This window comes from Typopeltis vanoorti, chromosome 8 (genome assembly GCF_054136105.1).
Source record: "Typopeltis vanoorti isolate ZY-2024b chromosome 8, IOZ_Tvanoo_1.0, whole genome shotgun sequence".
Taxonomy (NCBI): Eukaryota; Metazoa; Arthropoda; class Arachnida; order Uropygi; family Thelyphonidae; genus Typopeltis; species Typopeltis vanoorti.
In genome coordinates, this window is record NC_143556.1 from 16,526,855 (window position 1) to 16,671,033 (window position 144,179).

Consider the following 144,179-nt stretch of genomic DNA (forward strand, 5'->3'; position numbering starts at 1 on the left):
TTCAAGGAATTAGTAATGTGGGATTTTTAATGTTCTCTGATATGAGGCGATTTCAACTTCTCAACACTATATATTTTTCTTTGTTTTTGGTTTCTATTTATTTGTTTTAAATTTAGATTCAAGGTAGCAATGAGCATGTTGCGGTCACTGCCAATATCGGCTGCTGGGAAAGATCTAGTCTTAGGAAGGTTAACTGATGTTTTATGTGTTGTTCGAACAAGAATATAATCAATTAAATTGTGCGCAGATCCATTAGGTGAAGTCCATGCCCACTTTCTTGATGGTTTATGAAGATATAGAATATCAGTAATTGTTAAATTGTTTTGAATGGCAAAATCAATAGGTTTGTATTTTCTGTCATTGATTTCACCAAAACCAAATGCACCACAATGAGCGGGGGGGGGGGGATTTCCTTCCAGTATCTATACCAATTTTTGCATTCCGGAATTTGTTTTATCAATCGCTCACGAAATCTCTCGCTCACCCGTGAATCAATAAGGATTCTAATTTCAGTTGCTGCGATATTGAGAAACGCAACCAGGTTATTATTTCCATACTTGTTTTTTCTTTCCGATATTAGTTTACCGAATGCATGGAATAAACATAACTGATGACATGTAATACGCATTGAATTACAGAGTTAGCAGAGAGACATCTCTTGAATTTAATCATGTAGTGATACTGATAACGGATGGAAAATATGAACTAAAATTTCAAATCAAAGTCCGTTATTACGCTACATATATCAAACTGCACTTCTAAGACGTAATATGTTGTGCCACCTCTTGAATAATTGTTCCCTTCTTACCCAAAATTGGTTTACGCGGATGATATAGTGATGGGGTTGCTGTCGTATATTCATGACAAAAAAAATTTTTTTTTAATACTTTGCAAGAAAAAAAAAGTGGAATAATATTCAAAGTAGGTTTTAGTAGCATATTCAGTTGTTAATTAAAGAAATCACAAAGAGAGTATCGTTGTAATCAAGTGATTAATATTTATATAAGTAAACAAAATAAACAAACGAAAGTATTAAACATTCATTTATACCAGTATCCTTTAACTTTTAGTAACCATTTATAAGAAGTAATATCTGAAAACATACATTATTGTTTTTTTTTTAATCCATTTGTTCTGTTTTCTATGTTTACAACAAACAACATTATTTCTTATTCAATTTCGAAATTTTCCCGAAGTTTAAATTAATAACGAAGTATTTTACGTACATAAAATGACTGCTTCTACATTATTTTAGCATTAAGATACATTCTCTTTTTCCTTCGTAAGGTCGTTCGCTTTTTTATCATAGTGACCAACCGGCGTTTCTGTTTCTCCTTTTGCCTTCGTCTTAGCACCACGATTAAGTCGAGCAATACTTCAACTATAAAGACTGACGTTGCTAAGGCGTGCCCAATACCGAAAATGCGAAGAGATATTTTGATATCGTCTACAGTCAGTGGCGAAAATCCTTCGTCACTGGGAATAAAAGGATGTTTCTGGGATTTCGTGAAACTACTGACTTCTACCCAGTGATCTATAAATCCGCCTTCAACTAATCTCAGAGTGCTAAAAAAACAGAAAAAAACATATTGATTTTATTTCTCAAAACAAATGATTTTTTATGGGTTTTTTTCATTTTTCATTTTAATTTTTTTGAAAGCAACCGGAATTCAAAACACCAGGAAAAAAATTGTTTTTAATTCGTAAAATACAAACTTAGTATTTTAATCTTAGTCTATATTTTTTAGGATTTTATTGAAATATAATATTTACTGTTCATTTTTTCTACTTTGCAATAATTTATGGTGATTTGACGCCTCAATACTTGTAAAAATCTGCAACAACATCACAGCACTTGTAGAAACAATCCAGCTGACTTTATTAAGAATATAAGTACAGGGTAAGCAAGATTAATTGCAAAAATTAACAACACTAGCTGTAATCCTAGGTTGCTTGTTCATCATGATAATGCAGTAACTACGCATACCAACCACTGAATTAGAAACTTTTACTCAAATTAAGTGGATATTGAATCCAACATTATTTCAAAGCCGAATAGAGAAACTCTTGTAGTTTCTCTATTCGGGAGTAGGTAGATCGTGCCGAATATAGAAACTATAAAAGTTTCGACGGATCCAAACGTAACCTTTCATGACACAGTGAAGCTTTTGACTCTCTATTTCAGTAATTATTTGTGCCTTTTGTGATGTGACACCACTTGGCAATTCGTATGGTAAAGTATAACCTCTGCATCACTACAACCTGGGTATTTACATTTTGGATGTACCTACTCCCACTGACGAGACCTCAACAAAAGTCGAAACCGGTTGGAAGGTTGGGTGATAAATGGCAATGCCGTAGCTCATGGAGTTGTAACTGAGACTGGGCTATTGCTGTCACCCCTCAGATGAGATATGAGCAAAACTAAAAACCATAACAAAAAGAAAGCATAACTGGATAGCTGTATTAGGAGGAAACAGCGTACTGAAAAGAATGATAGAAGGGAAAATTGAAAGAAAGTGACCAAGAAGGAGGAGACAACCAATGATGCTTGATGATATAATTAGCACAAGAGGATATTAAGAGATGAAGGAGGAAGCAAGAGACAGAGGAAATTGGAGGAAGAGAATCTGCTGAGATATACCATTGGACCTGTCAAGAGCCAGACCACTAATGATGATGATGGAAATCTTATTATCCCCATCAGTGCATGCATTTGCATTTATTACCATTGAATTCATAGCCCTTATCATGTGTCCACCTGTCCAGGTTATTCAAATCATTCTGTAAACACCGTTTAGCATTAGCATCCCTGATCATCAGCAAGCAATTGAATATCTCCTGTCAGGTCCTTTCCAATATCATTAATATATAAACTACAGTGTATGATATTGTTCACAAAATTAGGACTATACTCAGAATCCAATCTGAAATCTCTATGATGTAACACCCTTCGAACATTGGGCTTGATTTTTGAGAAAGTGTGGAGTGTCATCATCCGTTGCTATATAGCAGACACTAGTAGATGGCGATAAATTTTCGGCACAATCTTGTTAGTCCACTAACTTTCTTCTATGTTTCATTATACCATACGTCGGTATCTCAACGGAGTTTTGAAATGGAAATATTGAAGCATTTGGTCCACTCCTCTGATGTTGATTCCCATATTTTGATCCCATCTAAAATGTCATCTCTGGAAGAAGGCGGCTTTGGTAAATTTTGTCAAGCCAATTTCGCCTTAGCAACATATTTTCAGACGCCACTTTCTTGGGTTTCCTTTCTATTCTCGTTAGATGTTGGAACCGGTTTTATAAATAACCACTCACTGTACAGAAAGAATACAAGCTGAACTACTTTTTTCCTACTCTTTTAAATGTCTTAAATTTGAAATACATGTTCGGAACAAAATGTAAGCATATTAAACATAATTCGAGAACTATTAGTTTGTTATAATGTCACAAGAATTTAATTTTAGTATTAATTTAAACGCTTAGGAATCAAAAAGCTGCTTACATATGATCCAAAGATTTCTTTAAACAACTTCCCAATCGCACTCCTGAAGTAAGTACAGTCGAGCTGAAGAAATCCTTAGAAAGGCGAAAATTTTCTCTTCCGTATGCTAGAGAAGCGGACGTTAAATAGAAATCAAGGGCAATGAAACAGTAGCCACCCCTCATAACCCTTCTTATTCCGTCAGGCATTTTGCCAACGTGGTTATTTTCACTGCTTGTAATATGTTCTGCAATCTCCTTCATCGAACCTGTCTTTGAATTCTGCAAAAAAAAATAAAAAATAAAAAATAAAAAATCAATACTTTCAAGCTATTCTTTCCTACTGCTGAGTAGTACAAATAAAATGTAGTGAAATTTTTAATTATTCCCTCTATATTATTTCTTATTTTATTATCCGAAGATATCATCTTAGCCCAACATGCTACCAAAATTTTAAAATAATGAACCTAAGAAATTTTTATTGAAACTAATAAAATGTAACTGATCAAAATTAAAGTATCCCTCTTATTTAAGGCCTTGTGGAACGCCAATCAGTGATCCAATTGCTGCGGGAATACATTGTGCATAATACGGAAGCGATATCTGAGAAGAAGAAAAAAGTAGTTCCAAAATTCACCACCGAGGGACGCTGTATGATTCACCGAATGTAGATATAGTAATTTATTTTTGTGTGTAAGAAGGAGAAAAGAGACACAAGCATAAATAACACATTTTTATTCACGTCCATTGTATATTCACGGTCTGTACTGTTCAATGTGCTACCCTTCCCGGTATGATACAAAGTGCATTATTTGCACGGTGTGTTCAACGGTAGAACGCAGTTATTCGGGGCTGATGATGCGCATATGCAGTCTTTCACGCTGAAAAGTTATCAGGATGATCCCGACAAACCCTGTTTTTGAAAAATTCTCACCCAGAACCAGATATCACAGGGGTCAGATCAGGTGAACGAGAAGGCTATGCAATGGGAAACTCACAACTGTTCACTCTGGCTTCCGTGAAATGTTCTCGAAGAACCTACGCATGGATCGACTGATGTATGGAGGGACCCTCATCCTGCATGAAAATGACTAAATCCATACACAGGCGCTGCTGCAGCTGTGACACAAGAAAATTGTTTATCATATCGCGATACCTCTCGGCAGTAACTGAGCAGGTTGCAGGCCCCAACTGGGGAATGTCCTCAAAGAAGAAGAATGGTCCAATGATAAACGAAGCTATAGACCAGAACCAGACAGTAACGTTGGGTGAATGCAAAGCAATTTGATGAATTGCATGTGGGTTTTGCATCAGTTCCGTTCAGGTGAATGTGAGCCTTATCATCATCATCATCATCATCATACTTGTCGAGGATTTAGGCCTAGAGTGGCCTGTTCCGAAGTCATCTTTGAATATTTTAAGAGGACGTCCCAGTTTTCTTTTTCCTAATGGTTTGTAATTTAAGGCTTGTTTTGGGAAACTTTCTGTTTTCATTCTTTGAACGTGTTCCATCCATTTATGTTTATGTTTATTAATTTTTCTATTACTGGTTCTTGGTTTAATTTTTTCATAATTTCTTCGTTTCTTTTGTGATCGAATAGAGTATACTTGCAGTCTTTCTCATAAACTTCATTTCTGCTGTTGCTAATCTTTGTTTGTCTTTTTTGTTTTATTGTCCAGATTTCACTCCCATACAATAGGACTGGTAGGGCTAACGTATTTTATACTCTTAGTCTGGTTTGTTTTTGAACTAGGTGAGGTTTAACTATAGAGTTAATTACACCTGTTATTTTAAAATATTTCGTAATTTTTAGGTTTATATCTTTTTCATTTTCATATGTATTCGTACATCCTAGATAGTTACATCTGTTCTGAAATCTTTTTATCTATTACTATTTTAGTTGTTATTGAATCTTGTCCGTTAAAGGCCATCGTTTTTGATTTTTCTGTTGATATTATCATTCCATAATCTTTGGATATCTCATTTAGATCTAAAATAGCTTTCTGTAAGTTATCTTCAGAATTAATTATTATTTGGTCATCAGCAAAAAGGAGAGTGTTTAAGTTCACAGTAGGAGAAAGTTTAATACCTTGATGCAAAGTTTTATTACATTTAGATAAATATTAAAAAGAATTGCTGAAAGGGAACATCCCTGTCGGACTCCTTGGTTTATCTCTCTCGTACATGATAGCTCGTGATCTAATCTTATTTGTATTTGATTATTTTCATATATACTTGAAATAGCTTTAGGATATTATTTGGTATTTGTCTTTCTTTTAATATGTTAAATAATATGTTTCAGGCGACGAAATTCGTGGAGTGCAGCAATTGTTTTGGTAGCTTTTGTTAGCAATGCAATTGTTTAGGTAGTACAACTTCACGAGCAAAGAACGTTGGGCAAGGTTAGTGCCATCACTGTGGACAGTATTAACAATCAGAATGAAGGGGAAAATCCCATTTCCATCTTTTTAAATCCTCATGGAACCTGCCGAGTTTTGTGATATGCAAACATGCGTTTGGTGTTAACAACGCCCTTGGTGGTGAATTTTAGAACTACTTTTTTCCCCCTCAGATATTGGTGATGCACAATGTATTCCTGAAACGTTTTGCAGCATTTGGATCACTGGGTGGCGCTCCACAAGCCCTTAAACAGGGATACTTTAATTTTGATTACCATGTAAATGTGTTAATAAATGAAAACATTTTTGCATTAAATTTATATTAAGACATATCAATAGGCTTAATGTCTAAAATAATTTATCACATATTTTGAATAATATAATTGTAAGAATTGGACAATTTTTCGTTTTCATTTAAAAGTGTCTTAATTTTTGAGCTTTTTTTTTTTTCCAGCGTTAGTTCATGTAGTACCTCTAATATACATAATACTGCGCTACAAATTATGCTGGACATTCTTTTGTGCTCCTTTCTTTCTCCCACGTCTCATCCCTCTCCTTCAGGAGTATTCTACAGTTTGGAAAGCACTTCCACCTGTTTTATTGTAATTTCGTTTCCTTCCCTTGCAATACTTTTACGGCAATCGAAAGAATGATGTGGTGCTTCGTTTACGAGATGTGCTGAAAAGTTGTAATAATCATCTTACCATCGAGGTATCACCATGTTCTAGGTGTTTATCAGAACTTTTCAGCCTCTTCCTCCTCTCGTAGAATGAACTGGACTCAGAAGAATGAGATGAAGATTTCTAAGGACTTTTCAAAGGAAGGCGAATTAGCCGATACCGTCCTGAGGCAGTCGGAGGAGAGTTAGACTCGGAAACTCGATCTTATCCCTGCGAAAGAAATGCAGAGACTCTCTGAAGAACACACGCATGGACAGATACAATATTCTCACTTCAGGCCCTTAGTGTTATCTAGGTTTAAATAACAATTAACAAGTAATACTCTCAAATCCCTTGAAATGTCGAATTGGAGGAATTAACGAAACTAGTATTATGTCTGCTAATTGAGTTTGTTCTCCTTGGTTTGTCTGTTTCCGAGGACATTTTCCCCTCATTGTGAACCAGCTACTTCGCCTGCAGTTGAAAATCCTTTATGGAGGATCTTCACATCTAAATGGAATTCCCACCATATTATCTCTCTGACTAAAAGACAAATGTTTGTGGTGCCTTCGGGGCTGCAAGAGAAGGCTGGTATATTTTTTCTTGTTTCTGATAGTAATAAATTTAAAACATGATAAGCTTACTGTCCATAACAACTAGAATCCCAACAAAGGCGCATTAAATTGACAATTCTTAGCTTCTTCCTGATTTCCGTATGGCAAAGTACTGGCTTGTCAGAGGAAGCTTGTTTAGAATTAATAGCAAATAGCTAACTAAGAGTGTATTATGTCAATCAAATGCGTATGCTCACCTGCGTATGAGTTTGTTTCGCAGAGAGTAACTTATGTTTCGGGTGAATAATGTTCAATCTTAGTCAGGGACAAGTAACTTAGCGTTAGGTGAAATGATTGTAAAATGCCCCTCGCATTCCTTTACAAGCAGAAAACAGTCGTCATCAGAACAATCGAACAACTTTACCAAAGTGGTCAAAGAAGAATAAATAATGTCACTGGTGGAATGGTCAAAACAGAATAAAAAAAAAAATAAAAGAATATTGAGACTTCAAACTCATGCATGCATGTATGTGTGTGTGTGTGTGTGGTCACACACACACACACACACACACACACACACACATTTAGTGGAGGAAACTATGATATAAAAAAATTCTCATCTTCTTCTTCTGATTCATTATAATTTCAAAGGAAAAGTTCAATGGCCTTAGATTATCGCTACTCTGATCTCTTGCAACTGATTGATACAACTTACAGCACTGCTTCGTTTAGGCTAAATAGCTTCCATACAATCAGCAACAACAGTTCCTGTCTTATACTCAATGTTGACTTCTAGGACTTCCAATGAACTTACGCTTTCCAACAGCTTTCGGTTACTGAAGACAATGCGAGCTTTTACTTTGGTATAAGCGATCATTCTCCATACTTTGCTTATATGATGAATATTGGAAAGAATTCTACATTAAATATTGTCTCTCAACAACGATAACAGATCTCCGGAGTCATGAGAGCACAAGCACAAAACTGCCTGAACCTGAGGCACCTTCATACTGATATGATCACAAGCTGACCGGGAAGACCAAAATTGGATTACCGCAACTTTTACGGCTGGACTACAACCAAGAATGTTTTTAATGGTTTAAGTTTCACTTCAATGAGTCTCCGTTTATTTCTTTTATTTTGTAATAAGTGTCCAGAGTGCAATAATAACATTTATAAAAATCCTATATCATCTAATAAAATAAACAATGCTATATATCAAACTGATGTTTTGAGATATTTTTAATTACTTTGAAAAAACTTTCAAATGCAGAGTTTTTTACGGTACCACAGGTGATTCTCTTCTGTTTGAGGGCTTTTTCCAAAGCAGGCAGGGTGTCGATAGGTTGTTCATAGGACGGAACAGACATAATCGATATCAAGGTACTACTATAAGTATTCACCAAAACCACCATGCAGATAGTCCACATTCCCACAATCAATCGGGCTGCTATGTTCGGAAACATCGTCACTCTTCCGCCTATAAATAGAAATAAGATTTATAAGCAAAGTTACTGGAAACGATTTACTTTGAATACAAAATGAGACGGACTATAATTATCAGTAAAATATAAATTTATTCCATCGTCGGTGTTAATAAAGGACAGCTACCCTGCAGAATTGTTTGCTGCCTCTTGAATAGCTGTTTAAATTAAGTGGAAGCAAATAAAGTCCCGGTTGAAGAAAATTATCGCAGATCTAGCAATATTCTTAACCTTGAACAGGTGTTAATGTACTGTTTTAAAATGAATGTGCTCCTTTATTCTTGAAGAAATATCAATACTTCAACACTTTCTTTGCATACTAACTATTCCAATCGACTTATGTTATTTAGATTCTTAGTTACGTTTGATGGATATCATATTGTGCGACATTGATTACCTGCCTTTGCCTAACATGAAAACACCTAAAATGTGCCACATGAATACATCAAGAGGTTGGTTTTTGAAAAAAAAAACTAACCTCTTGATGTATGTGATCTCGTGATCTTTACTGAGTTACTAATCATTTCTTTATTATTAGTAAAGTATGAATTACATCATTTTACCCCAGCAAAAGCTAATGAAACGAATACATTGGTAAACCGACTAAAGTGTAATAGCACGAGTGGTGTCACTTCAGTCAAAAAACCAAACACTTTTTTGAGATACAGAAACAGAATATATAACTTTTTGCCTTTAATATTACCAGATAAAAGTATTTCTATTTAATTTTTATTTAAATATATTTCTGTTTGTGTATTTCTGTTTCCCAACTCTAGTATAAAAAATAGCATTCACATTGCCATTATATAATAATATGAAAATATAAAGGGATTGGATCCATAATTGGTATTTTTATATAAGAATATATAAGCAACCTGCTTATCTTCTTCTTTGGTGCATCAATTCGAAAATTGGTAAATATAGCAGCACATCATAACATCCTGTCTTGTGACTTCCTTTTTACCTCTTCATAACTCTTAGCGCCAGTTAGCATCATTATGTTATTTATATATGAAATTCTTGGTCTGCCTCGTGGCCTCTTTTCTTCTACAGTCCCCTCCATTATTTCTGTAATCAGTCCCCCATTACAGAAATAAATGATGCCTCAAATGGTGTCCAATTAGGCTTTTTCTTCTCTTATTGGTGTGTTTCATTAATGACCGCTCTTCATGAACTATATTCAGAACTTTTTCATTACTTTTCTTTTCTGTCCAACTAATTTTCATCATCTTTCTCCAGCACCAAAGTTCAAATGTCTCCAACTTTTTCATGTCTTGTTTTGTTAGAGTCCAGGCCTCACAACCATATAATGCAATGCTCCATATGTATGTTTTCACTAGCCTTTTTTTGAGCTGGATGCTAAGTCCTTTACTGGTAAAAATGTTTCTTCTGTTATAGAATGCTTTTTTGGCTAGGATTATTCGTGCTTTAATATCTGATTGTTTCTTCCATCTTCTATGATAAGACTTCCAAGATATTTAAAAGAGGATACCTGTTGGAGTAGGTTATTATTTATTTCCAGGTTTATTTTCATTGGATTTGCTTTACTTTTAATTAATAATTTTGTTTTCTTATAATTAATTTTTAGGCTGTACCGTGTGAAGATTTCTTCCATCTTTGTTAGGGTGGCTTTCAGTTTGTTTTCGTTATCAGCTAAAACTGCTATATCACCCGCAAACCGTAGCCAGTTAATATCAATTCCATTTATCTTAATTCCAGTTTCTATTAGTTCTTTCAGTTTATTTATTGCATCTTCAATGTACAGATTAAACAATATGGGTGAAAGAGAGCACCCCCTGTCTTACACCTCTGCGTATTTTTGCTATTGCGGTTTTTGTTTTATTGCTGGCCGCTTCTGTTAGGGCTTCTTGATGCTTGTAAAGATTAAATATGAGCCTTCTATCTCTCCAATCTACCTTTATTGTTTTTAGGAGGTGAAACATTTGATTCCAGTCAATACTATCGAAGGATTTCTTCAAGTCAAGAAAGACTATCAGAATATTTTGATTCTTCTCCAATCTTCTTTCAATAACTGTTCTTAGAGCTTAGGATTGCTTCTCTTGTCCCCTGCTGTTTCCTAAATCCAAACTGGTCATTGCCAACATATTCTTCAACCTTCGTTGTTAGTCTTTTTTGTATGATTTTGAGTAGTATTTTCGAAGCATGTGATATTAAGCTAGTGTTCGATGATTTTCACACTTGTTTGCATTATTTACTTTAGGAATGGGTATGATAGAGCATTGTGTAAAATCTTTGGGGATGATCCCGGCTTCATAAATATCCTTTATGATCTCGAAAAGGTATGACTTAGTTATGTTTGCTAAGTATTTTATTAATTCTGAAGGGATGTTATCAGTGCCTGGTGCCTTGTTGGCTGACAATTCATTCAGTGCCCATTCAAATTCATCTTTTAATATAGTTGGACCAAGTTCTTCCATATCAAGTCTTGTTTCATCTTCTATAGCCTTGGCATCTAGATCTTTTTCACTATATAGATTTTCTAAGTACTCCTTCCATCTTTCCGAAATTTCTTCCTTATCTATAAGTATATTCCCCTGTTTGTTTTTGATAATTGTACTTCTTGTCTTGTTTTGTTGGCTTATTCCTTTTATAATGTTATAAGCTTTATCGATTCTCTCGGTCTTTGTTAGATCTTCTATTTCTTTACATTTCTCCATTGTTCTTTTACTTCTTTACACTTTCTGTTTATCATATTTTTTATATGTTTATATTTGTCTTTGCTTTCTTCTTTTAGGGAGGTTTTGTATTTTCTTCTTTCATCTATCAGATCTAGAATGTCCTGGGTGATCCATGGCTTTTTATTTGCTTCTTCCTTAATCCAATGCAGTCATTGGCGGCCTTGATGATTGTATCCTTCAAATGAGTCCATTTTTCCTCTAATGTTTTTCTTTTCCCTCTCTCTCCAGTTTCAATGCTTTCATCAGTTTGCTGTTTATAGAGTTCATGGTTTTCCTCTGTTTTCAGGTTACCATTTGAGCCTTTTGCTTGGTTGTGATAACTTTTTAAATTTCAGATTACATTTCAATAAAACCAAATTGTGGTCACTATCAACATCAGCTCCTGGGTAACTTTTGCATGATTTTACTTGATTTTTAAATCTATTTCTTGTCATAATATAATCTATTTGGTACCTTCCTATATCCCCTGGCATTTTCCAAGTATACTTTCTTCTTTTTGGTACCTCATACCAGGTATTGGTAATGATCAGACTGAATTGGTGGCAGAACTCCAAAAGTCTATCTCCTCTTTCATTTCAGCATCCAAGTCCATACTTTCCCACCTCTCTACCATCTTTGCCTTCACCAATGACTGCATTCCAATCCCCCATGACAATAAGGTTATCTTCCTTCTTCGTTAGTTTGATTAGATTCTCAATATCTACATATACTCTTTCAACTTCATCATCACTGTGGGCGCTAGTAGGCATGTAAGCTTGTATTATTATACAAGCTTACATTACTGCTTATATAAACAACCTGCTTATATATTCTTATATTTAAACTTCAGAAGCGACATGAACCTAAGGTTCAGGATACCACTCAGTAACTGGCATGTTGATTATTTTTTTGAATTAAGATTTCAAAAATATGTTTACGTGCTTCTTTTCTATTATGAGGACTTCGACTTTTTTGTCCTTAAAACGAAACTTTTTGAGTTCTTTTTGAATGCTTTTTGACTTCCTAGTAAAGTGATATTATTCTTCTGCACCCTAAAGTGTAATATCATTTCGGACATCTCCTTTCACTTTGACACCAAAAAGGTACTAAAACATATTTATAAAGTACAGTCCGATGCGTACTTTACACATACCTTGGGCGAAAAAAAATCCAAATAGAAACCAATATACAGCGCCTTTCCTGGGAAGTAATGTGCGAAAGAGACGACCCTCAGAAATAGCAACCATTCGAAGAATAATACCGCTTATCAGAAACGTCAGCAGCAAACAGCACCACACCTACAAAGTACAGAATCAAGAAATCTGAGTTTAAAACGGAATTTATAAAACTCAAGCATGTAATTACATATATTAGCAGGATTGCACAACAAGCAATTGCAAGGTGTAACCCAAAGCCTGTTATTTGATTTTGAATTTTTTTAGGAACTCTCCCGAATAGATTTTTTTTTAGTTCTGAAACTTTATTATTCATTTTAACCATTGGTTCTTAAATTGCATTTAAGTTCAATGTTTAATTTCGATTTTGCATGTTTAAAACTGTTAAATTATGGAAATGTTTCAAGTCTACTAACGAATGATGTAATTTTAAAATATTCTCTATTTATATTATTAATATTATTATTTATCTTTAATCTTGTTTGTTTGTCTTCTTTATCATTGATTATACAATGAAGAAAATCGCTTTTCGTAACTTAAATTTTTAAAAATGCAGCATACTTTTCGGAATTAATTCCAATAACAAAATAGTATATTTCATAAACTAATTCTGAGATAATCACGAATGCAGAAACTCGCCAAATATAAGTAGATCGGGCAAGATCTCGCCTACTGCGCATGCGTGTTGCTAAGCTGGTTCTACTTGAAGCCAATTGGGCAGATCATATCCTACTACGTCCAGAAGTAAGAAATTTAAATTTGATAACATTTTGGAAGCTTTTGCTGGCGGGGGGTGGGGAATAGAATTCATTTCTTTATTTTAAAAGTATAATCAATAAATATATTATTCTAACATTTTGATCTTCAGAGGCACTTCTGACTGAATTAATTCATCTAGATGTTGGTCTTCTTCTGGGTCTTATTCCTGCCGTGTTGAAAGAAAAATGCAAACGGCAGCAAAACATCAGTTTTGCTGCTACTCCTTTCTTTCCTTGATCATTATTGTCCGAATATAACATCTAATTCTTATTATTTAGTCGGATTCCATCTTGTGTGTGTGTGTGTGTGTGTGTGTGTGTGTGTGTGTGTGTGTGTGTGTGTGTGTGTGTGTGTGTGTGTGTGTGTGTGTGTGTGCGCGCGCGCGCGTGCGCGCGTTCTTTGTTTCAATAATGCCAGTTATGCCCATGTGGTCCTTTCCCAATTCTTCTGCAAGTTCAATTTTGTTTCAAATTATACTTCTTGATGTTGATGGTGTCTATCTTGAATTGTTCTGACTTTGGGTTTGTTTGTCACCTTCTTCTAGGTGTTGAGTTAGAGTTTCAGTAACTCTAACTGTTTCAGTAACTGTTTCAGTAACTGCCTTTTCACTGTTTTCGTCCTGGTTCCTTGACGAAAACAGCCGCCTTGTTGAACCGAGCGATGCCCCAGCCGAAATGAACTAGATGACAAAGCCGGCTAGTATATATATTCCTGATATCTAATTATCTTAAATTAGGGATTCCACCAAAATGATCCCAATTTCGTTCAGCATTTGATACAGTAGGGGTTGTTGCTGTTAAGTATCAAAACGATGCCATTTCACAGCTCTCCAGAAAGCACAGTGTTGTTGTTTTTGGTTAGCTCAACTCGAAAATGCAGTTACTGTGCAAAGCAGATTCACCCCGGAATATAACAGGGATTACCTAAGTGATTTTTTTGAGCACAGGTTCTATCTCTTGGAAGAAAGGAAGTGTTAATGCAGCAAGGGATGCAAATCGACTTGACGCGATACAGAAAACTTTCCAACGTACTCTTGTAAATCCATTTTGATCGATTGATGTCACACTTCGTATCGCATGGTCTAACTGCATTAAAAAAAAAAAAAAAAAAAAAAAAAAAAAAAAAACATTTACTACAAATACCGTCCACTGAAATAAAATCATTTATGCAGATACGGATGCCAATGATTTCTGCGAAGAACCTGAAGGTTAATCTACAGCGGTGTCAGAAACACCATGGCTAGACATTGCAAGACTGGAATAAATCATGTGACCCAACGAGTCGTGAAACGCCTTGTTCTGTACCGACTGTAGGCAGAGTTTACCGGGTTCCCAATGAAGCAATGAACCCAGTTTGTCTTGTAAACAGAACTCAAGGTTCAGGAGGAAGTGTCTGGTGTTAGGCATATTCCGTTAGTACGGAACTGGTCTCCTGATATTCCTGGAAGTCCTTTAAGGAATATCTGAACATTGTTACCAATCAAGTCCATTCTGCAATGTCGACTTTTCATCCAGAAGGTGACGATTGTTTCATGGACGACAATGTCCATCGCACAAACCTTGTTCAGCAGTGGTTCGGCGAGCATGACTGCGACTTCCATCGTCTTGCCTGGCCACCACAAAACCTGAATCTGAATCCCATGAAGAATGTATGGGACATGTTAAAAAATAGATCCGGAACCAGAGTCTTCTTCCGTCAAATCTGAGCCAGTTAAATGACTGTCTGGTGTTCTGCTGGTACGTTGTAGACGTAGATGCAATCGAACACCTTATGGGATTTATGCCATACTTCACATGTGCTTCAATTCGGGATAAACGATGTCCAACACGGTATTAAATAGAAGTCTATTATTCAGTGGTTGGTATGTTTAGATTAAAAATCTTTTATATATTATATAAAATCACGACTATCAGTATATTTAGAAAGGAAACTGAAATAAATACGAAATAATTGATTTTTCAATGTGTTTAATAAATGATTTAGTAATTTCAATAAAACTCTTTACCCATTCTTTGAAGGGACGAAAAAAGATGTCTGTGTTAGATCTGGGACGTGGCGCAAGAGTAAGAAATTTGCAGTCTGGATAACTAAAGGGGTAAATGAAGTCGACAACATGTTTTCTTTCCTCTGTCTCAATGATGCCCACAAAGATATCCAACTCCTTTAAAAAAAATTATTTAAATAAATTAATTTACTTCAAAAACCTTCAAACTATCTGAAATCAATTTGAAATCAAGCGATTAGTCATACCATAACACTCACTTCTTTCATCAGCATTCCAATGACTCCAGAATAAGTTCCATTTTCATTTTTTGATCCATACGAACTATCCTTTATATCAACTATTCTTAATCTGTAACCAATAAGATTATATCACATTTGGATATTTCATATTTTCATAGGAAAATTTCATGAAATATCAAAGATAGTTATTTCATGATTTCTCATGAATCTTTCTTGTTTGATAATGGATATGACTGGTGTAGTGCTTGGGACACTTTGCGCTTTAAATTGTTTTAGTTTTAATATTGGAATACTTCCGTTTAGAACATGTGCATCCACTTGAAGGAAAGTAGTATAAAACTATTCGGGAAACACTGAAGTTAACTGAGTAGCATAGCTGAAGTATATGAGTTCATTGTATCGTACTGGATTGCAAACATTCCAGTGCAATTATTTGCTGATTTGTGTAGAAAAACCTCTGTTTGATTAGGAGTTGAATAATCCATGTATGCATATTAACATATTTGGTATGGAAAAGCCTCCATATCAAACATGTTACTCTTTTAAAAGCCACTAGACTCACAATGTGCAATGAAAATCACCTACCACCTAATTAGTGATGTTATTAATCATTTGAAATTAATTACAGAACCAATTTAGGTAAAAGACACATAACTTTTTACTGTGTACGTTTATTATTGGTAACAGAACATGTCTTAGAAGTATCACTACCTTGTATTTTTTATATGAATCCCTCCCACTAAAAATTAGTGGTCTCCAGCCTAGTTGGCCAAACCCCGACTGATTAACGTATTTGCTCTCCAACCAACAGGCTGCAGGTTTGAATTCCGTCGTGAGCATAGATGTTTGTGGTTGTCTCGAGAAGGGAGATGAATTTCATCGACGGGTGTGAGACCACCGCTTCTCTTATTCGAAAAAAGCGCCATCTTTGATTTCTAGAGCAAGGTTTCTGGACTGTCTCAAAAAAATAAATAAAAATAGAAGAAATATATAAAAGTTAATTAAAAAGTACAAAAAATTCATATCCCACTCACGATACAAATGTAAAAAAAATATAAAAAAATTTATATATTTTTATAAAATATATAAAATGTATATGTTTTATAAAAATATATAAAAAATGAAACCCTTCCTCATTGAACGTTTTGTTGTGCCTTCAATAACCGGGAAATTATAGTATACCAGTAGACAAAAATGGTTTGGCATCTAAATTGTATTTCAATGGGCTTGTACTGTATTAAGATTCATAATTAAATCAGTCATTCATCATCATCATCATCAACAGCCATGGGTCCAATGGCAGTAGACAATACATCTTGATATGATTCTTCCACTGCATTCTATTTTGTGCAAGATGACTCAGTTTGTGTATAGAGTTTCCGCACCATTTGACGATGTCATCGCCCCATTCTCTGTTTGGTCTTCCTCTTTTGTTCTTTCTTTCAATTATTCCAAACAGCAACGATTTTAGTTTTCTCTCATCATTCATTCTAGATATATAGCCAAATAGATGTAGTTTCCTTTTGATTATTTTCTGGATCAGGTTTTCTTTTGGTTGTATTTGTCTGTAGATTTCCTCATTGTTTACTTTCTGTCCAGCTTATTCACTAGATCTTTCTATAGCACTTCCTCTCAAATGCCAATATCCTCCTTTCAGATTCTCTCAGGAGTACCCAGGCCTCGCATCCATAACGCATGCTGCTGAAGATACAGGTTTCTACAATGCGCAGTTTAGTTTGCATCTTTATAGCTCGGCTCTTCCACATTTTGTCCATGGCTTTTAAAATAGTTGTTGCTCTGGCTATTCTAATTTTTAACTCTTTTTTGGAGTCCAAGTCATGCGTCATGTGGCATCCAAGATATGTGAAGTGTTCCACATTTTCCAGTTGAAATCTGTCTATCGTAACTCCTGTTGTCCGAATATCATTGTTTTAGTTTTTTCAAAGTTGACATTTAGTCCATATCTTTTCCCCTCTTTATAGTATTTGCAATGTCTGTTCCAGCCTTGCTGCCTCTTCTTTAATCAGGACGATGTCATCTGCAAAGCAAAGGTAATTTATTCTCATGCCATTTATTGAATTGCCTCCACATTCTTCTTTAATGTTATCTAGCGTTCTTCCCAGATGTGTGATGAAGATGATTGGTGATATTGGGTCTCCTTGTCTTGTGCCTTGACTAGTGGCAAACGGATCTCTAGTCTCACCTGCTATCGTGATTTTTGCGTGTGCTTGGCTGTTTATATCTTTCAGCAGGCAGATCAATTTATTGTCCACACCATAGGATTCCAAGACAGCCCATGTTATATTTTGGTCAATATTATCAAATACTTTTTGGAAGTCCACGAAATAGCAATATATATTTTTGTTCTTTCTTGAGCTTTCTCTGCTATTAGTCTTAGTGCGAGTACTTGTTGCACTGTACTTCGATCTTGTCGAAATCCGGCTTGCTCATCCGGAAGATGTGCCTCCATATGCCTCTTCAGGCGCTGTGTTAGTATTTTCATCAGCTTTGCCAAGATGACTTATTAATGTAACAGTTCTGTAATTGGTGCATTCTAAAGCACTGCCTTTCTTATGAAGAACAACCAAGACCGATTTTTTCCACTCTTTGGGGGCATACCCTGATCTCCATATTTCATTAAATGTGTACGTTTTTCTTTTGCAACTGATTCTCCTCCATATTTTAGCATCTCGCCTATTATGTTGTCATTTCCAGGACTCTTGTTGTTCTTGAGATGTTTTATAGCCTTATTCACCTCCTCTTTTAAGATGTCATTTTCAAAGATCTCTGCTGGTGGAGAGATTGCTTTTAATTTTTTGATTACTTCAGTTGCAGTATCATTTAGTTGATGTTTATATAGTTCGCTGCAATATCTTGTCCATCTGTGTATGATTTTTGTCTTGTCCATCAATACTTTACCATTTTCATCTTTGACTGCTGCTGATCTTGTTTGCCACTTCCTATTGACATTACTGAGACGTTTGTAGACCTCTCTAGTTTTGTGTTCCCCATGGTACTGTTCAATGTCTTTGCACTGGTACTCTAACCATTTGGCTTTATCAGATCTTGCTTCTTTCCGTACTTCATTGCATTTTTGACGGTATAACTCATCTACTGCCTCTGAATTATCTCTTTTAAGTTTCAGTTCTCTTTTCTCTTGTACCAATTTTAGAGTTTCCTGAGTTATCCATTTCTTGTTGATCTTTTCTCTTTCAGGAATTACTTCCTCTACTGCTTTTTTAGCACTGTAGTCAGTCGTTCTGCTCGTGTATTTATATTCTGTTTTTCGCTTGTGGTCGTAAGCTTAGTTTCCAATATGTTCTGATACGCTGTTCTTAGCCTGTCCTCATTTAATTTTGAGATGTCTCTTGCTTTTTGGAACTTTCCTTTGTACTTCTGTTTCAGTTTTAATCTTATATTCGCAATCACTAAACTGTGGTCAGGATCAATATCAGCTCATTGGAATGATCTGCACTGTTGAACTGAGGTTCTCCATTTTTGGGCTATTAATATCAGGTCGATCATATTCCTGTGTTTGCCATCGAAGGAGCGCCACATCCATTTACGACAATCTTTTTGTTGGAATTTGGTATTGCAAATCGTCAGGTTGTTATCCGTGGCAAATTCCAGAAGCATCTCTCCACGTTCATTTCTTTCTCCATATCCAATTTTCCCATAGTCTTTTCCCATCCTGTGTTATTTTCCCCAATCTTTGCATTCCAGTCTCCTCCAATGATGAGTATATCCTGCTTTGGCACCTCATCAATTACTAGTTGTAGATCCCTGTAAAATTTCTCAATGTTTTCATCTGCACTCTCTGCAGTGGGCGTATATATTTGAATGGTTGTGATATTAAATGGTTGGACACTGAATCTTGCAACCATTATTCTTTCACTAACTAGTTTGTATCCTATCATTGCCTGACAGGCCTTGTTACTTAACAGGAAACTTACGCCTGCTTCATGCTTACTTTCATTTCCTGACCAGAGAACTTTTCCACCATTTGATTCTCTTGACAATGTCCATCTCATTTCTGAAATACCCAATATATCAGATCTGGATTTCTACATTTCTTCTTGAAGCAATTGCAATTTTCCAGTTGCCCAGAGTGTATGGACATTCCATGTGCCAATTGATATTCTATCCTTTACAGGCCTGAGGTTGATTTTTTGTCTTTGTTTTCAGTAACTGATTTTTCGATCCAGCCCTGATTACTCGATTGGGGACGCGGACCTTGTTTGACCGGGCGACGTTCGAGCTGGCATGAGTCTTTTTTCTTGTACTTTGGCATCAGATTATTGCTTACTCATTATCTAATAATTTGCTAGAGCAGTGGTTCTTAATAGGTAGTTCCCCCCCCTGGGAGCACTATGAACGCTGAGGATGGCTAATAAGCGTTATAATACTACTAATATAATAAAAGCAAAAAATTCTATTTAATCTAGCATTCCTATTGATATTGTATGTTTGGCAACACTTTTCAAATTTTTTCGCTACTTATTTTTTAGAATTTTTACATTGAAAGTTAAGTAATTGGGCTACTTTTTGGTCTGAATGTTCTACATTGAAAATAATTAATTTGAGCTTTTTTAGCAGAATCCACATGTATAAGCTTTATCTGCTACTTTTCCTAACGTCTATCTAACAACTCTGGTTTGCATCTAGCCCGTGGTATCTTGTGGCGCACTTCGTTGATATTGTGTAGCACTGCAGTCCATTAAAATGAGTGAAAAAAGAAAGTATCGTCAATATACAAGTGAATATTGAAAATATGGAGTTATTTCGTCTATAAATAATGAGCAGTTACCAATGTGTGAAGAAACTTTTTCAAACGAAGGAATGAAGCCTTCAAGAATGAGTGAGCATGATGTTATTAAAGTGGTGAATAAAATTAAAACCCAGTCATTGAATACCCGTATTTTTCTGGAACTTTGCCATGAAAACGAAGAAGAATTTGAGTGTCCATTGCTTCACAATGATGTTAGATAGCTCTCAAATATAAACTGTCTGCGACTCTTTAATGATCTCTACGAAACTATTTTGGAATTTCTTAATTCCCGTGATGAGAACACGTGTAATGTTCTAAAATAGGAAAAGGATGACATCGCATACCGTTCCGATATTTTCCTATAGATACAGATTTGGATTATTATTGTTACACTGAAAGAAGACTTGATGATAAGATTCACAGATTTTGATGAGCTTAAAATACCCAATTGAGTCATAAATCCGTTTTTTTATGCCACTTCTGTTCATCCAAATTTGTGTGAAGAATTTATTGATTAAAAGTGATTCTGAAGCTCAAGTACAATTTCAACAGCGTGGGTATGAACGATTCTGGCCAAACATGCAATGCAAGTGTCCTCAGCTTTGCCAAGATATAAAATTACTGCTCATTGCTTTTCCTTCTTCATGTTTGTGGAGAAAGGATTCAGCATCGTGTTATAGTTGTTAGCTAAGCAGCGAAATAGATTGCAAATAAGAGAGTTGACATGTTTGTCGAACATTGACCCTGATATTGAAAAATTAGCAGGATCTCATCAGGCTCACGGTAGCCATTAATGATTGCCTCATTAAATACAGTAAGTTTACATCTTTTTTTGAGTAAAAATTAATTTGTATCAAAGTCATTAATTTTTAATTAACTACCAGTTCATATATGTTGATGATAATTTAGTTTTGCCTAATAATAAATAATTATGTTATTGAGTCATCAACCTAGTGTAAAATTGAGCATGGGGGGAGGGGGAAGGCAGTACAAATAGTTGAAAGGGGACGCTAGACAAAAAAAAGGTTTAAGAACCACTGATCTAAAGTCACTTTCGCAGTTGAGTACGATCAAATATTGTACAGGGTGATCCAAAAGTCGCGCACATCAAAGTTGAAGCCGAGCTGCATCGAAATGTTTCAATTCTAATTATTCGTTTCGCCTATAGATGGCATCCTAGGACTATTGGTATGACTATACGACGATAGACTGCTCTCCGATACCCGCTACGTAATAAAATCACAAGACTTGGTGAGTGGTGCTAAGGCTCTAAATAGAAGGTACGCTTACACGCGCCATCTGGGATCCAGAGTCGCCCACAGTCGCATTTGTTCGAGCTCTTGATTTGTTTTTTTTTTAGAATTATTTACTCGATTGCATAATTATTAAACTAATTCATTTTATCACTAGGTTTATAATTCTCGTTCCAAAGTCTAGAACAATTTGTTGGCTTTTATTCATCCAGCACTACGACAATTCTGTAGCCATATTGCCCTGATATCTTGGAAATCGATAGACACTAAATCCTTTAGAATGCATGCTTGTACAATTTGGAGCAGAACAACCCCCCCCCCATTTCGCTATAAATCAGGAAAATCAAGAGCTCAAACGAATACGACCGTGGGTGACTGTCGATCCAATATGGCGGCAAGTTGGCTTACCTTCTATTTAGAGCCTTACGCGGTGCAAAAACATCACCGGAAGTGACGTCACATGACGATCGAAGCGCCTCCAAGCGTAAATACTATGAATGAATGCGCCGCTACGCTGAAGACTAGAAATCATTCCCCGACAAATTTGGAAAACATCGAATTTCAAAAAGGGAAAAAAGACAAATGATATCCAAAAAAAAATACCACATAATCACTGCAAACATCTCGACGAAACGACAGTCTTTCTACGACGCTTGTATTTGTCCATAACAAATAATTTGCAATCTACGAACCGTTTTCATCAAAATATTATTATTATTATGTGACACCTCCAGGGAGTCCAAAGACTCATCGAGGGAGGTGTGGCAACAGGATCGAACGATTGAATCCCTTCCAACTACTAACGGCGCTCAAACTTGCTTAACTTTTTGCGAGCCATTAGTAGCAGAGGCTCTGCCAAACTGTTATATATACAGGGTGTTCGGGATAAATTTGACAGTTTCGTAAGGAAAAAGAAAATCTTCTTTGTATCTATTAAATTTAATGAATTGACAAAAAAAACATTACAGGCAGAGTTAATTACAATACTATCAACAAGATTTACTCAAAATAACCACCATTAGCATCGATCACAGCTTCAATTCTGCTTCGGAACCTCGAACAAGCTGATGCTACAGTCTCCCTGGGAAGGGCCGCAAAAACTGTTTTAATTTTATCCATTAACTGGGCTTTTGTATTACTGGAAGTGCGATTGGTGTCTTTTTCAACTGCGCTCCATACAAAATAATCCATGGGGTTAAGGTCTGGGGAGTTTGGAGGCCACACATTTGGACTGGTGAAGTCGTAGAAATTTTCAGACAACCATTTTTGACTTTTCCCAGAGGTGTGGCAAGGGGCCGAATCCTGCTGCCATACATACGGCCTACCATTGGCTACCCTTGTTATCCAGGGCTTGACTACAGTTAGCAACTCCACGAACAAAGCCCGAATTCCAATGCCAGGGTTCTTCAACACCTGTTCCTGCAGATTTGCGAGGAATTCTGCTGTACGAACGCAATCAGATCGTCTGCTAGGGATCTTTCTTCTTGCTACATCCTCGTAGTCACCATTGCAAGTCTCTAGTTCATGCCTGATTGTTTTTACTGTATTCAGGGAGCATTGAGCAGCAGTCGTAATATCCTTATTTTGATGGCGGGCACGAATCATCATGATACAAGTTATTCTCTTCCATGATTCAGGGAAGCTATCCATCCTTTCTGACATCTTGTATGTGAATGAAGAAGGGTCCAAACTTTTAAATGAAGAGAAGTGTGTGTTAATACATGTAACTTACGGAAAAATATAATTAATTATAAATATGTCAAATTTATCCCGAACACCCTGTATATATATATTAAATTTTTCTTTTCCATTTCAATGATCAATTATTCAATGCAACAAGCAATGTCGGATTTCCCGTGATGTGGAAATATCAGCTGTTATTTCTTCCAAATTACATGGAATGCCAACTTAATGTACCATGATGGCTATAAAACTGAGCAGAAAGATTTCGGCTTATATAGATGTGGGTGACACAAAGACTGACATTGGTTTCGAAACCACAAAACTAATTCAAGAAAATAAAACACAGCTGACGTCAAATGAATCCAAATCACCAAATCTGTAAAGATAGTGGTGTTTGGTACTTGCTGGCCGCTTTTCTGGGATTTTTTTTTAATGGTGTTGGTCAGGTTATCTCTCGAGGGCCGCGCCGTGGGCAACTTGCTTAAGTGACTGCGGTACACGACGTGTTGCAACATTCACTTCAAAGTGTCTTAGAAAACTCTCTGCACAGACAAGTATGTCATGGCAGTACTTGGGAGCCGACAACCAATTAAAGCTTCGTCCGTACCTTATTCACTCAGGTCAGGAATTGATGCGATTTTTTGAAGTTTTTTTTTTTTTTTTTTTTGGTGACAGACTGATTTCTAAATGACATTGGCCCTCAAAGGCTTCAAATTTGTCACCTCCAGATTTCTTATGAAATGCAAGGTGTATAAAATTAATCCTCATAAAATTGATGAATGAAGCGAACATCACTGAGACCATCAAAGCAATCAGTAATTCCATGTTTCAAAGAGTTCCCTCCAATTTGGTAAAAATATCACTTGCATGCGTTCAAGAACGAGGCATCCATTGTGAACATTTGCTTTAGTAATGTTATTTATTTATTTTTCATTTGTAAAGATCAGGTTATAAATTTGTTTGCAGCAATTTAGTTCTATAGACCATCCTGTACTGCTTGCATATTTCATTTAATTGTAGTTAACATTAGTGTGCAAATAAACTGCTTTTTCGCCGGTAAAAGTTAAAATATTTGTTAAAAATAATCATATTAGAAGAGACTACTTACTGTAGATTAAGTCTGGCACCAAATGTTCTTAAAATTAGTTCGGCATAGTCATCTCCCAATTGTTCTCGATTTGAAAAATCAGACGTCCCTCGCTGGAAAACATTATATGATGTGTATAAATAAAATACTGGTTAGTAATGTACCTATTAAAATGGATAAGTGCTTTAAGTAATTTAAGGTTAACTTTTTTGTAAGAAGATAGCATTTTAATTTTTGAACCCCACAAAAACACGATAAGATAATTAAATTTTATACAGATATTAGAAGATACCACGTTGTCTGACTCATTCTTCTAATTGTCCATCTTGATTCTGGATATATTTTCCCATATGAAGTCAGTGTATATTATGTTGCATTTATTCCACTGGCAATGTTGCTTGACTTGTGGGATTTACCCCACAAAACTGGCAAATCCTCTCCGGCTGAGAAAATCCCTCTCACCGCTGCATGATAGCAACTAACTCTAGCAAATGTATTGATCACGAGTTCTTAACCAGTTTTTGATGCTTTTTGTTTAATATTTTGATAATTATTAATGTGAAATCTAAGTAAATAACTCTTTAAGGAACCAAATAAATAAAGTCACTTGGAGCTCAATCCGGACAACTGGATGTGGCACAACTGTCCAACCTAATTTAAAAGTTTACGGATAATCTGGTGAGCGGTATACAATGTAGAATGACTTGTAGAATGTAAAATGATTTGCATCATTTGTGTTCTCTAATAGTCTGAGATTAAAACTCTAATAGTTTTTGATTGATTTCTATGGGCTAGCTTTCGCCGGATTTGACAAGAAATTCGATTGTGATCCAGCGTCGCACATGGACATCAATCAAGTATTGTTAAAAGGCACTCAAGCTATAAGCTTCTGATAGTACATAGAAAGCTAATTGAAAAATAGATGTTTATAAATAAATATTGGGATGCTCCTGTTTTAGACTGAAACATATTGATATGTATATGATGCTTTACTTGTGGAATACAGTCAGTTGCGCATGCAGAACTTATAGATTTTGAATGCGGTGCTATCATAGCATGTCCATCCGTTCGCAGCATTGAGAAAAGACAGCACAACTCAAAATCAACTATGGACAACGTTAATAGCTAACGAAAATGAGACTTGCCTCAGCGCCAAAAACTGCAGAGTGACAACAAGGGATGCTTGGAAGTGATTTCGGAAATGATCACAAGAATTCCACGATGGATTTTAGTTTAGTAGGATACTAAATTCAGAAGTCGCATGATTTCGGTTTCTAAGGAATGGCGGCAGCAGCATATAAGCCGAATAACAACAATGGCGAGAAATATCTGTTTCCCAAACTATGGTATGCGAATTCCCCAAGGGTACATGAAAGGTCTTTAGGGATTACGAAGCATTTTTTAATTTTATATTTTTGTCCATATTGCCGCAAATAAGTGCATGTCTATTCTCCACTATTTTACAATAAATAAAAAAAATCTAAAAGATGTTTTAAACAAAATTTGAACTTAGGTGTTCCTACTCTAAAAAGGGATAAGAAGTACTGAAAATTTTGGGAAACATTGCTCTAGAACAGTTTTGAAGTTGGTGAAATGGAGCGATGAATGACGAGAAGCTTCATCCTTTGTTCCATTTGGCTGAATTGTAGATGCCTGCAGAATGCCTTAATCCCTGAGAGCATTAAGACAAAGGTGAAGTTTGGTGGAAAGTATAATTGTGTGAAGCTGTTTCTCCTCAGACCTTAACTTGAAGCATGTAGAAGGATGAACTCCGGATAAAACCGTAAACAAATTGAAAATCAGAAAAAAGGGAAAACATTTAGTCTAATTTTTTTAAATCCGATTTATATTATTAATCGCTATAAGCGTTTGCATAATATGAAATTTTGATATGAGTGCCTGCATCAAAATTTCATTATACAGTATTTCTGAAAACTTATAAAGCTACTGATATCATGCACGAATTATTCAATGTAACTTACAAGTTTCGATGACACTTTTGCCGTTGATCCTTTGTAATTCTCGAATAGAGGCTTTTTGAACACCCACTGGAAGACTTGGCAGGAATTTTCGTCTTTAATTGAACAACTTCCCTTCTTCGTTATAGAAATGGATCCATTAGGATAACTGAACGCCGAACTTATTTCAAGAATTTCACGTTGTGGAATCTAGAAATTAATACGTTAGTATTAATCATAAAAAATTAGTATCAGTTAGAACGATATTCGCATGCCGTTCTAATTGATAATGTCCCTATTAGGGAACTATTAGTATTAAGGAAAATCAGTGATAATTTACAGAGAGAGAGAGAGAGAGAGAGAGAGAGAGAGAACGGTATTGAGGCAGAACTCTAGAATGAAATCATCTTGTATGATCCTTAAAATCGCAGCTAAGAAAAAAAAATCAGCTAACGCCTTTTATTCCCGTATAGCGAGTGGGCGAGGCCGTTTTAGCCCTATCTAACTTTTGGAGACTCAGTGGACAGTTCAATCTCCACCCGTAGCCAATCAGAGATAACTTGCCCAATGCCATCACTAATTAAGCGGCACGCAGTGAAGAAGCTGCTAAACATCTTGTGGTCCCTAACCCTAGCACAATATATTTAATGTTTAAAATAGTGTGGGTTCTACGGTCCATTTTCTGGAATTTACGGGCCGAAAAACTCGACTTTTCTAGAGAAAAAACACGCTTGCCGTGCCAGAGGTCGACTAACTCGGGAACCGATCCAAAAATGCTTTTAAAAATTTCCTCTAGTCGATGAACAGCAATGTTTCTTCGTGCGGTCAAGCGCCGTCATGTGCATACGCCACATCCACTGAGCTACACAGGCTCTTTGATATTTACTGTTACTGACTCGAAAGCAAATACAGAACCAATGAAAACATTGTGGTCCCATCTAAAATCACAAATGAAATCCATTATGCATATTTAGTCACCAGAAAAATCAACAAAGGGACGTTAGCATCCAACAAGACTAAGAACATTTCTAGTATCTCCCAGAAGAAAGTCCTGAATAGCACTCAGTTCTCCAAGCCATACAAAGACACAATTTTTTTTTCCTCTCTGGTAAAAAACTACTAGGCAGCAGACTACATCTTAGCAATTATACTACAAGATTGCAGCAACACAGAAGATTCAAATAAAATCACTTCTGAAATACAGTACTACAAGAATGCATACAGTTTTAGAGGAACATCCCTTCATGCCACTCATGAAATACTGAAAGAAACAGAAAGAATTTCCGCAACAGATCGAAACCACTTAGAAAAACCAATCACTTTAGATGAACTCAAAACTACATGCACATCCTCACCAAAGAACAAATCGCCTGGCCTTGATGGACTCACAACATAGTTTTTTCAAGTCCTGTATCAACTCAGACCACTTCTTAAAACACTGCAAGAAGCTTACCTGAATGGGTTCCCTCAATCCGTCACGACCTCAGTATCAATCGTGCTACTTGTCACTCATAAAAGAAGGGGGATCACACAGACACCTCACTAATCAATGCAGATTGCAAAATCATTTCCAAAGTTATTGCAAACTGACTGAAGCCAACACTGCCTGAAGTTCGTGACCGACATCAAACTTATTCTGTTCAACCTCCATCTAATAAGAGATCTCATCCACATCGCAAACAGCCAATATGAAAACCTAGCACTCGTCAGCCTTGATCAAGAGAAGGCTTTCGACAGAGTAGAGCACGAGTACCTTTATGAAGTCCTAAAGGCATTCGGTTATGATCCTCTCATAATTGAAACAGTCCAATTGCTATACAGATATGCACTCTTCTGTTTATAAATGAACAACAGACTCATCCTCACTTTGCCATATTCTTGAGGGATTAAGCAAGGATGTCCTCTCTCTGGACAATTATACACACTGGCCATAGAACCTTTCTTTAAAAGAGTACACGACACCGTGATCTCCAAACGAACCAGCATACCAGAACCACATATAACAATAAGCCTATTAGCATATGTTGATGACATCACCGTAATAATCCCTAATGACGAAGAAACGACAGTAACCGATGAAGCTCACAGATTATATGCACAAGCCCCAGGGGCCAAATTAAATCTGCAAAACCCACTGGCTTGTGGTGAAGCAGATGGAAGGCTAGAAATGATTCTCCGATTGAAATGCACCTGGTCAAATGAAGGACAAACATATTTAGGCGTACACATTGGCAACACCAAAATATATAATACACGGAACTGGAAACAACCACGCAATGGCTTTAAACAGATGCTAGGAAAATGGAGCAAGATACGTACAACGTCTTCACTTAGAGGAAAAGTCCTAATCATCAATGCTGTGGCATACCCTTAAATTATTAACATCCCCTGAAGACTTTCACCATCACATCAGATGGTGTGGTTAGCATATCCGCTCTCCAGCCAAAAGGCTGCGGGTTCGAATCCCGCCATGGTCATGGATGTTTGTAAAAAATACTAGTGGTGGTGGTCGGCGGTAGATGGCGTTTGGAGTAGGTGCCCTCCCTAGAATAAGTCTTTGGACTCCCTGGAGGTGAAATGTAATAATAATAATAAAATAATAATATATATATATATATATATATATATATGGGAATAAATTTTTAACTTGGGTATATTGTATATTAGGATAACCAAGCAATTTTATATGCTTGGTTATTTTAGCACCTAATCCCAAGTATGCAAACAATTAAGTTTGCGCCTGAAACAAAGTTCAAGTCTAAAGATGGTACAACACCAGGGCAACTCATTGTAAAGGTGGGTAAAGCTTTGATCACTATTCTTAGTATTTTCCCATAATGTAAAGCACATCTCACTAGAAGATGTATACTGCAATGCATTATGGGTGGGGTCACTACCCAGACCGGTTTCAACCTATTTTGAGGTCTCCTCAGTGAGTAGCTAGACCCTAAATACCAAGGTTTTAGTAATACAAAGCCTTATCAACTTTACCTATATAAGTTGCAACAAGGTGTATTAAGTTTTAATAAAAATCTCTGGAGGAGATATTGATGGGAATAAATTTTTAACTTGGGTATATTGTATATTAGGATAACCAAGCAATTTTATATGCTTGGTTATTTTAGCACCTAATCCCAAGTATGCAAACAATTAAGTTTGCATACTTAATTGTTTGCATACTTAGGTGCTAAAATAACCAAGCATATAAAATTGCTTGGTTATCCTAATATACAATATAGTTATCTTAATATACAATATTAAGTACTCCCTAATTGTTTCCTGGCTTTGTGCAATTCCTAAAATTAAACACAATAATGTAATGCTTCATTGTAAACATTGTATCACACTCATGTTAATAGAACGGGTGTGCGGTCACAAATACGAACACCTTTGGGGTAGGGAAAATGATTGATATCGACTCGTAGGGATCGATGTGGGTATCCAAGGGATTGATAAATGTCTAGGGGTCAAAAGGGGGGAAATAACACCTAAAACGATTTTGAGTACCACCTAGTAAAAACATTCAACGCAATGTGTAATTTTTTTTTAAGTTCTAGTGTTCATAATAGCGGCCCCTGGTAGTAAGAAGTGTCGTCAGTATTTGCAAGAGCATTTAATATTTTAATATTTAATTTAATAATTGTAAGTAAATTTTTAATGGTCTTTATAAATTTATTAAAGTATTCTTTAAATGTCTTTAAATATTCTTATCGAGAAGCAGTATGAAGTAAATGGGTGAAAGAATTCTTATTTTTAAATTGAGAAATTTATTATTAATAACATCTATTCATTTATTTAACATGATGGGGGATCAAGGATTCCATGGTTTAAAACGTTTTCCTCCCCCCTGCTTTAAACAGACGTGCAGATGGCGCAGCAGGTCAAATTCTTAATGTTCTAGTGCTGTTAAACCACGGAGCCATGGGTGTGGCTGAGACAACAGCACCCAGAAATTGGTGGCTGTGATTGGTTATTGTGTAAACCTATCCAATTGAACGTTGCATTTGTCATGAGTTGCTGTTTTTGTTTTCTGATTTTCCTTTATTTCGCGTGATGTAGGAGACCAATATATACAATGAGTTTTCTATAAATAATTTATAACTTTTTTGTCCATATTTAGGAAATAATGTTGACGAGCCACGGGGATAGAGCTTTCGCGGATGATGTGATTATAGTCGGATGAAGTTGGAACTTGTGTATAAATAAGTAAAACGAGTTATTTTAGCCTGTCTTGGGTTCAATCCGGAAATATAATAATTTTCCAAGTGATTGCTTTTCCAATTTTTCTGTGCGTATTCTATGGGTGTATTTAAAAATCGTAACAAAATTCAAATTATCCTTATCTCACTCCAGTATATGCCAATGATAACACAGTCCAACACAATTTTTGCTGACTTTTATATGAGACTTGTTTTTTACTAATTTGGGTGCGCTGATTTCACATATCAAACCCATTTTTCTCTATCACGTCAGGTTTTTCCTCTATGGCATTTTCTTTTTGCTAATGTGTAAGTTTTTGATAGTTTTAAGGAGGCAGTACTATTTAGAGGATCAAAAAAATGATTTTTTAATATTATTTTCTGAAAGTATGTACTTTTAAAAATCTGTTCCTAATTTTTTATCAAGAAATTCGAAAAATTCCTGAAGATATAGCCTATTATTCAAAGCGCCGCGCAGATCAGAATCGGAGCGCTCACCGCTCACACTTGTTAGTAAACGAATAAATGCGTAAGAACCTGCAACGGCACGTACTGGCGCTTTGAATGCGAGAGAGGCCGATAATTAGATACATAACTACTTAACAATATTCATTAAAAATTACAAGAATATTTATAAAAAAAATAACAATTTTACTTACACATGAGTTTCAGGGAATAAATTTTTGTTTGTAGCAATTTCTGCTGTGTGTTCTGTTTTGGCAATCCCTTTGAATACTCCAACAGTAGTCGTCCATCATGTGAGAATTCCATCTTCCTTGGTACCGATCTTCCATAGTTTTTAAGTCTTGATGAAATCTTTCGCCTTGTTCATCGCTTACAGCACCTAAATTCTCAGGAAATCTATCAAGATGACTGTATAGGAAATGAAGTTTTATGCTCATGTTGCAACCAAGGCGCTGGAAATTTTCAAGCATTGTTTCCACTAGATCTTTGTAATTGCACGCTTTTTTTTTTCCAAGAAAATTATTCGCAACCATCGTAAATGAAGTCCAGGCCTCTTTCTCAATTTCGTTCATAGAGTTGATGAAATTTGGGTCTCTCATTAAAGTTCTAATTTGCGGTCCATCAAATACACCGGCTTTAATTTTTCATAACTAAGTCGTGGAAATTTTTCACATATGTATTGGAAACAGTCACCTTGTAAAGCTAAAGCTTTAACATATTTTATCAGATTATAATCTGATCTCGCCCCGAAGAGTAAATCCTTTGTTCATCTCACATGAGCGGCGCGCGCGAAGCATAACTATTGTTCATTTGATCTTTATGCTTTCTGTATTTAAAATCATATTAATTGATAAATTAAAGTATTCAAAGTTATCCTACAATTAATTGCATTGGACCAATTAAGATGAAAGCAGATACTCAATGCACTCTTAAAACTTCACACATTGATAAAAATGCAATCATACCGTCAAATTGACGTGAATTTTGTTGCGTAGGTTGCATAAACCACACGACAGCACACCCAACTTAAATGGGCACGCGACGCCACTGATATCAGTGGAAAAGGTCTAGGGTTGTTTTGTTTGCAGTGATGATGATGCCCGTGTAGGATACAACCTCTCGACCTTTGTTCAAAGGCAGCAAGGTGATGGTTAGCCACCTCTTTCTGTGAAGTTGTTGTGCTGTCTGGTCTTGAGTATCGAAGATAGAAAGTGAAGTTGCTGATCGGATGATTTTCCGACTCAGCAGGAACAGGATTGAGATATTCCTCTTCTGTATGGAGACAACCGCAGGTTCAGGTTGCCGTTTCCCGAGACAAACAGATTAATTTGGTGTTAATGGGACATTCTAAGTAGATATGCCGTACTATTCCAGATCGGAACAGACAGTTAATCGAAAGATCTGCGTTGAAATTAAGCTGAATATTGGAGTCGGTTTTGGTGGCTCGTGTGTGATATGCTAGGTTCCAGTGAAATGGTGTTTGGTTTGGTGGAATGATACGAGATTGTCCAATGAAATGCTTTGGCAGATAGATATAAACATTACACAAAAATTGAATTTCGATAAACCATGCATTTGCGGAACTTGGCTTGGATTGACTAATATTACGTATACGAGTTATCTTAATATTAAATAAAGAGCCCAGTATAATTCAAGGAATACTCACCCAAGTAACAAAGACTGCACTGTTAGGAACTACACGATGCAGTTTATGAAACGAGAAGTTGAATGACGATTTTGTGTAAATCAACCATTTGTCCACTGACATGTTTGTACAGGTTAGTAGCTAAAAATTCAAATGAATGAACGAACCAATTTTAATTTAAAAAATAATGAAATAGTTATACACTCCTATATTTAGAGAAAACTTGAAAAACAATCAGGACAAAGTTTATTTGGAATGTATTAATTATAATTTTTTTTATTTATATTTATTGAATACTTTATTCCAATATGGTTTACATAATGAGGAATTATTAATAGGAAAGTAAGTTATTATGAAAAAATATCATGCGCATTATGTATATTGTATTATGTTATTGATGTACAGCAGTATATCAACAACTCAGTTCTATCTGATAGAATTTAATATGATTTGGGATGACCCAAAATATGCACATTCCATTAAATCTTGGTTTCAATCGGATTATTTCTTTGGCCCGCTGTGTTTTTGTAACTACTACCGAAGAAGCTGAGGCTATGATGCAGTGGATTAGTTCTGTTAATTACGTGTGTTCTTCTAGCAGGTTTGCCACTTTCACGGGATGAAAAACTTGAGTTTTGGAGAGAAAACTCCTACCATCCGCGTATGGGACCGATTAACTCACCTTCGGTTGTAATACTCATATAAACGTTCTTCGCCTACTTGATTTTTGTTCGGCAAAATAATTCCCGATGATTTATTAAAATAAGGAGCCAAAAGGCTTCAATTCGGTGATGCAATGGACGCTTGGACAAAGCTATCGTGTCTTCTATATGGCTCACGCTAGGGCAATTCGTAAATGCTGGCGAGTGTATTCCCATAGGCTCTCTGATCAACTTTTTTACGAAACTTTCATAATTTCTACATTCGGCTTTGAAATAGTGCTGGATTTAATATCCATTTGATTTACATAATTCCAGATGATATTAATAATAATTTTCTGTATCGACAGAACTTAATGATATATTTAGCGACAAATGATAGGATGGAATCTAAGTAGTAGGGGTGGCGGTTCTGACAAGATCAAGATCAAGATAAGATAAGCAATCGTGACGTAATTGGTTGATGACGTCATTGTGTGCATGGCTTCATGGGTGTGGAATGTTTGGAATTTCTCTGTGGGCATATGTGTCACTGGCTTCAGTTGTTGTGTTTTGGTTCGCGTATGGGATTATGGGTGATGGTAGAGATAAGGATTCGTGTTGTGATTGGTGGGACACTTTAAAAAAATGCTTCCGGTGTGCGTGGCTTCATGGGTGTGGAATGTTTGGAATTTCCCTGGTAGCATATGTGGTCACTGGCTTCAGTTCTTGTGTTTTGGTTCGCGTATGGAATTATGGGTGATGGTAGAGATAAGGATTCGTGCTGTGGGTGTGTGTTGTTTTCAGATGTAGATAAGTGACGTCATTTGTTATTTGTAAATATATGTCGTCATTTGTAAATAAGTGACGTTGTTGTTTTGAATGGAAAGGATGATATTAGTGGATAAGAAATCGTGTCGTGATTGGTCGGACACTTTAAACAAGATCAAGATCAAGATTAGATAAGGAATCGTGACGCGAATGTTTGTTGTTAGTTGTAAATAAGTGATGTTATTGTTTTGAATGGTAAGGATGATTTTAGTGGTTAAGTAATCGTGTCGTGATTGGTGGGACACTTCTGACAAGATCAAGATAACATTAGGATTCGTGACGTGAATGTTTGTTGTTATTGAGTTTGGAATGATAATTTAATTTAACTATATTCTATGTCACACAAACATACATTTTTTTTTCTTCTATAGATGGTTGTACTAATTTTCCAATATATTTTGGGTATTTCTTTCCTGTTAAAGTGTGGGAATTCTTAGAGAAAGTCGTGATGTCGTGATGGCACTCGTGTTTCGATCTTTTCTGAATAATTAATTATATACTTAAAGTACCTGTCCTTAAACACACACACACACACACACATACACATTAGACATAAAATATCGCTAATGTGTCCATGTTGATACTCTAATATATACTCAATGATTATTCTTATGGAAAAAAAACTATTCAGTATTAGAATTACGTTTACCAAACAACATGCGATCAGTTATGTTTAAGTTAAAAAAGTACTTACAGCTTTCCAGATGACTCTTCGAAATACGAATATTCCCAAATAGTTCAATTTTATATCCACAACACAACACAAACACAAAATCCACAAAGAATGAAATTTCTGTAAATACTGTAACCTGAACTAGTTACTTCATCCTTTAGATTACGGAGCATAGATGATGAGGTTTCGTCATTGCAATATCACCCAGCGAGCACTTTTCTTCAAAGGGGATGACATGAGTCACATCCGTAAATTGGGGTATTGTTCAAAAGGTAGCATTTCCTCAAGTTTGGATATTTCTCAAATACTTACATATGACTAAGGGATTAGTATCCGCATGTTTGAATGAAAATTATTCGTTCTTCGTTACCGTCGGCATTCATTGGTGTAGTAAATTAATGCTTACATTTAATGTTAATTTAGATTGCTGTTAGAGTATGGAATTCAGACAAGTGAAATTATTATTATTTTTTTTTTCAAATTGATTGGTTATTTTCTGTATTTTACTTTTACAGGTCATAATCTAACAGAATAACTGAGCAGAATTAATAAATATATAAAGTATATGTGAATTTATTTCCAACACTGAATATTTCTCATTAAGTCTTTTCTTAAATTGCCCAACTTGGTGGGAAAGTCTATGTGCCGTTTTGTTTAGGGTAAGTTATTTCCGGTTTCGAATTCCGATTCCATACCGAATTCCGAGTATGGAATTCTGACAAGTGAAATTATTTTTTTTTTTCAAATTGATTCGTTATTTTCTGTATTTTACTTTTACAGGTCATATTCTAACAGAATAAATGAGCAGAATTAATAAATATATAAAGTATATGTGAATTTATTTCCAACACTGAATATTTCTCATTAAGTCTTTTCTTAAATTTGCCCAACTTGGTGGGAAAGTCTATGCGCCGTTTTGTTTAGGGTATGTGTTATTTTCCGGTTTCGAATTCTGATTGCTGTTAGATTATGGAATTCTGATAAGTGAAATTATTATTTTTTTTTCCAAACTGAAAAGAGTTTTCATTATAGGTTACTGTGCCTAACATATATTCACACCACAAAACACACAAAACATAGGAGTTGATAGATATTTCTGTAAATAACCAGAAAAGCTAGTGGACTACTTAATTTACTTTAGTATCCGTTTGGTTCTCTGTATTTATCTTTCCCATGGGTGTCCATCCTTGGTTGGAAAGTCTATGCGCTGTTTTGTTTAGGGTAAGTGTTATTTCCGGTTTTTCGAATTCCGATTGCTGTTAGAGTATGGAATTAAGAAAAGTGAAATTTTTATTATTTTTTTTTCAATTGATTCGTTATTTTCTGTATTTTACTTTTACAGGTCATATTCTAACAGAATAACTGAGCAGAATTAATAAATATATAAAGTATATGAGAATTTATTTTCCAACACTGTATATTTCTGATTAAGTCTTACCTTTTATGGTATCTATCTTATCCGTTCGCCTTTTGCTGTATGTAGGTGAGAAATTGTATGTTTTATTTTGAACTCTTGGTTTCCGTTGGGAAATTACCAATATAACTATTAATTTTACCTTCGATTCCTTGTGCTCTTAACCTATTTCTGTAAGTAGAATTTATTTGTGAATTATTTTCCCACACTGTTAATTTTCATTCATTAATCTTGTTTGTAGATAACGAACAAATAAGTCTTTTAATTCAATGAATCAAAAAAAAATTCTCTGGTTACTTTGTGGCATGAAATTTCACAAAAAAAAAATGTTATCTTCCTTCTTAAATTTGTATAACACATATACGACACCCAATTTGTTCATTTAAATTTACACATTTTATTGAACGAAATATTATTTACAAATTGTATTTACTGAATCTAACAATACAGAAAATAAATAAATTGAAAAATACATCAAAGGTTCTTCCATGGTTGTGGAATTGCCATCGTATGGTTTTGACAATGTGACTCTCATCTGAAAGTTAATTTTTCGTTTGGCATACGTTGGGAATTTCTTACTATAGTAAAATTAAGGGTTGTGTATTTATTTCTTTGAAACCAATAAGTATACTTCAGAGAATTATTAAAAGCACAGAATCTTTCGTTATGCTTCCAAAAGCATTTAAAAGTACACGTTATGTTTTGACGTTTCGGGCATCCAATTTCATTTAAATCAAGAACAGGCCTCCCTATTAACTTTGTTAATGTTTTTGATTTTTTCTTCCTTTGGCAAGTAATATATGATATTTGCATGTTGATTCTATCATCCAATCTCTTAGTTTGTCCAAAGCCAGTGAACCAATTTCCCACTTCAGCTGATGGTTATATTTTATTAACCAAGAATTCTGTTTTTTAACTCTTTCAGGTAATTCTTTCCAACTACAAGGTGATTTTGTCACTGCATATCTTACACTAATTCCATCAGAAATACAAATTTCTTTAGAAAATAAATTTGATCTCTTATTCAACAAAAATTGTACATCAATTATCCCAATGATAACTGAAAATTCGTATTTTTCACCCACTGTCGATTTTTCATACTCGTTTTCCTTCATTCTTCTTCTTCGATTACTTCATACGGCACCACAAATAAATAGTTATTTATTATTATTTCATTGATTATTAGCTCTGATCGTATACATTATGGTAACATTCGTTTACAAAATTCTAAACAATGAGAACCTTTCACAAAGAAACTTTCAAAGAATTTTGGCTCACCCATTATTTTGCATTACCAAATACAAATCACAAAACAGCAGTTGCAGTAGATGAACAATTACCTTAAGTCCAAAGTCACTCGACTCTCTGATATTTTCTTATAGTACTGTTTACACTTACCATCCCCTACCCTGACCGTTCCTTCAAAAATGAACCTTTTGCGCAGATGACTCAACGACATGTTTTCACATGCTGTTGGATATACTGTTGGTGTGTTTTTATCTTACTTTGTGTAGGAAAAGGTAAAATTTGTATATGTGTTATCTGTAGAGTAGAAACATTTTCTCTATGCCAAACTTTAAAGAAGTGTTAAACTCACGTTTTGTTGGTGTAATTAGGTGCTTCTCTCTTTCTCTCTCTCTCTCTCACTCTCTGTAAAAATAACCAAATTCTAACAGTTCGGAGTTTCGATTATGTGAAAGATTTGTTTTCTGATAACTCAAATAATGTCAATAGGTAGCATTAGTCAATTTCTAAAATAATCAATACATGGATTTTCGTTTTCAACACTTTTTTTTCCTCTTCAGGCATTAATTTCACAGTTGTGATTTTTTTTTTAAATAATTAAACAGAATTACATTAAGATATAAAGTTGTGGATTTAAATATCAAGATCTAATCAGAATAACTGAGTAAAAATTCACTGTGGAAAAACACAACAAAAACAGATGATGAGGTTTCGTCATTGCAATATCCCCCAGCGAGCACTTTTCTTCAAAGGGTATGACATGAGTCACATCCATAAATTGGGGTATTGTTCAAAAGGTAGCATTTCCTCAAGTTTGGATATTTCTCAAATACTTACATATGACTAAGGGATTAGTATCCGCATGTTTGAATGAAAATTATTCATTCTTCGTTACCGTCGGCATTCATTGGTGTAGTAAATTAATGCTTACATTTAATGTTAATTTAGATTGCTGTTAGAGTATGGAATTCAGACAAGTGAAATTATTATTTTTTTTTTTTTCAAATTGATTGGTTATTTTCTGTATTTTACTTTTACAGGTCATATTCTAACAGAATAACTGAGCAGAATTAATAAATATATAAAGTATATGTGAATTTATTTCCAACACTGAATATTTCTCATTAAGTCTTTTCTTAAATTGCCCAACTTGGTGGGAAAGTCTATGCGCCGTTTTGTTTAGGGTAAGTGTTATTTCCAGTTTCGAATTCCGATTGCTGTTAGAGTATGGAATTCTGACAAGTGAAATTATTTTGTTTTTTTCAAATTGATTTGTTATTTTCTGTATTTTACTTTTACAGGTCATATTCTAACAGAATAACTGAGCGGAATTAATAAATATATAAAGTATATGTGAATTTATTTCCAACACTGAATATTTCTCATTAAGTCTTTTCTTAAATTTGCCCAACTTGGTGGGAAAGTCTATGCGCCGTTTTGTTTAGGGTATGTGTTATTTCCGGTTTCGAATTCCGATTGCTGTTATATTATGGAATTCTGATAAGTGAAATTATTATTTTTTTTCAAAACTGAAAAGAGTTTTCCTTATAGGTTACTGTGCCTAACATATATTCACACCACAAAACACAAAAAACATAGGAGTTGATAGATATTTCTGTAAATAACCAGAAAAGCTAGTGGACTACTTAATTTACTTTAGCATCCATTTGGTTCTCTGTATTTATCTTTCCCACGTGTGTCCATCCTTGGTTGGAAAGTCTATGCGCTGTTTTGTTTAGGGTAAGTGTTATTTCCGGTTTCGAATTCCGATTGCTGTTAGAGTATGGAATTCAGACAAGTGAATTTTATATTATTTTTTTTCAATTGATTCGTTATTTTCTGTATTTTACTTTTACAGGTCATATTCTAACATAATAACTGAGCAGAATTAATAAATATATAAAGTATATGATAATTTATTTTCCAACAGTGTATATTTCTGATTAAGTCTTACCTTTTACGGTATCTATCTTATCCGGTCGCCTTTTGTTGTTCGTAGGTGAGAAATCCTGTGTTTGTTTTGAACTCTTGGTTTCTGTTGGGAAATTACCAATATAACTATTAATTTTACCTTCGATTCCTTGTGCTCTTAACCTATTTCTGTAAGTAGAATTTATTTGTGAATTATTTTCCCACACTGTTAATTTTCATTCATTAATCTTGTTTGTAGATAACGAACAAATAAGTCTTTTAATTCAATGAATGAAAAAAAAATTCTCTGGTTACTTTGTGGCATGAAATTTCACAAGGAAAAAAAATGTTATCTTCCTTCTTAAATTTGGTATCCAGGAAAGTAAAGTAAAGTAAAATAATGGGTGAGCCACAAAAGTCATTGAAATTTTCTTTCTTCAGGAAAATAGCACGAGACAAAACTCTTCACCTAGCTCTAAAAGGATGGAAACTGATTATTATTTTAGAAGACACGTACATTGTGATGTATTTATACAGGACCACTTGGAAGGAAGTGGTCCGGTATAAATGGAATTTATGCAGGAAGTTGTCTGATATCCTCGGCTACTTGCAAAGAAGAGTTGACTACGAAATGGACCTCGGTGATTGTTATATTCTGAAATGCCAAGATGGGGAACTAATACTTGATGATACAGGAGCTGATGGAAGTAAGGTTTTTTCTATTAGTTGTGAAGAAGCTGAGAGATTTTCAACAAAAATGTACGACATTGATAATCATTTACTATTTTTAGAAACTGAATTACCATCTGTCCGTATAATGGGAAAAATTATCGATCAACATTTAAATTCATCAATGGTAAAATTAGACTTTCAAGATTTTATCCAATTCGATAAAGATTCTTTATTTTGGGACATTTACGAACATTTTACAAAAACTGTTTGTGTATATTTGCTGACAAAAGAATACACAGAATGTTTACCGAGGCATGGTGTCATTTCCAGACTGACACAATATCAAACGTATGGAAGTGTGGTTACCATGGTATCTGATTTAAAAATTCTTTTGCATGACCAGCTATTTTAATGTAATGTAACCAAGAAACAGTGAGTAACAAAAATTTTATTCATTGAACTCATTAGAAAATGTTAAGAGTCTAAACTAAATATTGTGAAATATTTTTAGGTAATTACATGTTTCGAATTTTTCTCAGTGAATATACTTGTAAATAGTATTTCAGCAAAACAAAATATGCATTTGTAAACTTAAATGAACAAAGAGTGTGTTTTTGTTGTTGTGTTTTTCCACAGTGAATTTTTACTCAGTTATTCTGATTAGATCTTGATATTTAAATCCACAACTTTATATCTTAATGCAATTCTGTTTAATTATTTAAAAAAATCACAACTGTGAAATTAATGCCAGAACACGAAAAAAAAGTGTTGAAAACGAAAATCCATGTATTGATTATTTTAGAAATTGTCTAATGCTACCTATTGACATTATTTGAGTTATCAGAAAACAAATCGTTCACATAATCGAAAATCCGAACTGTTAGAATTTGGTTATTTTTACAGAGAGTGAGAGAGAGAGAGAGAAAGAGAGAAGCACCTAATTAAACCAACAAAACGTGAGTTTAACACTTCTTTAAAGTTTGGCATAGAGAAAATGTTTGTACTCTACAGATAACACATATACACATTTTACCTTTCCCTACACAAAGTAAGATAAAAACACCCCAACAGTATATCCAACAGCATGTGAAAACATGTCGTTGAGTCATCTGCGCAAAAGGTTCATTTTTGAAGGAACGGTCAGGGTAGGGGATGGTGAGTGTAAACAGTACTATAAGAAAATACCAGAGAGTCGAGTGACTTTGGACTTAAGGTAATCATTCATCTACTGCAACTGCTGTTTTGTGATTTCTGTTTGGTAATGCAAAATAATGGGTGAGCCACAAATTCATTGAAAGTTTCTTTGTGAAAAGTTCTAATTGTTTAGAATTTTGTAAACGAATGTTACCATAATGTATACGATCAGAGCTAATAATCAATGAAATAATAATAAATAACTATTTATTTGTGGTGCCATTTGAAGTAATCGAAGAAGAAGAATGAAGGAAAACGAGTATGAAAAATCGACAGTGGGTGAAAAATACGAATTTTCAGTTATCATTGGGATAATTGATGTACAATTTTTGTTGAATAAGAGATCAAATTTATTTTCTAAAGAAATTTGTATTTCTGATGGAATTAGTGTAAGATATGCAGTGACAAAATCACCTTGTAGTTGGAAAGAATTACCTGAAAGAGTTAAAAAACAGAATTCTTGGTTAATAAAATATAACCATCAGCTGAAGTGGGAAATTGGTTCACTGGCTTTGGACAAACTAAGAGATTGGATGATAGAATCAACATGCAAATATCATATATTACTTGCCAAAGGAAGAAAAAATCAAAAACATTAACAAAGTTAATAGGGAGGCCTGTTCTTGATTTAAATGAAATTGGATGCCCGAAACGTCAAAACATAACGTGTACTTTTAAATGCTTTTGGAAGCATAACGAAAGATTCTGTGCTTTTAATAATTCTCTGAAGTATACTTATTGGTTTCAAAGAAATAAATACACAACCCTTAATTTTACTATAGTAAGAAATTCCCAACGTATGCCAAACGAAAAATTAACTTTCAGATGAGAGTCACATTGTCAAAACCATACGATGGCAATTCCACAACCATGGAAGAACCGTTGATGTATTTTTCAATTTATTTATTTTCTGTATTGTTAGATTCAGTAAATACAATTTGTAAATAATATTTCGTTCAATAAAATGTGTAAATTTAAATGAACAAATTGGGTGTCGTATATGTGTTATACAAATTTAAGAAGGAAGATAACATTTTTTTTTTGTGAAATTTCATGCCACAAAGTAAAGAGAGAATTTTTTTTTGATTCATTGAATTAAAAGACTTATTTGTTCGTTATCTACAAACAAGATTAATGAATGAAAATTAACAGTGTGGGAAAATAATTCACAAATAAATTCTACTTACAGAAATAGGTTAAGAGCACAAGGAATCGAAGGTAAAATTAATAGTTATATTGGTAATTTCCCAACGGAAACCAAGAGTTCAAAATAAAACATACAATTTCTCACCTACATACAGCAAAAGGCGAATGGATAAGATAGATACCATAAAAGGTAAGACTTAATCAGAAATATACAGTGTTGGAAAATAAATTCTCATATACTTTATATATTTATTAATTCTGCTCAGTTATTCTGTTAGAATATGACCTGTAAAAGTAAAATACAGAAAATAACGAATCAATTGAAAAAAAAATAATAAAAATTTCACTTTTCTTAATTCCATACTCTAACAGCAATCGGAATTCGAAACCGGAAATAACACTTACCCTAAACAAAACAGCGCATAGACTTTCCAACCAAGGATGGACACCCATGGGAAAGATAAATACAGAGAACCAAACGGATACTAAAGTAAATTAAGTAGTCCACTAGCTTTTCTGGTTATTTACAGAAATATCTATCAACTCCTATGTTTTGTGTGTTTTGTGGTGTGAATATATGTTAGGCACAGTAACCTATAATGAAAACTCTTTTCAGTTTGAAAAAAAAAAATAATAATTTCACTTATCAGAATTCCATAATCTAACAGCAATCAGAATTCGAAACCGGAAAATAACACATACCCTAAACAAAACGGCGCATAGACTTTCCCACCAAGTTGGGCAAATTTAAGAAAAGACTTAATGAGAAATATTCAGTGTTGGAAATAAATTCACATATACTTTATATATTTATTAATTCTGCTCATTTATTCTGTTAGAATATGACCTGTAAAAGTAAAATACAGAAAATAACGAATCAATTTGAAAAAAAAAAATAATTTCACTTGTCAGAATTCCATACTCGGAATTCGGTATGGAATCGGAATTCGAAACCGGAAATAACTTACCCTAAACAAAACGGCACATAGACTTTCCCACCAAGTTGGGCAATTTAAGAAAAGACTTAATGAGAAATATTCAGTGTTGGAAATAAATTCACATATACTTTATATATTTATTAATTCTGCTCAGTTATTCTGTTAGATTATGACCTGTAAAAGTAAAATACAGAAAATAACCAATCAATTTGAAAAAAAAAATAATAATAATTTCACTTGTCTGAATTCCATACTCTAACAGCAATCTAAATTAACATTAAATGTAAGCATTAATTTACTACACCAATGAATGCCGACGGTAACGAAGAACGAATAATTTTCATTCAAACATGCGGATACTAATCCCTTAGTCATATGTAAGTATTTGAGAAATATCCAAACTTGAGGAAATGCTACCTTTTGAACAATACCCCAATTTACGGTGTGACTCATGTCATCCCCTTTGAAGAAAAGTGCTCGCTGGGTGATATTGCAATGACGAAACCTCATCATCTACGCTCCGTAATCTAAAGGATGAAGTAACTAGTTCAGGTTACAGTATTTACAGAAATTTCATTCTTTGTGGATTTTGTGTTTGTGTTGTGTTGTGGATATAAAATTGAACTATTTGGGAATATTCGTATTTCGAAGAGTCATCTGGAAAGCTGTAAGTACTTTTTTAACTTAAACATAACTGATCGCATGTTGTTTGGTAAACGTAATTCTAATACTGAATAGTTTTTTTTTCCATAAGAATAATCATTGAGTATATATTAGAGTATCAACATGGACACATTAGCGATATTTTATGTCTAATGTGTATGTGTGTGTGTGTGTGTGTGTGTTTAAGGACAGGTACTTTAAGTATATAATTAATTATTCAGAAAAGATCGAAACACGAGTGCCATCACGACATCACGACTTTCTCTAAGAATTCCCACACTTTAACAGGAAAGAAATACCCAAAATGTATTGGAAAATTAGTACAACCATCTATAGAAGAAAAAAAAATGTATGTTTGTGTGACATAGAATATAGTTAAATTAAATTATCATTCCAAACTCAATAACAACAAACATTCACGTCACGAATCCTAATGTTATCTTGATCTTGTCAGAAGTGTCCCACCAATCACGACACGATTACTTAACCACTAAAATCATCCTTACCATTCAAAACAATAACGTCACTTATTTACAACTAACAACAAACATTCGCGTCACGATTCCTTATCTAATCTTGATCTTGATCTTGTTTAAAGTGTCCGACCAATCACGACACAATTTCTTATCCACTAATATCATCCTTTCCATTCAAAACAACAACGTCACTTATTTACAAATGACGACATTTATTTACAAATAACAAATGACGTCACTTATCTACATCTGAAAACAACACACACCCACAGCACGAATCCTTATCTCTACCATCACCCATAATTCCATACGCGAACCAAAACACAAGAACTGAAGCCAGTGACCACATATGCTACCAGGGAAATTCCAAACATTCCACACCCATGAAGCCATGCACACCGGAAGCATTTGGTTTAAAGTGTCCCACCAATCACAACACGAATCCTTATCTCTACCATCACCCATAATCCCATACGTGAACCAAAACACAACAACTGAAGTCAGTGACACATATGCCCACAGGGAAATTCCAAACATTCCACACCCATGAAGCCATGCACACAATGACGTCATCAACCAATCACGTCACGATTCCTTATCTTATCTTGATCTTGATCTTGTCAGAACCGCCACCCCTACTACTAATCTATATTAAAATTTGTTACGTCATTTCAATTGGGTTCAATAGACAGTTTTTAGGTTCTTTAAAAGCACTTATGCCTACGGAATAAATTCAACTTATGGCTGTTTTGGACTTATGCAGGGCCGTTTCTACATTTTGCGGGCCCTGTGCGAAATAGAAAAGCGGAGCCCATGAAAATCAGTAACATTTATGGAAATTTTAAATGGAAGAATAGCTTGTTAATTAATTAATTAAATCAAATATGAAAAATATTTATTCACATAAATAAACAAGTATGCTCTTTAGCATCAGTACCATAATAAAATAATACATGATATATTATTTTATTATGTAAGTACACATATCATATAAATATGCCAGAATATAAATAATAATATAAAATATGAAAAAATATCCTTTTTTTACTATAAAGAATGAAATATACCAGATGATTTTAAAATAACGTCAAGTGTTCAGAGCCCTCTGGCGAGTAATGCATTGGACGAAACACACCAATATTCGGTAGACGTATACACAGTGGAACTTGAGGATTCGATTTAACGGGAAAAAAATAGTACCAAAAGTCGCCAACAGGGGAAATTTTGGCGCTACCAAATTAATTTTAGTAGGTATGACTAATGAACGACTAAATGGCAAATGGTACTCTTGGTACTTTTTTTTTCTGTTAAATCGAATCCCCATGTTCCACTGTGTGCGTCTACCGATTATTGGTGTGTTTCGTCCAATACATTACTCGCTAGAGGGCTCTGAACACTTGACGTTATTTCATAATCACCCGGTATATATAACAACTTATAAGATTTAAAAGAAATCTTAATATATTAAATTTTATTTAACCTAATGCGCTTATTAATAAAATCATTTATAACGCTATCAAAATTCAATTTTTTGCAATTTCATGCTCCATAGATATTATTGCCAGAGACGACAAACGTTCTTGAGACATAGAAGATCGCAAATAGGTTTTTATTAATTTTAATTTGGAAAATGACCTTTCTGCTGATGCGACCGTAACTGGACTGGTCAATAATATTTCAAATGTCGTAGTATTATTTGGATAAATATCCGACAACTTATTTGCAATTATGAATTTTTAAATTTTAATGGGCATCTTCTGGAACAATATTTCTAAAAATAATTAATTCATTGTTAAATTCAGATTCATCAATATCCGTATTTAATTTTTGATACAGCTATTTGCAGCAAAATTTTAATTCGTTTTCTGTCATTTTTCTTATTAATTTCATATCATAAAGAAATTCAAATGATTTTTAGTGAAATTCATACAATTCATATATTTTTTTGACAGATCGTACAGCAGTATCTAAAATTACAAAAAAGAAATTTATCCTAAAATTATCTTTGTTATCACCTATTTGTGATTCATCAGGTGCTTCATAATCAAAAAATACTTTTCTAAGATGTACTCGACTTTCTTTAAATTTAATTTCTATTTCTAATAGATTTAAGAGTTCTTTAGCAATCTCAAAACAGCTATCAAATCCTGATATTCTCTGCTCTTCAAAGTACTCTACTAACTCTTTAATATGCTTAGTTGCTCCGTCAATGGGAATTTTTGCATTTTGTAATACTTTACTTACTTAATTAACTTTTGACAAAAGCTCATACCAAATTACAAGGCTTAGTATAAACTCAAATGGATCTATTTGTTCATATATTGAAACCACTTCTACTTTGACAGTATTATCTGATGCAGTTTTAAATAATTCTTTTAGTGCATTTCAAAATTCTGGAATTTGAAAACGCACAGATCTAACTGGTTCTATTCTATATTCCCATCTTGTATCACATAACGGTTTTGGAGTTAATTGTTTAACAAGTTTCTTTAATATGTCCCAACGTGAAGTTGAGGTAGAAGATAATGTATATATTTTTTGTATAACATTAAAAAAATCTATTGCTATAATTGATGATTTTGTGACATCCCCAAAAATTAAATTTAAATTATGACAGGCGCAAGGAGTATAAAATGCCTTTTCGTTTTCATTTAAAATGCGAGCACGAACTCCCTTATTCCTTTCATATTCACTCCGTTATCATACCCTTGCCCTCTACAATCTGACAATTTAAGATTTAATTTATTCAAAAGTGATTTTATATTTTCAGATATACATTTACCAGTAGTGTCATTAGTTGTTAAAAACGTCAAGAAGTGTTCAGAAATTTCAATATCTGCTTCAAATATACGTAAAAATCTAAAAATTACTGAAATTTGTTCCTGATGACTTACATCAGGAGTACAATCGAGAATTATTGTCGTATCATTTTTACAATATTTTGTTGAATTTTGGTTCCCATATCAACAATTAATTCATTTTGCACAATGGGTGATAGATACGAATTTTGTTTCTTACCTATAATTTTTTTTCCGAACATCGCATTAAATGATCTTTTAAAAGTGGATCAAATTCTGCAATTAATTCTATCATTTCAAAAAAATTACCATTATGGGCTGTGTACCTCTAAAAGCTAAATTATGTTCGGATAAATAAAAGAATTGCTGCTACTATTCGTCTTAAAACATTTCTTAACCGTTCTGCTTCAAATGTTATGACATTTTGATTTGCCTGATCAACTGTATTGTGATTTTTTAAATTACATTCCATTTGTGTCCATGAATACATGCATTTCATGTGCACTGGATTTCGTTCGTGCGACTTTAATCTTTCACTTACATGTCGCCAGTCAGAAAAGCCATTATTAGATAAAAAATTATCATCAGAAGAAAATAATTTGCAACAAAAACAAAAAACAGATTTGGAAAAGTTTGAATATACAAGCCATCTTCTGTTTTGCTTCTCTCCGTTTGCAATTGTCCTAACATAGTGAGCTGTGGAAAAACACCTCTTGTTGTCATCTTTTGGAAAATCATTTTCAGTCGGAGGAGACAGTGTACAACCGTCTTCTTGCACAACCGTCTTCGTGCACTATTGTGTACGGTGCACAACCGTGTACTAACACAAGTTGTTCAACCACGTTGTACAACTTGTGTTAGTGTTGCGTTGTTCAAAATTTTGGGCCATGTTGTTGGATCATCAATAGTAAATAGTTCACCTTCCTCTGGTGTCTCATTTTTAGGATCTTCAATACTAATTGTTTGACCAAACGCGTCATGTTCTCCGCTTCCTTATTTCACTTACTCTAATAAATTAATTAATATTGAAGCCGAAGAACTGTTTGTAGTTAATTCAGAACCCCCGTTATCAACTGATATATATGAACAAATAGATGAGTTCAACTTCATAAATTTAAACAGTGAATTTCTTTGACGTTCCTCAGCCGCTTCTTTTTCTTGTTTTCGCTTTCGTTTTTCATGCCCACTTGGGTATTTTCTTCCATAATAATCTCTCTCACGACTAGTCATACTCTAGAATTAAATACGATAGATCTAATTATAAAATAAGTTAATAAATTAAAATAAAATTACTTACCTGATAAACAAATATATCTAAAATAGATAATATTAGAAAATAAAAAAATCTAATATAGATTGAAAACTGCTATTGAAGAAAAATTCTGATGTCGGATAACCTAAAACCAGTTTACAAAATATATTTTTAAGATGTTTTGCAAGTAATGTCACATAAAAAAATTGCCATGACAGTACGTTGATATACTTACTTGTTCATAAAATCATAAACTAAAATAAAAAAAACTCCTTTAAATTATTAAAAACACCTGTTTTAAAATGCACGTTTCCCTGTTTAACACTATGATGTACGATATTGTTATATACCTCAGAGTAGTTTCAAATACTACCGCTCTAGCGCTACGATCTTATTTCACTTACTCTAACAACAATAGTTGGTTGTAAAAGTATATACATATATTTATATAATAATATTTTTATATAACAATTACAATATTAATTTATATAATAATTTTAAAAAGTTAATTGATTTTCTTTTTTCAATTTTTTGAGCTTTGATGGGGTCCTGTGCCACCGCACAGTTCGCGCACTCATGAATACGGCCTTGGATTTATGCCAAAATCAGCTCTAAGTAATTCATAGTTGTTAAGTACATAGTGATATCTGTAGTTCGTCGTAAAGAGCTGTTTTCGCCAAGGACGTGGCAGTTATTACTATCTTCTCGCTTAGTGGAACAAGTGCGCATGCTCACCAAAGAGATTGATGGGTAATTGATATCGGACAGATAGAGCGTACGGTATCTGGGTAACAAAAGAAACCATGAGAGAGAGAGAGAGAATAGAAGTTCGAGAACACAGACCAGAGAATGTTGTTTTTGGAAAGTTTTTAGAAATTTGATAGTCAGAATAAATTAAAAGAGGATTCCGAAAAAGGGGATCTTAGCAACAAGCGAATAGTAAATAAAAGGAGATGTTAAATAGACGTTCTGTTTGAACGTTTGAAGAAACGCAAAATGGAAAGTTTCGTCTTCTATCTCAAGGATACTGTTACCGTCTATTAATTATTTTATCGGAACAACAAAGCATAATTGCCGCACCACGGCAGGTCACCATGCAAGTCGACTCCATTCAAGCACAGGGATAAGTACAGATATCTCGACAAACTGTGGCAAGCAATCTGCGACATGCAGGCCAATACACCCGAAGGCCGGTATTTTCCCTCCCTTGAACCAAAGCTCACCATAGAGCATGTAGTGCTGTATCCACACAATTTGGACAAGATGCCAATGGGCTAAAGCACTGTTTACATATGAGAGCCGTTTTAGCCTTTCCTACGATTCTAGACGACACTTGATCTGGCGTAAAAGTGGTACTGCTTACCATCGCAAGAATATTCTTGGAAATGATAGATACGGCGGTGCTGGGGTCGTAGTGTGAGAAGGTATTATGCTTAATGGACGAACCGAGCAAGTTCTGAAAAAAGGGACTATAACTGGTGAACGATATTGCAACGAAGTTCTTCAAAGTCATGTTTGGTGCTGTAGGTGAAGAATCAATTTTGATGGATGACAATGTCACACTACATCGTACACGAGCAGTGGACATGCTTCTGGAGACTGATGATATATTAATCAAATCGAGTGGCCAGCATGCTACCCGCATCTCATTCCCATAGAACACGTTTGGGACGCAATAAGGAGATGTATTGATGCTCAAAATTCTTCTCCAAAAAACAAACAAGGCCTTATCCTTGCTGTGAAGGAGGTGTGGGCCAATTTGTCTCAAGAATTCCTGAATCACTTGGTGCTAAGCATAGTACGACTTGGTTTAGAGTCGTACCATCACAGTTCGGGATGGATATATTCCATACTTAAATGTCTCTCTGCATAGTTTTCTGTAGACACTGTACATTAATTCCTTAACACGTTCATTGCCAATCGCGCGATGCGAGTCCGCACCAAACATCCGATCACGCGTTATCGCGTGGACGTCGCTAACTAAATAAAAAAATAAAAAAAATTTGGCCACCACACGAAATTCCAATTTTCAGCTTGGCAATGAAAGTGTTAACTATGTCCTTAGGAAATTTGTACTTTTTACCAAAAACGTATTGCAATTTAATTTATACGAAATATTTGCACCTTAATCCAGCTATTCTTTTTGGTTCCATTACTCATTACAAACCGGTGATAACTGTAAAAATGGAACAGAAGGAGAGGGGGTGGTGATCAAAAGGCTGTAAGAGCAAGTAATATTAGAAACTAACGATGCTGTTTACAAAAAAAAAAAAAAAGAAAAAAAAGAAAAGATACATTTTCTTTTCTTTTCACACAGTTGTACATGATAAAAGTTTAAAAGCATATGACTACCAGTCAAAAGTTTTTCAAACTTTACGACCCATGCTATTCCTTTGGCAGAAAAAAAAAAGACAGTGGTGATAACTAATAACGTAATTGTGTCTTTTGTAATGGATAAAGTACAAAAATGAATTAAACTGTGACAAGTTTGTTACTATATCTGTAGATGTCTCCAACAGACTAGTATGTTTGTTCACCAGTTTGGAATTAAAGTACGACTGTAAAAATCCCAAAACGTGACTTAAACTCTTAAAAAGTTTGGTATAGAAAATAATAATAATAATAAAAAAGGATCATACTGTGCAGATAACACCGATACAATTTGGGGGGGGGGGGGTGAAAAGACAGGTTAAACTAATGTTCGTACAAAGTAACGACAAGAAATGGGCAGAAACATTTAGGAAATGGTTCTTAAATTTTCACATTTTGGCAGTAAGAGAAGAAAAACCAAAAGAAATTTGCAAGTTTGAAGACATTGAGTACAAAAAAATATAGTCACACAATACTATAGGATGTTTAACTCTGGTACCTCATCTGCAAAGAATTCTTCTAATTTGCGTAGGAATGAAATCTTACTTTCTTTTGCAGTGTGAAATTTCTTAACAGAAACTAATCAGACTTTTTTTTTTTTTTTTTTGAAAATCCACTCAGTGAATTATTAGACTCATTTGAGCATGCGAACCTTCACATTTTTTAAGAAACTGTGTCAACGTTTGAAAAAAAAAATGAAATTTTAAGAACAGAAGTAGCTTTGAAGTATAAGGAAATGAAAAGAAAATTAATAGCAGAAGAGAAAACAAGTTCATCCCCACAGCTTTGCAAACAAAAGTTGTCTCTGTATGGCAACGAATGAGAAGTAAAGAAAGCAGATTTTGAAATTCTATGAGAAATGTATCTCTTATTTAGAAATCAGTCTCAAAGCTACAGAGCAGTTTTGTTGGATGCAATAAAGTTGGGATTTTGAGGTTCACTGCCCACACGGTGAAGCATCTGCAGAATTTGTTAATTCCATCGCTCATTCCGAAAAAGCAGTGGTTGAAATAGACAAAGTTTTTGATGAGGTATCAATTATAAAAATAATACAGCAAGATCTAAAAGTAAAATTGAGAAACGCAAGCAATCAGATTGAAAAAATATAGAAGCGTATCAGAAGCCCACATCGAATGTTGTTAATTTACTCGTTGGGATATTCAAAATAATGAAAACAAAATGGGATTAAATGTCAAAAAGTGAATTCAGTTGTGAAATGCTCAGAGGGCCATGAACTGATAAAAATTACACGCTTTTTTAAAGAAAGTCCATTCTCTGAAAAATATAAATGATACAATTAAAGTGAATAAATATTTATTTGAAGGTAAACATTTCATTTTTCTTTATAATTTTTTTTTTATGGTCGACATTGATGTCATATATTGTTTTCAAGAAATATCGTAACCCTACTTTCAAGCACTTGTTAATTTTAAAGTCTTAAAGTTCCAAAAGTAGCCCACTCTATCATGAAGCCTACTAATTAAACTAATTAGTAGGATGAATCCTACCGATCAGTTTAATCAGTAGGATGAATCAATATTAATCAGTAGGATAAACTGAAAAATATATGTTGTAAAAATGCCGACGTGTTGGCCCTCGTGTCAGAATATTAATTCTGATAAATTAACCCATTATTAGAATTATGCTTACAATATTGCTGGCCTGGTTGGCCGACTGGCGTATCCGCTCTCCAGCCAAAAAGCTGTGGGTTCGAATCCGCCGTGGGCATGGATGTTTGTGATTGTCTGTGAAAATAGTGGTGGTGGTGTTGGTCGGCGGTAGATGGCGGTTGTGTAGATGATGAAGGTAGTTGCGGTTAGTGGAGTGGTGGGGACATAGAGTTGTAGAGCAGGTGCCTTCCCTTGATGAGTCTTTGGACTCCCTGGAGGTGTTATATATGTATGTTATGTAATAATAATATCATATAGCAATGGTCTGTTAATACATAGTAAAAGATTATTGGAAAAATAAAGTTTCTGTTTATTTCTGCATGCCAAAAATATTTACGAGTTGATTTCCCCAAGTCGTAGTGCCATCTGTTCACACTACAATGTGAAATTAACAGAACAGGATAACGGTGACTTTACTAACAAGAAAATGCAAATGCAGAGTCCAATCCCTTGTTTGTCTCATTTCCTTTAGTCAACACTTACTAATGCAAAAGATAAATATGGCAGTCTAAAGTGTAATCTTTAGAATTTGTAACAGAGGAATTAAGTTGAAAATTACAGTACCAGACCTAATATTCAGTTGAAATAATAATAAATAATTATTTATTTGTGATGGAAAAAATACCTAACATAATAAGGATGAAGAAAATAGAAAACCATTCAAATATAGATGAAAAGAAAAAAAAGCGAAATTTCAGAAATGACTAGGATTATAGATGCACGATTTCTTTCTGATGAAGCCTCAAAATTCTTTCCTAAAGAAATTTGTATTTCATATGGAATTATTGTCAGGGATACCATGATAGAAACACCTTATAGGTGGAATGAAATACCAGATGTCGGTTCCCTTTCTCTGGATAAACTAAGAGATAGGATGATACAATCAACATGCAAATATCACTCGCCAAAGGTAGAGAAAAATAGGTAATGTTTTCGAAATTATTAGGCAGACCTGTTATTGGTATGAACGATGTTGGTTGACCAAACGTGAAGATATAGTGTGCACTTACTCATGATACTGGAAACATAACGAAAGACTTTGTGCTAATATCAATGCTCAAAAATATATGTATTGTTTATTCAAGTTAAGGGAATATTAAATCCCACATTGTTTTAAAACAGAATTCGGCATGAAACTCTCTGATTCCCATCTTTGAGTTTCTTATTCGGTTTTAAAACAATGTGGGATTTAATATCCCCTTAATTTAAATATTGTTTATATCGCCGAAATGAAGCCTGCTGGCTCTTTATATTTAAGTAACTTAATGGTTGCACCTGTTTGACAACTCGTATAGCAGAGTATATAAGTTCTTTTCGCTATACACTTTGGTATTAGGTCTAGCTACTCACTGATGAAGCCTCAAAAAAGGCTGAAACAGGTCTGGGTAGTGATCTCCCACCATAATGTAATAATAGCATCCATTTCCTAGGGAATATGTTTTTACATTATGGAAAATACCAAGAATAGTGTAAAGATTTTTGTCACAAAGACTTGCGAATTCTCTTTAAACTGTGTACTGTGGCGAGGAGGCGCTGCAGTCGTGACAGAAGCAGACGACGATTAGGACTTCATTAGCAAAGTTTCCGTTGTGTGTGGTATCCATTTTTGTTAAATGTGCCCGAAGTGAAAGAATAAGTACAACATTAATGTTTGAAAGCAAATTATAATGTCTTTGTAGTTTCAAGAATCTTGTAAGGCAAGTTTGTGTCAAGTTTTTTAGAAATAAATAACATCACTAGAGTTACATCAGTGAAATGCGTATGAATGTGTTCTAAAAGTATACGTATAAGCGAGCATTCATTCTGCGTAATGATCAAGACTTTCACCAGCTTTACCACTCATCACAAGTCGGAATTTTACTAATAGCTATCAGAACTTTCCCCACCTTTGCAACGAGTTGCCTGAGATTGTACTACGTACTAGGACTACTTGCATTAGCTCACGCTAGTAGTCGCCGATACTTTTATAGTTTATTATATTCGGCATGAAACTCTCTGATTCCAATCTTTGAGTTTCTTATTCGGTTTTAAAACAATGTGGGATTTAATATCCCCTTAATTTGAATAATGTTTATATCGCCGAAATGAAGTCTATTGGCTCTTTGTATTTATGTATTGTTTGTTTTTTTAAAAAAAATAAAAATGTATGCCTCAGTTTTATTATAGAAAAAATTTCCTAGACGAGGCCAGAGATGAATTTGCTTTGCCCCTGGTGACGTGACGAAGTAGGATAACATCAGTTCAATGTCACATCCAACCCAACATGCGAAAACATGTCCATATGGGTCATCTGTGCAAATGTTACATTTTGAAGGAAACGGACAGGGTAAACAATCCTATAAGGAACAAGACTTGAGTGGATATTTTAAGTTACTGCAGTTCGTTCTTTCAGGCCAGAGAAGGACGTGTGTGTATGTGTGTGTGTGTGTGTGTGTGTGTGTGTGCGTGCGTGCGTGCGTGCGTGCGTGTGTCCAGTAAAGTAATATGATGAGTGAGCCGCAAAAGCCTGTGAAATTTTCTTTCTTCAGGAAAACAGCACGAGACAAAACACTCCACATGGCTCTAAAAGGATGGAAATCGATTATTATTTTGGAAGATACATACATTGTGATGTGGTTATCGAGAAGCACATGGGAAAGATTATACCGCCGGTTGGATATTCTCGGATACTTACAAAGAAGAGCAGATTACGAATTGTACATAAGAGACTGTAATATTCTCAAATGCCAAGATAGTGAAATAATCATCGATGAAACAGAAGACGGTGCAGGTAAAGTTTTCTCTACTAGCTGTGAAGTAGCTGAACAATTATCACCAAAAATGTACGACATTGATAAACATTTACTATTTTCGGAAACTGAATTAACAGCTATAAGGCAAATGGGAAGAATTATAGTCACACATCTGAACTCTTCCATGGTTAAATGAGACTTTCAAGACTTTATACAATTCGATAAAGATTCTTTATTTTGGGACATTTATGAACAGTATTCAGAAGACCGCTTGTGTATATCTGGTGACAAAAGAATATACGGAATCGTTAACCCGTTCATTGACAATCACACGATATCGCGCGACGCGAGTTCTCACCAAACGGCCGATCACGCGTTATCGCGTGGACGTCGCTAACTAAATAAAGAAAATTAAAAAAAAAGTTGTCCACCACACGAAATTCCAATTTTCAGCTTGGCAATGAACGATATCGCGCGTTCACGCGATGCGAGTTCTCACCAAACGGCCGATCACGCGTTATCGCGTGGACGTCGCTAACTATATAAAAAATATAAAAAAATTGGCCACCACACGAAATTCCAATTTTCAGCTTGGCAATGAAAGTGTTAAACAGGGATGGTGTCGTTTCGAGACTAACACCGTATCATATGTATGGAGCTGTGCTCCCTATGATATCCCATCTGAAGATTATTTTGCGTGACAAGCTATTTTGATGTACTGTAACCAAAAAAAAAAAAAAAAACAATGAGTAACGAACATATTTTTATTATTATTCTCATTGGAAAATATTAAGAGTGTAAACTAAAACTTGTGAAATAATTTTAGATAATTTCATGTTTCGAATTTTTCTCTGTGAATATACTTGTAAATAATATTTCAGCAAAATAAAATATGCAGCTGTAACCCTAAATGAATAAAGCTTGGTGTCGTTGGAATATTTTCCATATTTAAGTTACACTACAATGAAATTTTTACTCAGTTATTCTGTTCAGAAGTTGATATATAAATCCATAATTTAATACCTTAATGCAATTCTGTTTAATTATTCTAAAAAAAAGTTAACATTTAATGAAGAAAAATAGTAATGAACTTTTAAGATCTATGAAATGACATCTATGCGAGATCGTACAGATGTCATATTTGATGACAAAGGAATCTTTAAGCAGAATCTTTAAGAAAGATCAAAATATTGCTTGAGTTATATATGTAAAAAAGATTATTGGAAGCATAGATTTCTGGTTAATTATGCATGCAAAAAATATTTAAGATTTTTTACTCACTTATTCTGTTTAGAACTTGATATATAAATCCGTAATTTTATCCCTTAATACAATTCTGTCACTAAGAACCAAATAGCAGTAGGGTAAATGGGGGTGGGGATGGAACCTCACTGTCATCCATGTCTTTTCTTATCAAAGGTACATATGAAATACCACACACACACACACACACACACACACACACACACACACACTACAAATACCAAATCGTACCGCCATGTGTTATTCCTACTGTGAAATTAATGCAGGGAACGAAAAGTAAAAAACAGTGGGGAACATTGATATCCAGTAATTAATTATTTTAGAAAAATGTGCACTGCTACCTATTGACAAAAAACGTGAATGTCAAAACTATTGTAATGACGTCTCTTGACTCTAAAATAAAATTTTAGAGTCATTAATATCTCGTTTATTAATTTCCTATTAATAAAGGAGATATAAATATTTTGATGTTTAACTGCCAGTAAACGAAACTCTTAGAACTCGGACTAAGATCTATGAGTTTCATACCAAAAAACTATTGGCAAATCCAAGTGTAAGTAACCACTTGGTGGTACAACACCAAGGCAACTCGAATCAAAGGTGGAGCAAGCTCCCTCACTATCCTTGATATTCTCTCATAATGTAAAAACACAGCCCCTAGGGGATGTAATACTGTAATTACATTATGAGGAGAGGTCATTAGCCAGACCGGCTTCAACCTTTTTTGAGGTGTCACCAGTGAGTAGGTAGACCTGGAAGATAACAAGGTTTAAGTGAAAAGAACTTACATACCTTCACTATACGAATGCCATAAAGGTGTGCCTGTATATTATAACATAGTTATAATATATTATAATATATATTATAATATATTATATTATAACTCTCCTCATAATGTAATTACAGTATTACATCCCCTAGGGGCTGCGTTTTTACATTATGAGAGAATATCAAGTAGAGTGAGGGAGCTTGCTCCACCTTTGATTTGAGTTGCCTTGGTGTCGTACTACCAAGTGGTTACTTACACATGGATTTGCCGATAGTTTTTTGGTATGAAACTCATAGATCTTAGTCTGAGTTCTTAGAGTTTCGTTTACTGGCAGTTAAACATCAAAATATTTATATCTCCTTTATTATTATTAAGGTTGCCAGAAAAATAGCCGTTTGGCTTTCAATTTATGTTATAAAATTTCCTATTGTCTAAATCAGGGATGAATTATCACACACACTTAAAATACCAAATTCGTACTACCATCTGTTCACACTACATTGAAATTAATGCAGGGAACGAAAAAAATTGTGTATGTGTGTGTTTGTGGGGGGGATGATGGGGGACACCGCTGAAATCCAGTAGTTAATTATTTTAGAAAAATTCCAATAGTCAAAATCAGGAAAAATACCACACACTTATTTTGGAAAATTCGTGCTGCCATCTATAGACAAATATTCAACCATAGTTCCACTATCGAGCCAAACACTCCAATGTGTGACCAAATATCCTCCCAGAATTCCAATCCCTAATCATTATCCATAATGCCACACTCGAACCAAAGGCTCACCTCACGTCACTGACAGATGGATCCAACAGACCACGTCCAAGAATTCCACATTCGAACCAAAAGACATAACGTGACGTCATAGGTGGATGGGTTCCCAGGGAAATTCCAAGGATTCCATACTCTAAACATCTCCCAGAATTCTCCACTCGAACCAAAGACACAACATGACGTTAGAGATGGATGGGTCTCCCCCCCCCCCCCAAGGATTCCATACTCTAACCATCACCCAGAATTCCATACGCGAACCATTACCCACAATGCACCTCTGCGAACAAACAAAAAAAGGCGCTCACACAACTCATACATCCGCTAAACAAATGACATCACAGATGCCCACTAAAATAACGGCACGAACTACATCTCAAAAATGACGTCACTTATCTACTTCTGCTCAATGATGTCACTTCTCCTTATCTTATGTACATCCTAATCTGGTTTAAAAGTGACCAGTTAACTACTCACCAAGTATATAACTTGCAGAGGTCTCAAATCTGGATAATTATTGCGATAATTAGACAAATAATTACTAAACAATGTTCTCCGTGTATTCTTAATCAAAATTAATAAAAAGCAGTGAAACTCAGCTTTACGGTGCGCATTTTATGTTTATGATTTCAAACAGCTGTCTTTCAGGCAATAATTTTAATTGTAACAACAAATACTTTTAATGTACAAGTGATGTGAAGATACCGCCCTACCTCGTTGATTTCTTGCTGATCCTTCGGGAAATAGACCGCAACTAACGGATTCAAGTGACCTTTTCTATTAATCAGAAACTCATGGAACCCGCTGCTGCAACTGGCTTCGTCTTCGCTACTTGTAAGAACTACTGCTCGAATCGTCTGGGCGGACAAAAGCCGAATTTGATCTTCCGTAGCTGATTTATCTGTGGATTGCAATAATATCAATGTATTCCTAACTGTATTTTATTTATTCATTTGTGCACTACCTGGTAATTCCAATCAAGACTTACTTGTATTGACTAGGACGATATCCAAGGTTTTGTTCAAGGAATTACTGACAATTTTCAGAAAGCATTCTTCCTGTCTCCACTCTGGAAGTTCATGGAATGGGACCTTTTCATCTCGAGAACAAACTGGAATAGATGGATAGTTGTACTTAAAGGTTTTCAAATAACGACATAATCTTTAATAGTAACATCTAATTATGAGAGGGCAATTAAAAATGTACGTACCCATCGCTGCAGTTGAGAAACTCGAACAATATATCGTGACTGACAGAATGATCCAACCTGCATGATTCGCTGACAGCATTTTTTAAATCGTCAACAAAATCTGAAAAGTACAAACAGTATAGAATAGATCAACGCTGTGTTAATGGATATCCTCCGAGCTCATAATTCGCTTCCATTCCTTACTAGATGACATGCATGTTCTAGGCGACAACAGTATCCATTCAAACCTTGATCAACGCTTAAGTACAATGGCTCGCTGTTTAATACAAATGCGGGCAAATATGATAGACGCGAAATCACGGGAATATAATTTGGCCTGGTTGGTCGAGTGATTAGCGTATCCGTTCTCCGACCAATAGGCTGCGTGTTTAAAATCCCGGACTGTTTAAAAATAAATAAATAACCATACAAAAATTATATAAAATTTTAAACAAAAACAGACAAAAAATCACCTTCACATCTACAGTACGAGTGTCGTTGACAAAAATCTTCCTTGGGTAATATTCACATTAAAAAAAAAAAAGGAATGATATATTACCAAGGGAAAAGAGGATCCAAACGCTACATATATTATAAACGAGACGTAATAGCAGTACATAATCTATATTTAAATTAAGTAGTTTGATGTAAAATTTAGCGTGAAACAAGGATGCACACTATCTCCACTCTTATTCATCCCCACTATATTGGTGGTTACATGACGTTGATCGCGTGAAGAATTTTAGTCGATTGTCAAGAATGTATTCATATATTCCTCTTAAGACAGCAATTATCAAAAATGCACCTTGTTAAAAAAAAAAATCCAATTTTTGCGGCAATTTCGAAATTTAACTTGTGATAAATCCAGATAAGATTTATGCAAGCATACTTAAAAAGAGATTGACAGAAATTGTGGAAGAGAAACTCGGAGAAGAACAAGATGGGTTCAGGTCAAATAAAGGTTATCAAGATCAGATTTTCACTTTAAGACAAATAGTTTAGAAATTGTGGGAATATGACAAGGATCTGTACTGAAGTTTTGTAGATCTAGAAAAGACCAAGGTGTCTAGAGAAAAGCTTTTCAAAACACTACAATTCTATGGGGTGAATGGAACATTATACAGAGCAATACATAGTGTATATTTAATTTATTAGTCAGCAATTAGAATTGAAGGAAATACAGGAAGATGGTTTGATGTAAAATCATGGATAAGACAACAACGCTCATTATCTCCGCTCTTGTTCATCATCTATATCAGGGGTCGGCAATAGGCGGCCCAAACGTGCATTTTTGGCGGCCCATAAAAGGTTGACCATACTAACATGGCATGTGTCCGGTATGTTGAATTATTTAGATAATACATTTTATAATATGAAAAATAAATTAAAAATAATTTTTACCTATACTTCGTAATATCTCCCGTGCGTGCAATTTGGAAATACCAACAAAATGAAACTTTTGCTGGTATTATTGAAGATTTACAAATGGAATTTTCAACAGGATTTGTGGATTTTCATAAAAAATAACATCATCGAAATGCGATTATGTTTGAACGCTTTTAATGTCGACATTGATCGATGCTTACCAAATAAATAAATAAATAAAAAATTGAAGGATTAATCAGTTTTTGCAAAGATGATAGTCGCATTTGGAAGCACCTACATTTGCGAATAAGCATTTTCTGCCATGAGTTTTAGAAAAAATAAAATTTCTTCTCGACTGACTGATGAACATTTGCATGCTTCGATTTGAATTTGCACATCAGGTTATAAAGTGGATCTAGATAATCTGGCTAAGAGAAAACAATCACAAAAGTCACGTTTAGCAGGGAGACACACATATTGTGATGCATGAACTCTATTACCTTGTTTTTACGTGATAATAAAGTTTCATTGAGTTTCATTTTCATGCTTGTTTCATATCTCGTACTTTAAATATTTCTGATTTATTTAAGATGGGCATAATAAAAATTAATAACTTAAGTATTTTTTTTCACTCACTATTTTCTCTTAAATAAACGCTTGCGGCGCGATTATTTAAAATAAAAGTTGAACGTGGCACGAAAGTCTGAAAAGGTTGCCAATCCCTGAACTATATGCATCGCATTATGAAAGAAAGCGGCATCAAGCCTGATATTAGAATTGGCGATGTGAAACTTAGCTCTTTGCTTTATGCAATTGATGTTGTACTCCTAAACACATCTGGTGAATGTCTTCGGGATTCTTTAACTCAAGTGAATAGCAGCTGTAACAAATTTGGCATAAAAATCAGCAATAAAAAGACCGAAACTATGAAAATAGGCAGAAGAATAGAAAACCTCAGCTGTATTCTGAATGGAGATCCTATAGAACAAGTAAAATATTTCAGCTATTTACTAGCAATATACAAAACAGTGTTAAACCAGTTTTAAGTTATGGGTCTGAGAGTTGAGTTGAGTTAGAAATAAAACTCTTGACCAAAGACTAGAGACCACAGATATGGGGGTTCTGAGAAAAATTAGGGAGTGAACGATGATATGAATGACAGAATCATATTAAAAATGAAGATATCAGAAAGGAACTTGACATTATTAGCATTAAAGAATGTGTCAGCAAATCGAGTCTAAGGTGGTACGGCCACTTAAATAGAATAAGTGAAGAAAGGTTAGAAAAATAGGTTTTTGATGCCAAGATGGCAGGAAAGTGACCCAGAGGAAGACCAAGGTATTGGTGGATTGATTCGGTCAGAAGTGCCTTAGAAGCACGAAATGTTAGATATGACGATATCGGAGTGCTCACAAGTAATAAATTTGGCGGATATCTGGAAATTGATGATGATGATGATCAAGTTGATCATCATCAACATCAATTGAATTTGATATTAAGACAAGTGAGATATCAAGAGAATTTGATATTAAGCAACGTCTTGTCGCAAGAGGTAATGATTACAAGCAGTTGGAAGATGATATTTGGCTATTAGATTTGGCACTTTTGACAACTGCTGTTGGAGCCAAACTAAATGGATTAAATTTGGAACTGCAAGCTCAGGATTAAACGATTATTCATATGATAAGTTCTGTAAACGTTTTTAAGCAGAAATTAAATTTGTACAAGCAATGCATATTTCGAGACTCCGGGAAGTTCAAATAATACAGTTTTATTATTTTTATTACTAACAGCACTGCTATAAGAGCATTGTTGTCACTGAGGTTATTAAACAAGTCTGACCTACCCTAAACTTCCGAATATTGTGAAAAAAATGTGTTTATTTAAAGTTATTCGGCTTCTTAAACTTAGGTAAACAATTAATATTTTAAGTAAAAATAATTAAACCAATAAATATTTTTTAAAGTAAACAAAGTCGATCGTGGATGGATATTTCTTGGAGAAGTATATGTTGTGCAAAAATTAGTGCACACCACTGATATAAACAGAAATATGAAGCAATCGGATATTAAATGGAAGATATTCAAGTAAACGATAATGATGTTATTTTCCTAAATACATCCAGTACTCTTAATATTCGTAAATAGAATAACTGCAATAAGAAATTTCGCATGAAAATCAGACAAACAAAAATAATAATGAAGAAAAGGAAAGAAAAAGAAAAAATGAATAAATATGGAGATAAATATGCAGAAACGTTAAAAACATCATCTGCATTCTTAATGGAGAAACCTATAAAAATATTACAACCATTTATGCCCAGTTTTAGTGAAGATGGCAAATGAAATCCAGAATTAGATAACAGAATAAGAAAGTCTCGCGTGGGAAAGAGCGAGAGAGAAATTAACCAAAATATAAAGTTTTTTCATTTCATAATTGTCAGTGCATATGTATGGGAGATATGAAACCACGATGAATTCTATTAAGCTAATGGGATATTTATAGAAAAAAGAAACATCATTCATGATTCTTATTTGCTCATAAGGAACTTAAGCCGAGTGTCTCTAACTTTCAAAATCAAATTCACTATCTGTTTTATTCAAATAGCGTGTAACATGAAGTTCTAACATGCGATGGTTTAAATGTGGTTTGATAGCAACAATAATACGACATTGCCAAATTGGTATAATTATTATATTTTAAATGAGAAAAAGGCGAATCGAAATAAAAAAAAGTGCCTACTGGTGCGAAACACTGAAAGATCGCTGATGATAGGAATTTCTTTAAAGAAAGATATTTTCGTCAAGTTTATTTTCATTATTACACTTTTAGTAATAATTATCAATAATAGTAATAATTCTATTACTATTCTTGTGTTGTCAGTATGTGATGATTTTCATAGTTATGTGAAATAAAATTAATGTTTGTTATAATTATTAAAACACCATGCAGTGAAAAGACATCGCGGGAAGTCCCACTTATACAGATTGAGTTCATCATACAGCGCCTTAAATAAGGTCACTTGTCTCAATGCACACTCGGGCAATACATTCCAATCACTCACCACTCGCCATGCAAAAAACTTGCTCCTCACCTGTTCGCTCACACTTTCGTTATAGAACTTCAAAAATGACTTTATCCCTTGTCCACAATCACTCTGAGATCTCTCATCTTCAAAGACCTCTTCCAAGATATTTCTACCGATGGTTTACTCTACATCCCATCTTTGTTTCCCAAATTTCAAAACGTTATATTTGGCAACATTGAATTGATAAATCCACTCATGTACCCACTCAGCCAGTACTGTAGTCAAGTCTTCTTGCAAATCCACAGCATCCGCGCTACTGCTGATCGCTCTCCCCAACTTTGCATCAAATGCAAACAACTGCATTTCATTCAGACCTCTCCCAATATCATTTACATGGAAATTAAACAGCACTGGAGCCGAAACAGACCTTTGAGGGTACACCACTAGTAACTTTCCTCTTCTGGGATGTCATTCCTCTATAGACAACTCGCTGATACCTGTCAGACAACCAATTTTCAATCCAACGCACTAATCCACTGTTCAGCCCCATCCGATCCAATTTAATTACCAGTTTTCATGTGGAAATTTATCAAAGACCTTTGCAAAATCTAAATATACCTCTGTGTATGCATCTCCCTTACCAATGCATTTGGCACCTTATTATAATAAGTAATTGCAATTAATTTTATTCTGTATTAATATCAATTATATTAAAATATTTGTAATACTGCATTGATAGAATTAATATAAACTCAACAGTTCGTTCAATAATTCTACTTTCTTTTGAATACAAGTATGCTTGCTAACTTCCGTAAACAAACTGCATGCATTGAACTTAGCACTGCGTGCGTTACTATCGTTTGCTAAGTGATAGCGGATTCTAATCAAAAAAGGTTTCAACTACCGAAGAATTTTGAAATTTCAGTAGAGATTTCTATGGAAATAAAGAAGGGAAATTTGCAGACGATACTAATTGATCAAAACTGCTTGATAATGTCTATATACAGCTCATAATTAAAAATAAAAACGTTTACTTACCTGACTGATAAAATATTGTACCATTTTATGAACTTGAATAAAATACAATCTATTCGGATGTGAGAGAGAGAAAAACTTGCCATTGGTCATTTAAAAAAATCTCCGAAGCTACTTTACCGCAACTTTCACGCATATGTAAATATTGAACAGATAGGAGTTTCGCGCATGCGCTAAATGCGATCGTAACTTTTCTAACAAGGCAAAACTGTGGAACGAAATGGCCAAACGATTCATTAATATGACAAGGAAAACACTTTTACTCGAATACGAAATTGACGGGTAGAATGCTATAAATAAACTTACTACGACAACAAGTTTAATGGAAAAATCTAATATATTTTCATGTCACTAGAGGCGAAATAATAGTTCCGAAGAGATTAAACCTAATGGTCAGATGGTATTTATTGTTTTGAAGAAGTGAGAAGCTGTTTATTCTGTTTTTAATCTTTAAATATCGCGTGTTTATAGAATAGTCCTGAAAGTAATGTACGATTGGTGTTTTTAAAAGCAAATTCGAAAATTGCAATTAATTCAGCACGAGAAAAAATGTTTTAAGCGGTTTATTGCTGCACTATTTTTCCAAAGAATTTTCTAATGCTAATGAGTTATCTTTAAAACAATACTTAAATTTAGTAAAACAAATTTACTAAATTTATTTTAAATTTAGCAGTGTTTTAAACCATGCAAAAACACAGATAATATTCAGCATTCCTGAAACGGCGAAAATGAATATTTCTAACGAATGACTGTTTATTATATAAAATATCAAATTAATTAAAAAAATAAATAATAATAATAATTAAAAAGGAAGATATGAAAAAGAATCTAAAAGTACCACAAGAAGTGAATACACTTCTGTGATAAATAAATTTCTATCTTGGAAGTAAAATATGCAACTAGCAAAAGTCGAAAAGGTTTGTGGTATCTTTTCTATCTTTCGGAGTGTTGGGCTTTTGACTTTTTTTTTTTTTTTTAACAATTATCTGTCACAGTTCATTGTCAAATTCAAATTAACCAGAATTGTTCCGTGATGAACTCAAAGATTATTGTTTAAATTGAAAATTTCGTTACAATGCCAGCAATGAAATATTGTTTAAATATTGACACAGTAGAACATCTCATGATAATTTAAGTACGTAAACAAAATATGGATCCGAAAAATGTCAAGAAAATACTGAATATCAAGCAAATTTATGTTGCCATTTTCACTTTATTCTTTATATTATTTTGTTCCACGGGGCCACAAAAAGAGTGGCTAATTTTTAGCCCAAGACATCCTGATGGTCCTCTGCTGAATCTCTTGTCATACGCTTTAATAGGATCATTATTCTGCTTACTGAATGCTTTTCTAGTGTGGTACCACTTTTCAGTACTTCATCAGTTTGCAGTGCGAAAAAGCGTCTTCTATGTTCGCGTTGTTGATGTGAGTATCGAATTGTATTACCACAAACTTTGGTGCACTGTAAAATATTATTATTAATTATAATAAATATGAGATTTTCAGTGTTTAGCTAATGAAACAAAACATGTACTATGCATTTCAATAGCAAAATAAGTTAGTTTTTGTAAAAAGAAGAAATTATTATTATTATTGCTTTATTCACTGAACAATTCTTGCTAGTAATTTCCAATGTTAAAATGCCATTACATCAACGCAAATGTTATTGCATATCATAATGTGCTGTCCTGCTACTCGTATTAATATCTCTTTATGTTAATATTGTTAAAATATGATTACTAACCTACTTAATGTATTATGCCTTTAATAATAATAATATTTCAATTATTATATGATTTTTAATGTTTCTAAATTTGCTTCTTTTGTAGACAGTATCCAGCTTACTTGCAGTGGCACTTCCAAGCTGTGTCGTATGGCCAATGACCGTAAGATATGTGGGTAGCTTCAACTACTTGGTGCTTCAGTACTCTGCAACCCCGATGCTCCTGTTGCTGATTGCACTCTGTTGGTTGATGATGACCAATGGAGAACGCAGTCAGACTATGAGAAGGTACGATAATTAATCCATTGGGCGTTTGAAATGTTCCTTAATCTGTGTATATATATACGTCTCAAGTCTTTGCCTAAATTATTTATTTTTAGTTTACATATTTTGTTTCTTCGTTTCTAATTTTATTTTAATTTAAAAGAACATTTAAATTTTAATTAAAATTAATTCTTCCGTCCTTTTTCTTTTTATATTATCATCAAGGATTAGGCATTTGCTGTTCCAGCTTCACTGGTCTTTCCATCTTGTAGCTGATCTTCCCTCTCCCCCCTTCTCTTTCTCTCTCCTTTTGTATATATTATTCAAATTATAATAATTTGAATAAAACAGATTTTTAATGTTTTCGTTTTAATATTTTATTTTTCTTTCCAAGTACTTCAGAGACTGCTTTATGAATTATCTTTATTAAAGTTTTCCCTTCTTCTTCTTCTTCTTCTTCTTCTTCTTCTATATTCTCACCGATTTGGGCTTCTTTTAGGTAATCTGTTGATCGTGACGGGTACAGAATTCGAATGCTTTCTTCTTGTAATAGATATACTTATGTATATCTGTTCTATTTCTTGTGTTTTCTTATTTACTTCCTTTCTAGATTTTGCTAATATTTCTATTTTAGAGACTACTAAATCATGATTTGAAAATTTTCGCTTCCTCTATAAACATGCACATCGCTCACTCGTGACGCTAGTTTAGTATTGGTTATTTTTAAATTATCGAAAGTACAGAAGTCTAATAGTTCTTGACTATTAAAGAAATGTTGTCAATAGTTGCTAAAGCAACTGTGAATGTTCAACGCTCGTTACAGTTCCAGGTACTTCATAAATTGCTATAAATCTAATGGACGAACATGTTCGCTCAAGTCTTATCATCAAGTCGTAGCAATAACTCGGAAACAAGTCACTGAAACTCTTGGATCCACTAATTCATTAGAGGCCGAATTCAACCTGCTGCAACTCCATTTCCAAGATTAATATGATCAGGCTACACGTATATTCATCAGAAATATTCAAAGAGCAAAACTTTAAGAGTGCAATGAAAAAACAAAAGCTTTGAATATAATCCAAAAATGGAAGCATAATTTTTGACCCACCCCTCTATAGCTGTCAGTATTCAATCAAATTAAGAATACTGTCGTGTATTACGTTTGCTTAAAGTACCCTGGAAATTTCGAAAGATTTATTTTCTGTTTATATTTCAATGATTAACAATTTCGTGCACAGTTCGCGATATTCGCTTGATGTAAACATTTCTCTTACAGTAACATCCAACACTGGTTTGAGGTGACTGCTGACCAAGTGAAAAGGCTTACAGTTCGTGGGTGAGTATAAGACATTTTTAGTATCGTTTCAGTAATATTTAGGGATGTATGTACACAAACCCCCATAAGTAGGATTATACTAAGATAAAGAAAGCAGTGTGTGTGTGTGTGTGTGTGTGTGTGTGTGTGTGTGTGTGTGTGTGTGTGTGTGTGTGTGTGTGTGTGTGTGTGTGTGTGTGTGTGTGTGTGTGTGTGTGTGTGTGTGTGTGTGTGTGTGCCCTTCTCTCTCTCTCTCTCTCTCTCTCTCTCTCTCTCTCTCTCTCTCTCCTGCTTTCTTATTTAGCTCATCTGCTTGCTTAAGCCCGGAACCAGCTTAAAACGTTCCTCTACTGATGAACAAACTAGAATCCAATCTGTCTTCTACCAATCTAGAATCATTCAAAATTACGCAAACCAGTTCTGAAATCGCTCAATCCTTTTCTGTGTTCCCAAAGGGAATAGCAGGAGCTCTTTTAGTCTTAACTTTTCGGAAATCGGCTGACAGCTGGTTCATTCATATTCCCTTTAACTGCTACCATTGCCTGAACTGGCCAGTATTTGATCATTACAGAGCATTTGAGAGAGGGGGAGAGAGAGAGAGAGAGAGAGAGAGAGAACAGAAACTCTCGCCATCTTAAACACTAACAGTGTTGTTGAAAATGGGGTGAGTTCTATAATCGGTTTCCCAACGAAGTAAAAAACTCAGTTTTTTGGGAGAAGAAGAAGAATCTTGCATATACTAAGGATCGAAGAACTCGTTGAGAAGAAATCCCAGAAAAGGTTCTTCTGGTCACCAACTACAATTGAACCTATAACGAGTTTTCGGCTGGACCATCATTAGGTAGCTAAAGTGTCACAAGGCTACCAGGGCACCATCATAATATACACTGCTTGGAAAGAAATCAACGGAAACGGCCCTGGAACCCACCTCAATAAGATGTAGGACTTCAGTTCGCTGCAATGATGACTGCAGCAGTCCTACGGGACATACTTTCCGCAAGCGTACGACAGCGAGCAATGGGAATTTTGGAGACCATTCTTCCTGTAGGCATCTAATGAGTTTATGGACCGTTATGGGACGGATGTTCATTGACCTTACCCAATGCTCCAGTTCATCCAACAGGATTGAGATCAGGGCTTGGAGGCCAGTCGAGTGTGGTGATGATGTCCACATACCACGTAGTTACTGCAGCAGCTTTATGATAAGGACTGAAAGGGAAGTTGTCAGTTCCGTAGAAACGACAGAAAGTAGGATGCATTGCATTGTCTACAATGTTTACATATACCTCTCTAAGTTCAGTGTTCACGGCACCACAAACTATGGTCCTGGACAAATAGGCTATACTATTGTACCGCCATTCCGGATTTCATAATTGGGGTTATGCTCTCTAGTGAAAGAGGTGCACGGAGCATCCGCCAAAAAGACACCCATCCACTTCCTCAACAGAGGGTGTAGCATGATTCGTCGCTCCATAACACACCTTTCCAAGCTTCCACGTCCCATGTACCACTCTTTGCACTACTGAAGACGACGCTGCATGTTGATTCGGGGTTGCATATTGCTGTTCATTCCATGGAAACCCATGTTGTAAGCCTCGGTTCTGAATGTTTTTGTGCGATTCGTATTCCAGTCGATGCTCGCAACTCCGCATTCAACGTGTCAGACGACAAATGGTTTGTGTTACATATTATCCTACGCAGCACCCTATGGTAAAGTTTGGCGAGTGTGGTCCACTGCAGGTATAACTTGTAGTTGGCTCCCAGCGCTTTCATCTCAGTATCAGTGATTGGTATCACTGACTGTTGATATGAGATGGCCAATTTGTCAACAATTTGCCAAACAGATAGGCCTGAAATATGACATCCTATCACAATGCGTCTTTCAAATTTCGTCAGTTCCCTTCTCGCAGACATTTCATCTGAACACAATTGACTGACTTAAGAGCATCTAATTCCTCCAATTTATACCGGATACAAACATGTGACTCGTTACATGGCACGATGTTCCTTGACCATGGGGGTATCCGTTGACTTCTTTCCAAGCAGTATAGATGCATTTCATGAATTTATTTAGATCTTTTATTTCTTTTAGATCTTTTATTTAGATCACAAACTTGTTTTCATATATTGCAGGGATTCCTACTTTTGTTTATATATTAATAACGAGAAAGGAAAAAAAAATGTAAATGAATATTTTTATTACTAATTGCAAGCAAACGCATTTTGTCTTGGTTGAAAGATTAACGTTATTACAAAAATTATCATTAAATGAATTTTAAATGTTAAAATTAAGATGGTTGCTGTATATTTGCACTATACGCATGCGTAGTAGATCGTCACATCACATGATCCATACTAGTTTAAACATTTAAATGCTGTAGACTAAACCAAGTCCTCCGTCTGCTTGAAAATGTAAATGCAAATTCGGTTGAAAAATGCACTTGTGTTTCATGTACTAATTATAAATATTCCCGATACATTACAGATATCAATTCCTGGCAAGTCGATTCTTTTAAAAGGATAGAAGAAAATTGTACGGGAAAAAAAAGACTCGTTTCAAAAATTGAGATATCAAAATTATATTTTTTTTTAAATAATACGAAGAATGATTTTGAATGATTTTGTTGTGCGATTAGATATGATGTTTTCAAAATTCCTAATTATGAATAAAAAAAACCATGATCCATAGTTTTTCTGATAATTTTTAGTGTAACCTCATGAATTCAGCAATAGCAAGAAGAAATATATAAAAAAAAATCGTAAGAAATATTAATTTAGATCATCCTTGGGCTGATAGCTCAGTCCAAGGATTATTTATACATTATTTTAGCAAGCAGTGGGAGGGAGAGTGGCAGCTACCTACCGCCATCTCGTGTCCTAACCCTAATACTGCCTCAAATTGTGAGTTCTATGGTTGATTTTGTCTTGAATTTCCAGTTTAAAAACTCGATTTTTCGATTAAAAAAAACCCTGCGGGTCCATGCCAATGATCGAATAACTCTGTTCTTTATAACAAATTAAAATTTAATCTTGAAAAATTCGTTGGCTTTATATTAATGAAACCAGAAATGTTAAACAAGGAAAAAAAGAAGAAAAAAAAGCCCTAAGTATTTCTCAATCTCCTATGCAATTTCATCAAGTCAGCATATTGTACAGTAATATGATTTTCGTATACGCTAACACTTACACCTACAGGGATAGGTTACTGTTGTTGCAGCTTAACACTCGTTGATATTAAGAAGACCAGTCAATCATTATTTGGCAAACCACGGACGTGAGAGGGGAAGGATAAAAGAATTCATGTCAGTAGAAAGCAGAAATAATTCAGAATTTGAACTGCTTTCATTGCTCATTTGTCAAATGTGTTTGTTTACCAGTAACTATACGTTTAAGAAAAACATGCTATAAATACCTATTACCAAAACAGGTCTTTACAGCAAGGTGTTTACAAATTGTGGCCTCGAAGCGAGAACTTCGCATATGTTTATATTGTAGAATGAGCACTTAGTGGATGAATACGAGACATGCCGAGTTTGTATCGAAAGGGAACTCCTCCATGACAAGAAAGTTAAGTGGAGCAATGTTTGTAAAGATGTCGTGATTCGAATTGATACGTGTTTACGGTGAAATGTCAGTCAAGTTCGACCAGATGGTTTCAACTGCTTTGTATAAAGTAAAAGGAGATATTTTAACTGAGATTTGTGTGGAATTTCCTCGTTAGAGCGTGCGTGTTTGTCTACGTATTGAAACCAGTCTGTTCATGATCGTGAGATAGAAAGAAAGAGCTAGAGACACACAGAGAGAGATTTGGGTTTTTTTTTCTCGCTTTCCCTTTATTGCTTTTCAAAATTTCCCTATCGATTTCTTTTATTTTTTCATTTTTTCAGTCCTCCTTTCTCTCTTTCCTTTTGCCTATCTGTCACTTTTTCTCATGCTTACTATCCTCGTTCTGCCTTCACTTCATTTTCTCTTTTTTCCTATTCGTTTCCCACGATTAGATCTGCGATTCTTTTTCTTTTCTTTCGAATAAATTTTTGGTATTCTTTTTTTTTTCTTTCTGTGGGAAAATTAATATCCCTTTCTATAATTCATTTCTCCTCTCTTTTTAAAGTTTGGTTTCCATTCTTTCTCTCTTTCACCGAATTCCTTAAATCTATATTCCTATAGATTTTTCAAAGAACAGTCTAATATATATAAATTGGTTTTTACAGCGTCTAATCCATTCGCAGTTTGGTTTTGCTGCCTCCCTTAGAATCACATCTCCACGGGAAAAAAAAAATGTAAACGTACGCGACAATGAAAATCTAAAAACTCAAAGTCTATGATGATTTATTTTTTCTGGGCAATTAAAACAGTTAGTTTCGTAACATCTTACAGAATCTCTCCCCCACACACACTTACGCATTTCTAGATCCAATATATATATATAAGAAGAAAAGTAAGTACTTGAAGAATAAAGTAAGCATTTACAGCAATGATGAACCGAATTCTTCAGTGTAACTTTTCAACTAATTTTACAGAAAACATCCTGTCCTATCCTTCTCATCCGTCTAGGCCGGGTTGATTCCCACCCTTAATGAGAGGTCACTAGCGTATTAATGCGGGGGGGAGGGTTCGCCACGGATATTCAGTCATGAATATCGCCCTTAAGGGGGTTCGCCTGCATCCCTTAAGGGCGATATTCATGACTGAATATCCGTGTGTGTTCTGGGGTTGGTTTGCCTGTTTGCGGGATGAAAAATTCCAGATAAACTAGCGGAAAAAACCCTGCTGCCCACGCCCAAGACCGGCTAACTTAGCTATGGCTGAGGAAAATCCTTAAGCTCCTCACGTCTTCGACGGGAATCGAACCTAGGACACTCCTTCCCCAGGCATATGGTTGCGAAGCGCAAAGCCACTTAGCTAACCGCGCGCATACAAAAAATATAAATAAATAAATAAATAAAAGTAAATATATAAAAGAGAAAAAATAATTATTATAATTTGAAGACTTCCAAGGACTCATGTAAGACGATATCCAACGATACAAAAAGTAAATAAAAATAAAACAAAGTAAACGAATTGAAATGAAAATAAATGAATAATAAAATAAATAAAAATGTTTCAGAAACTCTCAGAATAAATACACTATTTTTAATTGCTTTATGTAGTGTACAAATCCTGAATTGTAGGCAGCAATATATTGTATGTCGTGCGGATCATTTTGTTGTATAAATTTACACTGCTTTCCAATAAACAGAAAAATCATTGTAATTCAAAAACGTATGATGTATGCAATTCTATGAAAATCAGTATGATGTGAGATATAAAAGAAACACACAAAAACTGTAAATAAGTAGTTTAATTCAATAACAACTTGGTACATGAAAACATTGGCCAAAAGCAAGTGATCAAAATGAGATTGTCAAGGTGCCTCAGAAAGGCATGGGGTTACCCCTCATAGCAATTCACAACGATGTTTGGTACTGTTTGCAATGGTGCCCAAGAGCTCAGTTGGTAATAACAGCATTGCTCTTGCAAACCTCCCCAAACTTCCTGAAGGTTTCTGGAAGGATTGGAGAGCAGTAACGCATCTAGCAAGATCATCCCAGACCTGCTGAATAGGATTAAAGTCAGGAGGCCTGGCTGGCCAGTCCATACGTACTATAGTGAAGATATTGGTCTATGCTCGATGAGGATGAACATTATCGTCTTGTAGGATAAATGACTTCCCATGGCACTCGAATACGGATGGGCATAGGGGTCCTTCTTCGTAAGTTGCAGCATTCATGGTTCTGCTAGGAAGCAGATAGGTCCTTCCACCCAACAAGATTCCTCCCCAAACCATCACACTACCTCAAACATAAGTTCCCCTCTCACTGATATTAGAGGGATAACATATCCCTGTTTTTTTCCAGGTCAAAAAAAACACCCAATATCGCTTTGTAGAACAAACGAGACTCGTCTGTAAATAATATCGACTCTCCTGTTGGTCTTCGATCAGTTGACGTGGAACTTGGCCCATTTAGACTACCTGTTGCTTAACATGCAAACCACCTTCGTTAAGCCTTCTGAGCACAATGGAAGTAGATACTAATGTTCCTGTAGCTAACATAGGTCAGAATTTAGCTGATTATTTCGGCGAGCAGATAATCGGAGATATCGGTCACCTGATATCTCCGATTATCTGGTTTCAGCTCGTGGCTTTCCTTCACCGTATCTTCAGAATGGTATTTATCCCGTTGGTATTGGTCCACAGTCTGTGAACCACGGAACGACTCACATGCAAAAACATGCACACTTAGATGGTTTCCCACTTGGATGAATCGATTAGAAGATGTCTTGCAACATATCCAAGAATTTTGTTGCGACAACATGTACAAATACATGGCTGATCTACTGTATTATGCTAGATCTCAGTAACTGGTTTTAAATCATTAGTTATAACTTCATTTTATTGTCTCTGCCAAGAGTATGGTTTCTGTAATGTGCTGATATATAAACTGAAAAAGAGGATGGAAAATTCAGAGCCAAAGGGATTCCCCCCTTTTGCACTTCCCGCTTTCAAGTTTGCCTTTGCAGCCCAGGTTCACTTTGAACTTCCCCCTACATCGAAGGTACAAAGAAAAGAGAATTTAAAAATAACATTGCTGGTACTACCTAAATAAATGGAAGAGTAAACTGAATCTTGAGATTACCTTGATCTCATTTACAGATGATATCTGAGTTGCGCAACTGTTCTACAAAGCCTAGTATGCCTAAAGGAGCTTTTTCTGAAAAAAGGTAAAAACAAAATGAGGGAATTCACCAATAATAGTATTACATAACTTCCGTACAGTGTCAGATATGTCCCTTTGCCTGATCATCCAAATATGGTACTCTAATTTTATAATGAGAAACATATACATTTTGGTGTAGCTCAGTGGACATGACTCTTGCATCCTCTGCACCAAGCCTCCCGAAGATAGATCTAAGTTCAAGTAGTATGGGTGCCACTAGTGACCAGATCAAGATCAAGATAAGATAAGGAATCGTGACGCGATTGGTTGTTCAGATGATGATGTCATTGTGTGTGTGTCATGTGATTGAAATGTTTGGAATTTCCCTGGGGCATATGTGTCAGTGACGTCAGGTCTTGTGTTTTGGTTTGCCTATGGAATTGTGGGAGTTGGTTAGAGATAAGGATTCGTGTCGTGATTGGTGGGCATTTTAAACCAAATAGGGGTACGATGAATAGGGAAAGCGACGTCAGTGTTCTGGATTTGTGTTGTTATCAGATGTCATAAGTAAATTGTTTGCATAAGGCCTTGTATGTGATGGATAGTGATAAGATCTTGGAATGTTTGGAATTTTGCTCGGGAACCAAATCTGTCAGGGGCATAACTTGGTGTGTTTGGTTAATGGGTGATGTTTACAGATAAGGACTCTTGTCGTGATTGTTGGGACACTTTTAACTAAATAGGGGTAGGGTGAATGGGGGAAGCGACATCAGTGTCCTGGATGCTAGTTGTTATCAGATGTACATAAGTAAATGGTTTGCATATGGGATTGTGGGTGATGGTATAGATAAGATAGAGTTTGGAATGTTTTGAATTTCGCAGAGGGGGCCCCCTTCTGTCAGGGACATCACATGGTGTGTTTGGTTCGCATAAGCATTGTGGGATATTTTGAGATAAGTAGTCGTGACATTATGTGTTTGGAACTTTCTGGGGAACATATGTCTCTGTGACATCACGTGATATTTTAGTTCGGGTATGGAATTGTGGGTGTTGTTTTTGAGATATCTTGGAATTTCCCAGGGTCACAAATATCCGTCATTGTCGTCAAGATTTGTCTTTGGTCGTCTATAGGTGGCGGCAGGACTTTTCCGGTTACTGTGATATTTCTTTCCCGTTAAAGCCTATGGGAATTCTTAGAATAGGGTCGAGGTGGCGGCTGCATTTAAACCATTTCTGAGTAATTAACTATATGCAGTGTCTCTCTCAACCACACACATTAGACATAAAAAGTCCCTAATGTATCTAATAAATGTACCCTATAATTATTCTTATGAAAAAAAAAATATTCAGTATTAGAATTGTGTTTACACGCTATGCTTAAGTGAAACAAAAACGCTTAACTTACTTTCCAGAATGGGGCATCTTGGAACTAGTTAGGATCTGAAAACAATATTTATTCTAAATTGTTGATTTTAACATATATTCAGAGCACAAAAAACACACAAAATACATGGTTTGAAAGAATGAAATTTCAGTAAATACTGTAACCTGAAATCTAGTTGACTGTTTCTTCCTTTAGATTTATGTCCGTTTGTTATTCTGGATTAATTTCATTCGCACCTTGCCTCATGCTATGTTTTCCCACGGTTTCCGTTGAAATGACATCAGAGTTGAGGCTATCATAAATGTATTGTGTATTCTTCAAAGCTGTCTTATCTTCAAGATGACTGACTCATATCCGCTCATTTCGGTCCACTTTCTTTTTTGCACCGATGTTCATAGTGTATGATTTGCCACTGGTGCCTATGTGTAATTCATGTGATTTTTCTCCATGTGATATTTCAAATCAAGTTGAACTATGATTTTTACAGGAGATGCAACAATTTACCATCAACTCCTTGTTTGACTCATTTCCGTTAGTCCATATTGACTGTTGTCCTCTCAGCCTGACATTTATTTCATAGTAAGGATATATATATATATATATATTTTTTTTTTTTTTAAACACAATTACTTTTTACATTTTTATTTTTTTAAAACCAATATATATAATTCTAATCAGAATAACTGAACAAAAAAGAAATAATAAATAACTGTTTGTCCTTCTCTGACTATTAATTTTGCCTTCGATTCCTTGTACTCTTAACTTACTTATGTAACTGAAATTTATTTATTTTTCTTTCATTAGCATTAGTAAGTTTAAGTAACAGAAATTAGACAAACAAGGTTTTTTCGTATTCCTAACTAAACAGAAATGAAGACATTAAACTTAACACGTGTCTGAAAGTAGGGTTGCCATATTTCTTGAAAACAATATGCAACAATGTCAATCATCAAAATGAAAAAAAAAAAGAAAGAATGAATGGAAGAAAGAAAAAAAAATTGTAAAGAAAAATAAAAAAAGTTTACCTTCAAATAAATATTTATGATCGCAAATCAAGAAATTCATCAACTTTTCAAAGTTTTGAAATTCATGCAAATATTGTTTTCATCATTTGGTATCATTTAAATCAAAAACAGGTCTGACTATTAAGTCGTTAATGTTTTTGAATTTTGTCTTATTATGGCGAGCAATATTTCATATATGCATGTTGATTCACTTGTTATCTACGCACTACGATACCTTTTTCTGGTCTACAGCAAACTTTTTAAGAGTTTCAATAATGTGATTTGTTAAAATATCTGCTGTCTCTCTGTAAAATAACCAAATTCTAACAGTCATACTGTTAGAATTTAGTATGAGTGTCTTCTTCTAGTCTGGTGAAATGAATAAATAAATAAATAATAAATAAATAGACTTAAAAATAAAATTATATATATATATATATATATATATATATATATATGGTCTTATTTATATTTGCATAATTCATCAATGACACCCAGTTGTTCATTTAAGTTTACACATTTTATTTGACTGAAATATTATTTACAATGTTTTCTTTCTTTGAATCTAACATTCAGAAATTAAGTAAAGTGAAAAGTGCATTCTATTTAGTTCCTTACTATTATTGTAGTATTAGTGGTCATAGGATAAGATTTCCTACACTTGTGCAAAATATATTCATTTCTGTTCTTGCGAACTTGTTACGGTAGTAAAATTAAGGGGGTATGTTTTTATTTTTTTTAAAACCAATGCATATATTTTTGAGCATTATTAAAATCACAAAATCTTTCATTATGTTTCCAAAAGCATTTAAAAGTATACATTATGTTTTCACATTTTGGGCATCCAATTTTGTTTAAATCAAGAACAGGTCTCCCTATTAACTGCGTTAATGTTTTTGATTTTTCTCTTCCTTTGGCAAGCAATATTTGATATTTGCATGTTGATTGTATTATCCATTCTCTTAGATTGTCCAGAGATAGTGAACCAATTTCCCAGTTCAGCTGATGGTTATATTTTATTAACCAAGAATTCTGTTTTTTTAACTCTTTCGGGTAATTCTTTTTAACTACAAGGTGATTAAAAACTGAAACTTTTGAGCAGATGACTCCCAGACATGTTTTCGCATGCTGGTGTATATGCTGCTGATATGTTTTCATCTTACTTTGTGTGGGTAAAGCTAAAATTTGTATTTGTGTTATCTGCAGAGTACAAACCTTTTTTCTATACCAAACTTTTTTAAGAGTTAAGTCTCGTTTTAGGGTTAAATTATCTGCTGTCTCTCTGTAAAAATCATCAAATTCTAGCAGGTCGGATTTTCGAGTATGGGAACGAATGTTTAAAGATAACTCAAGCAATGTCAAATAGGTAGCATTAGACAATTTTCTGAAATAATATATTACAGGATATCAGTTTTTTTCACCACTCTTTCCCCATGTTCCTGGCAGTAATTTCACAGTAGTGTTTTTTACAATAATTAAATAGAATTGCATTAAGGTATAAAGTTGTGGATTTAAATATCAAATTCTAAACTGAATAACTGAGTAAAAATTTCACTGTGGAAAACACAAAAACAACAACACACATCTTTGTTTATTTAAGTTTTACAAAGGTATATTTTATTTTGCTGAAATACTATTTACAAGTATATTCACAGACAGAAAGTTGAAACATGTAATTACTTTTTACTTTTTTGGTGAAAATCTCTCAGCTTCTTCACAACTAATAGAGAAAACTTTACTTCCATCAGCTCCTGTATCATCGAGTATTAGTTCCCCATCTTGGCATTTCAAAATATAACACTCATGAAGGTCCATTTCATAGTCAACTCTTCTTCTCAAGTAGCCAATGATATCAGACACTTCCTGCATAACTTTTCCCGAGTGGGCCTGGATAAATACATCACAATGTACATGTCTTCTAAAATATTAATCAATTTCCATCCTTCTAGAGCTATGTGAATAGTTTTGTCTCATGCTATTTTCCTGAAGAAAGAAAATTCCAAAGATTTTAGTGACTCACCCATTATTTGACTTTACTTTACTGGATACAAAACACCACAACACAATACGATAGCTGCACTGGATGAACGAATTGCAGTAACTGAAAAAGCACTCGACTCATTTGTTTTTCCTTAGAGTACTGTTTACCTGACCCTTACCCTGACCATTCCTTCAAAAAGGAAACTTTAACACAGATCACTCACAGACACATTTTTGCATGCTGGTGGATTTGATGTTGAGTGTTTATCTTACTTTGTGACATCATGTGCCAAAATTTATCACTGTGGCTCAAATTCATCCAAGGGGAGATGAGTAAGCTCTCGATTTTCGAATATCTTTTAGTGATGTCACTTTAAACTCATAAACAATGAAATGAGCGATCCAGCTATTTGCAGATGTCCAGAATTGTTGGGATTGAAAAAAGTATTAGATGGTGGAAGGGAAAGGGTAATCGAGAGTTTGACAGTGGTCTTCCCTGCAAGGCTCCATCAACCTGCACCTCCCCCCACCCTTCCTCTCCTCCAGATATCTGCTCATCCATGGGGAGATGAGCGAGCTCACCATTTGCCAATATCTTTTAGTGATGTCACCTCCAGCTGATAGTGATAACTTCGTAGAAAACAAAAACGCAGGTGTTGGAGGTGAAAGGGTAGTGAGATGAACGAGCTCCTCATTTGCAGATGAGAAGTGACAGTGGTCTTCCTTGCAATGCTCCTACACTGCCATTCTCCATCCCCTCTCACTCCCCTCTCCTCCAGAAGATGTCCGCTCACCCTAATGGAGATGAACGAGCTCCTCATTTGCATATATCTTTTAGTGATGTCACCTCCAACTGATAATGATAACTGCTGAGCAAAAAAAAACGCTTTTTTTCTGATAAGTGACAATTATGTTAGTATATCTGTAGATAATTCCAACAGACCAGAAAAAACAGTCGTACCAAATTCTAACAGTATGACTGTTAGAAATTGATTATTTTACAGAGAGACAGCAGATATTTTAGCACATCACGTTACTAAAACTCTTAAAAAGTTTGCTGTAGAAAAAAAGGTATCATAGTGTGCAGATAACAAGTGAATCAACATGCATATACCAAATAATACTCGTCATTGGAAGAGAAAATAAAAAAAAACATTAACAAACTTAATCGTCAGACTGGGTCTTCATTTAAATAATATCAAATGATGAAAACAATATGGGTATGAATTTCAAAATTTTGAAAAGATTTTGTCTCATTTCCATTATTTAAAGTTACTAATGCTAAAGAAAGAAAAAAAATTTCAGTTACATAAGTAAGTTAAGAGCACAAGGAATCAAAAGTAAAATTAATAGTCAGAGAAGGACAAACAGTTATTCATTATTTCTTTTTTGTTCAGTTTTCTAATTAGAATTATATATATATTGGTTTTAAAACAATAAAAATGTAAAAACTAATTGTGTTAAAAAAAAAAATATATATATATATATATACAGTATATATATATATATATATATATATATATATATATATATCCTTACTATGAAATAAATGTCAGTCTGAGAGGACAACAATCGATAGGGATTAATGAAAATGAGTCAAACAAGGAGTTGATGGTAAATTGTTGCCTCTCCTGTATAAATCATAGTTCAACTTGTTTTGAAATGTCACATGGAGAAAACCAACATGAATTGCACATAAGCACCAGTGGCAAATCTTATACTACGAACATCAGCGCAAAATGAAAGAGGACCCAAATGAGCGGATATGAGTCAGTCATCTTTCAGATAAGACACCTTTAAAGAATACCGCAATACATCTATGATAGCCTCAACTCTCTGATGTCATTTGGACAGAAACCACGAGAAAACATAGCATAAGGCAAAGTGCGAATGAAATTAATCCAGAGTAACAAATGGACATAAATCTAAAGGAAGAAATAGTCAACTAGATTTCAGGTTACAGTGTTTACTGAAATTTCGTTCTTCATACCATGTGTTTTGTGTGGTTTTGGTGCTGTGAATATATGTTAAATCAACAGTTTGGAATAAATATTATTTTTAAACCTAACTAGTTCCAAAATGCCCAGGGTCGGTTTTATCATTAAGCATACCTGGGCAATTTCCTAGGGATGCTAAGCCTTTGGGGTGCAAACGTTTGCTAGATAGTTTGGGAAAAATTACAACCTTCGAAAAAAATTACTAAAACCTTGATTAATAATAAAAAACTGAAATAAGTCAAGCTGTCCTGGTGCTCGCTAATGATCCTGCATTATTTTCGCCTTTCCCTATTTCTTCCACTCTCTTGCTCTTTGTATACTTAACCTCAAGTGCAGACATTTTTCCTCCTTCTGGCATCTGTCTCAAGATGAGAGGGGAGGTTTCGGAGTATCCAACAAACTAACAATCAGTGGTTGCGGCTAACCGACTGTTCTTACTTCTTATCTTCGTTCCCTATAGACATAATTCTGTTTATTTTTAGATTAAGCCCTGTTTTCGCAAGCTCCCTTAGGTCTAAGAAGTTGGTGATTACGTCATTTATTTTCTCATGGATTCGTCTTGTTAATTCATTTCAGTTTATTCTAAATCAGTATAAGAATGCCGTGGGAATTTAATAGAATTTCAGTGGCAGGGATTCTGATTGGTAGCATTCTTGAAATAAGACTTCTGATTGGTCTTTCTCTTCGCTCCCTTACTTGTCATCATTCGCACTCTGGCATTCTTCTACTGATTTTAGATTAGTTCAGTCAAGCTTTTCGTATGTGACAGTTGAGTCCGATGGCTAATAGTTTTGGTACTTGTGCATCTAACATTCTTACAGCGGCTGAAGAATTTGTGGCCAAAATAGCCAGTGTTTTCCATAGAGCAGTATTTCTGTAAATAATACCATATTAGATGTCCTGTCATACATATGTAAATAATTTAGGAAGTAGTGTTCCAAATGTGTTTATTACTCTGAGAATTTTTTCGACATTGCCAGTATCGGTAGCAAGTTCAGAAAGGAGTTTCTCGAAATTAAAACTTAAAAAATCTTCCACTCACCGTACCATGACTCAGGAATGACTCACTCGTCTGGAAATAATATCTATAGAGCATGAATTGCATCTACAATCAATATAGATGAATTAATTCAAAACTTTGCCAAAGCAAAAGCCCGAAAGATTAATTTTTTATAACTTTTGTATTTAAGATGTAATAATTTTCTTGCTATACAGATATTAGGAGCAATCATATCATACAAATGTATTAGTTTTAATTAATAAATTTTTTCATTGTTCATAGTGATATTATTTTTATAAATATCCACATGTGTAGGTGTGCTGTACATGTGCTTGAGTGAGTATCACAAAATATATACAGTATATAGAGAGAGAGAATGTACAGGAGGGGCCTAAATTTTCTTTGACTAGGGGCATCAGATACTCTCGGACTGGCCCTGAAGAATGCCCCATTCTGGAAAGTATGTTAAGCTTTTTTGTTTCACTTAAACATAGCGTGTAAAGCGCAATTCTAATACTGAATAGTTTTTTTCCATAAGAATAAACATAGGGTACATATATTAGGCTATCACCATAGATACATTAGGGACTTTTCATGTCTAATGTGTGTGGTTGAGGGGGACACCAGCATATAATTAATTATTCAGAAATGTCCAAATGTTGCTGCCATCCCGACTCTAAACTAAAATATCCATACTCAGCTATTGACAAGAAAAATTGTGTGTGTGTGTGTGTGTGTGTGTGTGTGTGTGTGTGTGTGTGTGTGTGTGTGTGTGTGTGTGTGTGTGTGTGTGTGTGTGTGTGTGTGTGTGTGTGTGTGTGTGTGTGTGTGTGTGTGTGTGTGTGTGTGTGTGTGTGTGTGTGTGTGTGTGTGTGTGTGTGTGTGTGTGTGATGGGGACACTACTATATAATTAAATATTCAGAAAAGGTCTAAATGCTTTCGCCATATCGGAAAAGTCGTGCCGCCACCTATAGACAACCAAAGACAAAACTTGATGACAATGAAGGGTGTTTGTCACTTTGGGAAATTCCAAGATATCTTAAAAACATCACCCACAAGCCCATATGCAAACAAAAACACACCACTGATGTCACAGAGTCATATGTTCCCCAGAAATTTCTAAACACATAATGTCACGACTCCTTATCTCTAAATATCCCCCACAATGCTCTATGCAAACCAAACATACCACGTGATATCCCTGACAGAAGGGCCCCCCCAGTGAAATTCCAAACATTCCAAACTCTATCTTATCTATACCATCACCCACAATCCCATATGCAAACTATTTACTTATCTACATCTGATAACAACAAACATCCAGGACACTGATATTCTTCCCCCATTCACCCTAACCCTATTTGGTTAAAAGTGTCCTACCAATCACGATATGAGGCCTTATCTTTAAGCCTCACCCACAATGCTATACACGAACCAAACATACCATGTGATGTCCTTGGCAGATTTGGGGCCCCGGAGCGAAATTCCAAACATTCAAAACTCCATATTATCACTATCCATCACCCACGAGGCCTTATGCAAACCATTTACTTATTGACATCTGATAACAACACACATCCACGACACTGACCTCGCTTTCCCCATTCACCCTACCCCTATTTGATTTAATCTGTCCCATCAATCACACCACGAATTCTTATCCACTAATATATCTTCCTTTTCATTCAAAACCATAACGTCACTTATGTACAACTAACAAATTATGTCACTTATCTTCATCTGAGTCCACGCGGTTAGCCTAGTGGTTTTGCGCTTCGCAACCATATGCTGGGGAAGGAGTGTCCTAGGTTCGATTCCCGTCCACGACGTGAGGAGCTTAAGGATCTTCCTCAGCCATAGCCAAGTTAGCCGGTCTTGGGCATGGGTAGCAGGGTTTTTTCTGCCAGTTTATCTGGGGTTTTTCATCCCACAAGCAGGCAAACTGGCCCCGTGACCACACAGGTTACAGTCATAAATACTTACGGCAAGGAAGGGAACGGGAAACCACCTTGCTCATAATCATCTCTCCCTAGAATGGTAGCATATAGCTACCCTCCCGCGGCCATATGGCAGATGGGAACCAGAAGAATCTTCATCTGGTAACAAACACATCCATGACCCTGACGTTGCTTCTCCCATTCACCCTACCCCTATTTGGTTTAAAATGTCCCATCAATCACGACACGAGTCCTTATCTAACCATCACCCACAATTCCATACACGAACCAAAACACAAGCCCTGACGTCACTGACACATATGCCCCCAGAGAAATTACAAACATTCCAATCGCATGACATCGCACACAATGACATCATCATCTGAACAACCAATCGCGTCACGATTCCTTATCTTATCCTGATCTTGATCTGGTCACTAGTGGCACCCATACTACTGTAGCTGACTGGAGGAACGTTTTCTAAGCATTTTTTGATCATTTCCCGAGTTAGTTGATCTCTGGCATGAACAAGTGTTTTTTTGTTCTCCTGGAAACTCAGGGTTTTCGTCCCATAAACTCAAGAAAATCTACAGTAGAACCCACATTTCCGACATAAGCATATCCTCTTAGAGTTAGATACCAAGAAATGGCAGCACTTATTTGCCAGATTCTTCAGCTGCCGTTTGTAATGAATGGTAAGCTTGGGTCAGCTATCTCTGATTGGTTGCTGGACTGCCCACTCAGTCCAGCAACCAATCAGATATCCAAAAGCTAGATAGGGTTTTAAATATAGGCCTTGCTTCTCGCTATAAAGAGAATAAAAGACGTCAGCTAATCTTTTACTTTATTTCTTCAACAGATGGGGGAAAGCAATAAAAAGATGTCCTGCAACTATATCCAAGAAATTTGTTTTTACGAAATGTCTTGTTTTCCCTTCAGACACAAAATCAAAATTGCTCCAAAACGCCCAATTTTATGCCGTGGTCATTTGCATATACCGTTGACAGCATTTGTATACGATAACCAGACTCTGAGTCAGTTTTTACATACTGTAATGTGTTTACATAATATTAATATTTTGGAAATCGGAAAACAGTTGGACTCTACCTCATACCATTGCCGACGTTAAGTTGCTACAGCGTACTAGATAAGAGTCAATATTCTAGTTATGTAGCAAATATATTGTCTATTCAAGCGAAAAAGTGATATTAACTCGACAAATTTTGTAGATATTATATAGGTATTTATCTATTTAGACTCACTAAATAGATCAATACCTATTTAGTGAGTCTCTCCAGTTATAACTTGCGTACGGATTAAAGAACTAAATAAATCTAATATTTTATGCATTTCATGGCCCGCATAATTTATTTATGCATGTCATAAAATTCATAAAATGCAAAAAAATTCATGAGTGTGTAAATATAAAATTATATTTCCGCACTCACAGTTTCAAATCACATAATCGATTCGATAATGCATTCAAAAAATTTTGAAATTGTTTTATGGATGTAGGATTTTTAAATTTAAAGAAATGAATACGTTTTAAGATAATGCTTTTCGAATTGGATTTTCTTTTAAAGAAAATGATCGAAATGAACACATTTTTTGTGTTCATTTCGATGAACACAAAAATTGTATCATATATTTTTATTTCCTAAGATGAGTTAAGAAAATAGCATTTTCATTTTTTAATAAATGCATTTTTTTCCATGTCAATTTTTTAATGAGAAAGACGAATGGTAAACTTTTTCTTTAACAGATGGCGCCATAGTTTACAACTGCATTAGAATCAGAAAATCTGTACGTTTTAATCAATCCAAAGTAGCAAACGTTTGTCTTTGATAGTGCCGTAACGACGATGATGTTTCTATTACCTTTCTCGGATACAGGTCCATCATACTTTTTTTTACATAAGGAACATCGTATAAGGATATAGCTCTTCTTTTTGCCTGTATATCCATCTTGAATTAATGAAGTGATATCATATACATAGACGTACAGCTCCCTGACATCATCAACTTTAAATATATTAATAGCATCATCTCTCAGGGAACATTCACTATTATCAATTGTCACAGTTGTCAGGAAGGTCAAGTCAACTGTACTATCAACATTGATATTTGAAGCTACCTCTGCAAGGTTTTCTTCAATTTCTTTCCAGGAATGTTCACAGGTTAAATCCAGTAAATTTAGATTTGCATGTATATGCGATTTCATTGACGTTTTACCAATTGTTTGCATTACAATGCCTTCAGGCAAGAGATATTCTTTCTTCCAATCTGTTGGTTTTACATATATAATTTCATCACTTGAAAAATCCTTGTCAATGTTCAAAATGATAGGTGGGAAGAGGACATTCATGGGTAACAGAACACTTTTGCCTGTAGGAAGTTTCAGTACTGTTCCGGCCTGACACGTCCAATTCCTTTGCAAGATATTAATTATCTTTCCAGAAGGAAAACTTGTGTCTTTACCATTACTATGATTCTGCATGCATTCTGGATCTTCTATGAAATTGTGATAAATTTTAGTGTGAAAATGTAGTTCGCCCCCAAGATCTTCGATATCCACCATATTAGTAGTCGCCCTGTTAATTTTTTCTTTGCCATCGATTATGAACCTTTTCCCATTTTTAAGTTCAATGTAGTTTTGAAACATTATGCATACACTGCTTGAACTGACCAACATGTATCGTTCTATCCTCATAACTAACAGTGATATTTTTATCTCTATCTTGATAGAACGGGATACTTCTAATCAGCTTCACAGTTGCTAAACTTGTCTTTGTATCCTTGGTCTTACCACCAACAGACTGCTATATTTCAGCAACATTACTTTGCTATCATCATGGTTCCGAAGAAATAATAGTAGGGACATGTAAGCACTAAGTCGGAACAAATGAGAGTGAAGGAAGGTAACCAGTCAGAGACTACTATTGTCTTTGTTAAAAGAAGATCAGGAGGGGGAGGATATAAAAGCACTAAAGTTGAAGAATCAAGAATTATGTGACCATTTAAATACAGTTGATCAAAAGATAGGTTGTTTAACATATTACCCAGTTGACATTTTCAAAGGAAAATTCAAATTGCATTAAAAAGTAGAAGTACTTATCACGTACAGCAGAGAGGATTGCAATTTTAATGTTAAAAAAAAAATGGACAAAGTGTAGAAGAAAGCAGTGAGCCTCCAACAAAGAAGCCTAAAGTGTAAATCTCCTTGTGTAGATAGTTGTGCAGCTCACCTTAAATCGTGTCTCTGGACCAAAATAAGTTACTTTGAAAGGTAAGAATTTTATGAGAGAAGAAAACCCTCTGCTTAACTGATCTAATTTTTCACTTAGGGTTGACTTATTTTTATATCTTTATAGGCAGGAATTCTCTGACTTATTAAATATCATTGATAAAGGATGTTAACTTAATGTGTCTTTCTGTCCCATTAAATGTAGCTAAGTGTGAGACTATAAAAGTGTTTGTCATTGCATTAAGTTAATGAACAGTCTAAGATGTTTGTCTTTCTTTAGAAATGTCACTTTGTAGAAGATATTGGTATAGTTTGTGCACATGTGTCTCAGTGTTCCTCTATCTGTTGTACACTGGTAACTGTTCATGCTTGCGTGCTAAGCTTGATTGGTTGGTTGGTTTATAGTTTATTTGGTACAAAAACTACAAAGGTCATACTGTACCATACTAAAGGTTATAACATTAGCATTTACAGAAAAATAGTTTCTCAAAGCAGCATCTCTAGGTAAACAGAACTGCTGCAGAGGGTACAGCAACATACAAGGTCAGAGGTTATTACAGTAGTGCAAAAATAGTTAACAATATAAGTTAATACATAATATATGTAAGATTATAATAGATGCCTTTATAGCAGTACAGAAATAGACAAAAAGGGATTATAATACAATATGTATGGATGAAAATTAAATTTAGCAATGCACTATAAATAGAATTTCTGGAAAGTACACAAATAGGTAAGATGTCCTAGAGCACTACATGATTATTCGAAAAATAAAGTAGTAAATAAGATGCATACACAAAATGCATGTTAAGTGATGCAATATCTACATATAAACAAAATTACTGCAGAGGTTTCAGCAGTACATAAATAGATAATTATAGGTTAACATATGTATATACAAAACAAGTCAAGGAAAGCAGTGTCTACATCTAGTAAGATTATAACAAACATTATTATACTAATAAAAGGAATTATTATACAGCATTGATGCATAAAATTTAAGTTTAGCATTATGGTATTTACATATTAACAAAATTACAGCAGGGTGATACAAATATACAAAATCAAGGCCTATGGTAATACATAATTGGTCAGATTTAACCTAATGAATAATATGTATGTATAAAAGTTAAGTTAAGCAAAAAAGTATTTACATATAAACAAATTGATGGTCAAATGTGTTTGTACAAATTAATTCTTTCAAAAAAATTAAAAACATCATGCAATTTACCTGAGTCTGCTAGCATTTCCCTGAGTGTATATGGCTTGGTTAGATAGGTGAAAATTTCATTCCTCTCTCGTGTAAATTTTTGACAATCTACCAGAATATGATGAATAGTGAGATGTGTGTTGCATTTTTCACATATGGGAGGGTCATCAGCTCTCAGTAAATGAGAATGCGTAAGGTGACTGTGACCTATGCAGAGCCCAGCAAGGACAACCTCCTCTCTTCTCGTTTTACGTTGACTAGAATGCCAGTGTTTAATTTCAGGTTTAATGCTATATAATTTGTTTGTTGATGTTTCTTGCCATGTTAACTCCCACTGAGCAATTAGCTTTGATCTTATATAATTTGTTTGTTGATGTTTCTTGCCATGTTAACTCCCACTGAGCAATTAGCTTTGATCTTATAAGTTGTCTGTACTCTGTATATGGAACTGTCAAATAGTATGTGGAGAAGGTATGGGCTGATTTAGCAGCTGCATCTGCAGCCTCATTTCCTTTGATTCCAATGTGGCTGGGAATCCAGCAGAACTGAACATCGAAATTAAGGATTTTCATTTTGTGAAGCAGGCGTAGCACTTCATAAAGTACTGGATGAGGATTATACATAGGAGAAGAGATAGCCTGTAAAGAGCTCAATGAGTCTGTATAAATTATACACTTTTGTTAGCAGTTTTCTTTTATATGCACAAGTGCAAGCTGAATGGCATGTAACTCTGCTGTATAATTACTGCAGTCAGGTGGGATCTGATTTGAGATAATAATGTCAGGAAACACAGCGGCACAGCCAACAGAGGTGTTAGTTCTTGAACCATCAGTATAGATGGGTAAGAAATCAGCATGTGTTGCTCTGTGTGCATTAAACAATTGCAGGTAGATGGATGATAAGGTATAAGATTTCTGCAGCTGACCGAGTGAGAGGTTGCAGGATCGTGTGCAAACCTGCCATGGAGGAATGCTGTTATGTTTAGTGCAGCTAATGTTGTCAACATTTATGCTAACAGCTTGCATAGTTTCTTTAATACGCATACCAAAAGGATGTATAGCAGTTTGATGTGTGTGATATTGAGTTTCCCAATGCAGAGAGAAGATACTATTCCATGTAGGGTGATCTGGGAGAGATTTTATTTTTAGGGCGTAATTAAGAGACAACTGTTTTCGTCGAAGTGATAGAGCCGGTTCATTTGCTTCTACATAGAGGCTTGGAGTGGGTGAGGTGCAAAAGGCACCAGTAGCTATCTGTATACCCTGATGATGGATGGAATCCAACCATCGTAGGTTACTCTGTCTTGCCGAACCATAGACTTGGGACCATAATCCAGCTTTGAACGTATAAGTGCACGATAAAGATGGAGCAATGAAGCTCGATCAGCACCTCACTCAGTAGAGGATAGAGAGCGAAGGAGGTTCAAAGTTCTTTTGCACTTTTCTCTTAGTTGACGAATGTGTGTGCTAGAAATGCGAGTTTTCTGTCAAAAACGAGTCCCAAGAACTTTGTTTCTGTAGTTACTGGAATAACAGTAGGTCCCATTCTTAGTTCAGGATCTGGGTGATGAGTGCATTTTCGACAGAAGTGTACACCGATACTTTTTTCTATTGAAAACCTAAACCCATTATTAAGAGCCCACAGAGAGACATGATCAATTGCTTGCTGAAGTTGTCTTTCAATTACCCTCATGTTACGCGAGCGACAGTAAATTGTGATGTCATCAACATATAGAGCATTGTCTACGGTCGGAGGAAGCTGTTCAATGATTGAGTTGATTTTAATAGCAAAAAGGGTTACACTTAAGACAGAGCCTTGGGGAACACCTTGTTCTTGAAGATATGGTTGAGATGGCGTACTTCCCACTCTGACTTGGAAAGTTCGCTTGGACAGAAAGTTTTTAATAAATATAGGGAGGTGTCCTTTGAGACTTAGGTTATAAGAGATCTTTTAATATGCCATATCTCCAGGTTGTGTCATAAGCTTTTTCCATGTCAAAAAAAACCGAGACAAGATGTTCTCGCTTCAGAAATGCATCTCTTATACATGTTTCTAACCGAACTAAATGGTCTAAAGTCGATCGATGTCTACGGAAACCACATTGTGTATTGGAAAGAAGACTGTTGCTTTCTAAGTACCAGAGAAGCCTGGCATTAACCATTTTCTCTAGTATCTTACAAAGACAGCTGGTCAGAGCAATGGGTCGATAATTATTTGCTTGTGTTGGATCTTTTCCTGGTTTTGGGATAGCAATGACAATTGACTTATGCCAAGAATTTGGAAACTCTTCCTCTGCAAGTATTCTGTTGTATAATAAGAGAAGAAGATCCATAGAAGATGATGGTAGATGTTTTATCATTTCATAATGGATGTCATCAGGTCCTACTGCACTAGGGTGAGATTGTAGGAGAGCTCTTTTTAGTTCCTCCTTGACAAATGGCTGATTATATGGCTGAAGAATGTTGGTAGAAAAATTAAGCCTTTGTTTCTCTTGCTGCTCTTTCGGCATTAAAAATTCCTGAGAATATGAAGCTGTTGCTGAGATTTTAGCAAAAGTTTCTCCTAAAGTATCTGAAATAGCTTTAGGATCAGCAAGAACACTTCCATTATAGTCTAAGGTGGACAAACAATGTGTACTATATCTGCCTTTCATTTTCTGGATTTTATCCCATACAATTTTTGGACTGGTCATTTGATTAACTGATATAGTAAATTGGGTCCATGATTGTTTTTGACTCTGACGTCTTACAAAACGTGCTCCGGCTCAAGCACGCTTGAAAGTTATTAAATTTGAATGTGGTGGGGTATCTACAAAATATGCTCCATGCTCTGTGTTGATCTTTTTTGGATGCCTGACATTCTGGGTTCCACCAAGGCTTTGGATAGACTGGAAATCGAGATGATGTTTTTGGGATGGAGGTTATTGCTGCCTGGACAATGCATTCTGTTATATATTTTACAGCTTCATTGATAGGTGTTTGACTGATGGCATCAGCATTAAATTTTGCAAGATAAGAGAAAGTGTTCCAGTCAGCCTCATTCATTTTCCATATAGGTATCCATGTGGGTGAATGTGGTTCCTGTGAAGACATTGTACAAAGAACAGGAAAGTGATCACTTCCATATATGTTCTCTTCAACGTCCCACATGAGCAGTGGAAGAATAGAAGGAAAACAGATTGTAAGATCAATTGCAGAATATGAGCGGGTAGGCATATGGAAAAAAGTATTGAGTTTATTATTTAGAAGGGAAAGGTTATTATTATCAAGAATTTTTTCAATGCTTTGTCCTCGTCTATTAGTGTTGGCACTACCCCATAGAGTATTGTGACCATTAAAGTCACCCATCAAAAGTATGGGTTCAGGCAGTTGCGAGATAAGGTTATCAAGATCAATTTAATTTAACTCAGCATTTGGTGGTAAATAAATTGAACATACTGTAATAAGGAATCCCACAGAGAAGCGAATCGCTACCTCTTCCAGAGAAGTATTAAGTTGGACCTGATGGAAAGGAGTATGACTGCCCACTAGGATAGCTACTTCCCCATGAGCAGGACCATCTCCAGTTCTATCCTTACGTACAACAGTGAAATTCCTAAAGGTATGGCCCTCATTGGGTTTTAAGTTTCCTGTAGACAGAAACAGAAAGGTTTGTGTTTCTGCAACAACAACATCTTGATATCGTCAATATTCTGGCGGATCCCACGACAGTTCCATTGTAAAAATTTTCCTATTGTTTTGATTTTATTGACTTGTCTGGTTTTCGAGAGGTTGAGGGCTTACATTTATCAGATTTATATTTATCCACTGCTTTAGGAAAGTATGGATGGCCAGTGTCCATCTCTTCCTCTGGTGGAGTGTTCAAAACATCAAATGTGTTAGGGTCAGTTGGTATGCTTAGTTTGCTTTCAGTGGGTATCAAGGTATCCATTTTTTCTGTGCGAGTGTCTGGTGGTTTATCTTTGAGTGAAGTCTCCACCATAATTTTTTTGACAGATGAATTTTCAATGAATGGGACCATTTTTGAAGTTGTCTCTGGAGTAAGGCCATAGGTCTTGTGATTAATGCGCTCAACAGAGAAGCACTTACGATCATAAAGTTCAGATATGGTGAAATTATCAAATAGTGGAATAGACATACATGTTTGAGTTGCTGTTGGCACTTTTCTAAGTGTTACTTTTTCAGCATAAGAGGATCGTAGAACAGGTGTAATGGTGGCTAGCTTTTTTTTTTTTTTTGCATCCTGATATGTAATGTTTTGTTCTGTTTTTATTTTTTGTATCTCTTTTTTCATCTTTCTATTTCTGACATACATGAGAGTATGCTGGATGATCTCCCTGACAGTTGACACATTTAGCTTTTTTTTTCACAGCAAGATTTATTTTCATGTTCTTTACTACCACATCGAGCACAGGTAGTAGAACCACTACAGGCAGTTTGGGCATGTCCATACCTTTTGACATTTAAAGCATCTCAGCGGGTTAGGGATATATGTTCTAAAAGGACAGCTGAGATACCCTGCTTTTACAGATGTCAGAGGCCTAGGTGTATCAAAAGTAAGGATGATGTTCTTGGTTGAGGCCAGGCGACCATCTTTGCGTATCAGGATGCGCCTCACACCCATCACTCCTTGATCTTTAAGCTCTGAACATATCTCCTCATCAGGAACCTCAAGGAGATCCCATTCTGATATCACTCCTCTACTGGAATTGAGTGTTCTGTGAGGTGTTACTGCAATTTGTATTCCACCCATTGTCATTGCTCTCAGTAGTTTCTTGGAATGTTGTTTGCACATTGTTTCCACGAGGATATCACCAGAACGCAATTTCTTGACAATTTTGGGAGATCCTTCCAGTCCCTCTAAACCTTTTTGAATAAAGAAGGATGACATTTTCCCAATTGGTTTTTCACCTGTTGCATGAATGATTAAAAAGGTTGGTACATTTTTCTTAGTATCTGATATCTTTTTGTTTCTTACTTCTGTTCCCATATGCTGTGTCTATATTATCAGTACTTGGTTGGACTTTGTTAGGGTCCCTGAAACATTTGAGGATGAAGAATTCATATTTTAAGGAATTTTTAATTCGGCACCAAAGCTCTCTACCCACCACGGAGCCACACATGGACACCCACTACCTGGCAAGCAAAAAATGCGCTCAGGAGTGGAACATTAGGGCTACCCTGGACACTATACCGGCACTGCAGCAGGTCTAGGATCCCGACCTCGGACCATGGGGTGAGAGACTTACTGCAACACCGTTGACCCTTGCAGGCAAGCCCACTAGCCAATTGATCCTGGTTGGGCCATCCAGGACTGCCCATCTTGCCGAAGCAGGGGCCAAAGTAGTGCAAGACTACCAGGATCCCCCTTTCCAGATGTCCACGGGTCGCACTTCACGGCAAACACGGTGGCAGGGCGTTGGATCCCAGTGATGGTGGTCTGGAAAAAGGATAGTGAAAAAGACTCAGGAGAAGTAGAGCAAAGAAAAAGAGGAAGAATGGAAAGGGCCAGTACCATCACTGGGAGGTCTCCTCCACCACGAACAGGTGCCCCCACATGGAAGGGCTAAGCTTGAACTGAGTGTTTTGTTTTAGTGTTAGACATGGTAACATTGTGATTGCTGACCAGATATTAAGGTATATATGGGTGCCGAAAATATTAATGTGTATTCTTTTTTGTGAATTTGCTTAAAAAATAGTTTTGCAGTAACCCAGTTTTGTTAAATACTTCTAAGTGTGTTAGTATAAGATATTCTGAATTTTTGGTAGTTCCTTTTTAAATTTTTTATTGTACTTTGGGATGTATGCATGATACATGCTGACAGACTGGACAGACAGTTTTATAATTGATTTTTGCCTTTAGTATTGGTATGTAGACTTGCATGCATTCACAGATGAATACGTTGTCTAACAATGCATTTCCTGTTTGTAAAACAGATACAAATTGTTTTGGCATAGTACTTGTAAAGACATAGCAAAATTAAGTTTTTCATAAGATGTTTGTTTCATCTCATTGCTGAGTGTCTTGTTATATTTGTTGTTTAAAACTGAAGTTACACTGTGATACCAGACTAAACTGTTGTACTTACATACACCATAACTGCAATGCCATACAAATGTTTATTTACTAATAATGTATTAGAATGGTATATGTGGCCTTCAAAATGAAAACAATTATGTGTAATGAAAGTATTTTTAATTGTGTATGTCTAAAAACATTTATTTCATTGTTCTGTACTGCCATTCTATACGTAAAAGCTTGCTTACAAATGTAGCTGCTGTTAGAGGTGCTAAATAATTTACAGGGGTTTAATGTTTTTCTTTTTTCCTTCGAAGTAGATGATGAAAATACTTCTGCAAGTCAAATAACTTTTTTTCCTCTTTAATTTTGTTCTTGACTTAATGGTTGTATGAACCCTAAACTGATGTAAACATCAGTATATTGTTAACCTGACTAGTTTTGTTTCTAGATGCTAGAGGCAAATTTCCATCTTAATTAATTTTTCCTGCTCTGAGACAAGCAAAATTAGAAATGTTCTATTTGTGTTCATGTCTAGACATTGCAAAGCATATATATATATATATTCTGTAAATTGAAGGAAGTATACATTGTGTTCTGTATTTATAAGCTTAAGTTTCAGTGTAAATACAGTATTAAATCAGAATAAAGCCAAGGGGGAAAAAATGTGTGCAGTGAAATGTTTGTAATGATGGCATGATGTAAAGGTAGCTGTGTTTTGCACAGCTATGCATTATGTGTATATGTAAGAATAGCAAGACGAAAATTTGGTAACATGTAAATGTCATTTTATGAAACTGTTTAGTGTTTAGCTGTATTTATAAGAAAAAAAAAATAGTTTTGTACCAAAAAAATGTAATATTCATATGTGTGTATATGCATACATATATGCACATCAAATATATATATATATATATATATATATACACACACACACACACACAAACAGACATGCATATATATAAGTGTGTGCATGTATATTTATGTATATAGAAATCGCTGCTGACCTAAATTCTCAGGATCTGCCACCAGTCAAAGTGAGCAGAATGTACAAAGCAGACAAAACTCCCATGCCATTAGTCCTTGTTGAGATTCACAAAATATATAAGGATATCTACAACTTAAAAGTCTGTGGTCTCATCGTCACACCGGAACCACTCCGTAAAAGATCATCTTCTGGGCAGTGCCACAGGTGCCAAAAATTTGGCCATGCCCAGAATCTATGCAGAGCAGAATATAGATGTCTAAAATGTGGAGACAGCCACCCAACCAATACCTGCACTAAGCCAAGGACCACCTTGGCCAAATGTGCCAACTGCAGTGGCCCTCATCCGGCGAACTACAAAGGATATACTCAACACCCAAAGAACAGACGGATGGAGGCAATCAGACAGCCCTCCTCCTACAGTACAAGAACACCAGCAGCCTAGACATCAAAACCGGAGACTCAGCGACCACAGTCGGAGACCTCCAACCAAAAGCAAACAAGAAGTTATGCCGATGTGACCCGTACAATTAGGCCAATTCCAGAACAAAATCAACCAAGAGCACCTAAAAAACCTAACAGCTATTATCACGGCCTCACTAGCAAGCATGCTACAAAATTTTAGCTTATCAAACCCTACTGAAACCTCCACTAAAAGATTTCTTCATGAAACACAGGTCATCCTCACAGCTCTCATAAATGAATAGTAACAAACTCATTCCAGCATCTCTTCAAATAGTTGCTTGGAACGCAAATGGCCTCAAAAACAAAATCCTGGAACTCCGTGCCTTCACATCTAGGTATCAGCCAGATGTTATTCTAATCAGCGAAACTCATCTAAGACCCTCAGACAATCCTACAATAAGGGACTATCACCTATACAGAAATGACAGACAACTCTACAGAGGCGGTGGCACTGCCATCTTCATTAAAAACTACATTAAGCACCACTCTGTGAGCATTCCTTCAACCACTAACCTTGAGATCACAGGAGTGGAAGTAGTCACCAGCTCCACTGGCAAACTGAAAATCTACTCAGCTTACAACCCTCCCCAAAAATCTCTACTTCACTCTGATCTAAATGCCATCTTAGGCATCAGAGGGCCCACCATTATTGCCAGGGATCTGAATTCCAAGCATCCTGCGTGGAATTGTTCAACCACAAACAAGAATGGTTGCATCCTTTTCAATTACTTAGGATCAAGCAACGCTGTTGTGGCAGGCTCCACCGAACCAACTCATCTCAGTACGTTCGGCACTGCTGACATCCTGGATATAGCTATCCTGCAGGATATTAAACTTCAGTACAGTATCATATCTATGGATGAACTATCATCCGATCACAATCCAATTCTACTACAGCTAGGAAATCAGGAATTCCTGTGTCCTCCTTCTCACTCCTACATTGTATGGGAAAGACTGTCAGCTGCACTCAAGGATTATATTGGACCTGTTCCTCACATACGCACAAAAGAAGTAGAAACTGCAGTTACAAATCTCACACAACAAATTAATTCTGCTATAAAGGTAGCTTCCTCCTACAAATCTGCCCGCAAGCCAGATCGCTTGCCTGAAGACATCATGAACTTAATCAGAGATAAAAACAGAGCTCGAAAAAGATTCCGTAACACGTGTGCACCACAAGACAAAACAAATCTAAATAGACTAAATGGGGCAATAAGAGATGCACTGAAAGCTCACATAGACTATGTATGGGATGAAAAGTTATCCTCCATTTCACCTAGTGATCACTCCATCTGGGGACTACTGAAAAATACCAAAAACAAAGGCAGATCCCTTCCCCCGATATTAACTGATCAGGGCCTTGCTCACACAGATGTGGACAAAGCAGAGGTTATAGTGCACAGCTTGGAAGAGCAATGCAGGCCTTCGTATGGAAACCTTGACTTTGACCACATACATAAGATTCACAGCAAGGTCAGACACTCACTTAAACTTCCTATCACCAGCACTGACCATATTGCATCAACATCACCTGCTGAGATATATGACATTATTAAAAATTTAAAGAACAAAAAAGCTCCTGGACCAGACGGCATTACTAATCGTGTGATTAAACTTCTGCCCCGGAGGGCAGTAGTGTACCTGACAAGTATAATAAATGCAATTTTAAGATTTCACTATTTTCCTTCCACCTGGAAACTGGCTGAAGTAATTCCCATACATAAGCCAGGCAAAGACTCACACCTACCCCAAAATTATCGTCCAATCAGTCTCATCTCAAATCTGGGTAAGGTTGCAGAGAAGGTCATCCTCTCACGACTTCAGACCTCAATAAATGACCTAAACATCCTTCCAAAAGAACAGTTTGGTTTTAGGCAACACCATAGTACTACCCAGCAAATCCACAGAATTGTTGAATACATCACAACCAGCTACAACTGGCGCCAGTGCACAGGCGCTGTTTTCCTAGACTTATCCAAAGCATTTGACAAAATCTGGCATTTTGGACTCCTGCACAAGCTTATCTCAGCCGGCATCTCACCTAAAATGGTTCATTTAATCCACTCATATCTTCAAAATAGATCAATGCAAGTAAAAATCAACGGTTCTACATCCTCCCAGCCCCCCATCTTTGCTGGAGTGCTGCAGGGATCTCTACTGGCTCCATTGCTGTTCTCTGTATACATGTCAGACATCCCACACAATCCGATGACTTCCATTTTGGCCCTATATGCGGACGATACGGCAATACTGACCAGATCTCTCAGACCCCTTTTCATTACCAGAAAGCTTCAAGAAAACATTCTAAAGCTGGAGGGTTGGTTCTCTAAGTGGAGATTGGAACTCAACCCCCAGAAAAGCTCAGCCGTTCTTTTCTCAAAAAGGCCAATGTCTCCTGTAGGAGATTTGTTACTATTCAATACTAAAATTCCCTGGCAGTCAGAAACAAATTACCTGGGTGTAATTCTCGACAAAAAGCTATCTTTCAATCAACACACCACGTCTGCATGCACAAAGGCATCTAAAGCCATAGCACAGATCTATCCGCTAATTAATAGAAATAGCAAGCTCAGCAACAGAATCAAATTGCAGCTATACCAGTTGACGATTCGTCCTATAATCACCTATGCCTCTCCGGCCTGGAGCCACACCTCTAATGCTAACATCATCAAAATACAGCGAGTGCAGAACAAGTGCCTGAGAATGATTTTGAACGCCCCGTGGTATGTTAGAAACACTCAACTCCACAGAGACACAAATATTCCCTATATTTTCTCTTTTCTACGATCCTTAGCCACCAAATTTTTCCTAAAGACGTCCACACATCCCAAAGATTTGGTTCAACAAGCTACAGCATACGATCCAACGGACATATTCAAATATAGAAGACCAAAAGCTATATTGGCCTCCTTTAGTGATACATAATCTCCATGCCCAATCAGGGCGAGCATTCTGCTCATAAACTTTACCTTCACTGCAACCACAACAGATAGCGGTGAATATGAAAAGCATCTTGCTTCACCCCTAAAGACATAAATGTCAATTGTCAATAATGGAGCGTATATGGCAGGTAAATACTAGTGGGTACAAGCCAGGATATTACGTTTAAACAATATGGCGAGGTTTGTTCCATGCACTGCTCACAGCCTTAATTTAATAGGCGTTCGTGCTGCACAAACATCTGTTCAAATGAAATAATGTTTTGGAATAATTCAACAATTGTTTAACTTTTTTGTAAATTCTAGTAGATGGGATCTTTTAAATGAAAAATTATCTGTTCGTCTTAAAGGTTTAAGTGACACGAGGTGGTCCGCGAAAGCTAACGCGAGAAAAGCCTTACGAAATCAAATGTCTTTAATAATACAACTTCTTAATGAAATGTGTGATGGACAAAGACAAGGTACAGTAGTGTCTGTAACAAATGCTCGAATGTTGCTAAAATTATTAACAAAATTTAATTTTGTTGCACTATTAATATTTTGGGATACAATATTAGGAAAGATAAAGTCAATTTACTTTTACAAGGGAAAAAAAAAACAGTCAAAAATGATAAAAGCTCTAAAAAATGAAATTCAACGGTATCGAAATGAATTTTTCGATTCGCTTCACAATTTGGAAAAAGTTTAGCCGAAACGATAAATATTGAAACTTCCATTACAGAAAAGAGACGCCGCAAAATAAAAAACATGCCTGGTGAGAAAGCTACTGATGATTCGTTTGCCATGAATGAAACTGCATTACTAAAAAAAGAAATGTGTGAAGTTTTAGATCTAATACTCATACAACTCAATGATAGATTTACTGCTTTACAAGAGGCCGCACGACTCCAGTTTTTTAAATGGACACGCTTTAAAAATTATGCAGCTAGATGATCTCAAATGCTGCACAGCTAACCTTGCATTGAAATATAATAGCGCCTTAGATGATCCAGAATGTGTATGTGAAATTGAGAGTTACAAATATCAAGGCATGGAAGTTTTTGAAATTTTAGGCGATATGGACGCTTTTCAAATCTTGCAAAGAAATTACGAACTCTCATTACAAAACACGTATCCAAATCTAGACCTAGCATTAAGGATTTTCATGGCCTGTAACAACAGCTTTCTGCAAACGTTCGTTTAGCAAATTGAAAATTGTAAAAGCGTACCTTCGTTCTTCTATTGGACAAGAGCGATTGACAAACATGTCTATAATATCAATTGAAAAAGATAATGCAAAAACATTAAATTATGACGATTATAATAGATGTGTTTGCAAATGAAAGAGCTAGAATTTTTTTTTTATAAAATATGCTGAACTTATGTTTTTATTATATTATTTTATATTACAACTATGTCGTGTATTTCTTTAATTTATTTGTCTTGAATATGAATAAAAATTTGTTCTTATTTCATAGATTATTTATTTATACAAATACATAATTGGATTTACAGGCAAACTCATTTAGATGGGATTAATAGTAAGTATTTAACATATTGCATTTAGTAAAATATAACTTGTTACATTTAAATTTTTCAAAATTTTTGTCATTTTTGGATTAGGGGGGCGCAATTTAGACACTTGCCACAGGCGCTTCATACCCTCGTTACGGCTCTGCGAAGAATAATAGTCTCTGAATCAATGTGACTAATGTTCTTCTTACGCTCGTGGTGAATGCAGATTGTCACGTCTTCTTTAAGCTAACAAATATCCTGAGGAAAGATTGATGATGAAATTGAAACCAAGGGTTCCCTCCTCCTTATGGGCCTCGCCCAGTTCAAGGTACTGAGAGAGTCATTGGATCACTGGAAATTAAAGCAAAAAGCATTTTCGAATGAATCTCGTTTCCAGCTATGGCATATGTACGATGAATGGAGGATTATGTGAAATCTAGGGAAAGCAATCACTCCAATACTTAGCAGAAACGGAGAGGAAGAGCGTTATGGTATGGTTATAAGAATTACGGGGCTAAACGACCTCCCCTGTTCCCTCTAGGGGAAATAAAAGGAGTTAGTGGATTATTATTATTATTACATAATAAGTATTACAAAAATCAGTGGCACAACTACTAACTGTAAAATTTCATAATGCAGTGGTCAACAGCTTTATGAGTCTAAATAAGAAGTGCTGAAAAGATCATATAAAGTTCGCAAAATGAGTGTGCATGCGGGGCGAGGAGAAAGTGGAACCAAAATGATAGTTATACTACTGTACCACACAAATGTCTGGGCTGTTATCCAATGCTGATCAGCAAATTATATAAAGGCATTATAACTTCTTTCTCCTACACCCTTTTTCCATCCCTTCCTCCGATTCTTCTACTGATTTTGTCCATGTTAAATCTAACTCACTGTTCTGACCAGTTATCTGCATGCCACTGCTTAATAGTTCACAGGATATCGCAGCTTGTTTCAGGGATTCGTCTTCAAAATGGTGACCTCGCAGTGTCAAACAGGTAGTGGTCGGAGAGAGAGTGCCAGATGGTTGCGATGTAGATCAGTCCAACTAAATATCACAACTGCATGCGCAATATTTGGCTGTTGCCAATCTCAAACCGGTGAGCATATAACTTGCGCGCACATCGGTGAGGGATCAAAGGTTCTGCAGATGTGACATTCTTAAATTATGTAACTTTCGATTGATAATGGTTACTTTTTTTTACCCATTTCGACTTATGCAGCAGCGACATGGAGACTGACAAAAAAAGAAACATGAATAGAATACAAGCAGTGAAAATGAAAGGTTTAAGGATAATGCTGGTAAAAATAAGGAAAGACAATATGAAATGTGGACAGTAGAATAATTTACCATTAAAAAGTGTTGAAGAAATGCTTATGAGCTCTTGGATGAAATGGTTTGGACATCTGATGAGAATGAATTTAGGAAGAATACCAACAAGAATGCATTAAATGAAATTTGAGAATAGACGAGGAAAAACATGGAAAAGATGGAGAGACCAGATAAGAGATGATCTAGAAAAGAAAAACCTGAACTGGCACAGCGTTGATAAAGCGTTTCTTTGTATCCTTTGGAAGGACAGAAAGTAACGGCGAGATTTGACTGCCTGATCTGACAGTTTCTGTTGGAACAGTTGTTGCCTGCTAATAATTTTGAAAGATAATTTGCCAACTTCAATTCAAAAGAAGTGTTTTCGACATTGTACAGTATAATCAGGACTAATTCGAACAATACAGTATATGCCTATATTCAAAGAATATGAATTATTAGATAAAATTGAAGCCTATACAAATTAGGTAAAACAGAAGCCTATACAAATTAGGTAAAACAGAAGCCTAACTAGTGATTAGAATAACCTGGGAGAAGCCTTTCTTCCTTTGAGATATCATCGTGGAAGTTACATGAAGACTACGTACTCTAGGTAACATTTCATATTCAGTTTTATCTTAATTATTTGGAGTCCTTCTTTTGATATTTTTAATGGGAAGTGCATTACAGTAAACATTACGGAATTAAATTATAGTAAACCCATGGAATATTCATGTAACAGTGTGGGTTGGGTAACAGTTCGATAATCTGGAATCTCTGTTGTATAGTCCATGGAATTTTTTTTCAAGATACTTCAGATCTCCAGCAAACGTCGCACACCACACGATGAAAATCGCCGAACACTTTAAGACTTTACTAAACATCGTCTCCACACAGTGTTGATCGGAAGTGAGAAGACAGTGTCACTCGGGTATGTCACATTGATTTGTTTATTTATTAGATTTAATGGACATTATGATTCTGGCATTGCCAATAATAATATAATTGCATAACCCAACTACGAACAGGATAGTGTTAGACCCGAAAAATCCATTTGGATCCAACAAATGTCATTTTATAGCAGGCAATTTTTTTTTTTTTTTTTTTTTTTTTTACTCTGGTCGTCTGCAGCGTTTCGTGAAAATTCATCGAAAACAGTTAATCGAAAATAATGTGAGGCTTACATATTGAGGTCGCACCATGGAAACCCAGTTTGCGAACCTCGGTTCTGAATGTTTTTTGTATAGATTCTTGTTCTAGTTGGTGTCCGATACTTCGCATTCACCGTGTCGGTCGACAAATGGCGATTTTACATATTATCCTTCGTTGTACCCTACGGTAACGTTCAGTGAGTGTGGCGGGTCATTAACTGCGGGTAGGACCATGTAGTTAACTCCCTGCGCTCCATCTCAGTGCGGTATCACTGATTATTGACCTAGGACGGCCCAATTTCTCAACAATTTGCCGAACAGATAGGCCTTCAACATTGCATCCTATCACACCTCTTTCAAACTCCATCAATTACCTTGTCATAGCTATTTCACTTGGACACAGTTGCGCTGACTTGAGAGCATCCTATTCCTCCAATTTATGCCAACTACAAACAGGGGACTCGTTAATCGTATCAATGCACCTTGCCCATGGAGGTATCCGTTGATTTCTTTCCAAGCAGTATGTTTTTGTATAATAAAAAGAACATCATAAAAATAATTTTTAGGTTGACATATGTATCTGAAGAGAAATGGCAAGAAAATCACATGGCATACAAGACTGAAATATCAATGCACCTTTGTGTAATAATAGATGCACATTTTAAAACTAGGGTCTTGAAGATCTAGCAAAATCTGCGATGATAAAAAAAAAATGCATACGTTTACTAGAAGTTGTATATATAGACAATATTTTCATTATTTTGATAGAAAACTCACGTTCTGTTGATTGGTCTTTTTAATGGACTCTTTTTTCCAAGGCCGGCTGACAATTGTGAAGAACTGAAGGAATCCTTAGACAAGATAAAATTTTTAATTCCCTTGGGACGAGCTGCAGCTAACAAGTATTCATCCAAAGCAATGAAATAGCAACTTTCTCTTAATATCCTTTCTATGCCGTCTGGAACTGTTAGCATATTGGTCTCGCTGGTCAACTGTTCAGCAACAATTTTAATTGACTGTCTTTCAGAAAACTAAAATGAGAGATGCATTTCTTAGGTGTGGAACGATGCTATAAAGCTGGCACAGTTAGGGAGTTCTGAATCCCTTATCAATATATTTTCAGTTAAAAACCAATTAGACTTATGATAAACTAACATAACTAAACCTATGAGACAGAAATCGACTGGGTTCCAACAGCCAGGTAATCCGCTACCACCTGGAAACTTATGCTTGGTCACCTGAGAGGGGTTTCCAAGCCAAAATGTTTTCTGTCCAGGACACTGCCGTAAGTAAGGAAAGAGTTTTCAAGCTATGGGTGTGTGGAAATGACACAAAAATAATAATTAGTAAAGGCACTGTATAAATAAAAATACATAAAAATAAAACGCAATATATTGTCCAGAAGAACGAAACTTCTTTAGCTCTAAGTTTTCGAAGACAGATGAGCAGCCAGTCTTCATCTTTCAGACTTCACTGATAGTGAGTCTTAGCCGTCAACGAACCAAGGCATTTGGAGAGGGAAAGAGAGATGGAAAGAGTACGACAGACAACTGCCGCCATTAGAGGCGTAGGAACGCAATGGCGTTAGGGCGGTTGCCTAGAGAACCAATGTGAGTAGTGGCAAGATATTTTAACCGTTATTGGGAAAAGAAGATGCCTTGAAAAATTGGTAGCTACGCTACCAATTTTTCAAGGCCGCCAGTAACTTACTACATTACTAGCCGCCATCTTATGGCCCTAAATCCTAACACACGTATTATGTCTATTTTACAAATATAAAAAAATGCACTAATTGCTTAAGGAATCCTATATATATAGGAGAGAGTAATTTTAAAAAAATCGAACTTTAAATATTTAAAAAAAAATTAAATTTGAAGCTTTTTAAAATGAAATCAAATTTTTATTAAATTTTAAATAATTCAAAATGTTATATATAAAATTAATGTTTGAAATTTTAAAATTACAACAATTAAACCTTCTCGTGCTTAAAAATTTACAATTTTTAAATATGAGAAGCAAGATGGCTCTCGTTTCCATTCATGGCCACAGCCATTTGTGCTGAGTGAGCATATTACAATCTAAAAAAAGAGAAGGTATAAGAATTCTAAGGCATAAAATAATAAATCCACTATGAAGATTGAAATATCTTAATGAGATGTCAGCAAGTTAGTGACTAGTATCTGTGTGTTTTCATCTAAATTGAAGTATAGAAGGGTTGTATATTTGGTATTTAACTCATGAAGCAAAAATGTTCATGAGCAAGCTAGTAACTGAAGATGATGAAAACGAGGCTGCAGCAGATTTAAATAATTGAAGGACAAGAAAGATATAAAATGTGTTTACATTTATAATGACGTAACAGTTCTTATGGATGAGAAATATATTTACTCTGTAATATTCCTGGATTTTACAAACGCGTTTAGCATGGTAATGCATGGCAAGTTCCACTTCTAACTGAAAAGTGTGTGTGTGTGTGCATGCGTGTGTGTGTGTGCCCGCGTGCGTTCGGCTGCACAGAAAAGTGGTAGATTCACAAAGAATGAAGTGTATCAAAAACGCAGAATGAAACACTGAAGTGACGCAACATTCTCTTCCTGGCACACTCTACGATGGGACAGCTGAGAATAGCTCGTCGTTCAATGTGATTCAGGTAAAATAGTGACATCTAATATACAGTATTATTTTGTGCTGTGCGTAAAGTCAAGTGTGGAACAGTCAGTAATTCGATATTCGAGAAATAATTAAAGGTATTTATTATGTCATTTACGACAGCTCACACGCTTAGGTAAATTTCGAATAATGTACTGCGTGGATTCGTAGTGCCATCTATTGAATAACTAATAATATCCGATATTGCGTCCATTATTTGATCCATCCTTTTTTCTTTTAGCACAAAATTTTTTTTAGATTTCTTTTAGATACAAAATTATTATTGTTATTATTATTATTCCTATGCCTACACATGCATGGGAATAATATGCCTACAAGGCATACGAACGGTTGTATGGCTGTATCGCTGGTCCCGTTTTTTATAGTCTTAATGTGGTTCTAACTCCTGTTTTTAATTTAAAAGTGTCATAAAGTAACTCTACTTGTCACGCTGAAGAGAGTGACATATAATTCATCGAAATCGGCCAAGTGGAATCCAAAATCTGAGTGTGCTAAAAAATTGAAGCGTACACCGCGGTTGCTAACGAGCATAGAACAAAGGAGGTCGCCATCTTTGCAGCTGTCCAAAGGAAGAAAGGTGAGTCATGAAGTGCAATAAGTGTCAGAAGGAATTACCGTCCGACGGATGTTATATAACCTGCAGGAAATGCCATAGGAATCTTCACTTTACATGTTCCGTACTTTCAGAAACAACCTGGCAATGCAAATCCAATGCCAAACGAGAAGAATGGAAGTGCCTAAACTGTAGAGAGAACAAAGAAACGCCACCACCCACGACGCAACTGATTACGCCGGAGGCAGAATCGGACGGTGAACTGAACAGACAACAAAATACCGGTGAGTCTTATAATTTGAGTTCCGTAAATTTGTTACTAGAAAAAGGTTCAGAAAATATAAAAGCCAGCTTGGTAGATCTCGTCCAAGAAATATTTGATAAACAGAATAAACAAATAAAAAAAAATTAGCGAATATGAAAAGTTTGTTAAATTTAATAATTCAAAAGTCGAAGAAGTCTTACAAACGGTAAAAGACATTAAAACCAGCATCAATGCATTAACTGACAGGCAGCACAAATTGATAAAAGACACATCGGAACTCCGTCAAGAATGTAATTCCCTGAAACTACAATACGAAGTTTTAAACCAACAACAACATAAAGAAGACCTTGTCATAAACGGTCTTCCAGAAACTGAATCCACAGAAAATCTCAGAGACGTAGTTTTAAAGTTAGGCCATGCAATTGACATCCCCCTAGAGCATAATGATATTCAGACCATAAATCGGTTTCCTAGGAAGAACAAAAAACAAGGCTCGCCACGACCCGCACCAGTCATAGTTTGTCTGACAAGCAAGGCTACAAGAGACAATCTCATAAAAGCCAGCAGACTGAAAAAACCAGTAGTCAAGGATTTAAATGCATCGCAAGACAATACGCCAATCTTTCTATCTGAGTTATTTAACACCTTTCAATCAGAATCTTTTGAACCAAGCAAGAAAAAAAAAACAGAAAAAAGTATCAATTTTTATGGATCAAAGACGGCAAAAATATTCTTGAGAAAGTCACAGACTTCAAAGTCTATACAAATAAAAAGCTCGGAAGATATAGACAGGTTGCCAGAGTGAAACAAAAGACTCCAACTTAATTCAATAAGAAGATCTCAACATAACAAAAATGAATGTGAACCATCAGATAGATGTAATTACACCAGAATATATCAGTAATTATACTTTCGAATCGCTTGATGCATGGAAACAACACACAGTACAAGCGAGAGGTCTCTCAATCGTGCATATTAACATCAGAAGCATCCGAAAACATTGGTTATTGTTACAGGCATATCTGAGGAATTACACTGATATTATTGATATGTTGATTCTTACAGAAGTATCCATAACTAATGACGAAGCGACTGCTTTCCAAATTCCAGGCTTCCAACAACATAGATCATGCCGCCAAACAAACAGAGGGAGTGGAATATTAATATTTATCAAACAAAAATTAATAGCAAAAGAAACGGCCTATCAGTTTGAGCATGCTGAAACCCTTTGCCTCGAAATCACTAATACCACCAATAGACAGCATCCCAAAATACTAAATGCTATTTACAGGCCACCAAACCTAAACATGATAAAATTCTTGCACGAACTCAATTGCTGGCTTTCAAGCCAAGAAATATGCTCACCCGGATACCTAATGATAATTGGCGACATAAACATAAATATTGCAAACGAAAACCAGAACAACACTGTACAATACCTAGACATGCTATCCATGTATAATCTAATACCAACAATAACATCATGTACTAGAGAAGAAATATTCGGAAATACTATCACTGCCTCCTGTCTAGATCATATAAACGTCCGAGCACCACCAAACAGTTACACTGCATCAGTCATAAAGTGCAAAGTAGCAGACCATTACTTCACTGCTCTAAACCTACACACCAAAACAATATCCATGCAATATCCCACAGAAGAAAAGCGACAGAAAACAATAATAGACGAAGAAATAGTCAACCACGAAATAAGAAAAACAGACTAGGAACACCTCGCATCAGATTCAGCAGATATCTTATACGACAACATTAAACTCACACTGGAGGAAATATATAAGAAAGCTACACAGAAACTCAGAATTCGTTCAAAACAACACAAAATCCTTGGATAACACAAAACTTAATCCTAGAAATGCACAGAAGGGATGCTTTATGGAAAGAATTAAAGCGATATCCAAATAACACAGCTTTAAAAACTGAATATAAAATAATAAGGAATCGCCTTACAACACAAATCAGAAATGCAAAAAGAAACTACTACAGAGACAAACTAACCTCTGCACAATACAACATGAAACAGACCTGGCATCTGACCAATGGGATGCTAGATTTTGTTCCCAACACCACTGCCTCCGAAACCATAAAACACAGCTTCATGAAAGACGAAAAACCTATCCAACAACTAGCAAATGACTTTAACCAATACTTTGCAGACTCCATTCAAGAACTGCACAGAAATATTCCCCCAATCATAAAACCACCCTCCACTTGGACCACAATCAAAACAGACATTATGGTTCCCAACCATAAAAGAAGCAGAACTTCTCTCTGCAATATACATCAAATCAAACCAAAGGCCCAGGAATTGATGGTATCAGACCTAAAGATATAAAGCAACATGCAACTAGTTTAAGTCCTATCCTACTAAAATTAATAAATAATATATTTAAAACAGGACAGATACCAAGTATGCTAAAGACCGCCATAATCACACCCATATACAAACATGGAAAAAGAAATTTAATCAGCAATTACAGACACATAGCAACATTACCAATTATCAATCAAATTATGGAGCGGATCATACTGAAGAAACTCACAGCATACACAGAGATCTTTCATATTATCCCCAAAACAATATGGTTTTCAGAAAAATAAGGGAACAACATCTCTCTTGGAAGACTTTACAGACGTAATTAATACCGCCTTAGACAAAAACAAAATGGTCACGGTAGTCTTTATTGATCTAACTAAAGCATTCGATACACTTACGCATCAAACCTTGTTAGAAAAGCTGAGGCATGTTGGAATAGACGGGCCTCTTCACAGGTGGTTTACAAACTACCTTCAAAATAGAAAGCATATCGCACGTATCGGGTCAAACCGAAGCAGAGAGCTACCAGTAACCTGTGGAGTACCACAGGAAGCTGTACTCTCCCCAACTCTATTCAACATTTACACGCACGATATTAATCAGCTACCACTCAAAGGTAAGATATTCCAATACGCAGACGATACAGCAATAATATCCATCCATAATAACGCAAGCATAGCCCAAACAAATATGCAACATGACATAAATCTGATGATAGACTGGCTCACGAAAAACTCCATACACCTAAACTCAGAAAAGACAAAATTAATGATATTCAGAAATCTACTGACTCGACCAGTTGATAACAAATATATAACCATCCAACATCCACTTTCCAACATAAAAAACATACAGAACAGTAAAACCACTACACAACCATCTACACAGCAAAATCCGAACAATAAGTGGCAAACTCTACAGGTTAAAAGACATAGTTTCCATACGCCTAAAAACACTAATATACAAAGCACTATGCCAAAATATACTAAGATACGCTATAACAACGTATGCTTTCTGTGCACCCTACAAATTAAATAGATTAATGTCGCTGCAGAACAAAATGATAAAGCTGATCTTTTGCGAACAAAGAGAAAATAACGACCTTATATACATTGCAATGTCAGAACACAAAATACTGACAGCAAAACATTTATGTCACTATGCAGCTTTGCTGAAACATTATTTCGATGCCAACTACAGGACAGTCAGAAATAACAAGACCTCAGACTACTAATATATCACATATAAATACAATAATCACTATGGAAAAACCATGCGAAACTTTTACATCCCAGACATGATAAACAAATTACCTTTTGAATACAGAAACCTTACAAACTACAATAGCCTGAAAAGAGCTCTAAGGACATACTATGAACAAGAAACACACACCCAAAATACCATACAAACTTAATGAAACACATGAAACACAATATATTCGTTCAGGCTTTCAGTTCAGCGACGCATCAATGCATTCCAAGTTTGTGTGTGTGTGTGTGTGTGTGTGTGTGTGTGTGTGTGTGTGTGTGTGTGTGTGTGTGTGTGTGTGTGTGTGTGTGTGTGTGTGTGTGTGTGTGTGTGTGTGTGTGTGTGTGCGTGCGTGCGTGCGTGCGCGCGAATTTCTCAATCACAGATTTCATAGCTTCACAACACAGGAAAAAAAAAAATAATAAATAATAACCAACTGGTGTCATCCTCAGATAACTTACATATAAGTTTCGAGGAAGAAAGCAGAGAAATTAGTTCTCATCCAAGAGAATATGTATCATATGTAACGAAGTGCATGCAATGTACGTATCACATGTAAACCAAAGTATTTAATGTATGTATTATATGTAAACAAATGTATGTAAAGTAAGTATCATATGTATACAAATGTAAGTAATGTATTATGTAAACAAATGTAAGTAATGTATCACTGTAACAAAAGTATGCAATATAGAGTGATTATATCCATTGATATTGTATATATAGAGTGTAAAATTGCAAAGAAACATCTGTAATAATCATCATTATGAATATTATAATAATAATATGTTGTAAACAGTTATTGTTATTATTATTATTTAAATAAAAAAACTTTAAGTACGAGAAATAATGTATGTAATTTATCTGAGAAATAATAATAAAAAAGTTGAAAAAAAATTATTATTAAAATTATTATTATTATTACATATGCACACACGACATAATCCATCTTCCCTTAAAATTTAAAATCTTACAGTACGCAGAAGACACGGCGATAGTATCCATTCACAACAACGCAAATATCGCTTACACAAATATGCAACACATCAATCAAATTACTAACTGGTTAACCGAAAACGGCATATAAGTAAATCCTGGGAAAAACAAAGCTAATGATATTCAAAAACCCCCAAAACCCTGCCCATAGAAACTAAATATCTCACTATCCGACATTAATCCTCCTATACACAAAGCGCAGAACCTAAAACCACAACCATCTCACAGTTGAAAACAACACGCTATCTCGGACTTCACTTCGATGCTGATCAAAGTTGGAATAGCCATACAAACTACCTACGCACTGAGTTTAGGATAATAGCAAGCAAACTATGCCGATTAAAAGACATAGCCCAGCACACATAAAAATACTAATCTATAAAGCATTATGTGAAAACATTTTAAGATATGCAATCACATCATATGCATTCTGTGCAGACTTATGACTTATCAGGTTACAATGGTTGCAAGATAAAATGGTAAAACTGATATTCTGGGAACAACCCACACTTATGCAGGCAGCACGGACAGAACACAAAATATTTAAGGTGAAACACTTATGCCACTACACAGTCATGTTAAAACATTACTACAGCCCAACCTATAGTAACCAGAACAACATACCAGATAACAAGACCACAGTCAACAAACTACATATACACAACATTCATCTTTCGTATCTTCGGCAAAAGAATTTTCATGTTCATCTTTATTAGTTCTTTCTCTTGTGCAGAGATATTTCAAGAAAGAACCCTCTTGCCTGGCTAGTTCTTTAACTTTTTCTGATTTTCTTTTCAGATACTGAGCTCCAGATGGTCGTTTTTTATCAGCCATAGTTAACTAAAAAATTATACTTTTATAAATAAACTTTCTTATAAAAATAAAAGTATTTTTAAAAAAGTCACAGACTTATTATTAATTACTCTCACGTTATTATTAATTAATTTATCGTTAAATCATTTTGGACACTAAAATTAACTCGAAAAATTAATAAATGTTTTTTAAATTATTTTAAAAAAATTAAGTTTTAATAATTGATTATTGAAAATAAAATGATATTGAATCTCACCTGATTCAATCACTCGATACTTGGAACAATTCACGAGATATTGAAATACGTTAAACGTTCGTCTTTCACAAATATTCTGAACAGATTATTTTTCAAAGATATTTGAAACAAAATATATTTTTTATTTATTATGTTTTTGTTCCAGGCGCCTACTAGAGTAGACCTACTATCGCTGTGCCATGATGTCACACGACTTTGCAAAGTTCGGGTCGCAGGGCTTCTTTCCCGAAAATCCCCACATAAATTAAAATGTTTCTAATTGACATTAAACAGAATAAAATTGTATTTCAGGTTAAATTAATAGGTAAATTGCTAGGGCTTTTTTTATTTTCTTTTTTAATTAATTTGAAAATTCTCAGGAAAAAGAATCGATACCTAAATCCATATATCACTATTTAATTTTGATATTTTAGTAAAGTATGAATAAAGCATAGCTTGAATTTTTGCGCTCCTTAATGGCTTGCGCCCTAAGCGGTTACCTAGTTTGCCTAAATGGTAGCGCCGGCATTGATTATAAGAATATAATATTTGTTATAGTTTTCTACTTAGTTTAAATTATTATTAATTTAAAACTATTTAAAATAGTATATTAAATTAATATTAAAATGCTAAATGATTTTTAATTATATAGCAATTAAAGCAAACGCAAACCGGTGGCGCCGTCTATAATCGGTGACGTTGGCATTTTTCGATATGTGAGTATGGCACTGTTGAATTACATATTTTACTGGCGATTAAATAAGATAGTGTATGAACAGCTTCTGATGTTTAACAAGTAGGATAGCATAATCTTTTATAAGGGTTATACACAAAGAGACGGTCGTCTCTGATTTTGATAGTTAACAAACTAAATGCAATGCATTTATACATTCAGGTAAGTTTAACCAAACTTGTGATGCAATTTTATTTATTTTGTGTGCGAACTACAAAAAATGTAACAGCATGGATATAAATGATTAAAAGCTTGCATTTAAAGAAATAGACGTTAAAAGAATTGGGATTAAAAGCATACATTAAAAGACAAAAATGCCACTTGCATGAAATACTAAGTAAAAACATAAAATATCTAATTTCACTCATCCAGTGACTAATATACTTTAAAACTGTTTCATTGAGCTGCATTAAATCTTCTGGGTACATATATTATTAATGTCTATTAAGCAGCACTGCAGAAGATGATTCATGGTTTGTGTTTCACCACACGAGCAGCTGTCATTGTCTGTGTAGTCCCATCTGGCCATATTCTGCTTTGATCTGCCCATTCCGGAACGAAGTCTATTCAATGTCTTCCATCTTTGCCAGTCAACATGTAAGCCGGAAGGAAGAGATTCGTTTAAGTTCAGAGCCTCTGGAGATTATTCTTGCCACATTGTTAACCTTGTAGCTTTTATGGAATCAACCACTGAGTGAATAAAACTTTTCTCCTAATGTACTGCAACATGGCCATACAAAGGATGCCGTTCATCATTTAGTTGTTGTTTCTGCTCATATCTACCCTGTGTAGTACTTCTGATGTGAGGAGGTGCAATACCAGACAGTGAGTATAGATGGTCAATTTTTGTAGACTTAAGGCGGCCGTTAATACCGACATGTTTCATTAAGAACTTTGTCAATAATTTTGACATGTGATGATCTTTCCCAAGCAGGACTAACATACTCGGCTGTCGAAAAGCAGAGTGCCAGTGCAGAAGTGTGTAGTACTTGTGGATTTGCACCCCACCGAGATAATGTTAATCGGCGCAGAATATTATTACGTGTTTGAGTTTTAGCTGCTGCCTTCTCTATGTGTTGCTAATAATTTAAGGTCCTATCGAGTGTAACGCCTGGGTAAGTTGGATTTGGATAATTGACCAGATTCGCACCATTCCGTTCTATATTCAACTTCCTCCTCGCCTCCCTATTATTGAGATGGAAAAGAGGGGAGATAGCACACTCTCGCTGAGGTAGACCATTTTTCTGGATACGCCATCTGCTCTTTTTTCCTTGAAAATCAACAAAGAATCTCCTGCTGAACAGCAGCGACCTAAATATCTCCACTAACCATTAGCTGAGATAAATGGGCGAACAAACTACATGAAAGATTAGTTCCGATTTTAAACCCATTCTCAAATAAATCTTTATAATCTCTAAAACGGTTACTTACGCTTTCCAAAACGTACTTTAAAATTCAGTTGCGTTACAACAAAAATATGTTGCCAGGAGCTGATTAACTCCTGAGGATCCCGCAATAAAGGATCGAAAATCTTTATCAAACAGTTGGTCAAAGTCGGAGACGATCACCGTTTTGTTGTCTGTCTCGTGGGTGCGGTTGGCTAAGCAATGCAACATCATTCGATCTGCAGTAAGAAATCATATTAAAATGTTGAGATTTACTGTTCTGTTATCATTTTTCTAAAAGTTCATAGAAATGAAAATAGTGCCTTCTTAAATGATATCACACTTTTAAGGAGGAGGAAGTGATGTTGAAAAATGTGAATAAGGGAAGGGCTTAACCCTGCGGAGATCGCGGCTGATCTGACAGATACAACCAAATTGTTTAATATAAATATTCTTACACATATCCAGTGTATAGCTTGGAGGTCATGAGTAGCTACGCATGCATATATTACGAGTGATATTCCACACTGTTTATGCGGTCAGTTTTGGTTTAATACGCGTTATGTAAAGGTGTGAGATATTTGATAGTAAATTGTATCTGAGAGATACCGCGACCTCCGATGTCAGTATAGTATTGGTTTAGTTGCTGTTTTTTTCTTTGTTCAATAATTTCTAGATTGTAACTGAAAATAAATAAACCATCATGTATTATACCTGCAGTGTTTTTATTTTAAGTTTTATCGCATTTTAGCACATACAAGTAATGAATGTATCTCTTAGATACACGCTACCTACGCTGCATTTTTTTTCAACCGCGACCTCCGCAGAGTTAAAAGTGCAGGCCTCCAAAATGAGGATCTCCAAAATGGCCATACTTTCTCCTTCTCTCACTGATATTATCCAAGCCGCCTAATTTAGTTAGCTCCTTTTTCCGCTATAATTTTAACTGCTGACTGCTATTACGTGTTGATAAATTTGCGAGAAGAGGAAACCCAATAATTTCGGGGGAAAACCTTTCCTTTCCACTTTTGTATGAGATACTAATTCACCATTCGTTGAAAACAACTTCTCAAGCCCTTATAAATGTTCTTAAGTCGTATAGAGCACTTGAACTAATGTGTTTCTGCTGTTCCTTCGAAATGAAACAAACCAATCTGGACATTTATACCGAGGATGAAGATATTTGATCACTGTAAGCTGGTATTTCAGTAATATTTCTCTTTTATTTCTTATAAATTATTTTATTTTTCCTTTCACAAAATTTTATAAATACTGAAGTCACAAAAATACAGGGCATGCGTAGCTTTGTGGCAACTTCTATTACGTTAGGCTTGTATACTTCTAGGTTCGTTTCTAGTCACCGACTTGAGGAACTTTTTCTAGGCCTTTGCCGTTTCTAGAGCAAATAAGTAGAATTTTTACTTCCAAATGGAACTCGAAATTTTATCTCCTCAACTCCAATATCGATCTTAGAACACACGCTAGAAAACACAAATAAATACTAATTAGGATTAGGAATATCGCCTTTCATTACGATGGAGAAATGCACCCAGCTGTTGGGCTGGGACCGAATGTGTGTACTCCCCCGAAAGTTAAGGCTAAAAGACTGCTGCCTGCTTCCTTTGGGGGAAGGTAAAGGAGTTGGAGGATTTATTTATCCCCAAAAATGCAGATAAATTTTCTAGGAATTTAAAAACTGAAACGACGTATTTCCGTTATTTTTTTAAGATGTGGAACATAATCATACTTTTCTGAGGTTATTATGGTAATGGGTATATAAGAGTTTTCGACGAAGTGGGGTAGAGGGAAACAAAACTCTTTAAACTGCTGTGATATCCCCAAATAATATAATGTAATTTAAAGGAAAGAATATCAATCACCTGAATGGATTAATACTGGTTCGTACAGCTCCAGAATCCCAGATTTTATTACTGTAGACAGAAACAAGCCATCCTCTTCGTGCATTGGCTTTTCTCGCTCTGCGTTTATTTACATTACACAACTAGGAAGAAATAATACGTTTATACCGAATGAGCTACTTTTTTTTTTTTTCATGTATCATATTTCATTGGGAATGCAGCCAAATTTGTTAACGCAATAGTTGTTCATAGTTTAATAAGAATAATTAGTAATTAAGGTTAGCTATTACATCATGGATTAGTGCTTTTTTGTAATCTGTCACAAAATCATTTGTAACAGATATCAAAATTGTCACGCAATCAATGATCTGAAATGAAATTCCGAATCACTGATAGAGTTCGAACTGACATTCTTTTGGCACAGTACAGAAAAGCGTCATCCAAAGGCACAAAGACAATTTGTGTGTGTGTGTGGGGGGGGGGGGGGGGTAGATAAGTAGTGCAGGGATATTTGGAAAAGAAGCAAGATTCAGTATACGACCTTTAGTTTAGAATAATTTATTGTCAGAACTATCTGTATAAAAAAACAAGATCCCTTGCTAAAGCAAAGCTTGGTAACAGAGTGGCATCCCCTTGACAAATATCGCTGTAATTTTGATTCCTACTTGCTGTGGATGTCTTTGAAACATATCTAGGTAGGCGATAATTTTTATATTTCTTAGTAATAGAGTACTATGTTTGGTCTCCTCGGCAGAGGCCCGAGCTGTTTAACCCTTATCTGTTCATAGTTTCCCAAGTTTTCGTGGGTGGGACATGAGTAGCTGGGTTTTCTCTTACCCTAGTCGTAAAATACAGGCCAGAAAGTGGGATTATTTTGCAATAGTTTCATGTTTTATAAAATTCTTTTAAAATCAACTTATTTGCATCATCTTTCAATGATGCAAATTTTCTGATAATCAACTTCCATTTCATAACTGGCTAACAGATTATTGGCAGTAACTTTCAAGGCATATAATTAAATTTAGCTCACTCCACACCAGATTACACCCGCTTGGTATTGACAACTCCAGGTCTTCAATAAACAAAGAAACCACGTTACTTTGAAAGATGACAATCATTTGCTACTTAGTACTACGCAGTATCTGAAACGCTCATTAGAATGATCACCACACCATGAAGACAACGCCTTTTACTTCAAAATATGTTCATTGTTCAAAGAGACTAATGTAACTTGAAGCAGGTTCGGCAACATTTTTGGCACCTTTGGTAGCAATGCGTAAACATTCATTAAGTTCAATAGATGGACTGAATTTGAAAAAAGAATGGATATCCATCCAAAGGGTCAATCTTTCTTCCTGTTGAGTCCTATGGCTGTCTCACAGCCTCTGCAACTGAAGCTGTGAGAAAGCCATTTAAGCAGTAGGGAAAATGAAGCTCTCTCTCGATTATCATTAATTCTCCATAGATTGAGGCTTTAATAAATGCTTGTGTGTCATTTTTCACTATTATTTGGACTAGAAAAGGCTAAATGCTGAGGTTATTATGCGAGTACACCAAAAATAGCAACAACATTAGGCAAGGAAACCATATTTTGTATGACTTGAATATTTTCTATATTTAGAATTATGGAAGATGAATTTCATCGCCCGGTATGAGACCACAACACTTACTGGAAGAATCTTGGAAATTCCATTGGTCTCTAGAACCGGATTTCCAAATTATTTAACCCTTAGTCTAAGAAGAATCTTAAATGTACTATGTGTTTCCAATCTATCGCAGTCACGACTGAAATTAAAAAATTTTTTTTTTTAAAAAATCAAAACTTGTCTTTCCAGGTGCCGAGGGTAAACTTGTTAATTCTGATCTCCATTTGTACTGTTTTCAGCTGTTTTGATCAGAAGGAGTTAACTGGTCCAAGATTTACAGAAGAGTATCAAGTATAGAATTATGATGTGTATAAAATTAAAGAAAGGTGTACCAAAGGATAGAAAAGTTCTAAACAGAAACTGAAATCTGCAATTCGCAGTAAATACGAATGGATTACTTTCAGAGTTCTTTGGCATCATGAAAATATCGACCTCAACAAGCCTGTGCTTCAACCATACTGTGAAATAATTCTGATCTAATTTTCCCTTTCAGTCGTTTCCGACAGGAGGTGACTTTGTAGGCATTGCCCACAAAGTATTCTATTCCTGGTGAGATTTTTACAGGGTAGTTCGCCATTGCTTTCCCCGCAATTTATCCAGGCTCGGGACCGGCATATGGCTGGGACGTATTCATGGCTGATATGTTTGCATGTGTGTTCACAGGGCTGATTTGCCTGTTCTGGGGGAAGAAAAACCCGAGTTTCCGGTGGGGAAAACCTTCTACCCCCGTATGAGACCATCTAACTCACCTTTAGTCAAAAGAGACCAGATTAAGTTCCTCACGTCACTGACGGAAATCGAACCCAGGTCTTTCCGACCAAATTTTGTCTATACTGACTGAGCTACGGCGGCTCGGTGAAATAATTCAAGAACTTAAATTTGAAACTTTTTTTTTTCACCTTACAGCCTGGACCTCAGCCAAATGATTATTACCTTTTTTGGTTCTCTAAAAACATTTAAACATGTTGGCAAAGTCAAAGAAGTAATGTCTGCTTACAATAGGCATTTCATAAGCCTCTATTCCTTTATTTTTTTATTTACTCTCGTAATTTGCTACACATTTTCTCTCTCTCTCTCTCTCTCTTTCTCTCTCTCTCTCTCTCTCTCTCTCTCTCTCTCTCTCTCTGATAAGCGATATTTAATCTAGCAGAATTTAGGTGTGAAAACAAACATTTAAGAAGATTAATTCCATACTTTTAATATAATTTTTTTACTCGATAACTTCTTAGCGTTCGTTTTTGTTTAATTATTTGGGAAATATTTAAATCTACTTACGATCCTTGCTATCTCCAGAGCAATCCTCCACTATCGCCAACAAAATAAGGGATACGATAATGCCCATGTTAGATCTTTTCCACATCTTCTAGCAGAGATGAATCTGCAAAGATACACAACAGATTTGAACAACATACGATTCAAACAATCAAGTACACAACTACCGTGCCATCCCGGCATATCATAAAACTAGCAGGGCAGGTTGGTTCAGTTGGTGAACACGATTGTGATTAACATACTGTTACTAGTTAAACCCAAGTCCTCTACTAAATGCGTGTACTTGGAAGATGACGAAAGAAAACCAAAATGCACGCAGAGTTTGTGAAAAATTAAAAAAAAAAATCTAGTAGAAACAATGGCGAATGCTGGTCTCGAAATTCACTTGCTCTTGTTATCATTCAGGGAGTGAGAGGTGTGATTGAAGTCTGATTAGCGGAATAATGAATTACTGACCATTTAAAACTATATATTTAGAAATTTATGTACGTTTAATCATACAAATACAACATTTATTTTACAAATGATATTCCATCTTTTTCAATTTAGCTACTTGAATACAAATTCTACCCTACAGTTCTTCTTTATGAATGGTCAATAACATCGTCATAAAAAGTTGGTTGGAACTTAATTTTCCCAAGCAACACGCACACTTGCAAAGGCTGGCTGAAGCTACTTTCACTGCGTATGACCTGAGTTTAAGCAACAGAGGGAGACGACGTGAAATGGCTATGCGCGCGCATGAAATCACAGTGCTGCTGCGAGGACCTGAAAGCTCCTACAACCGAGCAAGCCAAGGTAGCTTTGACTAGACGAGCAAGCATCGGCCTTCGATACACAAAGCAAAGCTCAATTATTGCCGCGCAAACTTAAGTCGTGTTCTGTCTACAAAAATAAAAGCCTAAACGGAATGCTTATAAATGTTGCTTGAGCAGCAAGCATGGAGAATTTGCCTCTCAGCAGAAGTCGGCACAGTATAGAATTTCGTTGGTTGTAGTTATAGACGAAGCAACTAAACTACGAGGTGGATTCTGCTACCGTTTGTCACGTTTGCGAAATAAAAAAAAAGACTCCGTGACAGGAAGGTGGGGGGGGGGCGTATAAACCGACTAATTCGCCATCGGAGGAAAAGCTCTCAGACTGGAATTTTATGATTTTGAAAATGCTCTTAGAAGGGCTCTTATACTTAGATTTTTACGACCTCTTTACATCACTGGAATTGTAGTTCAAATGCATAATATATATATATAGTGCTATGCTACTCAGAAGTTTCCGGACTAATGTGATAAACAAATTTTAGGCTTAATCATCTGGAGGGATATCACATCACAAAAACAACCCCTCAAAAGATTAAAAACTAAAACGAATACAAACAGAATCCAGTAACGTTAACTGAAAGCAAAACCGAGTTTTTTTTATGTAAATAAACATGGAGGAGAGAGAGAGAGAGATTGAAGTTCTAAAATATTTGTTATGGCCAGGAGGGGGGGGGGGGGGGAGGTTGCAGTTGCCCTAAAAAAACATTTGACATAATTTAAGAACGAACCATTCTAGGTATCAATATATTAATATGGTTATTGACTTCCTAACAAGTTCAGTGGCGTCCGCAGAGAATAGAGGCCCCTTCCAACTTTCCAAAGTCGATTTGTTCAATAAGTGTCCCTACAACCCGCTTTTCCCACCATTAAAAATGCTAAAAAAATTACGTAATCAGAAAATTAAAGAATTTCAGTTATTAAAGAACATTTCTCGACAAAATGACTTAAGATATATGAAATATCAGAAGGATAAAAAAAAGCTTTTAGATCTTCTGGAACTGTGGGTACACATGCACATAAGTTCTGTTTTGTATTTATTGCGTATTGCAATAATCATAAGGAATCTCTCAACACATTTTATTTCCAAAATGAATAAGTAGAGCTCCTTTAGCCCTCTTGACTAATTTTTTGAAGATCGGTGAAAAGCCGGTCTTCACTCTTCAGCCATCACCGACAGCTGATCTCAAAGGCTATCAGTGGCTTAAAACGTTCAGAGGAGAGATTACCAAGACAAGTGCAGCCATATCGTGGGTCCTAAAATCTTAAGTATATATTATGTCTTAATTTACAGTGCGAATTCTACGTTTTTTTTTTTTTTTTTTTTTTTTTTTTTGTTTGTTTGTTTGTTGAGTTGCGGAGTTAAAAAAACTCGAGTTTCTTGTTTGCCAACGATCGACTAATCAAATAACTATCCGAAAAAAAGACCTTTTTTTTTCCTAGGCCTTTCTTAGTCCAACGAGAATCGAACTTATAAAGGTCTTTCTTCGGATAATCTAGCAATATGGTACCAAACGTCCAGTATTTGAAGTGTCACTGTAGCACTTAACCCTTAGCAGCAGATTGTCATGTATATTTACGAGTATTAGCATATGATAATACAACAACAGCAGCCGTGAGGCTCTTTTTACAGGAAAGTACGGCACCATCTCAATCCCCCTAATTTTATTCTGGCATAGCTGACGAATCAGGCCTATGCTGGGTCTTAGGTATTCCTGACTGTAATCCGTGTGTGTGTTCACGGGGCCGGTTTGCTTGTTCTGAGGGACGAAAAACTCGAGTTTCTGGGTTTAAAAAAAAAAACCTTACTTATGAATGAGTCCGGCTTACTCCCCTTTAGTCGAAAGAGACCACGTCACGGACGGAATCGCACCCAGGTCTTTCCGACCAACGGGTTTCATCTATACCGACTGGGTTACAGAGGCTCATATACATATGTCATCTACATGATATTACATATGCATGATATGTATATATATATTCTTATGCATTTCATTTCACTTCTATCTTAATTGAAATTCATTGTCTTCTATCGTCACGTATGCGTGTAAGTAAAGTAAGACCTGATTACGTTTTGTGTGTGTGTGTGTGTGTGTGTGTGTGTGTGTGTGTGTGTGTGTGTGTGTGTGTGTGTGTGTGTGTGTGTGTGTGTGTGTGTGTGTGTGTGTGTGTGTGTGTGTGTATGCGTGTGCGTGTGTGCGTGCGTGTGTGTGTGTGTGTGTTAGAGAGAAAGTATTTCTAAAAGTGCCAAAATATTCATTGCTATTTTCATGCTAACATTCCCAATTACTTTATGTCCATATGAATAGATCTCATTCTCTTTATATGTGAGTTGATATCAGATTAATCATTTCGATAAATTCCTCATATAGCTGATTTATGTCTAATATGTCGGTTTGAGGCAGTTGATGTTTTATGTAGTTCTCAAATTTATTATAATTGGTGCCTATTTCGAATTTTTTATGACTATCTGCACAGCTCGTGTCAAGGCTATTAGGTAAGGATAGTTTCAACAGTATCGAATGGTGATCTGTTATTTTTTTAAAGTAGATTGCAGAGGATACCTCATAGGCCATCCTGTTTCTTATGAATATGTGATCAATGCAACTTGCTGAGTTGTTCGCCTCTCTCGTATTGCCATCGATGTAAGCAAGAAACCCATAAGTAGATCATATATTTTATATTCTTCAGTCTTACTATTACTCTTATAAAGATCCAAATTTATATCCCCCACTAGTATGACATTGTCGTGTTTTAAGGTTTTTAGGACATTATTTAGCTCTGATAGGTTAGCCTAGTGGCTTTGCGCTTTGCAACCATATGCCTGGGGAAGGAGTGCCCCAGGCTCGATTCCCGTTGTAGACGTGAGGAATTTGAGGATCTTCCTCAGGCATAGCCAAGTTAGCCAGTCTTGGGCGCGGTCAGTAGGGTTTTTTCCGCCAGTTTATCTGGCGTTTTTCATCCCGCAAACAGGCAAACCGGCCCCGTGAACATACACCTCTACAGTCAAAAATATATCCCCCCAGCGGCAGACCAGGCGACGGGTCGGTTGGGAGTAGTACTAACAAGTAGTCGCATCTAAGTAACACGCGGACCCTGCATAGGAAGCGGGAATAACGCGAAGAAGAAGAAGATTTAGCTCTGATAGAAAGATATCGACTGGGCCATCGTATATAGCAAATAAAAGTATATTCATTGCTGTGTCGTAAATCATTACAGTTTCAGCGCTTTGGATTTTTGATTCCAGTCTATGAAATTTATAAATATTTTTACTAGCGTATGGAATTATTCCACCTGAACGATTATAGTCGCCACAATCATAATACGGGTCGTAATCTGCGAGAGAATACCGATCAACCTCAAGTTGTTTGATCCATATTTCACTTAAGACTAGTACATCTATATATTATTATTATTATTATTATTATTATTATTATTATTATCATCAACATTTGACCTCCATGGGCGGTGCTCACTATTGCATACAATGCTCATCAAACCGCGTCTTAAACTGATTCAATGTGTCCACAACACACTCAGACAATGCATTACACTCACCAAACCACCCTCCATGCAAATACACTGCTTCTCACTCCTTTGCTCACACACTCCTTATACAGTTTTCAGCAATGGTCTCTTCTACTCCCCTCTCCCATTCTATGAAAAATGTCTTCCATGTCTACCTGATAACAAACCCTGACCAACTTATATTTCTCAATCATATCCCCCCCCCCTCTTACTCTGATTCACGAGGCTCTGCAACTTACATTCTCTCAATCTGTCCTCTTACTCCACATTCCAAAGAACACTGACTACTTTTGCGAATCTTCGCTGTACCCTTTCCAACATATCCTCGTTACAATGAAAACCTGGTGACCAAATCTGTGCACAATAATCCATATGAGGCCTGATCAACGCCTTATACAGTGGAATCATAACCTCTCTATTTCTGCATCTCAGGGTTCTCTGCATCATTGCCATTATTCGATGTGATGTCTTCACAACTTTCGCAATGTGGACCCTGAATTTCAGGTCCTTGTCCACCATCACTTCTAGATCTCTCATCTCCTCTACTTCTGTTAAAGTTTCCCCACCAAATGTATACTTGGCATCCCATCGTTGCTTACCAAATCTCAAAACCTTACACTTGGCAACATTGAACTGACAGTTCTTTTACCTGCCCATTCATGAAATCTATTCAAGTCCTATTGTAAGGCATTAATATCAGCCTGACTGTGCATTGCTCTCCCCAGTTTTGCATCATCTGCAAACAGCTGGTTATCACTAGTTAATCCCAACCCGAATATCATTAACATAGAAATTGAACAACAATGGCCCCAAAACTGACCCCTGTGGCACATCACTGGTGACCTTTCTCTTTCGAGATACTGCATCCCCATATACAACTTTCTGATACCTATCTGACAGCCAGTCACTGATCCAACACAGAACTCTGTTATCCAATCCCATCTGTTTCAATTCATGTATGAGCTTGTCATGTGGCAGTCTATCAAAAGCCTTTGCAAAATCCAGGTAGGCCACTGTATATGCATCTCCTCTGTCCAAGGTATTTGTCACTTTGTTATAGTACATAAGTAAGTTTTTAGGAATCTTTATCTGGTCGATTTCAATCGAAGGTGAGTTAGCCGATCTCATACGGAGGTAGCAGGGTTTTTTCTCCCGGAAACTTGGGCTTTTCATCCCGCGTACATACAAATCGGCCCTTCAGAACACACGCAATTTACAGACAAAAATTACTAGTTGTGGAGGTTGTTGGAGTTGGGCGGTAGATGGCGTTGATGGAGATGATTCGTAGTAGAGGTTAGGTGTAGAGACAGTTGTAGATGTCCTCCCACGATGAGTCTCCGGACTCCTTGGAGGTATCAGGAATAATAATAATAATAATAATAATAATAAGTAAGTTAGTGAAACATGCTCTCCCCTTAACAAACCCATGCTGATAACCACAGAGAATACTGCTGTTCTCAACCCATTTCTCACCAATCTCTCCAGGACCTTCACCATAACTCCAGATATACAGATCGGCCTATAATTTGAAGCTACAGTCTTATCACCGCCTTTATGCAGTGGTTTATTCTCCTTCTCCCTTGGAACATGTGCTGTTGCAAAACTCTCATTAAACAGGCATACCAATGCTACTGCCAGTTACCTGGATCATTCGCTCAAGATGTGTGGTGATATGTCATCAAATCCTATAGCCTTATTAACATCAAGGTTATTTATTTCCTCAAATACCTCTTGCTCACTCACAATTAAGCTATCCTCTCCTATGTCCTCTACACTTAAGTTCCTTATGATTCCACTCAGATCAGTATGAAACATAAATTGATCACTGTGTACTTCAACAATAACTTCTGCAGCAGTTACCATTCTACCACTTTCATCCCTTAACTTCATCTTTCCATGATTATTCTTCCTTCTACTTGCCACATATCTAAAAAAACTCTCTATGGTTTTTCCTTAGCTTGATTTGCCAATTTCTGCTCATACTTTACTTTCCTTACTAACTGAGTCACTCTCCTGGTTTGTTCTTTATATTTTTCATGTGACTGATTACCATTATTCATCTTGCACTTCCTCTCAAGAACTTTCTTTTTCCAGATTTCATGCTTAAGCTCCACTTTCATCCATTTTACCTTATTCAGCCTTTGGGATACATTGCACATTCCATAATAATGTTATGGCTGAATTGGATAAAGGGAATGGATTCACAATGATTCTTCTCGACTTTGCTAAGGTGTTTGACAGGATACTACATTAAAGGCTGTTCAATAAATTGGAGGATATGGAACTAACATATAAACTATTTACTTGAATAAGTCTGATGATGCAAAGATAGTAGGGCAGTCACGGATGCTTTTGATATATATAACACATGTAGAATGATAGAAATAGGCTGGAACTGTGGGCACACGATACTGCCTATCAATTTGTTGTTAGTAAGTATGAAGTTATGCACTTCGGCGTGATTAAATTTACAACGGCATATTATATTAGTGGGCTTATTTTTTGAGAAGTTGTTGAAGGTAGGAATATTGGACTTATGGTGGATGGGAAGTTGAAAGGACACATAAAAATTGCAAATACGTTTTGCTCTTTACAAGGCCTTGATACAATCGCACAACTAAACAGGCAAAGATTTGGTATCATGGGTTCTAAGGATAAAAAAGCTATGTAAAGGTGAAAAAAAATTATAAATATTATATTGGGAGATGACATGTGAATTATAAGGAAAGATTTAGAATATGTGGATTACAGACATTAATGAACATGAGACATAGAGAGAGAGAGAGGATTTGATACAGGCTTATAAACGTCTGAAGGGATGTTATAAGATATCGGTTGTTATAGGATATTATACTCATCTTTGAAATGCTTCATTCCATAGAAGAGAAACGCAGAGCTGACAACTTCACAGCATTAGTTGTTTAGAGCAAACAAGAAATGCATAAGCAAATGCTTAAAAATGGACTATGAAACGGAACTAAATTAAAAATAGTTACTGCACTGTTATACCTTCAGCATGCTTGACTGCATCGGGTAATTTCCATCACGTAAATTGGGAAAAAATACTTCCATATCGATTCAAATTGCAAGTTTAGTACTATACTTCGAAGTTTTAATCCCCACAATTAAGTATATCCTCACTTACCCTTACCCTCAGTAACACAGAAATTACCAGACAATATGAGATCTCTCTCACTCTCTGCTTCTGCTTTTACCTGGCATAAACACATCACATCAATAGCCTCTTCGGCAACCAAGAAACTAGGCATTCTCTTTCGTTCGATATACAAATTTTAGGTGCATCACCCGTCTGGATACCATCAAGGATATTAAGGATTCCCTTAAAATCCTTGATGCCGTCCAGATGCAATCAGTTAGGCTCATTGATGATCCCTCACTTATAAATTCCCTTTAGCCTCTATCTCACAGACGCAGTGTATATTCTATAGGTACTTTCATGGTCACTGTCCAACGAATTGGCAACTATCATTCTTCCAATTTCTGTTGCACCTATGAATGCAAGAGCAACAGCTGCCCCAGCATTCCTTTACTGTGCAACTGCAAACGTACTGAACCTGCTTCTCTTCTTCCTCTTTTTTTCCATCCACTCTGTCCTCATGAAGTATTCCGAAACAATTACAACTTCCAGCTCATTAAAAAAAAAAAAAAAAAAAAAAAATCAATAAACTTCTATTTCGATCCTCATCTGCACCTCTCCCCCACAAACGGACTGACATGCTTATAAGTCTCTCAACCTCTCAGGTATGGAATCAATAATATTGAAAAATAAATAAATAAAATAAAATAAAATAAAATTGCTCCCTCAGTCTCCAAAAGTCAGAAAGAGCTAAAAGACGTTAGCTGATTTTTTTTTTTTGAATAAAATAAATAAATTAAAACAGCACAAATAGACAGGTAAACATGAACAATAGAATTATAATTAGAACTAGTTAGAATTATAATCATTAGTTTTGCCTGACATATTCCAGAAACGCAAACTAGTTATCTGTCGATTTCAAAATAACTAATCACAAAAAAAAGTAGTACAATCTGTTTATTTATAATTCAGCGAAGTAAACCATAGAACTACCAAAAATAATTAAAGTCTGAATTTAAAGCACCAGATGGCGCCAGCTGTCGTGCTCATTGTCTTTGCATTTTTTTTTTTTCATGTCTTTCAACTGTGATATCAGTACAAGACAATAACAGGTTTCTAAACATATTAGGACTGAAAGATTACCGTCCTTTGCGGAATTGAAAGATACTAGAAAATTTATTATTATTCGTTTATGTTTTGAACTATAATTTTCAAATGTTTTGTTTTACTAAATATTTCGAATTCCACTGCAGATCTCATCCAGAGGGATAAGAATACTATGGCATCCCTGTAGTTGCTGAGGTTACCGATATCAGAAAGGCGCTAGCGACAAGACATTTTACCAATTACTGAAACGTTATACTAAATTAGTACGTGGCTACGATTTGTCAAGGGATCAAAAAAAAAAAAAAAAAAAACCTAGCTACGCTTCTGATCTTATCTTACATGCACTGTTCATGCCATTGACTATTCAGATTTAGACATTAAAACGATTTAAAGTGCTTGTTTTCAATTATTATTATTTTATTTTATTTTTATTACCTGGCGCACTTGCCATAGAACAAGAATGGCAAAAGTTTCTAATGTTTGCATTTCAAGTGTATGTAGAATACAAACATAGGTAATAATTTTGGATTACATCATTCACCCACGGCGATTATATTATACCATTAATAAGAGGAACTACTCAGAGGTGTCGACTTTTGCTGATCACCCTTGAACCGTTCCTCTTGAGAAAAGGAAAGATGTTATTACTGAAAAACAGGAACGTTGACTTTAATTAAATGATAATTAATTTATCCGATTATAAGCTAAAATTTTCTAACCAAAGGATATGCGTTGTTCTTCTGTAACATTTAAATATATTTCTGCATTGGGCATGTTCAAATCAAACATAACTAATTTTTCCCTCCATCAAAAAAAAAAAAAAAAAAAAAAAAAGAATTTCGAATTCGTAACATGACTCAGCTCATGCTATCCTTTATTATAACATGTAATATAAGTATATCCTTTATGTAAATGTCATGCACTATATAGTGGCTAAAACGTTAACAATCCACATGTGTGTGTGGGAGGGTGGGTGCAATAATAAATACAGATCGTGACTTCAAAAAGGGATTGGTAGTAGCAAAGGTTTTCGAGATGTATCTTGAAAACCTTTGCACTGCTAGCAAAATATAATTGGTAAAACGAATATACAGTAATACATCCGAGGAATAAAATGTATCTGAATGCACTTCTGTTTAACTTGGATTCATATTCCATGAATTCTCGTTGAATACGAATTCTGGTTCCTATGACTTCGCGCACATCAAAGGACAAGATTATGCCAATAATAAGAGCACAGTGTCATAGAGTCCATCATGCTTGTTCAGAATAAGGCAATGGGGATTGAATAGTAATAGTAAAATTGAATAGGGAATATTTTGCTTACACTACTTCCCCTCCCCGTGGATTCCAGTAGAATGAGGGATAAATTGTGCAGTCCTTCCGAATATTGCAACCCATCAAGTGCGCCCATTCGTATTGACTGTTTACCTTGCAGGTGATGGACACTCCTAAGAGACTCTTTTATTTACCTGTCTCAAACATAGATATGAAGTGCTCTCTGACCTGATATAACTGCAACATTTCATGATTTCTGCTGATCACCCTTGAACCGTTCCTCTTGATTAAAGGAAATATGTTATCCTGGAGGCCATTCTAATGGATACTTTTGGGTCAGCACACTAATGTCTTGATGTCGTTAATTAAACTGGCTACTCAATGCATAGCCGGCTTGGTTAGCTGATTGGTCATTTGATATTTGTTATTGTCCTACTAACTCTATGTGGAAAGGGCATCTGCAGCCCTAGTATCTCTTCTATCATAATGCTTCACTCCCCAAACTCTACGAGGTACGAGAGTGACCATACACCGTCCGGTGACGTGAGATGTGAATAATAACTCAGTGCATATGCTGTTCTGGGAATTTAGTTTTTATTTAAGTGCAGCATTCTTTGTTATAGAGAAAACAATAACATAGCATGAATATAATTCCTTATAGGAATTTCCCAAAGTATTCCTGGTGAGATTTTTACAGGGTAGTTCACCATTGCTTTCCCCAATCCCCCAATTTTTACCCGGGCTCGGGACGGGCATATGGCTGGGACGTAATCCATGTCTGTTCACGGGGCAGATTTTGGCTGTTCTGGGGGACGAAAAACCCGCGTTTCCTGGTGAAAAAACCCTACCTCCGTATGAGACCGGCTAACTCACCTTTCGTCGAAAGAGACCAGATAAACGTTCCTCACGTCACTGACGGGAATCGAACCCAGGTCTTTCCGACCAAATCCGACCAAAGGGCTTCGTTTATACTGACTGCGCTACGGAGGCTCGTTTGTATATAAAAAAAAAAACCTATTATGTTTTTTTTTAACATTTAAAAACTATGTTTAAATTAGAGAAAACGAGGCACTAGCTGTAATTTCATTAGATAAGCCACTGCAACTATATGCTATCTTCATCATTATTATTTGCGATAACATTGGGTTCCACGAGAACTAGAAAGTTACACAATGGGATAGGCACAATCAGAAATTCTATAAAAGTAAGAACGCTAACTTTTTTTGCATATCCATTATTACTTCATACAGAAGTTTAACGGATAGCTCACAGACACCATTAGTTGAGATCTATAAATAAAGAAAAAATAATTCTGCTCATGCATTTCTCAAAGATAATAGGTGCATTTTTAACTGTAACTTTAAAGAATGGATGCAGCTGGTCTGTATCTTTCGCCATCGCCGAGAGTTGAGTGTATTTCAATGGCGTGCCACATTGCAGAATGTTGTACACAATTCGAATAATCCTAACTAATATTTAGTTGTTCAAGGGCCGGTTTTCCTGAGTTGCAGGATTAAAAATGCTATTTCCTGCTTACCAGATATGGTCTATATCCGTAATTAGCGTCATGATGCTGATGATTATTATTATTTATACGGGTACTCCATGAAATCAAACGACTCATCTGTTTGAAATAAGGTAAGTTTTTACTATTGCAACAGATTTTTTAGATATAATGGAAATTAAAAGTTTGATACAAATATTATTGAAGTAAGGTACATTAACAAATGTTTAAAAAAAATTCTCATCTCCCACCCAATGTCTCAATAATATTTGCCAATCATTGCTTTCAGAACTTGAACTTGTATCTTGACAATACCGCAGACAGTTGATTTATTTCCATGATTTATTTCCATTATAATATATAATATATCGTAATGCATAATTGTGATACTAAAAATAGACATCCAAATCAAAATTGCATTTGTGTTGATGCAAGAAATTATAATAAAGATTAAGAGTGCACTTATTACTTTGTATTATTTCAGATTGCTTTGACATAAAACAAGCAAATAAAAAAACAAAACGATTTTACTAAAATTAAAATGAGCAACAAACGTTAGTACCAATCCTATATATCAATTTTCATTAAAATCTCTCAAGAGAAAATGTAATAATATTCATAGAGATGAACAAACGAATTTGATAGGTATTCGGCATTTTTCGAAACGCGCAAAAATAAAGAAAGAAAGAAATGAGAAAAAAAAAATTCATTTAAAAATAAAATAACGTTACAGATCACCCCAGTTGCAAATTTCTTAAGAATAATTTAAAATATCTACATATTATGTGCATTAATTAATTTTATTTATTGTATTATTCATTTAATTTATCGGTTATTTGAACTGAATGAAACTTTCAAGGTATACATTTTTGGTCGTTTTTATAGATAGAAATACACTTTTATTAATACAGACCAGTATTAATTATAATACTGGTCAGTAATAAATATAAGCCATCTTTGTCACGCGAAACGTGTAACCATAGATACTAGTTTGGTTTACAACGTTTTTTATGTTCCTTTTAATTTGCATTTACTTTCATATCTCCGTAATACCTTGAAAAAGCCAGACAGTTTGCTGGCGAAACTGGTAGGTTTTAATAAATGTTTATTTGTAAAATACTGGTCTGTATTAATAAAAGTGTATTTCTTTCTATGAATGAAACTTTTTTTTTTTTTTTTTATGAAACTAAACGACTAAGAGGGCGCTCTGAAAACAACGGAAAGATTACACCCTACAGAGCATAAAAGAGGGAAGTATAAATTACAAGACAAAGAATTAAAAAATGAAAACCATAGTAAGACAAATAGAAAACAATTGAAAAGATATTAGTCCTTTTAAAGAATATAAGTAACACTTGATAGAAATCTTGCTAACTCGAGAAAGTAATGATTAATATTTATTTGAATTTTGTGAAATAAATTTAATTTTACTTTAGCCGTTTGCGACGAGTAGTGTCACGTTTATACAATAGATCAATGATTTTTGATCTTTTTCATAACACGGCACACCTAGACTAATTATTAAAATTCTGTGGCACACTAAAAATATATTATTTTAATTTTTTTGATGATCTGGCAAAAAAATAGGCATAATTTTTATTGATTTACACACACAAGAAGATGGAAGACTAGACACTAATAAATAAATGAGCAAATTATGATATTATTTCTTTCAATTAATTTGTTTTCATAAATCTCGCGGCACACCGGTTGAAAATCGCTGTAATAGATAGATCTTTAACGGGTATAACATCACAAAGTTTGAGATTGAAGTCATTCTCAAACTTTGTGATGTTTGAGCATATTAAAATATGCTCAATATTTTAATGATCATATTAAAGTAAGCATCATTTCTCTCGGACACTCAAAAATAAGAGTTGGAAAACAAATAACACTTTTATTTCTTGCTTATTTTTCGTGTTTAAAATGCAAGAGTTTTTCACTCTTCAGTATGAGATAATTTTATTTAAAATAACCAGTCAACCTATTCTAGACTGAAGGAAGAATCTCTTTAACTGTAACAATGTAAGAGATTTTCCTAACATTCAGACATTCATTATATATTACAGTATATTATTTGTAACTTTGTCAAATATGGAATTTTAAAAAAAAGGGGGGGTGAAAATCTTAGATAACAGTAAAAGGGAATGGGTAATTTCTAAATAGATCTCTAAATTGAAACTCTTTTCGTTTATCAACCAATACGCTTTATGGTGACGTGTCTGTTATTGCATCACCCATCGGTCCGTTCACCTGGGAGTCTTCCCGTCTTTCCAAGGCCATATGTCTCAGTCTTCAATTGGGGTGTTGGGAGAGTGGATAAGCAAATGGTATCTTACTGTATGGAACGAATTCCATCTAACGTTCATTTCTTTGTTTGTAATCATAACTGTTTGTTGCATCATTTAATGCAAAATCGAAATTTTCTGTTATATTCGCCAGTCACAAGAAAAAAGGGTTCTTGGTCTATTAACCAGGTAATGAAAAATAAAGTGCATATTTAATAAAATTCGAAAATTAAGTGATTTATAATTGTTTTGATGTATATGATAATTATTGTATGCACGTCTGGCTAGTGTTATCAATTGTCAGAAACGTTATAACTGGCTAAAATATTTTCCACACTGACTTATGTTTATTGATTCTGAAATATTCGGCTTAATGAATTTTAATGATATCACCAACTAATAAAAGGACGAAGGGGTGAGTTTGGTTTGTTTTAAATTACGGCCGAAGCAAGTAAGGCTACGAGGCCAGTATATTGCGTTTTGTTAATTGGATCCGAATCCAGAAACTTTCCAACTCAATGAAAAAATGCCGCGACTGGGCTACAGAGAGAAATTAAGTCTGTTATGCTACATTCAAGATTCTATTGGTTTCATTTATGGTAAAAGTAACTAAGAATTATACACCGGTATATTGTATGTGTATGTGAACTCGTGTGTGTTCTCTGGTCCATTTGTGTGTTTTGTTGGATCAAAAACTAGTCTTCGACAGGAGAAATCTTGCGGGCTAATTCTTTCGATTGAAAAGCACTTATAAATATTTTCCATTCTCTTTATTTTCAAACTGAGAATCGATGCGTCATAGAAATAACATCGGAAGCTAATAAAAAGAGCGAGGTTTAGTGATGGGGAATTTTCTCAAACTCTGATTTGAAAAAAATAAATGAAATTTAATTATATAAAGTTTTCAGATTAAGCAGCACACCTATTTGGAAATAATTACTTTATACATAAGGTACAACACGCCCCGATTTTTTAGGCCAAGTACTGCCTTTCACAGAGAAGCCGAAATGTCCCGATTTTGAGCTCGCTCAGTGAGGCGTCCGCATGTCTATACTGATATGTACAGCGCTAATCGCATGTAGTACTTGTTGACAACGAGCGTTGGTAGTTCTGGATTCTTTTCTTTTCGTTGAAAGTTGTTTTTTAAACTTTAATGAATTAATATATGGTATTATCATATTTTTATCATAAAAATGAATATAGAAAATCGGAAGCGTACCTTTATTACTGAAAAAAAATCCGGTAGTCAAATCTCATTTCCATTTTTTATTATGATTGCTATTTCATGAAATTATAAAGGACCAGCCATATTTATTCAAGTTCTCGTCGTCTGACGAGTACAATAATTAGAACTTCAGTTTTACGCATGTATGTATTACATTATTAATGTATTTGAGTTCTTTTTTATTAATTTAAATTAATAATCATTTCCATATTTTGAATTAAAATGTCTAAACTAAAACACTGTATGAATTACTGATTTTTTTAAATAAATAGTATTGTATATAACTACAAAATGTAGTAGTATATTTATTATTATTTTATTACAAATTATGAAAAAATATCTTGGAAAGGGAGAGTGAAACTTCCGCTTTTTGTGTCAAACAAAAATATATTATGTATGCATAACATAATTATGTTCTGGTGTGTGTGTGTGGGGGGGGGTATGGGGGGGGGTGCGTGCTCGCAAATTGCAGAATGTTATCACCTCTATAGAACGGGCAGAACACATGTACGTTCTATGCTTGGAAGGACCCTTAGTTTTAATTCCTGTAAATGAGTTAGCCTAATATCATAAGGAGTTTTTTTTTTTTTTTTGGAAAATTCGTAGTTTTTATTTTTCATATCGACAAAGCCACTAAAAATACATAGTAGGAACAGTCAACTCTTGGAGTGCTACGATAATTTTTGCAAAATGGCCTGAGGAAAGGAACCATTTGATTTACATATAGATAGAAAGTTATTATTATTATATTTTAGATATATTATTATATAGATTCCGCAGGAATGGAAGGAATGTATGGTAATTCCATTGCACAAGGGTGGTGCAAAGACCGATGTATCCAACTATAGACAATTAGCATCTCAGGAGTGGTGGTGAAGATTTTGGAAAAATTAGTTAGGGCCCGCATTCAGAAATGGGTTGACAGTGAATCTCTACTTTGCAATGAGCAACATGGATTTATTAAGAGAAGGTCATGTTTTAGCAACTTGCTCACATTCTATAACAATGTTACCATTGAACTAGAAAAGGGGAATGGATACACCATGATACTTTTGGATTTTGCTAAGGCTTTTGACAGAATACAGCATGGCAGACTGCTGCATAAATTAAAGAAAATGGGTTTGGGTTATACAATATTAGCATGGATAAGAGGATGGCTGACTGACAGATATCAAAAAGTGGTATACAGGGGATCCGAGTCTGTAAAGTTTAAGGTAACAAGTGGTGTACCACAAGGATCAGTGCTTGGTCCACTGTTATTCAATCTGTACATTAATGATATTGGGAAGGATTTGACAAGTGACATACAGTTATTTGCTGATGATGCAAAGATAGGTAGAGTAATTAGGAATGCTGCTGATATGCAGTCTTTGTAGAATGATTTGAATAGGCTGGTATTGTGGGCATGGGAAAATGGGTGTCAGTTCAATGTCAGTAAATGTAAAGTCTTTCACTTCGGCACGATTAGATATCCAATGTCGTATTATATTGGTGGGATTAGGCTAAAAGAAACTGATGACGTTAGGGATCTTGGAGTGTTAGTAGATAGGAAATTGAAGTTCAGGGGGCCATGTGGCAAAGATTGCAAATACAACTCAAAAGATAATTGCAATGCTGAAACGAACGTTCACATGTAAAGGTAAGGATGTTATTTTGCCTCTTTACAAGGCCTTGATAAGACCTCACTTGGACTATTATGCGCAGGTCTGGTCTCCTGGTTTCCGTTGTGATTCTGATATATTGGAGAGAGAGTACAAAGGAGAGAGTTAAAAATGATATCAAGATTGTGGAATACTGATTATGAAGACAGACTGAGAATTTGACTGCAGACACTAGCAAACAGGAGAAAGAGGGATGATATGATTGAGACTTACAAACTTCTGAATGGGTCATACAGGATTTCAATTGATGGAATTTTTCAATTTATGGAGGGTGGAGAAAGGACGAGAGGGCATCCTTGGAAGCTGAGAATGAAGGCCGCCAAGAAGGGTGTGAGGGCTAGATTTTTCTCTCAGTGGGTGATGTGTGATTGGAATGGGTTACCATTGGAACCCATTCCAATCACCCATCACCCACTGTTGTGAGTGCAAGCAGTGTAATGAATTCAAGAATAAGCATGATAGCTGGTGTGTGTAGTATGTGGCCTTCCTCGATGAGTCTCTGACTCCCCTGGAGGTCTCTCTTAATAATAATAATAATTATTATTATTACTAGGTATAACGAGGAACACTGCATACCTGGTTCAGGAACTATCTCTCAAACAGAACACAAGTAACAAAAATAGGTACATGTCACAGCCACGGTATACAAAAAAAAAACACGGTGTCCTTCAAGGCGCCATATTATCACCCACTCTATTCAACATATACATTAACGATGTTCATAACCTGGCCATAAGAAGTCAAATATTTCAGTACGCAGATGACACCGCACTACTAGCAATCCACACAGACATCAACACGGCTCTCTCCAAAGCACAACAACACCTAAATGAAATCACAACCTACTTCTACCAAAACGCAATTGTAATCAACGGCACCAAAACACAGATGTTAATAATACACAACCCGAAGATCATGCGCCACTGTCGATACACTGTCACAGATACTGCTGCATTAACAACAACAAAAAAAAAAAACTGCCAATGTTCCGAAATCAATCCTGTAACAAATGCAAAATACCTTGGTCTCTACATAGATTAAATGGACAAAACAAATAGAATACCTACATACCAAACTCCGCATCATCGCAGCAAAACTCTTCCAAGTAAAAGACATTATTCCATGTAACATAAAAAAAAAAAAACTCCTGTATCACGGTATCTGCGAATCCTTACTCAGATACAGTGTAACAGTCTATGCCAGTGTTTCCCAACGTAGGGCGTACGCTCCGCAGTCAACATAAATACAGTATCAAGAACTCTCTGCAAAAAGCAAAATGATGAGTCTATTAAAACAATGGCTATCTGACGAGACGGAAACGAAATACCAAAATTCAACTATATTGTCCCTCTCATCCGTCTAGGATGTGTTGAGTCCCCTCTTAATGAGGGATTACTGGCGTATTAATGCAGCCCGATCGCCATTCCTCTGCTGCACCCACTAAGGGCGATATTCATGACTGTATCCGTGTGTGTGTTTAAGAGGCCGGTTTGCCTGCTTACAGGATGAAAAACCTCAGATAAACTGGGGGAGAAAACCCTGCTGTCCACGCCCAAGACCGGCTAACTTGGCTATGGCTGAGGAAGATCCTTAAGCTCCTCACTAGTATTGCAAAAAATTACTGTTGTCCTTCCCGTTGTCATATTTAGTTGAATGTGGCTTTAGTGCTGTACATGACTTGTTACTGAAGAACAGAAATCTGGATATCACAAACCGTGGGGATTTTAGATTGAAATTGACTAAATTATTACCGCAAATAAAAACTCTTTGCAGCAGACATCAAGCTCAAGGATCACATTAACTTGGATTTAATTTTCCCGAGTTCAGTTCTATGTTTTATAATATACAAAGTGTAATATAAAATTTATATTCATTGTAGAAAGTCAAATTAAAAACAGTTTTACTTATGTTCCTTTTTTATTTAAAGTACCTATTTATATTATACTTTTTCAGAACTTGGCTGACTATTATGCTAGGTAGGGGGGGACATCAAAATCTTTGAGGCGTTGGAGTGGGGCATGATCCAAAAAAAGTTGGGAAACACTGGTCTATGCAAACAATCAAACCACCTAACAAAATTAGAAATATTAAATAGGAAAATTGTGTCAACCGTGATTTGGACACCATATACACAATAGCCAACATCTGACCAGTACATGGCGATACACAGAATCCTGACCATTAAAAATCTGAAACACTACATAATATTACTAAGGGATTACTTCAACATCACCTATTGAAACAACAGAGACACATATCGTATAACACGACCTACAACAACTCTCTACATCCCTACACCCTTCAACAACTCATACGGTTCTTTTGTGAGATTACATCAGATACCCACACTACTTAACAACCTACCAAGAAATTTAAAACACAAAAAGATATCTACAGAACATTAAAACATGAACTCTGGAAAATATACCAACAAAGTTAATATACCATTAATATACACATCACAAATCACCAGCATCCAATGATTACATCACATCCATAAACAGTAACAACAACATAAATAGTGACATTACAGGCAGAGTTAATTACAATACTATCAACAAGATTTACTCAAAATAACCACCATTAGCATCGATCACAGCTTCAATTCTGCTTCGGAACCTCGAACAAGCTGATGCTACAGTCTCCCTGGGAAGGGCCGCAAAAACTGTTTTAATTTTATCCATTAACTGGGCTTTTGTATTACTGGAAGTGCGATTGGTGTCTTTTTCAACTGCGCCCCATACAAAATAATCCATGGCGTTAAGGTCTGGGGAGTTTGGAGGCCAAACATTTGGACTGGTGAAGTCGTAGAAATTTTCAGACAACCATTTTTGACTTTTCCCAGAGGTGTGGCAAGGGGCCGAATCCTGCTGCCATACATACGGCCTACCATTGGCTACCCTTGTTATCCAGGGCTTGACTACAGTTAGCAACTCCACGAACAAAGCCCGAATTCCAATGCCAGGGTTCTTCAACACCTGTTCCTGCAGATTTGCGAGGAATTCTGCTGTACGAACGCAATCAGATCGTCTGCTAGGGATCTTTCTTCTTGCTACATCCTCGTAGTCACCATTGCAAGTCTCTAGTTCATGCCTGATTGTTTTTACTGTATTCAGGGAGCATTGGGCAGCAGTCGTAATATCCTTATTTTGATGGCGGGCACGAATCATCATGATACAAGTTATTCTCTTCCATGATTCAGGTGGGTTCCAGCTATCCATCCTTTCTGACATCTTGTATATGAATGAAGAAGGGTCCAAACTTTTAAATGAAGAGAAGTGTGTGTTAATACATGTAACTTACGGAAAAATATAATTAATTATAAATATGTCAAATTTATCCCGAACACCCTGTATATATATATATATCTATATATATATATCTATATATATATATCTATATATATATATCTATATATATATATCTATCTATATATATATATCTATATATATATATATATATATATATATATATATATATATATATATATATATATATGATGACTACTAATATTAACTCGGCGTTGGGATATGTTCATTTTAATATAAACTGACTAAAAAACCGAGAATTATAAAAAATTGAGATTTATTTGGAACGCAACATGTTCGTCCGGATCGACTTCATCAGGCGTTAAGAACATAGAAAGTTATTAAAAGACACTGAAAACATTGAGACGCTCTGATACTATACAATTATAAAACTATAATATTCGACTGTAAATTGCAGTTATTTTGAACTTGAGCTATAGTCCGTGTTAAAGTTCTATTGTTGTCTACTTGTGCGTGTGTGGAACCACGCGATCTCCAGTATCTGATAGTAGAGCTGAAAGAGTCAGGCAAATTATAGCTGAGATTGTTGTTCATATGAAGAGGGTCCAAAGTGATTTCTTTTGACTGGACAATGCGGCGTTCTACCTCATCGTGGCAAATGAAGTTGTTACCCAATTTACTTCATGTTGGCGGCTTTCGTTGTTCGTGTTTATTGAAAACAGGACATGGCCCGACAGAGCAGTAGCTCTGGTTCTCTTATGAGCAATATCTCTCTGGTGCTCCTCGAGACGCAGTAGGATAGATTTCTCTGTTTGCCCATAGTAAGGCTTTCCGCACTCACATGTGACCTTGTATACACCTGGGAATTGTAGAAGGTTGTGAGATTGTTTATAGTTGTTGAAACGTGATCTTATTTTTGGCAGAGTCGAGAATCACGTTTGTATGTTAAACTTCTTTAGGATAAAGCTAATTTTAAGTCATCTTAAAAGCTGATAAAGGGAATGCAACTGTAGTTCTAGATAAAATAGACTACCGAGAAAAAATCCTAACATTGTTAGAGTCAGATAGTTATTCGGAAATTGAGAGGGATCCAACAAGAGAAATACACAATAGAACAAATAATCTCCTACAAAAGACAACAGAAATTCCACGAAATACACGGCTTTCCATCCGTTCTTTACACCCACTCATTCCAAGGCTATATGGTCTCCCTAAGGTGCATAAAGAAAACTATCCACTGAGACCTATAGTAGACAGCATTGACTCACCTACCTACAGATTATCCAAATATCTGGCATCATCGTTAAAAGCTTATGCCGGAATATCTTCTTCTTATATTAAACACTCAATAGATTTTGTCTCTAATATCAAGGACTTAAAACTCAAATCTTCTGACATCATGGTGAGCTTTGACGTGGTAGCACTCTTTACCAACATCCCGACACAAGAAGTTCTCCATATTTTAAAGAACAAGATTTCAAATAAAATGTTCTCTCTGTTATCTCACTGTGTAAACTCTGGCTATTTTGAATTCGAAGGTAAAATTTATAAACAGGTGAAAGGATTAGCTATGGGAAGCCCCCTCTCTCCAATATTAGCCAACATTTTTTTCGAGGATTTTGAACAAAAGGCAATCTCCTCTTTTAGTTTAAAACCAAGATTTTGGCTTAGATATGTGGATGATATATTCCTCATATGGGAACACGGTATTGAGAATCTTCACAGGTTTCTCAACCACTTAAATAGCATCCATCAGGATATAACATTGACCATGGAGATTGAAGAAAATAGTTCCCTCTGTTTCTTAGATGTTAAACTCATCAAAACGCCTGAATCAGTAAAAGTCTCTATATTTAGAAAGCCAACACACACAGACAGATATTTGCATGCGTCCTCACATCACCATCCAGCACAAAAGTTGGGTATTATATCAACTCTAGCGAATTGTGCAAGATCTGTACTTTCAGATGAAGAAGAACTAAAAAAAGAACTACAACATCTTAAATGGACCTTTAAAAACAATGGCTACTCTTTAAAAAGTATTAACAAACAACTATCCCACCGTCAACGTAGCAACGTAGAGACACAGGACGACTCCAAAGGTCATATCGTCTTGCCATATATCAGCACACTATCCAAAAAGCTGAGTAGAATCCTAAAGAAGTTTAACATACAAACGTGCTTCTCGACTCTGCCAAAAATTAGATCACGTTTCAACAACTATAAACAATCTCACAACCTTCTACAATTCCCAGGTGTATACAAGGTCACATGTGAGTGCGAAAAGCCTTACTATGGGCAAACGGAGAAATCAATCCTACTGCGTCTCGAGGAGCACCAGAGAGATATTGCTTATAAGAGAACCAGAGCTACTGCTCTGTCGGGCCATGTCCTGTTTTCAATAAACACGAACAACGAAAGCCGCCAACATGAAGTAAATTGGGCAACAACTTCATTTGCCACGATGAGGTCGAACGCCGCATTGTCCAGTCAAAAGAAATCACCTTGGACCCTCTTCGTATGAACAACAATCTCAGCTATAATTTGCCTGACTCTTTCAGCTCTACTATCAGATACTGGAGATCGCGTGGTTCCACACACGCACAAGTGTACAACAATAGAACTTTAGCTCAAGTTCAAAATAACTGCAATTTACAGTCGAATATTATAGTTTTATAATTGTATAGTTTCAGAGCGTCTGAATGTTTTCAGTGTCTTTTAATAACTTTCTATGTTCTTAACGCCTGATGAAGGCGATCCCGACGAAACATGTTGCGTTCCAAATAAATCTAAATTTGTTATAATTCTCGGTTTTTTAGTCAGTTTATATTAAAATGAATATATATATATATATAATATACATATATTATACACATATGTATAATATATATATATACACACACACAATTTTTAACCTTCCTGTGTGTGTATATATATATATATATATATATATATATATATATATATATATATATATATATATATATATATATATATATATATATATATATATATATATATATATACACACACACACACACACACACAGGAAGGTTCAAAATTCCACGTACAAACTACGAGGGGAGGTAGAGAACATCAAAATCAACAATATTCACATAGGAAAGCATGAACGGAAAGTGCCACCCGAAAATGATAGGTGGCGCTGTTCGCCAGCGCTCCAGGTGAGCAATTCGGGTGTCCTCATTCAAGCTTTCGATGTCGTACGAAGAACTGCGTCGTTTTACGAACGCTGAGATGGCAGACACGGGTTAGCCGACGGTAATGGACGTGCCGCTGTATGAATGTATCGCGAAAGGTACCCAAACACATGTACTGCATCAACAAATGTTTGCGCATTTGCATCAGAATTTGTGTGACTATGATCATTCAGGGATCGCAGACATGATAGTGGACGGCCACGATTGATGCAAAATCCCGCCATGGAAGTGGAGGTGTTGAATGCGATGGACAATAATCCAGAGACAAGCACACGACGTGCCGTTGCCTCTGCTATAGGAGTATCTCGATCCACTGTATTCGTTTTGCACTCTGAGTCCTTAAATCCATTTCATCTGTAACGGGTCCAGTTACTGATGGCCGAAGATTATCCTCGACTTGTGGACTTCGCGCAGTGGTTTCTGCAGAAAAGTGCCATAGATCCGGATTTTCCAACTTGTGTTTGCTCATGGATGAAGCTTCATTTACTCGCGAAGGGGGCCTTCAATCACCACAATGCTCATGCATGGGCCCATGAGAATCCACACGCTGTGCGATCACATGCTGCACAACAACCCTTCGCCATTAATGTATGGGCAGGTATCGTCGCTGACTGTTTAGTCGGCACATACCTGTTACCACCCGGACTGGACTCCCAGAAGTATCGGACCTTTCTTGAAGAAGTTCTGCCGGATTTACTGAACAATGTTCCAATGACTGTGCGTCGGCAGATGTGGTTCTAACACGATGGAACTCCAGCCCATTCTGGCATTTCTGTGGGCCTTCGGCCCACAGAAATGCCAGAATGGGCTGGAGTTCCATCGTGTTAGTATTTGGACCTTTGGGGCTCGATGGATTAGGCGTGGTGTACCCGTTGCATGGTCCCCACGCTCACCTGATTTATCGAGCCCAAAGATTTCTTTTTGTGGGAAACCATTAAAGCCATGGTGTACGAAACGCATGTTGCCTCTGACATGGACCTCGTGGCAAGAATCGCCATCGTCGCTATTAATATCCGGGAAATTCCAGGTATTTTCGAAAATGTACGGCAATCAGTGTGTCGTCGGTGTCAAGCATGCATCACTGCTATTGGTCGTAACTTTGAGCACTTGATGTGAAACCTTATTATGTATCCAACTACTATTACTGTTCAGTTATGCCTAACCAAGTTTTTTACACTACTTATTGCCTTGTGTTATTTCTGTATCTTTGTGTCCCTGTTAGTATCTTCCGGTGGAGTTTCCGGTCATGCTTTCCTATGTGAATATGGTTGATTTTGATGTTCTCTACCTCCCCTCAAAGTCTATACGTGGAATTTTGAACCACTCTGTATATATAAAGTATATGAATTTGTATCCAAAGAAAAAATATTGAAAAGAAATAATGTGCCTTAAACTGCGTATAGAATATTGTACAGAGCATCAAGTGTAATGTGCATTAATTATAAATATGTAAATACTCTGTACATGTAAAAAAATGTCTGTAATAATCATCAATGTTAATATTTCAATAATATACGTTGTAAACAATATATATATATATATATATATATAAATGATTGAACTTTGAACTTAATTCGTTGATGGACTGAGTCCTTGACTCTTTATCTCTTCATCTGGATTTTAGTTTGTGGGTGATGAGATTATTGTGGGTAATTTACCCGCTCATTGTGAGCATTGAGGCTGTATCAGCTTCCTCTTGCGATGGAGGATTTCGGTTTTTTGTATTGTGTTTGAAACGATCTGAGGGTTTGTAGTCCCTGCTTGTCGAATTAGCTGATTTGGGTGATTATCCGTGATTGTGAAGAATTTCTCTGCAATGCTTGTCATGTAGGTCTTAATATCTGGAAGATCTTCTTGATGTAACGGGATGTTTCTGATGAACGATGGGGCATTAAATGCCATTCTTAGGCATTTATTCTGTATTATGAAGTCTGTTGATATTGCTTTTAGTTGTGTGATCCCAGGTTGGAGAGGCGTAAGTTAGTTGTGGTCTGATTACCGATTTGTAAAGGAGAATTTTGTTGCTTATGCTTAGGAAGCTGTTCCTATTCAAAAATGGATATAGCTGTGCTATGGTCTGACTTGCTTTAGTGGCGACACTATCTATATGTGACTTGAAGTTTAGACGTCTATCAAGATGAACTCCCAGATATTTGGTAGAAATATGCCAAGGGATGATTTTACCAAACATTTGTATGCTTGTATTCGGTTCTGCTTTACGTCTGGTGAAAAGTACAGCAGAGCGTTTGTTTCGATTGATTGCGATACGCCATTTGGTGTACCAATCCTCCAATTCATTGACTGCGCTATGCAGCTTGATTGTGGCCAGGTGTGGATGGAGGGATCTGGCTATAATGATTGTGTCATCGGCATATAGAGCGGTGATAGATGGGGACAGTTTGGGGAGATCTGCCATATATATGGAGAAGAGTAGGGGAGATAGCAGAGAGCCTTGAGGGACTCCGGCTGTGATTCTCCTCTCCGTGGATCTGATACCGTTGAGATTTAT

General features: G+C 35.5%; 1 protein-coding gene and 1 long non-coding RNA gene across 5 annotated transcripts; one reads left to right on the plus strand and one right to left on the minus strand.

The window, feature by feature from the left end:
- Nucleotides 1-1,059: 1,059 nt before the first annotated feature.
- Nucleotides 1,060-71,075, minus strand: LOC150103761 (glutamate receptor U1-like). 4 transcript variants are annotated; one of them, XM_090396758.1, is made up of 13 exons: nucleotides 71,046-71,075; nucleotides 59,143-59,242; nucleotides 58,921-59,043; nucleotides 58,646-58,833; nucleotides 32,524-32,643; nucleotides 26,218-26,403; nucleotides 24,257-24,348; nucleotides 15,463-15,553; nucleotides 15,206-15,361; nucleotides 12,420-12,564; nucleotides 8,355-8,584; nucleotides 3,514-3,773; nucleotides 1,060-1,566 (listed from the first exon to the last, which is right to left on the minus strand). In XM_090396758.1, exons 2-13 carry the CDS (start codon nucleotides 59,219-59,221, stop codon nucleotides 1,242-1,244), a joined length of 1,995 nt encoding a protein of 664 aa, XP_090252884.1. In that variant the 5' UTR covers nucleotides 59,222-59,242; nucleotides 71,046-71,075; the 3' UTR covers nucleotides 1,060-1,241. The 4 variants fall into 4 exon arrangements, with proteins under 4 accessions (XP_090252884.1, XP_090252883.1, XP_090252885.1 ...); XM_090396757.1 differs by lacking the exon at nucleotides 71,046-71,075 and adding an exon at nucleotides 64,553-64,905; XM_090396759.1 differs by lacking the exon at nucleotides 71,046-71,075 and adding an exon at nucleotides 64,553-64,905 and having other exon boundaries at nucleotides 58,646-58,862.
- Nucleotides 64,930-70,416, plus strand: LOC150103762 (uncharacterized). Its single transcript, XR_016548677.1, has 4 exons — nucleotides 64,930-64,941; nucleotides 66,380-66,561; nucleotides 67,814-67,873; nucleotides 70,338-70,416. It is a non-coding gene; the product is annotated as an uncharacterized LOC150103762 (long non-coding RNA).
- Nucleotides 71,076-144,179: the final 73,104 nt, after the last annotated feature.

Bases quoted from the DNA above. Each gene is read 5' to 3' on its own strand.
- LOC150103761 (XM_090396758.1), bottom strand. From the start codon at position 59,221: ATGCTGTCAGCGAATCATGCAGGTTGGATCATTCTGTCAGTCACGATA. The intron at 59,044-59,142 runs GTACGTACATTT...CATCTATTCCAG, and splicing joins TTTCTCAACTGCAGCGATGG to TTTGTTCTCGAGATGAAAAG. The intron at 1,567-3,513 runs GTAAGCAGCTTT...CTGTTTTTTTAG, and splicing joins AAGAAATCTTTGGATCATAT to CACTCTGAGATTAGTTGAAG.